We start from the raw sequence: 118,998 nt of genomic DNA, 5'->3' as shown, positions 1-118,998 counted from the left end.
TTTTCGGCAGCAACACGATTACGCCACTGCCGAAAATTTACACCAGCAGCGAAGTAGAAATCACTTGGTTACTGCAATATTAGCTGTTTTTGTCTGATTACGGTGAATTTCGATGGAACTACGATTGAACACCTGTGAGATCTGCTGCGCACGTTGTGTTGTTCCGCAGCTGACACTCACGTAACAGCGAACGCCAAGATCGACCAGATTCGCTTTGAACTTGGCTAGCGTTAACTTGCGTCAATCCAGTTCGCTGCAGCGGCGGCGTCGGGAAATACAAGAAACTGGCCGGAGCATCAGCTTCTCCTCAGTGCACGGTTGCTTGGAACCCACGTGATGGCGTTCGGCCAATGGAGGCACGATCGGCATTCATAAATTAGACGCGCAACTCTGCTACCTTTGGTAGCATATACAGTAACTCTAGTAGCCACCTGTAGTTTTATGAAGTGTTCACTAGATGGCGTTCCGGTTTCGCTTCCACTTCCGGTTGCGGTTCCCACTTCCGGTTTCACTTTGCGCGCGTTCGGTGCGAACGCGGGCAAAACACCGACGGCGTCGACAACAGTTCTACGTGTTGCTGGTGCTGCTGCATGTCCAAGTTTATACAGCTGATAAAACTACCTTGAGTCGACCCCATGGCTGCTTCGCATACTACTCAGGGTTCCCCTACGGGAAGATGGTGTAATTTTCTCTCTCATTCCCGACGCGCGCTCTCTTTATCTCTCGTCCGTAGCTGTGGTTTACCCGAATGATCCCCCGGTGCTTCGCCCACTCATCATCATTCACTTCGTGGATATGCTGTGATTTTTTTTATTTTTTTAGTTCTGGATACATCTCAACTCTTTCTCTATACATGTATGTCAGAGAAAGTGCGATTTTCATTTCTGAGTGTAGAGGTAGGCGTCCCACCCCAACAACACAAAAGTATAGTAGTACCACAGTCAAACTTTCATTAATGCAACTTCAGCACGATGTCCAGAAACTGCCCGAGTTGTCTGAAATTTTATCGGCTGCATTGTGGAGCAGACGAGAAGCCCCCTACTCAAAGCCTAAAGTGCAACCTCATGCATTTTATTGCAATAGCAACTATGCACACACGCAAGGCACAATTTTGCCATCAGTGCTGTCCGATATAATGTCCAAGTGCAAGGACATGTAGTGACCACTTGCGCGCCATATGCAAGAGCATGGAAGGGCGAGCCAAGAAGGATGGTGGCTTGATGTGCACCCAATGTTAGAGGTCGCATGATCAAGCCCGTGCCACCTCACAGCAGGGCTAAAGGAGACGGCTGCATCTCTCTCGCTAGAGGAGAAGAGCACAAGTCTCCTTAGCCTGGCTACGGCTGCTGGCTGCCTGTGTGGCCAAACGCATATGCCACATACGTAGCCCATAATCATGTTGTTGGGTGCCAGTGCAAACACTGAGCGTGATTGCCTATTACTTTGCTATCACTATCAATACTTTACCTTTCGGGCAAAACGGAGAAAATTCTTAATGAAGAAAAGCACACCCTTCCTTGCCCGATAAACACATTTACAGTTCAGCCAAGGGCCCAGAATAAGTTGTTCTAACAACGGCATGCTGTCGAGATGGGTTGAACAAGCAGCCCTTGCCTGAAATCGTGTGTGCATTGACAAGAATTACAGAGCACAAGAAATAAAGAGAAGAAGGAATCGCAAGCTCACCTTGTGGCCTGTCCTCTGGCGGCATAAATGAGGACGCACTGTCGTTGTCGTCCTCCTCCTCCGGCATGAGCAGGGTCCGGACGAGTGGGACGGCGGCGAGCACAGCCGGTGTGTCCCCAAACACGCCCCAAAGGCAGGCAAGGCGCTGATCCCGTCGCAACTGCCGCCGTTGCTCCTCCAGTGCCCGTTCCTCCTCGGAGGCCAGCTGCTGAGCCAGGGCTTCACCTGCTTGAGCCTCGAGCTCCCGCTCCTGGCGCCACTCTGCCTCGGCCCGCTGCCGCTGTTCCTCATACTCGCGCCGGATCTCGCCTGGCTCACACAGCGATCGTAGCACTATCCGCTGTGGGGTTCCTGCATGTAATTTTATTTTTATTTTTTTTGGTGAATAGTGAGGCCCGTTGGGGAATTACATAGGGGGGTTGAATAGAACATCATTGCCATACATTGTCTCACAATCAGGGTGTCGAATCGAAAAATTCCACACCCTGATTCAGTTTGGGCTCAATGTGCTTCTATTTCATTTCAGTTTGGTAAGGTAAACAATTATAATGGTTCACAAACAAGTTCGCAACACTGAATCGGTTTGGTGTATGGCAAAGACAGCGATGTCAACATACTGCTCCTTCAAAGAGGACATTGAAGAGGAACGTCTTTACGACAATTCCAAGGGAAGTGTTCTTCTGTACGAGGCCCGTAGAGGTATGCTGCAAACTCGCCTTTTGCAAGCGAAATACACAGCGGATATGAGTACAGCCTGGCCCCGCTGCAACACCGCTGAAGAGTCCATTTTTCATGCTGTCCTGGAAGGAACGAATCTCCAGCCAAAGGCTACGCTACAGGCAGACATAAATAATGCACTGGCACTAACAGTTTGGCTTTCACAAATGCGGCGAGCAGCCTGACTGGAAAACCATTGAGGCTATGAAACAGTGAGTCGAACACCGGGGGCACACACGACAACAGCCGATCAGCCCAGATAACGGGCAAAAAATGCCAAGAGATAGGAAAAACATTTTTTTCTACGAGTCCTTTTCAACATTTAGAGGTCACTTCTGGCCTTCGCCCTCCCGTAGATTGCCCGACACAAAGGGAAAGGCCATAGCAATCATCATCAGCCCTCCACATTATCCTCCCCCAAGGTAGCACACTGCGCAGTGCTATCAACATGACCCCATGGTGCATGCACAAAAATCAACTAATGAAGTTTAATGCTAATGGCGACTAGAATATACTTGGCTGCAGGCAAGCATATTGTAGGCTTTATAGTTATATACAGCTACAGCAGGCATGCACATAAAGACAGCCATCTTAGGCAGTGGCGTCTTTAGAATCTGCAGCACGTGATGCACAACCTCGATGCATCCGATCCCTGCGCTCCCTCTTTCCAACATTTTTCCTTTTATGGTCAGCCATACTGAGTACGTGCAACGCCGCAGAAAATGGCCTTCCGAGATGTACAAGCACGCGGATTTCGGTATTTGTAATGTAAAAAGCTCACAGTTGCAAGCAACTTATCATAAGGGTTTTTTTTTTTTCGTGTATGGCAGATTGTAATAGCGATATAATGTTACTGACTTAAAAAGGAACTGTCATAAAAATCCCGAAAATTTAAAGACAGTCTAATATACAGCGCATGTGCAGGGACGACCAGTGACAAATCTAGAAGAAATGACACAGTCTCAAACAACAAAACACGGCACACAAGCAGCACCTAACTTGGGACAGCAAAGACAGACAAGCAACACAGTGTTTTTTAGATCACAGTGACTTTACCAGCAAATTTGCTGTTGCCGATATTGCCTGCATAACGAACTTGCTTGAAGCAAGTACCCCTCTGGTGTACCCCCTTTCACTATCAAGAATCTTTCCAACAGAAAGTTCCAAGAACGACGAAGCGATCTTTTTCGCAAGCAGAATTCCTTTTTTTATAAAACTTAACGCAACATTTCTAAAGTCGTAAAGAGCAAATTTGCTTATTTTATGAATCATTCAGTCGAGAGGATTGGCAGGTATGCCCTTAACCCTTTGAAGCGCTGTGTACACCAAAGTTGTGCATCAACAGCAAAATCACTGATGAAAGCAATGGCATTTAAAATGTATCACAGACATCTTAAAACACTTCCGATTGAAACTGTGCTGCAAGTTTGAATAACGTGCAAAATGCTTTAGTAAAACGAGTGGGAATATAGACCGTTGGGTATTTTTACTCGGTGTGAGTATGTTGTATGCAGCGGGTTCACTTTTTTCATTGTTCTTCACAATTTGTTGCACCAGGCACAATTTTCAAGTGACTGGATAGGTGCTTTTCAAGCCAAGAGTGGTGTTTTGGACAATGTAAAAGGGTACATTATTAATGCCAGTGAAATAACTTTTCTCTTTAGTGTGCCCTCAAAGCTTTTGTTTTTACCGCTTCCTTAGCATTTGCATGAATCACCTTGCACTAGCATTTTTTGCATTCGGCCATCAGCAGAACGCGGCTGCCGGGAATTGAAACCACAGCTTCTCACTCGGCAACTTCAGCAGAAAAAGGCCGCACTTCTAGCTTTCAACTTTCCCTTCAAACACAGGTGGCAGCATACGGCAAGTCAATGAATACTTCAGAAAACGTCTTTAATCAGGCTAGCAAGGTCTAACATTTGTGACAACAGGAAATTCCAGCACAAAGTTCAACAGAAAAGGAACACGGCTCAGTTCTTTGCCAAATGTCAGGGTATTGCTGCTTGTGATGTCAACCTGCAGGTGTATGGGTGTGCAGCTTTCGAGACCGAATCAAATACGAACCAAACAGTGACGGAAGTGAATCCAATATTCTCCAAATAGTCTTCAAATAAATGTACAGCTTTCCAACGATTAAATAGCAAACAATTTTAACAACCTGGTACTTACAACAACAGAAAGCTTCCGTCAATACACTGCATATTATAAAGTATGCTTTATTAAAGCACAAAGGGTGCACTAGGATCTAAACATTTTTCGCAAGCTTAGGGCTCTTAAGAGAATGCGCAGTTATCCAGTGTCATACATAGTTTATCATGGTAACATTGTGAACCAATTAATATCTGTGTATACTGTCACAACTAGACATGCGTTTTGTTTGTGGTGATGGCAAAGTGCCAAAAAAAAAAAAAGATTTTTTTCTCTGGTTCGTACAGTCCTGGCAGATGATGCTTATTGTATAAGATATGTTGAAATGAAGCATATTCTGATTTAATCTGATGAAAAGACATAGCTGCTACATCTATAAGTAATATCAAATTATGCCAACCTCTGAATGCCATGTCTAAACGACATTTTATGGCAAACAATTGTGTTTAGCCAGAAGTGTGCCTAACTGAGCAACGCAGCGTACTCTAGTATGTTATGTCCACTTTGGACGAAATGAAAAATAACACATTTATGCTTCAGTTTCATGTTTGATTGGTACAGTTGACAATGTAAAGACTAGAGAATTATTAGAAAAGTATTTGCATTTTCAAATAGTTACACCGAATCAAATAGCACAATATTTGATTCGTTATTCGAAAGTTTTAAATATTCGCACACCCATATGCTGGTGCCCTGTAGATTGATACATGTGAAGAATCCTCCTTTACAAATTAACACTTGTTCATGTAAGCAATGTTATTAGTCACTGAGAAAATATGTATGTGGTTGACTTATATATGCTATTTCTGTATTGGACGATACCTGGTCCTAGTACCTGGTCCATCAGATATCGGACCAGGTACTAGGCTATTGGTCCAACTATTTTTGTATGCATTCGTTTAATTCTATAAATAAAGCTCATTCTGTTTGATTGAATCGCTAAGTTATAGATGGCCTGCTACACTAGAGAACATCGAGATCGGATCAAGTAACAAGCACAAAGCTGTGGAGCTGATGGCTGCTTTTACAGGTTTTTTTTTATTATTATTTCATTGAATTCTGGGGTATTACGTGCCAAAACCATGATCTGATTATGAGGCACGCCGTAGTGCGGGGCTCCTGATTAATTTTGAGCACCCGGGATTCTTTGACGTGCACCCAACGCATGGTACATGGGCGTTTTTACATTTCGCCTGCATTGAAATGCAGACACTGTGGCTGGCATTTCATCCCGCGATGTCATACTTAGCAGCACAATGGCCTAGACACCAAGCAACCACGGCAGGTCAAATAAGGTATTTACCATAGGGGCTAAATGAAAAAATAAGGGTTTTTATACTCGTATGATCCAGATGCCCGTGGTACCCCCACTGCAGGCAAACTCAATTCCCAGCTTCCAACCATTTTGATCTTGAAGTTGTAAAAGTTGCCACGGACAAGGGTCCCTGGCACTATAATTCTTTATGATTATTGCCCCTGGATCTGAGAAAGGAGATAAAAGGTGACAAACCACTGACGACTCTTTACAATTGTACCTTCTAGCTTTCAACTTTCCCTTCAAACACAGGTGGCAGCATACAGCAAGTCAATGAACACTTCAGAAAACGTCTTTAATCAGGCTAGCAAGGTCTAACATTTGTGACAACAGGAAATATCAGCACAGAGTTCAACAGAAAAGGAACACAGCACAGTTTTTGTTTTCAATTTGTTCATTTTCACTGTGAGACACTGTAGAGATGCAGTTCTCATGCCACAACCCATTTACTAAGCGTGCTTAACCAGAGAAAAAGTTTTCAAGACCTACCTAAAAGCTTAAAAAGTGTACCAAGTAACGACCCGTATGGCAAGCCGTCACAATGTGTCGTCTCATTCTTCGTCTCTTGCTACATTTGCATGCCAGTGTTTTCTTTCCTTCACGAACTGACACCCTTAATCTCTATGCAAGGACCCTACTACCTGTTTGGAAACAACTTCCTGCTGGTTCAGCTTCAGTTTCAAGCAGAGGCCATAATTACTAGCGAATGTTTTGTCTTTATAAGCTAGCCTGCTTTCTAGAGAGCCAGTTGCATTGTAGATTGCACGTAGCAGACATTTCATCCGCTCCGCGTCAGAAAGCCTCAAGTGGGCACACTCGGGTACTGCATTGTGACAAAACTGACTAACGAAAGTCTGGTAACAAACATTGCTACTTTCGCACGAAGGGGTTCGGCGCTTCCTGTACGAAACCTGCAAGTAGTTTCAGCGTTCTCTTTGCGGCAACAGCACGTTCGGCAGACTCGAATGTGGCACTGTTCTTTACGCTCCACTACAATGATGGCTATCGCCTGGCTCGTCGCCAATTCCGCTACACACGTTACAACTTGCCCGGGAATGTAAGTAGGCAAACCTATTGGATGGCTAGCATTTTAAGGAGGTGAGAGGTACTCGACATACTACTGTGCACGCCCCATAATTAATTGTTTCAGGGTTGGGTTAACTGAGCGCTCTTGGGAACACGTCGTTTTTTTCACGCAGCGCCAGCAAGATTTGCTCAGGTCACACTGCAACCTAAAGCATCATGTATACATGCTGAGCGGATCAACATCGAGTTGAACGCAGCTCGGTTCACGCTTGCAAGCCGTGCTAGCACAGCGAACAGGCGCAAGAAGCCGCGCTGTAGCATCCCTCCGGCGCCGGCAGCGCACGATCACTTCCTCAAGCACGGAAAAAGGCGGATCGAGCGCACTTGTTGGGTGTCATCCACGGGGTAAAAACTTTGCACGTTACCTGCTCGGCTGTCATCTCCGCTGAGTCTCCTCGCGACCTGCTGCGGAAAGCGACTTTTGATGAGCTCCCAGCGCGTTCGGTTGACCAGGGTGCCCTCGCGGGCCGCTTTCCGCGCCCACGAAGCGATGCGCATGCGACACATGGGACACTCCTTGTTGGCCATGAGCACGGTGCTCGTGAAGCACGAATTGCACACCTCGTGGGCGCACGGCATCGTCACGGGCTCCACCACCATGCTCAGACACACCGGGCACGTAACGTCCGACTCGGTCAACGATTCGTCGCTGCTGCTGCCGTTGCCGCTGTCCGGCGACGACGACGACGAGAGCCGCTTGCGCCGCGGCGCCATTCGGCTGGTACGTCGATGCTTGTAGTTCCGCGCACGCGATGGTCTTCGGTGGTTGTGCTAGCGTTACCGTAATTTCAAATTTGAGCGTCCGTACTGATTACGCTTCCGCAATTATCGCAACGGCTGCCGCTCCGATAACGACGCGATATTCGTGCTCGATTCGGTTACTTGCGCGCGTTTTTCGTTTCTCCGTGCCGTGACGCGCCAGTCGTCGCGAGCGTGCTCGGGCTGCCTCAAAGCGTTAAAAAGAAAACAGCACCTAAACGCTCTGCATATTCATTTACTTTAATGTATGTTAAATTGTTATTAATTATGTTAGTTGTAATGAAAGTTAATTTGATATGCATTAAAAAATGTTTCTACTTTCGGTTTCGTTTAAAAAAAATTGCCGTTTTTTGTGCGTTTTATTCTGTTTACTAAGAGCCACGGTGTAAAATATATACTCTTTTCGTGAGGACACTCGCCAGACGCGATCGACCAGATAAAGTAGCAAAGGCGCGCGACGATCGGCACGGTGACGGCTGCGGATACTTATCGGCAGTACTACAGTGCCTAGAATACACTGTAGCAGTACGACGCAACTTCAACACAGAAAACTTTTTATTGGTTTAATCTCCCGTTGGTATAGCAACCGGCTTTTCGCGGGAAATCCGAAATGATTGAGTGACGCGCAAAAGGCATGCGCGCGTTCCTTGTCCGCGCAAGCTCTCGCCTGCGTTCTAACTGACGTTGCGACGTTCCGCCGATAGGTATCCGCTGCCGTCACCGGCTCGATAGACGCGCGCCGTTGCTAGAGTCACCTAGAATACTCTACCGTTGCTACTTTATCTGGTCGATCGCGTCTAGCAAGCAAACCGAGAAGTGTCCCCACCTAAAGAGCATATATATCCCGTGCTAAGGACATACGGCGCTATAAGGGAATCCCAACAATCATGAAACTTTTGGGTAACAGCGCAAACACGACCACAAGAAGGGAGACACGTACACACAGCGCTTGTGTGTACGTGTCTCCCTTCTTGTGGTCGTCTGTTTGCGCTGTTACCCAAAAGTTTCGTGATGTACCAACTCGCCCAAAAAGAAGTATTGATGACCAACAATCATGCAGCAAGATTTAAAAATATGCAAATGGCACGTAGCTAGCTGGACAGAACCAAGGTAATGCTGTTTGCCGTCGCTTGGAGATACTCCGAGTATTTTTTGCATTCCACCTAATTAGATAATTAGTCAATTAGTCAATGAGAAAATTGTAGAGCAACATGAAAAACTCGCGATGCAGCTTTCTGTTTCGTGCTACATAAAAGTGTTTTTCCGAGTGTGAAACAAGCCCCCGAATACACGTAAAATTGCCGCGCGACCGGCCATTCGAGGCACTTTGCGTGTATTCGCGGGCATATTTGGGCATATATCGACGCTCGTCGCAATGGACCAACTAGTTCACGACCCTGACAGCGACACATTGGCTCGCAATGCTGGGCTTGATTTTAGCGATTTAAGCTCCGATGAGCGTGACATGACAAAGCAGGGAGGACTCCAGCAATGCGACGTCGGGAGACGAAGCTGGTCACCGTCTGGACGTGCCGTCGTGACTCGCAAGCTGATAGCAAATTCAAGTGCAAGTTTAGCGAGCCAGCAACACCAGCGCAACACTACGCGATAAGGGAACTACTGAAACTCGAAAGCGTGCGCGGCGCAGAGTCGAGCGAAAACGAAACCTTTTGACGCCCGCGTCGTTATCAAGTGTAACGCCAAAAAGGTATTTTTCCAAGAATCTAATAGAAGTAGACAAGTAGCTTTTTCGTCTGTCTTATAATCCAACAAAATAATCTTTTTAATACGAGTGGTTGAGTACTAGTGACAATTTTTTTGAGGAGTGCCTTCGTCATCGGTTAAGTACCGGAATGTCCCTGGGGAGTCTCTTATCGTGTCCTGCATTTACCTCGATTTCTGGATTACTAAAGCTCTGTTCGCGATTATATTGACGCCTTAGACGTTCTAGAGCATTGCTCTATCACTTTAGCTTGACTTTTTATTTGGCTTTAGTGTCCCTTTAAAGAAAGAGAAAAAATATCTGGGATTTTATCCCTAACGGCTGCGGGAGGACGTAATGATGATGATGATGATTTAATGGCCTTCCCTTTTAAACGGGGCGGTGACAAATGGTCACCGAGCCTGCTTGATTTTGCCAGGTATGCTATACATGTTTTATTTTTATCTAGAATTTCTGTATACATCTCCTTTCTATTTTTTCCCTCAATATCTACCTTAATTGTACCTCTATCATAGGCGGAAAGCTTTAATTTTACCGGCAGGGGGGGGGGGGGGGGGGGCTGACCAGCTTTCCGAACCCCACCCATGTATGTACGCACGCACGCACGCACGCACACACACACACACACACATGTATACACTCAAACCTCGTTATAACGAAGCTGAAGGGGGCCGTAATTATTTCGTTATACCCATTATTTTGTGATAAGCATATATTCGCTACACACTAATACTGGCGAGAAATTTTCATGTTTATTTCGTTATATCCGATAATTCGTTGTATTCGTGTTCGTTATAACGAGGTTTCAGTGTTTATGGTTGGACAAGGGCGTCCAGAGACCCCTCCTAGAAATTTTGGTAAGGCCCCCTTTCTAGACGATCGAGAACACCTACAATTGCAGCCGAACACCAGGCCGTGGGGATATCTCTATTCATCAGAAAAATTGCGGCAGAACTCATTTCACGGTGTTTGTCGACGGTGATGCGTTATCATTGAATGTATATAGTGACTCAACGTATTGCCACTGTCGAAACGAGGCGTGTACTGCAGCGGGACTCCTCATTCGCGCATCCCTAAGAACTTTCGGCGCCATCTCGGGCCGCCGCGACGAAGTCTGCGCGTGGACTCCGAAATGCATGGCGCGCTGGTGCGTGCGAACGCTGAGAAACGCGCCATGCGGAAACCTGGCTCGTCTCCCGCGCTTCTTGCTGGAGACGCCGCGCCATCTAGTGGCACTGCCGTGAATACTGCGCGTACGTGGCGTGCGAGACGAAAAGCGTAGCGCGCCGGTGCCTGCAAATGTTGAGTTTTGTTTCCTCGCTTGGTAGACACACATTGGCACATACTCAGTAACCCAAGTTGGCGAGATGTTCATTGAAGAGCGGCACACACCTAGTGCAACCCTATAGCTGTGACGTGGGTTCGATTCCGCTCAGCATCGGAGAAATTTAAGGGATCCTTTAGATGCGAAGCAGCTAATCGCGGGGGCTTTGTCCGTCCTTCCATCCATCCGCCGTGCATCGTCCACACCCGCACTGCGCATGCGCATCCTCCTCCCCCTCCTCTCCTCTCGACATTCCTCCTCTCCGCTGCCACGAAACGGCAGCGGCGACAGGCTTCGGGCTCGCGAAGCCGGTAGCTACGTACCTCAACCTAACGTAAACGAAGAACTGAAAACTAATGGGAACTTGAGTCGGACCCCATGGCTGCTTCGCATACTATACTCAGGGTTCCCCTACGGGAAGATGGTATAATTTTTTTCGTCATTGTAGAGTGATACATTCCCAGTGACCCATACCTAGTTACCCAAGCTGGTGTCAAAGACGTTCATTGAAGAGCGACACACACACCTACTGCGGTGGCGTAGCCGGGCTTCAGCCCCTCCCCCCCCCCCCCCCCCCCCGAAAATTTTGCGTGCTGGATTTTGTGAAACGCCCATGCTCCTGGAGTCACATAACGCAGGGAGCCCCATCCGAGCACAAAGTTTCAAGGGCTTTTCGATGGCGAGCTAAAACCCCTTGATCTTAAATGTAGCGACACTCTCCTCCGCGCGCGCGCTTTCCTCCTCAATTCTCCTCAGATTTCTCTCCTCCCGGGGCCGGCGCGGTGCGCACGCATGCGCCTGTATTCCGTAACGTTGAAACGACGAGAAATTGTATTCCATATCACCTCTGGGACTACCCTAAGTCTCTAAAGAAAGAGAAAAAAGAGGCTGATTGCTCACAGGGAAACTTCTAAGACTATGGCAATTGATAATCAACTTACAGCATTCAAGATGTAAAAGTTTATCAGAGTTCAGGGAGATTATGAAAAGTGTGTGGCTTGTACGTTATGAGCATCCGCGAATAACACATGCCAGATACGTATAACTTCGCCTCCTTGCGTACGGCTATTCACTTCACGACGGCTGCGCAGATATCATTGAGCGGTTGTTAATTGACTTTACTTTCGCTTAATCAACTCACGTTCATTAGCCTATATGCAGGAAAGAGGATAATTGTTTGGTTTAATTCAACTAAATAATTCTTATTCGGGCTTTTTCGCACGATGAAAATCGGTAGCAGGTTTTCATAACTGACGCCACTGAACTACAGAATGATCTAGGCGGCGCCGAAGGTTGCGGACCGGACCGGTAGGTGGTTCAAAAAAAAGTCCCACATTAACTACGAAGTATTTCAACTCGGCTCTCACTCTACACACACACATAGACACACACAAGCGCATGCACACACACACGAACACACACACATGCACACACAGAAACAGACATACATACACACACGCACACTCACAATTACAGAATATGAGTTACAGCTATTAACTCATAAATTACATGTACTTGGAAACACACACAAAAAAAAACTTTGTCACGGCGCGAAGAGTCAACAAAAAGTTCGGCCACTCACTTAAAAAAAGAAAAACTGTATCCACAGTTATTGACCCTTTTCGCGGAGCAGTTTGTTCTAAAGAAACGAGATGGCACTTACGGCGGCGCGCCATGCGTCTCCTCAGCGACCGCGCGCGAATACGAAGCCATTACTGCTTCTACCTTGCTTCTGTGCGATCAGCTGTCGGAAATGCAACTGAGTTTTTGCTAACGTACTGTGCTCCATTCATGCTGGTTTGCATCATGTGGATTGAAGACGTGTGCAGTAGTTGGCTGCAAAAATAGTGACTGACATATTAAGGAATGTAATGAATATGTGGGGCCAAGGTAGCGGACCGCTGCTGCAACTGTCCGTGCATGTTTTGGGCACTTCGAGATGTACGGCTTTCCTCGAGGATACACAAATTTGCTCATCCGCCAGCGTTGTATTGCTAACCTTCAAAGAAAGGGCTTCAGCCCCGGTACGTCGGCAAGAGAGTACCGCTCGTTAAACAATGATAACGGGAGAAGCGCCGCTTTCTGTCATATTAGGTTTCGCGCATAGTATCTACTCACATCTACCAAACCAGCACGGAAACTTACGCCCACTCTTTCGCCAACGTGTCAAGAATAAGTAAATGGGCGAACACTTGAATATATGCGCCCTATATAAGCGCACTAAGTGACGGTACTAGACCGATAGCGCACGAATGGCCGAAGCTGAATGTTTCGTGACGGTCCACAAGAGTAAGCGAGTTACTCGTGGTAATACGCATTTGCTACAAGGTATTACAATGTGCAGAACAGCTATGTATCAAGCCTTGTGTGCAGCAAGAACAAATCTAACGGAACTGAGCACATCCGCGAGAGATTAGGCAGAAAATGATCAGATAGTAACTGCACCGAGGAACCTTACTGAGTCAGAAACTTGACAAGCCTCTGCTTCAAAATATTTGACAAATAAAGACCGAAGACCAAAACACCATAATCCTGATTCAATTCATGAGCGGAAAGTTTGGATAGCTTGGAATACATATTTAGCCCCGCTTTTAGAACAAGCACCATATACGCTGCTTGCGCCGTTTGGACATAGCTTAATCAGCTCCGAAAGCGCTTTTGCATGTTCTCTGAAGATGTGATCAAAGCTTCGTGTCGTCCACCTAGTCACCATCTACGATATCTCCGAAAACAGAGGTTTTATAAGCCGCGCCGGCATCATACACTTCAATTGTAAACAAGGGGCCAACGGAGGCAGTTGAGGCAAGCAATGGACGCGTCACCACGTGATCAAACATGGCAGCGCCCACGGGATCGCCGCGAAAAAGGTCAATAGGTGCTCTGCATTGAACTGAACGAAGAGTCCGGCTATACAAAGGGCATTAAAATCTCCGCGCAACTTCACCTACCAATATAAAAAAAAGCGGAAACAATCACCTTGCAAAGAACGACGTGCGTAGAAGGGGTGAAATCATTTCTCCCGATGTTATGGAGCCACTGCTTGCGGCGCATGACATACCGTTCTTTTCGGGGGATAGAAAATAATGCTAGCCCTTTCTCTGACCTGCTGCTGGATTGAAACGCGCAGCAGCAATTCATTTCCACGGAGAACGAAACCCAGATTCCAAGGGACCCACGGGAAAACTTAGGAAACGCACGTTCGGAGCGGCAGGGCGACCACCGCTTGGAAGGCGCATGGCGGGCGGGTGCAGCGGTCGAGTGCTGTACGGGGGCGCAAATAGAAATACGCGGGCGGGTGGAACTAAAAGCGCGCGAAAGAAAGTTTCGCGTCGTTTTCGTGACGTCAGCGTCACCTGGCAGGGTCGTATCGCGCGCCGCAGCCATTCAGCGTGGCGGATGCGCAGGCTCCGCGAAAGAGGGGGAGAAAAAATGTCACAGTTTCGCCCTAAGGGCGAAGCAATGAATGCGATAGCAACACAGCAATGTCATACGAAGTAAGGTGAGTGGCTTTGGTAGCAATATGAATTGTAGTAAACATGAGCTGATTAAGTAAGCAGGTGTGCTGCGGCGTAAGTAGACCGACATGAAGAGAGACTCGATGACCACGAGAAGGCGCGTGTGAAACGGTGGTGTTGATGAGAAGCGCTTCCCGTGGGCAGCGCGTGCGAAGGGACACACCTGTAGCGCTGCACTGCCGATCCGGGCAGCATTGCGTGTGTAGCGTGCGTTGGAAAATGTGGCCCGACTATTACGAACTGAATGAACAAGCGTGGTGTGAGCGCGCACAAACACGAAGAGATCACACTGAATGACAGCAGACAACGACTGTCAAAACGCTGGCAGCAAGCATACGCCGCAGCGGGCGAAGGTACGTGCGGTCTATCGCTTCAACGGAAACTGAGCGGCGAATGCACTTAAAGGTCAGAGCCGTGTGGAGATAAGAGACGGTGCGAGCGAGCGACGAGCGCGGTTGTTGGCAGAGAAGTGCCCCCCCCCCCCCCCCCCCCCCTTGCTCCCTCCGGCGCTGGCTTCCTGCTTCCTTGCTTGCGCGTGGGAGATTGAGTGCGTTCGCTCTCCGTGATAGCGCGCGTCTCCGCACGCTTCCTCTCGGGCATACGGCGCGCGGCGAAGATTTTATCTATAGGGAACCTCACGGTGACGGCGACGGCGACGACGACGGCGACGCCGACGGCAGAAATCCGGTTCAAGTGTCCATATAATTGCTATCGCAATAAAAGAGGAGGTTAACAGCGCCGGCGAGAGTGGCGCTACTTTCCAACATCAAGGGGTTTTATGGCGAGCGGGCGCGTCGCGGCGGCCGCAGAATCTGCGGAGAGCATGGATTTCAATTCCGAAACTTTGTGGGTATACAGTTCTCATGAACTCTTGACGCCAAAGGTGCACTGACATTTCCAAAGGCATGCTTAAGATTTTCAATTTAATTTTTTCGGTTTAATGTTCCTATTAACTTGGGCCAACATGTGCCGACTGGAGCCCTCGCGTCCAAGCCGTTCCAGAAATGGAAGCACGCGCTCGAAATCTTCTACACGCACAAAAATACTAAATAATAAATATCGCTGTGACTGTCAGCTGGCAGCTGATAATTTTCTCTAAGCATTTCCAGGAAGCGTCGACTTCGATCGATCAGCTGAACCAGGGCAGGTAAAGTAAAATAAGGGACACCAGAAGAAAGTTGACCGCCTATTATTGAGACAGCTCTTTTTTGGCGGTGACAAGTCTGGCTCTCCGTGGCCATAGGGGCAATGGTCCTTTGGATTTAAACAAAGCCCCCGCTTAAAATACTGGTATTATCAGAGCTCTTCTTCGCATGCGAGCAGACATAGATCTGAAGAACCATTTGGAAAGTTGCCCCAGTAATGCCTCGTATTTAAACCCGATATGTACAAAACCAAATTATATAAATTTCTGGTGAAATTATCAAAGAAAGCCTAGTTGCAAAAGTAAACGCTGCAGGCTGCTTCTCCGTACTTGCTGACGAAACGACGGATATTACTGGAATCGAACAGCTTTCTGTTTGTGCAAGGTACCTAAACAAGGATGCCAACGACATCGAAGAAGTGTTTTTTTTTTTTTTTTTAGGTTTTGTGCCAATTCAGGACAAAAATGGCAGCGCCATCGCCGACACCATTATGCAATTTCTGCTAGACCTTGTAATAAACATGCATCACCTTCGTGGCCAAGGTTATGATGGTACCAGCTCGAGGGCTGCTAAAACGAATGGAGTGCAAGCTGCCGTTCGCCAGAAATATCCAGCCGCACTATACCCACATTGCACTAGTCACTCCCTCAACTATAGTTCTCTGTGCGGCGTGCTCCATCACAGATATCCGAAACTGTTTTGGAAAGCTGAAGACAACACCGCACTTTCTCCGCAAATCTCCTAACCGCTCACACGTTTTACGAGAAATGTTAATTTGGATGCGTCCCGAGTCCACCAGGCAGCGACTTATGGGATTATGTGAAACACGTTGGGTGGAAAAATGCATGATGCAGTTCTTTTATTTGTTAATATGTTTGAACCGGTGGACGCGCGGCTCTAGATGAGATAAAGTTAAATGGCAGTGGTGAAAGTCCCGTTCAAACGAATAGTCTAGTTTGGGCACTTTTGTCACCGGCATTCCTTGTGAGCCTGCATGCCGCGGAGTATGTGTTAGCGGTGACTCTGCCTCTGCAAAAGAACCTGCCGACCAGGAACATCGACATGAGCACCGCCATTGACGACATAGATGTGGTACAGCAGGCGATCGAAAATGACCGCAAGAATGCGACTGCTTCATTCTCAAAAATATTTGCACAAGTACAGAAACTGGCAAAAAAAAAGTGGATGTGGAAATCCCCAGCCGACGAACCGGTGTCCGACAGCAGGATCGTGGGAGCGTTGCATCAGAAAATGCTGAGGAATATTTCCGCAGAACTGTGTTGACTCCCTTCATGGACCACATATTAGCACAGTTACACCAACGGTTCGAAAAGCACAGCACAATCTCAAAGGACTTTTCTATAACGGTACCATCTGGATTACCACCAAGCTGTATCTTCTCATCTGTGTATTATTCCACTGCATCTTCGCATTTCTAATGTATATTTTGCAGAACTCCTGCTTTTTATACGTACTCTCTGTTGCGACTATAATTCCCGTGTAATTACTCACAATTAAAGGGAAAGATGAGACCATTACGTCAATTACTCAGAATACACGAACGGTAACAGCTGCTCCTGCGCAATACATCGGAACGAAGGACAGCGTCATTGAGGTTTTTCTCTGGCCGTTGCATATGTACAAAAATGTAAACAATGTTCTTGAATGACAAAGATTCATCAAAATATTTGGCCTCAACTTGTTAATTTCGTGGCCTTTACGTTTTTTATATCAGGTGCATGCACATGCTTTGCTGGTCTCGAACTGATACAGTTCTAAAGCTCGCGTGATATTTTCTTTAGTTATTAAATAGACAAAAAACGTGGAAGCATTGATACCAGTTATTTCTGCCGCAATTTTTGGCACACACGAATATATTCTTTTATGAAAAAATACGTATTTTACTTGTCTTGACAGTGCGTAGCGCTCAAGAATTCCATTGCAGCAACTAATATACAATGGCATTGGCAATGACAATGCAGTTATTATTAATGTATTTGATCCCTCGACAAATTCTGTAAGGAGGAGGCCGTGCTGCAACGTTAGCCACTGATCAGCCCGGAAAGACGTTCTAATCTTCTTCAATGCCTGAAGGCTACAGACTTATTGTGTGCCAGACTGCATGTAGACATGCTGCACCTAACTTGGTGCATGTGAAAGTGCCATCAAGACTGGTGTCTTCACTCTCTTTCTTTCTTTCGCTCCCCCTCCCCCACGTGTAGGGTAGCAAACTGGACAAAGTCTGATTAACCTCCCTGCCTTTCCCTTCTCTCTCTCACTCCCTGACTACCCAGTGGCCTATGTAGGCTGGAAAACTGTTATATGAAACGTACATAGATACATAGATAGAAACATACATACATAGGTAGATAAGTGAAGTACCCTAAGAATGCGAACGGCACCGAGTTTCGAACCCAGTACCTCCTACACACGAGGCGGAGATGCTCAACTACGGGGGTTTTAAAGAGATGCCTACTGATACCATTCGGCAATTTGCCGACAGGTGGGTGTCCTAATAGGTGTCTCCAGGTGGGCCGCTCCCTTTTCAGCAATTTCCCATATCTGACATCCCTGCAGATGACAACAAGGCCGCCTGCGGTTGGGGCCCCCTTTTGAGATCAGAACACCCACAACCAACCCCGGCCGAACCAGACAAGCGCTCGGTTTGCTACCCTACTTTAGATGTAATTAGGAAAGGGCAATGCAGAGATGAAGATAATCAAGAAGACAGTGAGCATTGCACGCACACAAAGGACGCACAGTAGGACTACAAATGGTCCCTGAGGCCGGTGCACTTCAACATCATGCGGTAGCATACCGAATGTTGTGTAATGAACCTGCTTATTGTCCTTTTTCGCGGAGCAGTTTGTTTTAGAGAAACGAGATGGCGCTCTCGGCGGCGCGCCATACCTCTCCTCAGCGACCGCGCACGAATACGAAACCATTACCGCTTCTACCTTGCTTCTGTGCGATCAGCTGTCGGAAATGCAACTGAGTTTTCGCTAGCGCACTGTGCTCCAATCATGCTAGATTGAATCATGTGGATTGAAGACGTGTGCAGTAGCTGGCTGCAAAAATAGTGACTGGCATGTTAAGCAATAGAATGAATCTGTGTGGCCAAGTTCGCGGACCGCTGCTGCAACTGTCCGAACGTGTTACCGGCACTTCGTGATGTACGGCTTTCCTCGAGGATGCAGAAATTTGCTCATCCGCCAGCCTTGTATCGCTAACCTTCAAAGAAAGGGATTCATCCCCAGAACGTCGGCAAGAGTGAGTACCACTCGTTAAACAATGAGAATGGGCGTAGCGCCTTTTCCTGTCATAGTAAGTTTCGCGCACGTTATCTATACACATCTGTCCCAAATGGCAGGAAAACTTACGCCCACTCTATCGCCGACGTATCAAGAATCAGTGAATGGGCGCACACTTGAATATATGCGCACTGCATACGCACAATAAATGACGGACTACACCTATGGCGCACGAATGGTCGAAGCTGAATGCTTCGTGACGGTCCACAAGAGTAAGCGAGTTACTAGCTGTAATATATATTTGCTACAAGGTATTACAATGTACACAACAGCAGCGTTTGAAGCCTTGTGCGCAGCAAGAACAAATCAATCGGAACTGTGCGCACCCGCGAGCGATTAGGCACAAAATAATTCGATATTAGCCACATCGAGGAACTTCACTGAGTCAGAACTGACAAGCCACTGCTTTAACATATTTGCCGAATAACGAAGAAAGAGCAAAACACACTAATCCTTACTGAATTCATGAGAGGAATGTTTGGATAGCTTGGAATACATATTTAGCCCCGCTTTTAGAACAAGCACCATATACGCTGCTTGCGCCGTTTGGACATAGCTTAATCAGCTCCGAAAGCGCTTTTGCATGTTCTCTGAAGCTGTGATCCAAGCTTCGTGTCATCCACCTAGTCACCGTCTACGATATCTCCGAAAACAGGTTTTCTAAGTCGCGCCGGCGTCATACACTTCCATTGTAAACAAGGAGGCAACGGAGGCAGTTGAAGCAAGCAATGGACGCGTCACCACGTGATCAAACATGGCAGCGCCCACGGCGCGTTCGGGGCGTTGACTGAACTCTATGGTTGACTGTAGTGTTACTGATGGACTGCGGACATGGTACAGGACGCAACAGGATAAATTAGAGGAGAAAGAGGGTATACTGAGCCGGAGGCAGTAAAAGCAAGATAAAGAAGAGAAATAGAGAGAAAGGTTCACGGGGTAGCCGTGGATAGAAAAGTGGATTTCGGAGGATAATCATCGAATGACAGAGGTGTAATGCTCACGCATTACATTCGCTAAGTATATGGCTTGATGACCTAGAGTTCTTACGCGTGAACGTATGTGCGCCCACTTAGAAGAATCGCGATGCGGGTGTATGATGCTCGGCGATAAATGTTGGCACACCGCCAAGCATGAGGTCAGTGGCGCAGCTATCATGGCGGATGATGGATGACCGAAATAGGAATAGGCGAGCGGCCACATGAGCGGCACTGCGGATGACGTCATCGGCTCAGGTAGCGCGGCGCCGAGCTGATGACTCTCGGAGAGGCACGTAATCAGTTCTGTATCGGCGCTTGTGAAGAACAATTAGATAAACAATAAGATAATAATTAGATAAGCAATAACGGCAGAAATGAGAGTAAGTACAGACTCACGCGAAATAAGAATTAGACAAACAATAAAATAATAATTAGATAAACAATGACGGCAGAAGTGAGAGAAAGTACGCTCACGCGAAATACGCGTTCACGTCGTGGAACGAGAGCCGTATTTTTATTTTTTAGAGCGAAAGCTCTACTACGCCATGTCTCGCAAGGTCATTCATCGCGTCGCAATGACCTTGAGCCACCGGAGCGCAAGTGTGGCAGGTGTGACGTCACGCCACGTGATCCGCTGCGAAGAGGCGTGCAGTTGCGCTCTCTTGGAGCCTCGCCGCTGCGGTAGTACGTGACTGGCGAGGGTTTAACAGATGCTTCGCCGGCGCTTGGTCGCTGCCAGCTGGGCCGTCTGTGCGTGCGCTTCAGCGCAGGCGACAGGCTGAATCCAATCATCTAGTAGATATCTAGACGGCAGGCTGAAAAATTTCAAGCAAAGGCAAAGTTGGCTACCGAAACACTGGAGCAAAGGATCGAGGCCAGATTAGCACGTTATAGAGAAGCTTACCAAGCGCGGAAGCATGCATTAATCAAACACTGTGTGCATAGTCTTTGCAAAACCAAGCCAAACAGACCTTTCGTTGGTGATAACTAGGTTTACAAGAGTTAAACTTCAGCCAATTCTGTAGCGATAGCGACATTGGCCGTATTCTCGCGCCGTTTCGCTGTGGCCGGTGGCCGAACCGCGAGCTGACCCGTTGCCTAGCAACCGCCGCAGCTGGCAGCGCCGCTCGCCGCGCCATCTGGTATGACGTCAGAGGAGGAGCTGGTGAAACCGCGTTGGAACAACAGAGGAGGAGCCGGCGTTGCATCGTATATATGTAGAAGGGGCGGCGCGGTGGGATTCGTCGGCAGATATGGAAAGTGAGTCGGAGAGACTGAAAGAAGCCAGGCTTCGTTGTCGGAACGAAACCAAGAGGAGGCAGCGAGCCGAGGAGACAGAGGAAAAACGAGCCGCACGCCTCGAGAAGGGTCGTAAGTACGAAGCGGCCAGGCGAGTGGATCTAGATGAGGATAGCACCCGAAACGTGTTCAAGTCACTGGACGACAACCCCTTATCCTCCCGCCTCACCGACCATCGATCGGACCGTCTTTGTGGCAATTGAGAAACAAAAGATGAAGTCTTTCAAAATAAATTCTTTACACTTTAAAAATGTCTAGTCTTTAATGTTACCATAACTTAACGAGAGCTGACAACCAAACCTAAACAGACGTACGAAGCTAAACGATAAAGATGTAACCGTAGAGAGAACCAAGCTAAACAATAGGATTAACCGGTACCTCTCGCTACGCACACCCAGGCATAACTGAGTTAAGCCAGAGCCAATTTTTTTCTTTATAATTTTCACTCTTACTACTACTACTAATCAAAATAAGTACGCGGCAGCCCGGTGGATGCATTTCTGCTCACCGCCACGATGCACACAGAAACTTTTCACAAATTCGAAGTACTGTGGCGCAAAGTAAGAAACCCGAGGAAAAAGGACGCAGAAAGAGGCACTGTTTCTTTCTCCTTATATTTTTATCGAGTTTCTAAAGTTTATTCTCTCTCTCTACTCTGCGCCACAGTACGTCGGATTAACTCGCCCAACAGACAAGGCGTTTACATGGACCCGACATAAGCGGGTCGAGTAGGCTTGTCGGGCTAGAATATACTTGTCGAGTACATGTGAACGCTAGCCGGTCGGGCTGAACGAGCGTCGAGTCAGCCCGACTGCATGGGGACCCATTTTCATGCAGCGTCACATATGTAAACGCAGGCATGCGTAGACGGGTCGGGCCCGCCAGTGCCGTGACGTGCGCGGAACCTCTGTGAGTGTGACGTCATATTTAATGCACCGGAAGCCCAGTTGGAACGCGTTGATGTCTCGGCTCCACGCTGAGTACCATCGTTACCCAGACCATTGCCCAGACTTGTCAGAAGCGAGTCCACGTAAACGCGGTCACGTCGGGCTCGGTCAGCCCGATTTCTGACTCGACCCGCTCGTGTCGGGTTCATATGTAAACGCAGCCGTAGTGCTCGGCTATGTCTTCACTCCGTGCAAGTTATACCCGGAGATATGCGACTGGCATGCTCAAGCGACTGGCATGCTCAAGAGTTGGGATTATAAACGGACCCAAATTGTACTGCGCGCTGCAAAATGCCAAATGGACAGCCATTGCCCCGAAACGCTCTTTATTGTGCAATAAACTCGAAACAGCACCTGCAGTTTACGAGGAATTGCACTCCACACGCATCCGTAAAGCGCATATCACCAGCGTGGTATCAGTCGTTGGCTGCGATCGGCATACCTCGCAGCAGAACGCGGTTCAACGGGCGAGTGAGATGCCCGTGACTCTGTGACTCATTTGAAATCCTCGCGATTTACCGCCATAGTCAGATTCCTCACGCTTCGATCGTTGAAATGACGGTACGCTGGCCGTGACCATATCAAGCCCCTTTTAAAGCGGAGGTTTCTTTCGACCAAAATGTGGTCAATTAATTATTGATGCGGGATCAAATTATACCCTAAAGATTGCAACTATATTCTCTTCGTATTTTTTCTCAACAGCTTTACAACTTTCGGGGCGTTACACAACTCTTCCCAGCAAAAAAAAAAAAAAAAAAAAAAAAAAGCAATTGACTTCAATTGGGAAATTCGCAATTGGTACCAATGGGAATATTTCCAATCGTAAATTAGTACATAACTGAACCAATTGAACCAACTGGAACGTGACCAATTGGTTTTTGTTGGAGTGACCAATTCGTTGGACCAATTGCATCAATGGGCAATACCAATACACATACATGCTCCGCAAAGCAAACCTAAATAGGATTATAGCTGTCAGAAACAGGTTTATATAGCTATAAACCATTCAAGTTTCCTTGAATGGGTTCATAAACTGAAAGTATGATTTCCCAGTTGGTTAATTTAATTTCTAGCTAGTTTATTCCTATATTGCATGGTAGTCCAATTAGACTCAGTTGGGAATGCAAGGTGGGCCTAGCTGGTCCAAACTGGCAAGTCCAATTGGACTGAATTGGTTGCATCTCTGATTCAATCGTAACCAATTGGAGGTAAGAATTTCCCAAGTGAGCCCAATTGGTTCCAATTGGCAACTTCAATTGGACTCCATTGGTTTCACTTTGACTCAATCGTAACCAGTTGGAACTAGGGATTTTCCACTCGGTTCCAATTGGGTCCAATTCATTTCAATTGGCAACTCTAATTAATTGGTTTATCCTCTGACCCAATCGTAACCGGTTGGAAGTAATGATTTTCCAATTGGTTCATATTGGTCCCAGTTGATTCCTATTGGAAAAGCTAATTGGAGTCAAATGTTTTTTAATTTTTTTTTACTGGGTTATTAATTGTGTTGCCTTCTGACGCATTGTCACTTAAACTCTTTAGTTGTACCACTGTTTCACATGTGCACTCTAAAAAAAGTTTACACCCATTAGGGCGTATTTGGTTCCTAAACAATAATCGATCCTTATCGCTCTTCGCTGCGTTTCCTTTCTTGATTAGCAGGGAATCAAACAGCGCAGAAGGAGGGAAATGTTTGCGGCCTCTGTGGTAGAAATTTCCGGTTGGATGCCGAACTGTGCATCAAGGGAGGCACACAAAATAAATCGTGATAAAAATTTGTAAGTTTAATGACGCATGGTTTATTCTTTTGTACAAAAAGAATCTCCTTGTAATCCGCGGGACGGCTTCTTACGCCTCCGCCCCAGGGACAAGTTTGGGGAGGGGGGGGGGGGGGGCGAAGCACCCTTACCCCCCCTCCCTTAATTATAGCGAGCGTTCGGATATGCCCGCAAAAGATGACGCTTATCGTAGCGTGGGAAACGTATGTTCCAATAATGTGTCAAATAGTTTTAATAATGCGTACTAGCCTGCGTATTTATTCTGGCAGCATTCGCATTTGTTTTTCGAGTTCACCACTGTTTCCCGAAGCATTGCCCGAACCCGCTCTACTGATGCTGACTGTGACGAAACCAAACCCCTTTCCTATTTTATATGTTAAACTAGATTACACTATCAAATTACAAATAAAAATTTAGTAAAAGCGTCGCGCAACGCGGCAGTCACAGCTGCTGCAGATGTTACGCAACGACTAAAAATCGACGGCGGCGCCACAGAATGGCCAGGAAATTCTAGCTAAAGTTCCAGTGACTTTAATTCTAGCGCTACACCAGCGCCACTCAACGCGTAGCGTAAAGCGCTCCGTTTGACGCTCTGCAGAGCCATGCCTAGCGGTGATGTGAGACCCGCGTCAAGATGGCAGCGTGTTAAGTTCGAAACTCGTAGCGATGCCCCTTAGAGCCAGTAGTGGCATCTAGTTAGCAGTGCGTCGGCGCCTCGATTCCGTCCACGATAAGAGCGCCGTGCGACAGCCACGGCCGCAGCAGAAGCGGGCGCTCATGGAATGGTCACCTCGCTCGACTCAACGGGATAATCCGCGACGGCAGCTTCAGCAGCAGCCGCCGCCGCCGCCGCATCACCCGCTGGCTGGCGATGGAACGGTGGCCGCCGCCGCGACGCACATCTCGCGGGGCGCTCAGGCGGACGACGGTTCCGGCGGCCTTAAGCGAAAGCCGCCCTACAGTTACTCGACGCTCATCTCCTTCGCCATCAACAGTTCGCCCACCAAGAAGATGACGCTGAGCGACATATACACCTGGATCTGCGCGAACTTCCCCTTCTACCGTGAGGCAGGCACGGGATGGAAGGTAGGTGCTCGTCAACTCTCTTTGGTTTCGGTCTCTCGACCGCCTCTCCGTGCCGTGGTCTCGGAGAAGAAAAGCGCGCACGCCCAGCATTACCCGCGGTCGAAAAAAAACGATCGAGGGGAGAGGTACGGGCGCGCGTCGTTTCCAGGCGCCGACCTTGGCACACGGCATGAAGCGCTTCGCGATCGCTGCTGCTTTTGGTTGTCTGTGTTTTTTCCGCGCCGCGAAACGCGCTCGTGCGGTGCCGACCTCGAGTCGAGGACGGCGACTCGCCGGGTCGCGACTCGGGGTGCAGCCGCAACTTGGAGTTTGTTGTGCCCGCGCAACCATCTCTCCAGTGATAGTTGTCTGACCTTTGTGTTTACAAACGTTGGGGGCTCTCCCGTGTCGATGTCCGCGCGCGGCGCGTGTTGGCGGCGGCGCGCTCGTCGTTCGGGCGCGCTGCTGACGACGGCGACGTCGAGGGTCCTTGACGTCGAGCTTCCGCCGCCGCCGCGGCGCATTGCCTTGAGCCGCTGGCGCTAACTCGGTCTTTAATGGTATTTTCTCTTTTTTTTTTTCTGTGCTTCCCTGCAGAACTCTATCCGCCACAATCTGTCGCTGAACAAGTGCTTTCACAAGGTACCTCGGTCAAAGGACGACCCCGGAAAGGTAACGTGTATTGATCATCGCAGCGCTCACATCTTTCTTTTTCTCTCTCTTTTTAATTCCCCCTCCCTCGCTCCTCCCGCGTTGTTGTTGTTTTTGAGGGTTTATATATCGCTCTTTTTTTTCCTTTCTCCACTGCCCCCGCGCGGGCGCGGGTCGAGATTAAAAAAAAAAAAAAAAAAGAACTAAAAGAACGACTTCGCCGCTGTGTCGCGGCTGCGGAGAAGCCGGGGCTTCGACTGTGAAGTGCGCGGAGCGCGCGGCGCCCGTTCGCGAACCGCTGCACGTGCGTTATGTGCGTGTGGATGCGCGCGCGCGCGCGGCGGAACACTCGTGTGCGCTCTGTTCGCGAAGTTGCCGCTTATGTGCACCGCGCGTGGCAGGCAGTGTTCCACGCACGTTATGCGGTGCAAAGGTTAGAGAAGGCTGGAAGGGGAGAAGAGGACGCGAACGTCGAAGCAGCGAAGGAGAACGTTTTGGCGCGCGCTTGCGTTGCCGAAGTCGCGCAGGCTGGGCGGCTGCCTGCCAGTCGCGACTGGTGCGATCCAAGGATTTTGTCGAGTCTCTAGGGAACGTAGCCGTCGAAGAGCGGTGGTGCGAAATTGGTGACGCGCGATGCGATCGTCGGCGCTGCAATCTTTGCCAAATGAAACGGAAAGGGACACTCAGAGAGGGAGTGTAGTGAGAGAGGAGGAAGTGTATAAACAACGCGCGCATACCGCACGTGCTCGGCGGAGGCGGAACTCGCGCTCGCCCCCCACACCCGCGCCTCGCTTGGCGGTTGCCTGCGAACACGTGCGGTCATCGCGACCTTGGACGCGAGCGCCAGGTTTCAAGGTGGCGCGCTGTGCGCTGCGCGGAAAGCAAAGGGGGAAACAAAAAAGGAGCGTAGGATTGTGTCGGGAGTGCCTGTGGTTTGTGAAAGCCCCATAGCACAGCAAACACTTAACAAGCAGTGTGCGGGTGTACTTGTCGTTACAGTGGTCAGCAACTGCTGTCGTTTTCGGCTGGCTGATGTTTCAGGCACAAGGGATACACACACACAAAAATGTACCATATACTTTCGACAGTTCATGGGACAAATTCATTACGTGCTTTTGTTTACGTGTAAAAAGCCCGTGACCAGACATGATTTGTCGAGCGCACACTGTTTGATAGCTGAAGGCATGTCGTACTAAAAGGTTCCTGCACTTCAAGGAATGTGTGAGGAAGTTCAGTGATCGGACTCTTTGTACTAAACTTTGGTACCTGAGTAGACTGTACTTTGTCACCGTGGAGTTGGCAAAGGAGGTCAAGATTTTGGGATTGTGAAAACGGGCATTTCTTACCTTTTAAATGTCAGTTTTCATGTACAGCTGGCTTGTTAGGTTTGAGGTGCTTTGGTTCATTAATGTGCTGGCTCATTCGGTGCTCTTGGCTGCTACAGTTCCGTTCAGAATTCTAGTATTTGCCTAGCTATATTTGCATGGTTGTGTGCAACGTCGACCTTGGGAGGAGGGGGGGTGTTACCAGAATGCGGGGGGGGGGGGGGAGGATACGAAGTTAGTGGTTATATCTTTTTTGAGCGAAAGGTGGGGGGGGGGGGGGGGGGAGGTTCAAGGGGCTAGCGCCCCTTTTACCACGTTGTTTTATTTAATTAAGGCTGAACGCTTTTTTTCAACAAATGGTGACGGAAAAGCTGCTAATTAGCAGAAGTAGCAGAATACGCATCCCCTATCTGGAACCCCCATCAAGAGTACCTAATCCAGGCGTTAGAGGCAATACAAAATCGAGCTGCTCGTTTTATAACGTCCAAATATGATTCTCGGTTGAGCGTTACTAACATCAAAGCTTCAATTGGTCTAACCCCCCTGTCATCCCGTCGTAAGATAGCAAGTCTTTGCCTTTTTCATAAGCTGTATTATAATTTTCCTAATTTATGTAAGAGCCTAATTCTGCCCATGAGATCATCATGATGTCTGTTTAATTGTCACAGTGTTCAACGCATTCGTGGTTCAACTAACGCTTTCAATAAATCATTTCTGCCGACTGCCATATCGGATTGGAATGTACTGCCTGATGATATCGTCAATGAAACTAATTCTGTAAAATTTAAACAGTTATTATTACACCAGTGTTGTCCACAGCCTCACTAGTAAGCCCTTTTTATCGGCTTTCTAATTTTCATGTGTTTATTGTGTTTACCTGCTTTTGCAACCTGTATTAATGTCTTCTTTCTTTATTTTGTTTTTATGTGACCCGAGGTTACCATTTGTTACCCCCCCCCCCCCCCCTTATGTATTGCCCCTTCAGGGGGCTCTTAAGGGCAAATAAATGATGATGATGATGAAGTACACTAATTAACCTTTTAAGCAAGCATGTTCAACCACATGTTACAAGGGATTTCATCCTTGGTGGTGCATGTCGAGCTGATGTTGTTGCGCAAAAAGTACAACAAAGGTGGAGACGGGCGAACAGACAGGCGGGCACGAACGAACGCTGTATAGATGGCCAAAATGTGTGCCTCGCTTTGGCTGATTATAAATTCAATACTATATTTAAACACCCATGCCATCCTGTTGCAACATAAGGCAGAACATTTAGAGTTTTTATTTGATTGCACAAAGTTCTTAATCTACAAGTCTTGATAGAACAAAGTACAGACGTTTTCAAAACAAAGTACAATATCATTTTGCACGAGAAAAAAAAAACAACAACAAAAAACTAAGCACAATATACATGGAGCAGCCATATACCTTAAACAACACAATTAAAATATATCAACTAAGAACAAAAAGTATATGTGCGCGTCATGTCTGCTGCAATTCAGTACATACAATATCCAAAGAAACTACTAGGCCCACCGTGGCTGCCACATAAACGAAATAATAATAATAAAAAAAGAAAAACTGGGACTACGCAAACTATACCGTGTCATATACAGTTAAACCTGGATATATAACGAAATTGACAAATTCCTGAAAAACTTTCAGAGGATTTCATTATATGCAGGTTCGGCACGAAAATTCGAAAAAGAAATGCTTACTGTATTTACTCGATTCTAACGCGCCCTTGATTGTAACGCGCACCCGTTTTCCGTGACTAAAAGGAGGAAAAAAAAGTCCTTTACAGTACCGCGCACCTCATGCTTTCATACAGAAATACAACTATCGCTCAAGATTTACTCCCAATACACTAAAGTTGCGATGAACAAAAAAGTCCCAGTTTCGCCCGAAAGGCGAAGCATTGATTGTGACAGCAAATTAGCAGACAGCTATACTAAGTAAGGATAGTAGTTTTATCGGCCGTATAAACTTGTAAACATTTGCTGTTTAACTAAATTGGTACTGGTGCTGGATACGTGGACGCGTGTCATTTCGCACAAGCGTGAGGCGTCGGAAACGAAGAGCGAGCGACACGATGGCGTCGTAGCGTTGTATAGTGTCACCTAGTGTCAGGTTAGTGAAGTGAAGCGCAGAGACTTGCGCAGTAACCAAAGAGTGGTGCTGCAAGCGCGTTGAAGAAAAGAACAAAAAAAAAAAAAATGTTGTTTGTTTTTTCCTTCGGCAACATCAACTGGAAAAAGAGAGTGCCGGCTTGGGGGGGGGGGGGGGGGCTAGGCCAGCTACAGCAAGCGGCGAGATCAGGTTTGAATGAAGGGAGGGGGAAAGTTGAGGCCCACGGCGGCAAGATCGCCGGGTCGAGGGATGCAGGCCCGCCTCGCGTGCGCTCGCTCTCGCCTCGCAGTCGCTGTGAATTCGAGCACGCCAAGCGCTCCACCGCCGCTTCGCATTCCGTCGCGGCGGAGAAGGTGCTTCCGGTTGCTGCTCGCGCAAAAATGACAAAATTTGGGGCGAAATCTCTAGGTTGTCGGCGGGGAAAATTCGTTATTTCGAGGGGTCTCCCGCTGCCACTTCGTTACGTAGAGGTCTCAAATACATGTGCTTCTATGGAGTAATGGCGAGGAATAGAAAAACTTCGTTATATCCAGGAATTCGTTATATGGAGGTTCGTTATAAGCAGGTTTAACTGTAGTTGCACCGTATCACCTCGCACGTATTTACAATACCCGACCTGGTTTCTTGGCCGACATCATCTTGGCTCGGTCCACAAACTGCAAATGTTCCTCCTTTTCTTCGTTTGTTGCGTTTATAATATTGGGGATATTTGGGATCAGCGTTATTTATTCCAGGATGAGTGCCTGTCTGTAAGAGGGGGAGGGGTGTTGTCTGGAATTTTTGAGGGGGTGTGGGGATCCTCCTGGTGGGGGGGGGGGGGGGGGCTGTACAAATCCCTGACTTTAACCACTAAAATTAACATAAAGAACTTTTGTGTTAGAATTAACATAGAATCTTCTGTCGATAGCTCACTGAGTAAATTATATTTTAAATCTTTTTGATTGAATGCTCTAGTAGTGATGGAATACCAAATTATTTTTAGTTCGATACTCTTTGTAGACACGTTGGTGTCTTTTGTTATGTGTCAGAAATCATTTTACCGTTGTATGGTTCTGTCTTACTTGAAGGATACTTTATTCCCTTACATAAATCATCAGATAAATATTATTTGTCAAATTGCAGGCTTGTTGCTTTTAATGCAATGTCACTGTAAGATTCTTGAGGACATTACTCACAGACCTATTTTTTGTAACTCTACAGCCTCTTGACACAGGTATAGGTACAGATTTGGTATAGTGACTCTCGTAATCGAGTTGTGTGTGATATTTGCCATAACCTAGAGACAGAAAAAATCAGATCATTGCCATGTACATGAACTTTCGAAGGTACTGGGCATTTTACATAGCTTTGTATCGCTTACAAAATTTAACCAATATAAATAATGTACATTTACTCTCGTGGATTTCTAGCTTTTCTTCGCTCACAGTTTGTCTCAGTTAACCAAGTAACCGGTGCTTAAAGGGTCACTAAGGAGCAGTGCTGAAATAATTCAGACTAGTAAAGTCTACTTTGAAAAACGGTTAGTGGTTGATTATTATTAGCCCCTTCAGTTGTGGCGTACAGATACGCAACTTATTTTTGCCTTTTCTGTGCTGTAGTGGCAAGGAATAGACCATGAACATTAAGCTTAGGGTAAATTGAACATTCTGCTAACCTAAAGTACCTCAGTTTTACTTCTTAGTGAAATGTATCACTACAGACAACTACTTCGGTGAAGTCACTTTGGCGCCACTGCAGTCCATGCAGATGGTATGAAATCGATACGCTGAGGGATTACAATGAGAAGCACTTAGTTTCATAATTACTCTGACTGGGATCTCTCTATCACAGCAGCTTTCTGCACACAAAAGCTTCCATTTCTGCCCTAAGTTGTTTTGGGTCATTAAAACTCGTGCATTGCTTTATAAATTTGTTTTATGTCTCTTCTTGGGTACTACTTGCTTTATAACCACTCGCCAATAATTCACTAGAAGCTACGATGATGTGAACACTTTGCCTTTTTATCCATGCCCCGATACTTTCAGATATAGCTTTCTTTCTCACGTGCAATCAACTATTGGGACACGTTAACTGGTACAGTTCGCTGATAATCATCGGGAGTTCATAGATACTACAGGAGATGTATTAATGTTTGCCGAACCTGCGTTACAAGGTTGTCATATGCAATTTATTTGTTTACCTTGAGTTCATATATATATGGGATACTGTCGCACATGGTATGCTCAGTATAGTTCGCTTTATTTGCTTCTCCATATTTATTTTTTTGATGTACAATTTCTGTGAACGAATCAATGACCCTCCGGGCTAGCCATGTGGCTATAATGTTCTGCTGCTGAGGTCGAGGTCGCCAGTTTGATCCTGGCTGTGGCGGCCAAATTTCGGTGGATGCGAAATGCAAGAACGCTTGTGTACTTAGATTCAGGTACATGTTAGAGAACCCCATATGGTTAAAATCAATACATAATCCTCCACTATGGTGTGCCTCATTACCGGATTGTGGTTCTTGCACATAAAGCTCGAGAACTTCATTTAAGGCTTGGGTGAATGAATGAATGAATGAATGAGTTATAGGTATGGCGCAGACATTTATGGCTGAAAAGAAACTGAAATGAGTAGGTGAAGTACATTTCTCAAAATGAAGTTTTTACCGAGAAAGCTTCGCATTCAAGGGTAGTATGGCAGGTACTAATAGACCTTTTCAGACTAGCCAGTGCTAGCTGTGGCACCTAGTGAATCGCGAGAGCTTTGAGAGTTGGTTTTCAATTTTAGCTCTTCTAGCAGTGGTACGGGAAACCGTCAGTATCTTGGCACAAACAGTTTCCCACTCTGGCAAGCCAGCAGCCAGCTGTACTCATACAATGAGAATTGACAGACAGCCAAACTGATGACAAAGTAAACGCTAAAGGCAAGGGTTCGATGTTGAAGCTGCGGATGCTATTGATGTAAAAGTGTTGTCTTCTCTTGGTATTGAAGTCACACGTTGCACTGTTATTGTGCCACCTTCATAGCTTTTGTCATAGCTGTCAGCACTATCATTATTGTCGTTATCAGGCCAACTACCACTAGTTTGAGTTGCGTTCTACAAGTTTTTCTAAATTTTTAAAATCTGGGGACGCTGTTGTGTTTGTGAAGTTTGATGTTGGAAACTGCAATTAGTGAGTGTGATAGCAGTGGAATAGCAGCATGAGAAACTAAAGAACAAGCGTTCTGTAGTATCTATCTCGTTTTTGTCAAGGCCATTCTAATTAACAGGACAGACAACCGCTCAGAACATGAATCGAGATAACCCTGCTGATGGAAAGACTGCCTATCGTACTGGTTAAAACGAGCCATGTTTTTCTCATTGAACTTGAATTTATATATTTAATTCTTCACTAAAAGTCGCGAGAAATTACCTTTGGTGACCCATGTGGCAAGAACATGAGGATGCATAAGAGGTCTACCACGTGACCTTCTATTAGTGTACACGGTTCCTGGTCTTCTTATTAGCATTAAAATCCAGTACACTTTTTTCTGTTATAAGTTTTTTCTAACTTACAATGTGCAGATAAGCCTTCGTTTGCAGTGAGTAGAAAAGTGGCGCTGCCTTCGTTTTCGATGAGTTGGCTTGGCTCGTCTATCAACAGAATTAACGACGACGGGAGCCAGCCAGCCATGACGTAGACGTGTACTTGGGGAAAAACACGGTACAAATATAAGAAAGGTCGGTACGACAACACAAACTTATTGTACCAGCTTTTTATTTTCAAAAGTGGTTGCAAAGTTAAAATTCAGGTGGTTAATGTCAATTGCACTCACTCGTGTGAAAGCAGAACGACGGGCGGCTTTCACGATTTGCGAGGTGGGCTATCGGCATCGCTCTCACTTCTCAGCATTGCTGGAGAAGGGACTCTTTCTTTTTTAGAGGCTGCTGAGATCGAAAAATTCTGCTTATAAAATATCCACGCGCTTTTTGAAGTAACCGCTGCAGGTGTAAACACTACCGAGGGTGAGCTTCTCATTGTGCCATAAAAAAACTAGGTCCTTAAATATCGGTTGTCAGTGCCTTTATGGCTCGGGTGTTTAGAACTGTTTGAATTATCTCTGCACTAATGTACACGGGCAATTTTTATTTCTTGTTGAACTGTTTCTTACACTTTGGTCATTTCAGTTTTTTTGTTTTTCAAGCAACATGCATGTCAGGGCTGACATTCTCTTGTCACTGAGCATGCAAACAGTATTTTGAGCTCACAAGTAGGCTTGCATACTTGTGCATGTGTAAAAGCAGATATCAGTGGCATCATGCAGTGATGGTTACCGCTCTTCTGAATGTTAGCAAGAAGGGGGTGCAGCCTTTAAAAGCAAATTTTGTTTACGTCATAATATGTATTGAAGAGAGTGCAAACACTTCACTTTAACCTTGTAACTGACAAGGTAAGAATTTTCGAATAATCGTTTTATGGATTTCGTTTTTCGCTTTATGTGTCTTGGATGAATATTGTATTCACATTGAAAACATTTCAAATCAGGGTGTGCGAATATTCGAAACTTTCGATTAGGTTCCCAAATTGGATATTCACTATTCGCAAACCTGGGTATTTTTTAAATAGTGTTTTTATTGTTTCACATTGTCAACTGTGGGCAGTCAAATACGAACCTTGAGCAAAATGTGACCATCATCCCGGCTCTACTGGATATAATGTAGTAAATTATGGTTCATTGCTCAGGTAGCCAGACATTTCTGGCTAAAATCTGATCTGCTAAGAGGTTTACTAGCAATGGACGCAGGCGAACGGGCAGCAGTCACAAGCGTTCGGCCAAGGATAGCAACCACGAGCTTATGCCGGTGGCGATGCTGCTGAGGCGCAGGTTACTCTTCTTCATTACAATCGCCCTCCGCAGAAAAAGGCATCATCCTGGCGGCTTAAGGCGAAGACACTACTATTTGGTCGTAGTACGGCTTAATGCGGCTGACGTGGACAAGTTCGTGGTCGCGATGGCTCAGGTCTGACGATGGCGTGAGGGGCTCCACGAGGTAATTGACGGAGGGCGTTTGCTCCAGAACGCAGTAGGGACCAAGGTATTTTGCGTCAAGTTTTGCGGAAAGGCCAGGTGTCGTAGCGGGTTCCCGAAGCCAGACCAGAAAGCCAGGGGAAAATGTTGGTGCAGAACGGTCGGTAGGTTGACGGGGATTGCTGCTGTTACTGGTCCTCGGTGGAAAAAGAGCGGGTAAGCTGGCGGGCATTCCTCGGCATGTCGAGCTGCTTCAGACAGCAGAGTACTTTTGGACGCATCAGGTTTATATGAAAGAATTGTATCGAACATATTATATGGTTCTCGTCCATATAGGAGAAAGTACGGGGAAAATCCAGTAGTTGCCTGGGCCGCAGTATTGTACGCATACGTCACGAAAGGGAGAACATGGTCCCAAATTTGAATGATCAGAGGCGACGTACATTGAGAGCATATCACCAAGAGTACGGTTGAAGCGCTCTGTCATGCCGTTAGTTTGCGGATGGTACGCTGTACTTGTGCGGTGAACAATTCAGCATTTGTCGAGTAGTGCCTTCAAAGCATTGGAAAGAAAGGCTCGGCCTCTATTGCTCAGAAGTTCGCGAGGGGCACCGTGGCGTAGAACGAAATGGCATAACAGAAACGATGCAACGTCGCGGACGGTGGCAGTCGGCAGAGCGGCTGTTTCAGCATAACGGGTCAAGTGGTCCACTGCAACAATAATCCAGTGGTTCCCTGCCGGAGTGGATGGTAGTGGTCCGTATATGTCAATACCAACATGATCAAAGGGTCGACTAGGGCAGGGAAGGGGTTGGGACGGGTAGACTTGTCCGGGAGGTAATTTTCGGCGTTGGCACTGAGCACAGGAGCGAATGAACTTTCGCACGTAGTTATACATGCCGCGCCAATAAAATCGGAGGCGTAGTCGAGCGTAGGTCTTGAAGAGGCCGGCATGCGCGCACTGTGGGTCTGCGTGGAAAGCTTCGCAGATAACGTCACGGAGATGGCGGGGTATCACAAGGAGCCACTTGCGACCTTCAGAAAGGTAGTTACGATGATAAAGAAGGTCATCGCGAATGCAGAAGTGGGTAGCCTGGCGGCGAAGAGCGCGAGATGGTGAAGAGGTGGATGGATAAGAAAGGAGGCTGATGAGAGCACTGATCCAGGGATCCTTGCGCTGCTCGGACTGCATGTTGCGCAGTGCATGGGATGGAAGTGTGGGCTCAAGGGCGGATAGGCAAGCACTGTCAGCTGAGACCGGTGAGCGAGAAAGGGCGTCAGCATCCGTGTGTTTGCGGCCGGAACGTTAAAGAATGTGGATGTCGTACTCCTGTAGCTTAAGGGCCCAGCGAGCAAGTCGGCCAGATGGGTCCTTAAGGGTGGACAGCCAACAAAGGGCATGATGGTCAGTGACGACGTCGAAAGTGTGACCATATAAATAAGGGCGAAATTTCCCAAGGGCCCAAATAATGGCTAAACACTCTTTCTCTGCAACTGAGTAATTAGCCTCGGCTTTTGTCAGAGTGCGGCTTGCGTAGGCGATGACATATTCATCGAACCCCGCTTTCCGTTGCGCGAGTACGGCGCCGAGTCCGACGCCGCTGGCATCGGTGTGGACCTTGGTGGGCACTGCAAGGTCGAAGTGACGGAGGATAGGTGGCAAGGTTAGCAGGCGGCGTAATTTCGTGAAGGCGTCATCACAGGTGGGCGACCAAGCTGAATGTTCTTTGCCGCCACTTATAAGGTCTGTCAGGGGTGCACTTATGGATGCGAAATTTAGAATGAAACGTCGGAAATATGAGCATAAGCCAACGAAACTTTGAAGCTCCTTTAACGTCTTTGGTTTGGGAAAGTCGGCGACTGCGCGAAGCTTGGCTGGATCTGGAAGAATGCCATCTCGCGAGACACCCCCTCATCACGGCCCCTCATACCCCTCATCACGGCTGAGATGTGTGCGGAAATCAGAGGAAAAGACAACTACGTCATCCAGGTAGCACAGACATGTGTTCCATTTGAGGCCGCGTAAAATATTATTCATCATCCACTCAAAAGTGGCTGGAGCGTTACACAGGCCGAAAGGCATCAGGTGTCACAAATGCTGTTTTATGTCGATCAGATGGTGCCATAGCGACTTGCCAGTATCCAGAACGTAAATTCAGCGAAGAAAAGAACTCCGTTCCCTGCAAACAGTCGAGGGCATCGTTGATGCGCGGTAATGGGTAAACGTCCTTGCGCGTTATCTTGTTCAGACGTCGGTAGTCGACGCAGAACCGAATAGAGCCATCCTTTTTCATAACAAGAACGCCCGGTGATGCCCAGGGACTGTTTGAAGGCTGCACAACGCCGCGCTTGAGCATGTCAGCAACTTGGTCGTCAATTACATGGCGCTCCGCGGTGGATACTCGATAAGGGCATTGCCTTAGAGGTGCATGACTGTCTGTATTTATCTGGTGAAAAAGGGTCGACGTGTGACCCAAACCGGAAGCAGGGCTGTCAAAAGAAGCGCGGAACTTCTGCAGGAGAGTGAGCAGCTGGCTTCGTTCGGAAGATGACGTTTCATCGTCAATGGAGCGGTGGAAAGCGTCGAGGAGGGACTGATCAATCGCAGGGTCACAAGTAAGTGCGCTCAGGTCCCTAGAAGTAGAAGTGGCAGGAGCGTCAAGGATGCAAAAGGTGTCGACTGGCTGAACGAGGCCTAGGCATTCGCCATGAAATAAAGGTAAAGGGCACGCCGTGGGATTGTCGACGAGCATCTTCGTGACGTCACTGTGAAGAGTAAGGAGAGCAATGGGCAGCGGAGAACGTTTGCGGCGAATGAACACTCAGAGTGTGTAAAGAGGACACTGCCATCAGAAATAGCGGCACAGGACACAGGCACAAGCAGGGAAGAGCACGGAGGAACGGCATTGTCTTCGGACACCAACAGTTTAGCACTAGAAGGGCAGTTGTCGATTGTCGCGAAATCGTGAAGCGTAGAAAGTTCGAGTTTGGCGTGACAACAGTCAATAATGGCGTTATTATTTGCAAGGAAGTCCCAGCCTAATATAATGTCATGGGAGCACAAGGGCAGCACGACGAATTCGACGGTATACAGAAGTCCTTGAATGAAGACTCGAGCAGTACAAGTAGCGAGAGGCGTAATGTTTTGAGCGTTTGCGGTTCGAAGGGCGAGGTCGGCTAAACTTTTCTTAGTACGCGACAGAGATGGGCGGAAATTACGGATACGGCGGCTCCTGTATCGACAAGTGCCAGGACAGCGATTCCTTCGACATACACTTCAATTACATTGGCTGGAGAGGGACGACGACTTGTGCATTGCGACGGGGACGCAGTTCGTGCCTCGGGAGTTTTCCTGCTCGGCGGGTCCGGTACGGCGACGCATCAAAGAAAGTGAGTGATGACGTGGAGATGGTGAGCGGCGGGTAGATGCGGGTGGGCGATCAGGGCAAAGGGAAGAGGTAGGAAGGCTGGAAGGCGGAGAGGAAAACTGAGCGGGGAAAGGTGGCGCTCGCCAGATGTTCGGAAAAGGAAGCATGCGATGACGGCAATGGCGCGCCACATGACCAGCAGCACCACAAGCAAAATATATTGGATGGTCATTGAAGGTGCGCCATTGTTGGGGGTAAGCTCCAACTCGTGGTGGAGAAGTCGAAAAATGCTGTTGGTCTGGTAGTGGCATAGGTGGCGGCGAAAATGTTGGTGATTGATGCATAAGGGGCGGCGAGAGCGTTTGTGGACGAGGTCGGGCTACTGCTTCTGCATACGTGAGAGGTGCAGTGACTGGTGTCAGATCATGGGCTGGAGGAATTGGTTGGGAAACTTGCTCCTGGATGTAGTCACGGATTGTAGGTGCAAAAGCGCGTGGTGGTTCCGGGACAGTGGCGCACCGACGGTGGGGGTTTCGGGGGTTGTAACCCTCCCCTGAAGCCGACTTAACCCCCCTCTTTTGTTTAACCCCTTTTCTTTCCTTGCGCATTTGAGTACTGCAACTAAGATGTCAGACGCGCAATCGTCTGCACACTCACAAAAAGTGCATTTTTTGACAATTTCCCGTGAAGAAATTGAAATTAGTGCTATATAGATGGTATTGGCAAACTGTCAACCCCCCCCTGGCAGAGATCCTGGGTACGCTACTGTTCCGGGACGCAAGTCATCAAAGGTAGCGGGCAAAGCGACCTCTGCGCGAACAAATTCCTGAATCTCGAGAAACAGAGTAGCATGGTCGTCGCCAACTCCAAGGCTGAACAGAGAGTTGGCGGGTGCAGGGGGACGTCGGGTGTAAGGTAGTTGCCTGCACAACTCGGGGTAACTCTGACACCATTCAATCACTTCGACGACAGTGCGAGGGTTCTTCGATAATAACATTTGGAACGCGTCATCCTCAATACCCTTCATGATATTGCTACGAGAGACACATTCTGCCAGGAGCAGATGACAAAGTAGACGGTTCTGTTGGGTGCTGGTGGCTGTTCACCATCTTGGCTACTGTGTCTGTGTAGTGTAAATACAGTGTAAATAGTCCCGCCTTGTGTCGTTTTACGTAACAATATGTTTGATCTTCTCCTCCTCTGACATCGACGCGTGCACCCGTTTGCAAAGGTCAACAATGTCCTCAATGTAGCTCGTGAAATTCTCTCCTGCCTCTTAAAATTGTTCACGCAGATGTTGTTCAGCACGAAGCTGTCATACTGCTGGCCGACCGAAAACTTGGGTAAGGCTGGTCGTGGAAGACCAACCACTTAGTTAGGTCGGCTTCATGGTTTAAAAATCATAGTTTTGCAACGTCGGAGAGATAGAATGCGACTTTTCTCAACTTGGTAACATTGTCCCACTGGTTATGGGCACTCACTCGCTCATATGAGGAGATCCAATCTTCAACGTCTTTGTCATCATTGCCGGAGAAAATAGGGGGATCTCGCTGACGCAAGGCACCGGCACAAACCAGGGTGGACGGTGTCGTTGGAAGTTTGAGGAGTGCCGCTTGCGTCCTCGGGCATGATGAGGGGTAGAGTGCGACTCCGAAGTTCCAGGGTGGTCGAAACCCAACAGCCTCCACCACTTGCTATGAGGTTTACTAGCAACAGACGCAGACGAACGGGCAACAGTCACAAGAGTTCGGCCAAGGACAGCAACCACGAGCTTATGCCGGTGACGGTGCTACTGAGGCGCAGGCTACTCTTCATTAAAGATCATTCACTCTCTAATTTCATTCAGACATGGCATCCAGCAGTTGTTATTGTTTGGCACCATACATGGACTTAAGATGTCTGTGTTCTTCTTGGAATTAATCTGAATAAGCTTCACTGCAACATTATTTCATAAATACTGGCACCATTGGCCGCAACCACTCCTATTAGAAGTAAAGTGTTTCTTTTGTTCTGCCATTGCTGATGACATGCTTTTCCAGTTCTGTCTCGAAGGTATATACAGATACAAACCGGTTCGCAAGATTGCTTTTTAAAACTTCATTTTCATCATTCACATAACCTTCAAAGTTTCTGCGAGTTTGCTGACTGCAGAAATGCAGTCAGCAAAGTGACTGCAGTCAGTGCACAGTGCAGTCAGTGCACAATCTTAATGATTGTGCTCGTCAAAATAGTGCATTAAAAGCAAAAACACTGATAAAAATAATATTTTAAATGTATCGTGTACAACTTGAAACTTTTCCAATTAAAACGAGTTGGAACATAGAAAGCTGGCTGTTTGCTCTCGGCGTTAGTATGTCATCATGTGGCGCTTTCACTTCTGTTGTTTTTTGAAACATTTAACATCCAGCATAAATGTAAAGTTGCTGGGTGTGTGCCTTGCAAGTATGCTAGACATGAAATACTAGTTGGTGTTCTCATATTTGACTTTCCTGCAAGAGTTCTCGCATGACGTCCACATTCTGTAAACTTAACAAAACTCACTGAAGAATTGAACATTCTTGATCCCTTCAGCGGCTGTATGCTTTTCACGATCCTGAAAATGCAAAAATGTGAAACTAAATTTGCAGTGGACAGAGTTATTTTCTGCCTGAATGAGACAATGTTTATTGTAATGACAAACTTTTTAATGTTATGAATATAAAGATGTCAACATATTGCATATATATATATATTATATATTTTATATTATAATTTATTAATGGCTTTATATTAATGACAAAATATGGAGGTTTATTATTAAAAAAATGTTATATATTTGATTAGATTAGATTTTTAAAAATTGATACTATATTTACACACCCTTAGTTCGAAAGCAAGATGGCAAATATACAGGAGCACCAGAAGTTTTACTTAATGTCTGTAAATGTTTTGAAGAAAACGTTGAGTAAACCATGGGTTCAGCATGTTTTGTAATGCATAGAGATAATATAAAAAAAAAGCGAATCCAATAAAAACACGACAGTAACAAATCATCTTGAATTTCGTACAAGGTATTTTCTCTCAACATCAGGTATGGAGAATCATGCAGAATTCTGTGCATTCTTTGAGCACCACAATCATTCTGGGGTCATTATATGAAGTTCAAGCGCTATAAATGAAGTCCACATATAAAATAAAAAATAAATGTAGAGGTGCAGATTTTAATTCTTATGTATTCGTGTTCTGGCTATACTATTATAAGACTTGCAATATTCTCGATATGCCAATTAAAGCAATAATAGGCATGGTAAAGTTAATAATAGTAATGTATATTGATTTGTGATATGTGGGGCACAGTTCCTTTGCAGAAGCAGTAGGCCCTTCTAATTTTACTTAGGTTGTGTGTGGTTTGATATTAGAATTCCTCGTTGAACCAGTAACATCGTGTTCAGTTGTATAAACAGAAGGCTCAATCTACTTTAATTTCCGGCATAGTCTTGTAACATGCAGTCTTAGATGGCTTACAGATGCAGAAAAACTAACACAGTACATTTCCTTTCTTTGAGCCCTTTATGTAGGAAAATCATTTGCCCTAGGATGCTGCATAGCAGTTTCCATTATATCAACACAGGTTTATAAAGGGCAAGGCATTTCTGATGCGTAGCTTGCTGCAGGCATTTCGCCCGTCTCTATTAAGGTGTCGTGTGTGCTCTGATCTTTGTGGAATTTTCTTTCATTGGAGTGTGATCGGCATTAACGCCTTCCGCATTTCGACGAGCCATGGTACGTCAGTGCCTGTACCATGTGCAGATCTGCACATGTCACTTGCCTCCATTTAAATGTAATTTTAGCTCTTTTTTTGCCTTTTTTTTTAAGAGCAGAGGTGGAATTCTGCCATGGCATTTATGATGGAGCTGTGCGTCAGAGGGCTGTTGAAGCATTGTTTGTTTCCTTCTGAGCCTTTACAATTTTTGGGATGCGTGTGCCGTCTCTAAGCCAGTATCGCTTGCAAACTGAAACCAGTTTATGTACTGGAACAAGTTTGTTATCGCTCTTGAAGGAAGTCTGTCCCAGAGTTGCAGTTTGAAGTGTGTACCCCTGAAATCAGAAATGAGCGCTTAAAGGGACATCAAAGCGAAATGTTATTCTAGCTGTATTGATAATTTTTTCTTCTACTTTACAATAAAAAAAAAAAAGGCTCTTACGGTGAGAAGAGGCTTGGTAAGCCACAGAAGTCGAAAAGACAAAAAAAAAAAAAAAGTGGCAATGCCATCTTGAAGCTCTCCTGCTCACCATGATGTCATAAATATTCAATGCACCTGCTAAGGTCTAGTTAACTTTTTATTAGTAAAGATGGATTGCACTGTATTCTAAAAGAGTTAAAGATCGTGCTCAGCTTACTGAGCCACGACAGCTGAAATATGAGAAAGTTATTTTAAAAATAGTGATGTCACACTGACACAGTGGCATAACCAGGGGGTGGGGAATACACTGGGCGCAGCCGCCCCCTTTCCAATCCCCACAAAACAATATTTCTGGTGATGCTTATCAGAATAGCGTTGGTGGTCATGCAGCTGCACCTGCTGGTGGCTGTGTTCTTTGCTGAGGCTGCCACCACGCCGTCATGTATTTCTGATCCTTATCTATACAAACCTTTTATAGCGAGCAGTCTGCGCACCAGAGGCCACCACAGGCTCGCCGCCATTGAACACCTTTTGAATTGAGAGCAAGCAGGCATCAGCTGTCGACAGCCACTCCAGCAACGTTTTGCCGAGAGGCTGGGAATTGCTTAGTATCATTTATTTAATATGTTGGAAAGCAGAGGGAAGACGTGCTTCCTCGAAAACTGCAAGAACTGCGACAGAGACTTGAAGCTTAGGGATGAGGAGACTGTGTGCGATCTTCATCCACCTCAGCAGCACAAGGGGGGCCTGTATTGCAACGCAGACAGGATGGATAAATAAAAGGGATACACTGCCCTGCAGCTTTGGCCAAAGCCTTGTGTTGTCTACCCACTCACTGCTCATCGTAGTGGCCATGTGCCTATTGGCTGCTCAACATAATCGTTTGTCGCCATGTATTTATTGCTATGGGTAGATGTAAAGCAGTGATGAGAAAGATAAGCGCGTGTGAATAGGCATAGAATGAGAAAGACGAAGAGAGAGTTCGGGAAACATGTCTATAGAACATGTTCATGTTTGAACATGCTTGTGATTTTTGTCCGCGTAACATTTGTTGGCAGCGGGTGCTTGAAAGCTGTGCTTGGCGTAGCCATACAGTCACACTTTTGGCTATTGACGTAGGTGGTTGCGGATGGACACAGTCTGTGCGTGCTTGTCATACTTCTTAAGTGTGTCTCTAGTCGGAAATCGCCATGCTGCTTTTGCCTCTTCTGTGCATCTCCGACCACCATTAATTTTTGACTAATCATAGAGGCATCATTGTTGAGCAAATTGCTGTCATGCTGTTGTTCTCTTGTTTATTTATTAATACTATCTTGAATTGCTCTCCCAGTGGCTTTGAAGTCAAATACTGTGACATTCATGAGTGTAATTTTTCTCTGCACTTTTTCGAGGCATGTCTTTCAGCACAGGTTTTGCTTGTAACATGCTGCTTTTGCCTTGGCAAGCATGCTTTGTGTGCAAATGACATATGTACGCAGCTTGTTTCTGCGAGAGTATGTGCTTATTAAAATAGTCAACATTTAAAGCTCGCACATCACTTGTTGCAGAATCCCAAGACTATCTTGCTCCCTCGCATTTCATACTCCTGACATTTGCTGCTATGTCGACATGTGAATCAAGCAATTGCTTGACCTTTTCATTCAATGGAAAAGTACACACGTATAAGAAACTAAGAATGCGTGAATGAAAGTTGCCTTAATTTTCTTTTAGTGTATTGTTGCATTCCTAGTATTAAACCCTTCAACACTGGTTGACGCAAATTCGCGACATACCAAAAAGTCGCAGTTTTGCACAAAAGGCGACGCATCGATTGCAATAGCAAATATATTAGACTGCTATACAAAGTAAGGATTGTAGTTTTATCGGCCTTAGAAACTTGTAAACATTCGCTTACCAACTAAATTCACAAGCATGGTGTCACGTGTATACAGACAAACATGAATACATCTCACTCGATGGCCACAGACACTGGCTGTCGAAACGCTCGCGTGAGGAAGGGCAGCAGCAGCGATGAGCGAAGTGACCTTCATGCTGCCTCTCGCTTCAATGCAAACTAAGCAGCAAGAACACAGCACACACGAAGCTATCGGCCCTCGGCGCATCTAGACTCTGTCCCAATCGCAGATCGCTTTTCAGATAGGGCCCGTGCGGCTGCGCAATATGTAGCCGCTGCCCGAGTAGAACCCCCCCTCGTCCCAGGTGCCTTGCGCGTGATGAAAGGCGACGCGCTTCCTCCCTGCCTTCTTCTCTTGGGCGTGAGATTGAGCCACCATCCTCAGCTCACTCTTGCACACTTTCACTTGCACACACAGCATATGGCGCGCGGCCACGGTATTATCGCATTTGGACTTTATACGGAACATCACGGCAACGCTGACGACAGAAATGCGCCTGGAGTGTCCATATAATTGCTATCTTAGTAATAAGTGCAGCGTATGCCCTGGGAGTACATTTTCTGACTTAAGTGCCGGTCGCCGCGCATTCACGACAGTGTTTTCGAGCACTGACATGCGGTGCCATAGAAGCGATAGCGGGAGTCTGGCAACCATTGTTTGCAGTCGCGATCGACTGGGTGCTCTTATGTGCAATGTCAATTACTTTCTGCAGGTTTTGTGAACATTAAGAAAGTTAATTCATGCTTTCAATATTTTCTTTGTATTGTTTACATCTCAGAGATTGCAATGAGTGTGTAGTGAGCTTGAGAGTGCAGTTGTTAATTTTAGCATCAGCACTTCGGCTGCGGTATGTCATGGATTTGTGACATTCGACATTTGTGGCACTCAATAGCTGTAGCAATATGTTGTCCAAACACCAGGAAAGTGCCTTGTTTTTCAGCAGGGAATGGACGTTAGGTCTTTTTATGGTAGCAAGAAGCTTCGTGCATGCCTTCTGCTGGAGGATATAAGGGGCATCTACTTAAGACGAAGAGAAGTTGTGCGAAGTCGGTGCCTGTAGACAGTGGCGTAGCTGTTGTGTTGCTTAGCTGGGAGCATTACTAGGGAACAGGCATGCTCGGCCAGCTTAACTGCGCCGCAGCCACCAAGGCAGCGACGAGTGTAGGAACATGATGTGGCAACGGTCGAAACTGAACTCTCCCTTTATTTCATGCTGTGCTTCGTGCCTTGTTTGCTTGTACACGTGACGTCGACGCATTATGTAGCTGGGCAGATCTCGGCTTGCTCGCTTAGCACCGCCTGGTCGAGAAGGCACACACTTCACGACACAACAGTAGCCAGGAATTTCTTTTCGAGGGTGAGGGGCATGCACTTTTCTGGGGTAGGAGACAGGGTGGGCAAGTGTTGCCACATGTATTTTTGTGCCAGGCATCCCTGGTACACATAAATTTCGCGGGTAGGAAGGGGGGGAGAGTAAGGACTAAGGCACATGCCTGATGCCCCCCTTCCCCGCTGGCTATGCTGCTGTAGTCTGTGTTAGCACTGACAGTACCGGACAATGGCCAGACGTCAGCAGCACATGCCAATCATGCAAGCTACCAAGTTCCAGGAAACAGACACTGTATGTGTGGAAACTGCAATGTGCACTTGTCTCTGCACAAAATTGTCAACTGTTTTCAGTATTTTCAATGGCTATAGGTTGCCAGAATGTCGTGTCACCCATTCGTTAAAAATGTGGTCATATAGATTGCAAAATAAACATTTTTGCACAGGTTAAGCTAGAAACTGCCTCAGACTCAAATTATGTTTCTTGTAATGCATGTGCAACATTTTTTGGTCTAAGTGCCGGATGTCATCAATTCGCGACATACCCCAAAGTTCATAGAAAATTCAGTCCTCACACAAAAGATTGGTGGCAATTTATTACGAGGGCTAAATAAAGTTAAAATCTTCTGCAACATTTTTTTTCTGCCGTGCCTTTAATAATTCCGCCATTAAAGGGTTAAAAACCACTCTGCCTGTGATTTCGTTCTAACATTCTTGTACTTGATTCTCGTGCCTTTGTTGCATGTCATGTCAAGCAGAATGCCTGCGGGCAAGCTGTAAAACACTACATGAAAACGCTATGCTGGTGCCACATGCTTTGGTATAAGCGAAAATGATTGGGGTCGCTAATGTGTGTGGATGAGCTTGACGCTGTGGTTGCTGGAGCTTAAACTAGTCTACTGGAGTGGGTTTTTTTTTTTTTAATGACAAGGTTGATACACAGGGGCAAGCTTTCAAGGATTCTTTGCCAAGCAGTGTTATTCATAGGAAGGAGAAGGATGCAATGACTCTGTGCTTGCATGTGCTGTTTTTGCCTACACATTATCTACGTGATTTTCTGTGGCATGTATCACAGCCTCCTTATCTACAAGCATTTATCTTGTCTGGGAAGTATTAGCAAAACTGCGATTGCTTTGAATCATCTTGTGGTTGCTAAATGTGACCTGTCGCGTTCGTTGTTCTACAGTTTGGCGTAGCAGTTAGGCAAGAGAACTTTCTGTTTAAGAGGAAGCTTTAGCTCAGGAGCTCATTGTTGTTTTTGTCGGCAACCACTGCACTGATCTCAATGAGGTTTGCTGCATTTAAAAGCAAAAGCTATATTCTAGTAACTGTAGGAAGTAAATTTTCAATTTATGCCATAAATTGTTATAGAAAAATTGTTTAAAATTGTAAAATTTCATCAAACTTGCATATCAAGTTTACGACTGTAACTGTGCAATAAAAAATTATATCACAGTTCTGGAAACTGCACCTAATAACACATCTAAAGCAGACGAAATTGATGTATTATACACCACTCTAAAATGCATCGCTAATTTGTGAGTAGGGCTCTTGTAAAACTCTCATAAACATTGCAACAAGTTCACATAAGCTGGAAATTCATATATCAAGTTTGTCCACTTGAGGTGCCCTAACAGATGCAGTTAGCAGAGCTGTGATTTCTGTTTTTATTGCAGAGTTGCAGATTTCTAAACTTCGTGCTTCTATAGTTATTGAAACATTGATTTTTGGCAATTCTTGTGAAACATTTTGAGGTTTTAAATTAAAATTGTGCTGCCGAGAGTTGCTAGAATTTAACATTCTCTCTCAAAGGTAACAAATTTTATTCAAATCGGTCTAATGATTAATGCACATGGTTGACTTTCTAGCTATTGTTGGTGCCATGAAAGGTTTGCAGTGGTCAATTACTGTTGTAGCTTATGAATTGAATGCCATATTAACCCCTTACCCTGTGAAGTATGCATCATAGAAGGTACACATAGAAAAACTTCTTCGATCCTTATAGAAAAAAAAAAAAAATCTTACATATTCACTTGGAATCTGTCATGCACTAAAATACATAGCGGCTGTAACTGTGGCAATAAGTTTTGAATTATTTATTTCCGTGAGAATTGTAGGGTCGCAGCTTGTCACTCATCGCGCAAGAAGATTGTAAGCAAATCGGCCATTCTCTCAATTCTTGCCCCTCAAAGCAGCACAGAAAGAAATACCAGGAGGTTTGCTTGCTCTTTATCAGCCCACTGTGATGTTTTGAACGAGAAAGACAGACGGCTGGTTCTGTGAGGCAAGTGTTAATTGCCGTATCATAAGATATACAGCGTGCAGTTGTTGTCTGCTTTGGGGAGGAGAGCAGAGGTTTGTTTTGTAACGAGAGATGAAATTTAGTGGCGAAATATGTTTTTGCAGGCTATACTGTTTTTGAGCACCATTATTGTGAGGATTATGTGAGAAAATTAAAATACAGCAGGGTTTAAAATGAATACAGCATGGGGGGCCTGCCTTGTTCCAAGAGCTAGCTAGAACAGCAACAACAAACAACTGTCGGAGGAAAAAGAAGAAGGCGCTCTTTTGGCTTGTCTCAAGCTTCTAAAAACTACACAAAGCAAAAATCCACATAAAAGGTAGCACACTGTGGGATCCAACATAGATATCGAAGCTATCATTGAGTCAATGAAGGATAATATCATCAAAATTTAAAGAAAATCGTTCTAGATGGAGCGGAGCTTCGAGAAATACACCCACTTCAAAGCAAGGTTTCAAGCTGTTCGAATGGCTTCGATAATCTTTTGCAGGTTTTCTGCTATTAAAATGTCTTTCTGCGTAGTTATAAGATATTCCTATAACTACATGATGGATTGTATATGATATGAACCGAAACTGTAACAGTTTCCATTCATAATATCACAACCATGCATTTTTGGGCTTTTTGGGGGCATTTCTGGCCTAAACAAAAGCTTGTATAACTTTTTTTATAAAAGAATAAAAATTCATACAGTAAGGGTTTAAGTATACTGCAATGCCATGATCACTTCGCTCCTGTGTTTGTTGGCGATACATGGATAATTGTTAGAGCAATTAGCCACACCAGCTTCATGGTCAGCTCGATGGCTCCGATACGTCATGATTGCTGGTAATGTTCAAACCATTACTGCAGTTCCATGCTCATTTTAAGCCAGTTACCAAGTGAAAGCTTCCTTTATTTCAAAGTATGAGCATGCATGTACATGCAGACACACACCATTTCACTCAAATGTCTGGTGTTACCAGCTGTTGATGGTGACAGACCAATACGTGCAAACTTTTGGTGTTAATGTTCTACACTGCAATTACATCTACACATACAAATATCTTAAAGCACAATGCAAGCATTTTATTGCGATAGCAATTATATGGACACTCCAAGCGGATTTCTCCTGTTGCCATCGCCATGAGGTTCTGTATGATGTCCAACGGCGATGAAACGTCGCCGCGCGCCGTATGCTGTATGTGCGAGTGAAAGTGCGTGAGGGAAGCGCTTTCACTGGGAGTGAACGCACGGCAGAGAGCAAACGCAACTTCTTCCGTCGCGCGAAAGGCCGTGGGGAGGGAGGGAGGGGAGGCGACGTTTAGCTGCGGCACCAAATGCGTATTTATATAAAAACGTCGCGAGACAAGAAGGTGGTAAAGACTTCAGACGCTGCTCGACGAGTGTCCCGTTCTGGTCTCATCGAAAACATCCGAGCCGCCGCCAGAGGCACCGGCAACAGTCACCAACGCTGCTGCGCACATTCAGTGCGAACCGGGCACAGTGCCGACGGCGTCGACAACAGTTCTGTGTGTTGCTGGTGCTACTACATGTACAAGTTTATACAGCTGATAAAACTACTATCCTTACTTCGTATAGCTCTTTACTAATTTGCTATTGCAATTGATGCTTCGCCTTTCGGGTGAAGCTGCGTCATTTTTTTCTTCAGGCAACAAAACCAAGCCTGTGTGAGATTAATAAGGCAATTTTTTAGATATCTAATTAAGACAGGGCATGTAAAGGAATGGGTACAGAGTTGCTTGCCTGGGTTTATAAGTGTTAGATGGAATGTGTATACTCTTCCATGACCATGAGGTTCACTGCTGTCCCTAGCAGAGGAGGTCAATAGCGACACCAGCTTTACAGTCAAACCTTGTTACAACGAAGTTGTGTCTTATTTTCATTACATTACCTTATATAACATTCATTATACAGGGTGTTGTTTTTTAGCTACACCAAATAAAAAAAAAAATTACCTGTGGCAGATAGCACAATTTGATCTAAATTACTCGATGAGACGACCATTACATATACAGAAAATTGAAATGTTTTATTGATTAACACACACTAATTAAAACTTTAATTAATTACAGTATGGTACATATTTCGATGCACAAATTGTAGCTAGTGAGTATGCAAGGTGTATTGACATTGAACAGCAATTTCTGGCCTACCCTAGAAAGATTTTCAAGTGAAAACAGTAGCTTACAATGAATGATTACAGCATTTACCCGATTCTAAGGTGCACCTTTTTTCGCACGAAAATTGGTCCGAAAACTGCATGTGCATTGCGATCAGGTACGAAACCAAAAAGCACTTTAGGTGTTTGTGGCATCAAGCTAGCCTAGCCATTGTCATTGTCATTGGTGGCAAAGGTGGCGGCAAATAAAGGTCTCGCGTAGCATGATAGTGATACACCCATTTTAAGTCATTGATTACGAAAGTTTATTCTAAAGATAAGTTACTTAGTGTGGTAAGCTAGTGACAAGTCACATCACAGGTTTTCGGTGTTGTGGAGAATTTAATGTGTCACGGGACAAACTAGCGAAGTTGTTAGTCTAAGACATGGGCTACTATCCCATTTGGGATTGTTGTGAAGTCGTTTGATAAATGAGGATTATTAAAGACGCAATGGACCATACAGAGAACGACATATTGTGGTTCATAGACAGCGATAAAGTGCAATCTGAGCGTGATATTGATAGACATCAAGTGAAGATAAATTTTCGTTATGTGAAGATTAAGTTCGCATGTTTCATCTTTTTTCTGATTGCCAAAATCGGAGGCATGGTACATTTTTCTTGCTAAAAATATTGGGTGCATGTCACATGTATACTTTGTTTGGGAGCTCTAGTTTCATTTCTACATTAGTTTTTCACATTGTTCGCCCCCCAATAAACTGAGTCTGGGTTTGATTCGGGGATGTGTTAAAATTGGGCAAATATTGCTGATTGAATTTGCATTTCAGCATATTTTCTGCTTTTGTTTAGTTCAGCCTGTCAAATAAGTCTATCAATTTTGTCGGTCCCATCTACTGTATTTGGAATTACCGAAAGTCAACTGCATTTTTGCATATTTGGGCTGTTTTCTGTGCCAGTAGAATCGTCCCAAAGGTTCAAGGTTTATTCTTTTCTACATTTAGAATGAGGTACATGATTATTTATTGACAAATACATAAGTATCTCCGAGCAGAGAGCTGTCAAATTTTATGGATTCACTGGGATTTCGTGGTCAGAGGTTGGGAGCAAGAACAATGACGTTAGTTTCTGAACGCAAACTGTCATAGCTTTTTGAGACACACGTGCTGTCCACCTATGCTACCACTAGAGATGTTCTGGTTAATGGCTCTGTTCTCTGTGCAATTACACAATGAAATAAAAAACACTACCTAAATATCCTCACTGCTACAAATTTATGTCAAATGCACCATTCCTCTAGTAAAGCGAATAGCTTTCTTGAAGCGTTTGGCTATTCACTTACATTGACAATTGTCGTCAATGGTTCCTGCACAAATTTTTCTTTTTTTCTTATTCTTTTCTTTTGTCATTTGTCATCAATGGTTCCTGCACAAATTTTTCTTTTTTTTCTTATTCCTTTCTTTTGTCATTTGTGGCTCACTAAGCTTGAGGGAACCGTTAGGCTGTGTTACCCTTCTACAATATAAAAAGCGGCCTCTTATTAAGAACAGAGGCTTGGTAAGCCTGAAAAAAAGAATGCGAAAACTGAGAATTTGTGGAGACGAAGTCTTAAAGATCCCACACCAGCATGCTGTGATGTCATGCATTTGGACAGCATCTAGTCACTCTTTTTATTGCGATAGCAATTACATGGACACTCCAGGCTCATTTCTGCCATCGCCGTAAAGTTCCGTATAAAGTCCAAGGGTGATAAAATCGTTGCAGTGCGCCATATGCTGTACATGCGAGTGAAAGCGTGCGAGTGTGAGCCGGCGATCATGGCTCAATCTCCCGCACGAAAGGGAGGAAAGTGGGCCAGAAGCGCGCCATCTTCCGTTGCGCGCAAGGCACCGGGGGGAGGAGGAGGAGGGCTTGTTCTACTCCGGCGGCTGCAGCGTATGGCGCGGCTGCATGGGCTCTATCTTGAAAGCGATCTGTGATGGGGGCAGAGTACGCCGAGTGCTGATAGCTTCATGTGCGTTGTGTTCTCGCCGCTTAGTTCGCGTTGAAGCGAGAGGCAGCACAAAGGTCACTTCGGCTTGTTGCTGCTGCCACGCTTCTTCACGCCAGCGTTTTGACAATGACTTTCCTTGGTGATCGAGTGAGGTCTGTTCATGTTTGCTTGTGCACGCGTGACACCATGCTTGCTCATTTAGTTAGTATGCCTATGTTTACAAGTTTATACGGCCGATAAAACTACTATCCGTACTTCATATAGCTGTCCTCAAATTTGCTATTGCAATCGATGCTTCGCCTTTTGGTCGAAACTGCAACTTTTTTTTTTCTTAAAGAACGACCACATTGCATTCCAAGTGAGCCAAAGGCTCCACATAACAAGTTTCAACAACTTTTGCGCAGCTGAAATGATGCAAATATGGCAAAATACCTTGAAATTCGTGCATTGCACTCATGCGCCTCAGCTGACATTTTGGTGTGAAATTCCATAAGCAGCAGCTGGAACTTAATTTTCACTGGTAGTAATCATGTTTTCAGCAGACTAATGACAATAAGGTTTTAAAACAACAGTTCGCCAGTCTATAAACTAATTTAGTATTCTTTTTTATTGCACATTTAGCTAAGTCATTTCTATTTAAAATCTCTTTAATGAAGATATTTTCCTTCATTTTAACGCTATTGCCCTGGTGCATCCATATGCATCTCCTATATTAGCGCTGTTCTGCACTGCAGTTGAATGCACGCGGTCAAGAATTTACCATGGTTTTGCGGGCCACTATGAGACATTTATAGCTGAAAGTCTTTAAAATTTTGCTTGTTCCTGCTGTTTGGTGCTGACTCAAGTGCGGGTTGGCATGCGTGTTTGCCTGGCATTTTCTTATGGCGTGCTTCAAATGCCGCAGCTGCATAGCTGCTGTAGCACCTTGCTCATCTCTGTCCTTCACTTTGGACTTGCCATTGAAACTCGCACAGCCTGTTTGTTTGCAGAAAGGTGTGCTAAAGTGCAGCTGTCTCAATAAATGTCACTCGCTGTGCTGCCGACAAAACGTTTCTGAACCTGCCAGCATGCCATGATAACTTGCATGAGGTTTGAAATTTCTTGGGGCTCATTATGGTGTCTCTGTGAATGTAATGCTGACTTTTGGGATTGGTTTGTGTCCACATTTAACTACTAGCTTGAGTTAAGAAAGCATACTGCATTAAGTTCAAAAGCATGCTCGCAGTATACTGTCAAGTTCTTTTCCTTTCTTTTTTTTCAATCAATAGACTTCTGAGTCATGTGAGAAAGCCAATCTGTTGACGTTCTGAGATTAATACAGATGTGCATGCACTGAATGAATGAACGCACTGCATGAATGCACTGCGGCCCTGCAAGAAGGTTGTAGCGAATCGGGATGGGCAATCCTTTAATACCATGCATGCCTACGCAGGCACCTATGCGTGGGCACGAGGCACACATGGACCTGTGCTGGCATGCGTTGCTGTAGAGGTCTATGCGTCGTGCCCTGGAAAAGCTGCAGCTATTTGTGTTTGCCCAGCTTAGTTTACTGTGTTTTTGTTTTGGTAGTAGCAAAGTAATAAGAATGTACTATATGTATTATGTTCACATAAATTCAACTGATAGGTTGTGATACTCAACCAATGAGCTCATGGAGAACTAGGAGCCTATGACTTGACAAAATTGACTGAAATCACCTGATACTTTGAAGGAAAATGTTGTTGGCACACGATGGGGTGTGCGCCGTTTTTTTTTAAATTTTGTGAGCTTCCTACAGGGCTGAAGTATTAGGCAGACATTGATATCAACGTGTGCTCAATGTGCGGTGCTTATTCGTTGTAAATGTTGAAGCCTGCATTGAATTTCCTCAAGAAGAGTGACCTTATTATTAATGCTGGCTGGTTGTGTAACTGTGGTTATTTATTGAATCCTTTTGACAAATGTAATTAAGTGCTGCCGGGGGTTAAGATTCATACCGAGAATTCAAACTGCTGCCTTTTACACCAGTGCATGCTTATGTCAACAAGACGTGAAGCTACACATTGTCCATGTCTTGGAGCCCATGAATGCTTGAAGGTGCACTTGGTGCTATTATTTTTTGACGCTGCTCTATCAGTGCTGTTTGCCAGCATATACAGGGATGCTGCTAGTTGTAGCAGTGTGGTGCCCTCTCTTTGCAGCCCTGTGAATGAAGCCCTTCAGGTACAAAACATGATGGGCTACCTATAAACGTGTCAAAATTACACAACTATATTCCAAGCTACTCGACACTCTATTGCAAAAAATACAATGCAGTTTGGTGGTTCTTAGCACTTCTTTTCTACGTGTGCCATCATAATTAGAAAGTGTCTACAGTTAAACCTGGATATAACGAAATTGACAAATTCCCGAAAGACTTCGTTATAAAGAGGATTTCCTTATATGCAGGTTCGGCACGAAACTTATAAAGAGAAACGCTTACTGTATTTACTCGATTCTAACTCGCCCTCAATTGTAACGCGCATCCGTCTTCCGTTTTCGTCGAAACACTCATCCTTGGAATGTCACACCAGGTACCGGATGCGTGGATGCGTGTCGTTTCGCACATGCGCGAGACATCGGAAACGAAGAGCGAGCGTCACGATGACCTCGTAGCGTCGTATAGTGTTACAGTAGAACCCTGCTGTTACGTTCCCGGGGGCTGCATTTTCCCGGCTATTACGTCGTTTTCGGCCGGTCCCGGCACAGCTCCCATAGAACCGAATGCATTGGTAACCCCGCAGTTGCGTCGCAACTATGGGACCGTTCCCGCATCATACGTTGCGAACTGCCACCCCGCGCCGGCCCGAGCGGCCATTTTGACTTTTCATGTCGCTTGGCTTGGTGGCTTCATGATGGCATTGGCCGCCCAAAGTGCCAGGGGCGACAACTATGACGTATTTTCAGTTTCCGCCAGCAAAAGTATGGCCCTTGAGATCCGTATTTGCTATATATAGATGGTGTCTATGACGCGTTGTGGCCCTAAAATTGGTTTTGGCCCATAGATCTTCCGTATAAAGTCCAAGAGCGATAACGCAGTCGCCGCGCGCCGTATGCTGTATGTGCGAGTGAAATGGCCACTCCTTAATATCATCGTACCTACGATACCGCTCACAATATGTAGAAATTAACGGGCACGCATCTTCCTCAAGACAGATTAATTTAGGTGTACCTCAAGGCAGCGTACTGGGCCCATTTTTATTTCTTTTATACATCAACGACATCGTCAGCGTTGATGAGACGGTAAAGTACATTATCTACGCTGACGACACGAGCATTTTCTTCTCTGGTCGTTCCGCTGTTGATTTAGTAAATCATGCAAACATGGCTCTTGAATCAATTCACAAATGGTCCCTACAAAACCACCTGGATTTAAATGTCGCAAAAACGAAAGCTGTGATGTTTAATCCACGTCATAAGGTGTGCCCCATGCACCCGCTATTTATTAATGGTATATCGCTTGAATACGTTGAGTCCTTCAAAACTCTAGGCGTCTTTTTTTCTGCCACCATGTCATGGGATGCACACGCTGATTTCCTGGTCAAAAAACTCTCACGCACTATTAGATTCCTGCAGCGAAATTGTTCAGTGTTTCTGCTTAACACAAATCTACTTCTTTATAACGCGCTATTCTCTTCCACTCTGAACCATGGTGCTCTTGTGTGGGGCACAACCGCAAATGCTAATATTATGAAATTGTTTTTACTGCAAAAGCGAATTATTAGATTAACTTGTAAGATGCCCTACTTGTCCCATACAGCTGAATTGTTTGCGAAATTACGCATAGTAAGGGTTCCATCACTTTGCGAATACAGGCTTTCCCGTCACTACAAATTATGCACAAGAAAACAGGACAACGCTTTGCAAAACATAGCCAATCTTAAGATCAACGCAGTTGCATATAACACACGTAATTCGGAACAGTGGGAGGTAGCACGAAATCGTACTAACTATGGAAAACAGATGCTTCGATACCAGCTACCTTCACTGTTGAACCGGTTACAACAAAAAAATGGTGTAGAATTAACGAACATAACATGGCAAGAGCTTCGTGACTTGTTCTTATAAATTTTCTATAACATTACTTGAGTTCATTCGCCTGTGTATTTGCACCAATCCTTCCAATGTTCCCGCTTTTTCTCTGTGTTGCCTTATTTCATAATTTGTTTAATGTATACTATAGCTAAAACTGTTTACATCAGGTTCCTGTTATCCTAATGTTTAACAATCTTCTACCAACATGTATAATTATTCCTGTGTATATATTGTTCTTCATTTTCTCCGATCTTATTCATTTTTAATTTTTTTTTTCTCCTACGCACTGTCCGTTGCTGTCATTCTAAGGGGGCTGTCACCCCGTCAAGCAGTAGTTTTTTTGTGACTGCTCCTTTCTTTCTTGAAAAGACAAATAAAGTAAAATCAAATCAATCAAATCGTGCGAGGGGAGCCGACGACCGCGTCCATGGAGTTTTTTTCCTTCCTCCATGACCGCGTCTACATCTCGCGCGCGCAAGAAAAGCAGGGAGGAACAGCGCCTTCTTCCGTTGCGCTCGAGGCGCTAGCGAGGGAGCGAGGGGAGGGGGGGGGGGATAGCGGGGCGGCGTTGTACTGTACTCTAGCATCAACTGCGTACTATGAGGCGTCGCGCGGGCCGTATCTTGAAAGCGATCTGCGTTGGCGGCTCGTAGCTTTGTGCGTGCAGTGTGTTCTCCGCGCTCAGTTTGCGTTGAAGCAATAGACGACAGCACGAAGGTCACTTCGCTCGCTTCTCCAGCGGCGCTTCCACACGCCGCCAGCGTTTGACAGCGCGTGTCCGCGCTCATCAAGTGTGATTTGTCACAGCGTGTACCAGCGCGTCGGCAACATCAACTGGAAAAGGAGAGAGTGCCGGCTTGGCGGGCTAGGCCAGCTGCAGCAAGCGGCGGGATCAGGTTTGAATGAAGGGAGGGGAAAAGGTCACGCCCACAGCGGCAAGATCGCCGGGTTGAGGGATGCACCCCCGCCTCGCACACGCACGCACGCCCGCACACGTGCGCTCGCTTCGCATTCCGTCGCAGCGGAGAAGGTGCTTCCGGTTGCTGCTCGCGCAAAAATGACAAAATTTGGGGCGAAATCTCTAAGTTGTCGGAGGGGAAAATTCGCTCTATCGAGGGGGTCTCCCGCTGCCACTTCGTTACGTAGAGGTCTCAAATACATGTGCTTCTATGGAGTAACGGCGGGGAATAGAAAAACTTCATTATATCCAGGAATTCGTTATATAAAGGTTCGTTATAAGCAGGTTTAACTGTAGTTAGTTTGAAGTCAGTCAAGTTGTGTTCTTGCATTAAAAGAATTGAATTACACGCTTGAAGTACTTGCACAATTTAATTATTGACTGCATGCACAGCGCGATAAAACAAGAAAGTATAATCTTTCGACATCAGAGTGCTGCATGTCCCATCAAACATGGTAGTGCCTTCAGCAAAGCGACCTTGGGCCGTATTCTGAAACGTTCGCCTAGGCGAAATTTCTTTTTTCGCTTTCAGGCGTGCGCTGATTGGCTGTTTTAGTAAAATTGGATGAGCTGATTGGGTGGTTGAGCCCGACGTCATTCAATTTTGCTCAACCAGCCAATCAGCGCGCACGCCTGAAAGCGAAAAAAGAAATTTCGCCTAGGCGAACGTTTCAGAATACGGCCCCTTGTGTAGCAATACGCAGCACATTGAAGGGAAATGAAGGCATTTGAACCTACAGGGGTTCCAATTCACCTGAAGCTCAATGCCGATTGCTTTTTTTCTCTGCCATCGCTCGACAGAACTGGCAAAGGCAAGTTGCGTCCACAAATGTGGACACTGCACCTGAAAGGGTTAAAGCAGGCATTAACTCTTTCTGTACTGCGCCCATTGGGCATGGTTAGACCTTTATCGATGGTTTGAAACGCCGCTTTCGAGACCTTCCGCGCCACTCACGGACATATTGTGCTATCGGTGTGATGAAATCTACACCTTTACACTAGTTTTCTACCAATCTTGCAGCACGTTGATCGTCAAAGGAGAATGGAAAAATGGCCGCCCACTATCGATGGTTTGAAACGCCGCTTTCGAGACCTTCCGCGCCGCTTACACACTGCGCCATTGGACGTGAGAAAGGAGAAACTATATTTTTGTTTTCTATGCAGTTCGCTTTTTTCCCACCGAGCGGTGATTTTTAAATGCGCTCCGAAGCTTCGCGATTGTCAAAGCAGAATGAAAAATGTCCGGCTCCGGAAATGACGCGCGCACTTCGGGCGATAGCAGATATCACGATTCTGCTGCTTCTGCGGCTGACCTTATCGATACATCGAATAGCAGCGAGTCAGAGGATGCTGACTTTTCATCAGACTTGGAGTCTGAAAGCGACGACGACGCAAACCACTTGGAACATCGGTGGCCGCAGCCTGGCATGCCAAACTGTAGTGCTTGCAGTTAAATTTTTGTAGCGAAATACTTGTCCGATGAAAAATTTTGATTTTTTGGGAGATAGTGCCTCATAGACGGCAATACATTTTGTATATCTCATAATGTTCGTAAAATATTTTTCTTCATAGATACAAGCGTGTCTTTACAAACTTTGCTGAATTTTATTGCACAATCTTGATTTGAACAATTTATATCTTTTTTATGACATACATCCCGTTAATAAAACTTTTATGCGTGAAAAGTGCATTCATTTTGCTTTCTGCTTATCATCATCATCATCAGCCTATATTTATGTCCACTGCAGGACGAAGGCCTCTCCCTGCGATCTCCAATTACCCCTGTCTTGCACTAGCTGACTCCAACTTGCGCCTGCGAATTTCCTAACTTGATCACTCCACCTAGTTTTCTGCCGTCCTTGACTGCGCTTCCCTTCTCTTGGTATCCATTCTGTAACTCTAAAGATCCATCGGTTATCCATCCTATGCATTACATGGCCTGCCCAGCTCCACTTTTTCCGCTTAATGTCAACTCGAATATCGGCTATCCCCGTTTGTTCTCTGACACACACCGCTCTCTTCCTGTCTCTTAACGTTAGGCCTAACATTTTTCGTTCCATCGCTCTTTGTGCGGTCCTTAACTTGTTTATGTATTACATTAAATATTGAGTGCAGGTAGTTCCTTCAGAAAAAAACAAAACGTATGCCGTAACATACATAAAGCACCCATTTTCTCCATGGTAGGGAAAGAGTTAATGCCTCCTTTAAGTACATCCTTGAAATTGGTGGCACAGTGTAGGGTTATTATGTAAGCCACACCATTCATCATAAGCAATTTGAATTGCAGAAAAATTGTGCATCCCTTTAAGTTTAGAACTAAGCCACCTCTGTCTGTCTAGGTGGTTGTGGCGTTGCGCTGCTGAGCGAGCATGAGGTCGTGGGTTTGATTCCCGCTGCGGTGGGCACATTCCGACGTAGCCAGGATGCAAAAATGGCTGTGTACCCTTTTGGTGCACGTTAAAAAAAAATTATTTAGAGTACTCCACCACGGTGTCCCTCATAAGCCGCTGCGCAGTTTCAGGACTTTAAACCCCACAGTTTAATTTCTTAGTTAACTAAGTCGTAAAGCAAATGTTGCAAGATTGCCAGAAGGCTAGTGCAAAGGTGTAGATTTAATTTCATTCGATTAGCTTGAAAGTCCACCAATAAAGTCGTATTACATAAGGGGGTGGGTGCGGATCTTATACAAAAATGTTTGTAGGAAATGCGCAAGTGATAGTGATAAATTTGGTTGAATTATGAACTGGTAGTAGTGTGAAATATACAGCACAGCACTAAAAACAAGAAACATGAGTGAGTGAATAAACTTTATAAATGGAGACCACGCTACTAATGCCCGTAGGTGGGCAGCCACCTTATTCCAGGTAGCCGTGGCCCTGTGCTGGTAGCCTAGACCTGTTTACCAGCCGTAGCTGGTCCTCAGGTCTTGGGCTTCTCAGCTGGGCCTTCCACTGGTTGGTGCGTGAAGGGGCGTTGTCTGCGGATTCTTTTTGCATTCTTAGACCATGTGGTAGAGGGTGTTTGGTGTATTGCACAATTGGCAGTCTTTTGTATACGTTGAGGGGTACATCGTGTGCTCAGAGATTGTTATGTAAGTCAAATAAACGAGCTTGAGCAGCTGATAGTAGCATTGTGCTCGGGAGATGTTTTGTTAGTGTTTCATTAAACAGACAGGCCGCAGCCATTGCACATCGGTAGTGTGTATAGCCATTTCAAATCGAACCTTTCTTCCATTTTGATTAAACTCATTTACATGAATGCCTTAGTGACCTCAGCAGTATGAATATTGTATTCATGCTTAACTACTTTTTGAAGGAAAAGCTTGTTTTTCATAAATGATTTTGTGAAAAAGTTCGCTTACAAAGGGCTCTGGTGATTTGGCAACCTCGTGCAGCATGCATTTCTTATCTACTTTATATGCACAAACCAGTTAATTGGGATTTTTTAGTACTTTTAAACACAGGAAAAAAAAAAACATTAACTTTGAATAAAGGTTGCTTTCAGTAACCCTGCATTGACCAAGGTAGCTCCTCATGAAAGCATTATTAGATGCACAGTTAGATGGAAACATCTTGCATGTTTTTCAAGTTTTTATGAAGGGAATGGTGTCTGATGCTGTAGGTGTCCTTAAATGTCTCTAATGGTGTCACGCTTTGCACTCTGGCTTTCCTCTGCCATTTTCACAGTCTTCGAATGCATTAGGTATCTCAGACTTGGTGTGCAGCTGTTGTTCATGCCAGTGCTACGCCCAGGGATGCAGGTTGAAATTCCAGTGGCTGCATTTCAATGGGGGTGGAATGCAAAAATGCCTGTGTACTGTGCATTGGGTGCATGTTTAAGAACCCCAAGTGGTCAGAATAAATTCCGAGTCTGCCACTTGGGCGTGCCTCATAACCAGATATAATGGTTTTGGCACGTAAAACCCCAGAACTAATTCATTCGTTTTTGCCAGTAGGTGTATGGAAGTACCTATGATGTCATATTACGCCAGCCAAGCTGTCTGATCATAGATTCGATATTAAAAAAGAAAAAGAAGAATGTTTTCATGAGTATTTTGATGCTCAGAAAAATATGCGTGATTTGTTTCAGGCATTGGAGAACAGCATGTGCACTAGATCTAAGAATTTTCACAAGGGGCTTGGCTATGCACATTTCTGAGCAAGAATAACAGTGCTGTCCAAGGGCATATGCAAAACATTAAACATGGTTTGGTGAGCATGCATGTTGACTTAGAAGTGTGCAAAGCTCAGTCGATTCTATTCAGAAAGTCTCTTGATGTATTCGTTTGGCTTTTGCATATCTGCATTGTTGAACACCTCACTTCGCTGTGTATCATGCACTTTTTCTTTAGAGTGCAACAGTACTTCCGAGTGCCTTTCATGCAATGATGATGCTGCGCAAATAACATGGTAGCTATGAAATTTCCTTGCGTGCATGCTATAATGGTGCAAGCATGTGTAAAGTACGAAAACAAAGATGCAGGTGGCTTCTCGTGTGAATCTTGTGGACTCATTGTTAGTTGACAGGGGATGATATATGAGAAAGGGCCTAACCTCCAAGTGTACTTCTTATTTGAAAAAGGAGTGTCATCCTTCTAAACAAACGGCTACTAGCTCATTTTTCAGCATATCCAGGGCAGCATGTTATGGCAAGCTTCCCTGTTCTTCCGCATTTCTGAAGACCTTAGTTGAGGGACTATATCTGTAAATGCATTTATCGTGACAATTCTTGTTTTAATTGCAACAACAAACATACAGATCACTCATGCATGGTAGGTTAGGTTTGTTGTCGGTTATAGTAAAGGTGGGTTAAAACAAAAAGGAGGACATCTAAGCACTTTTTATGAGTTGTGAATGCGAAAGCATTAATGTGCAATTGAATGCTGCTGAGGGGTCCTTTGAGTTATGAACTGCTCGTGGGCAAGCGAGCGCGTTTTGATTTGGCCTTATCGAAGCGCAGTTAAAACGCAGGCGATAACTTGCGTGGACAAGGAATGTGTAGATAGCACAGGCTTCCAACAAGAGTGAGAGCGAGGGTGACGTGGCATTGTGGCGATGCCCTCTCTCCTCATGCAATACCACGGCAGGAGGTGTTCCCTTTCGCCCGCTCTGCTCCGTTGAGGCCACAGCCAGCAAGTGTAAGCCAGCGTCATGAGCGCGCGAGGCGCGCTTGTGACGTGGCGTCACAGTCAATGGGAAGTTTCACTGCTATAGATGCCGCTGGCTTTTTCGCTCAATGGGCCATATGACGCTTTTGCTTAAAAATAAATTCTAATCTGATCTGGCACTTGATGGAGGAATTTGCCTACTTGTAGAGGCACTAAGTGACAATAGTTACTAAGGAGTGAGTGCATGGTGACATCTACACGAAGGTCAATCTTGAGTATGCTCCGCTTGTGTAAACATTTGTTCGGTTGTACGACTAAAATTGGTAGAGCATATGAAAGGGGACATTGCAGTGAAGCTGCTTAGAGCTGCCATTGACACGGGCTTGCCGAGTCCGTGATGCTTTTAACGCGACAGCGTTAAGGGCCCCGTGTCGCAGAAAATCTGGCGTCAGCGTAGGCGTGGGCGCGCCATCGTCGTTGGCGGTAATAATCATCCCGAACCACCCCGACCGCGCAGGCCCTCTGCGTGGCCCAAGGCGCTAGTGAACAAAATTGAATTTCTTAAAGAGAAGTCCATCAGAAAACTCGTAAAGTATGTACGACTTAATCACAACCTACACACATGATAGCGTCGGATTGTAATTTGAATACGTATACGAGAAAACATCATTCTCTTAAGGGGGGCCGAAACTCAAACACAGGCGCCTTTTCAAGCATTTCTACAATTCATACAGCGGTGCACTGGGGTTGCTTCCTTGCAAAAACACCATGCAGATGGTGCTCGCCTCCTCGGCAGCCTTGCACGCAGGCGAAGTTGTACGAAAGGGTTGCAGTTGCCGGAAAGCATGATAAGCAGCCAGGGATCATTGAATGCTATCGCGTTCCACTCTTAAAGGAGTCCTCCAAGTTTTTTAATTGTGAGCTAGCTTTTCTAACCACTGCACCATTTCAAATAGCGAGGCAGTGAGCTATGCTGTGGATTAGAGCTTGGTGTTGCAATCATTGGAGTGCTGTGCATTACAGTGAAAAAAGTAGATGTGACGATATATGCCACATCACACATCCTTGGCAGAAAAGTGGAGTCTGGTGTCTCAACCATTGGAACGCTATGTGTGACAGTGAACAGTGCAGCGTGATTCCTGGTGTCATGTATGATAAAGCTGAAACACTTGTCAGAGGGAAAGTCAGTGAATGAGCTGACAGTCTATATGTATCACAATGTGGTGTCATCATATTGTAAATGACAAATACTTTCACGAAGTGCTTGTGTAAACACACTTATGAGGGAAATGTAGGTGCCCCTTGGCTATTTCACATCTCCTCTTTTAAAAGCAAGGTCCAGTAGCTTTTTGTCTCTTTAAGTGTGTTTTGGGGGCATTGGGTTTTTATGTGCCACTGGCACTTGGAAATGGCTCAAGGAGGAAGTATATGAGAGCATGAGTGAACTGTTCCATGTTCATTTATAAAATAGAGCCAAAGTTGGCTCTCTCACGAGCTCATGAATGTGTTTCTTAAATTTCTTTTTTCAGCACAGCTCATTTTCAGCTAGCTTTTTTTTTGCTAGTGGTTAGTGCCTGGCTTTGCTTGAAAGCCTAGGTTGGAAAACATGAAGCACCATGGATGAAGGTTCATGGAATGTTTTTGAAGGTGACAGATTGAATCATTTGGCGCACTGTTCCAAGAAAAAACAAAAAAACAAAATGAGACAAAAAAACGGTAGACAATGGTGGACTATATGGGCCCTGCATAGTTCCCCTGATGATTGCAGTGTTTCCTTTGGTTGTTGTTGTTATTGTTTTGCTGGTGCAGTTTGTTTTCTATTTTTATTTTCATGCTGTGCACATATTGCTTATTCTTCCTTCTTGTGCTCAGACAGATTTGTTCGAATCATTTCGGAGCACTGGCTTTCATCATGCACCATATCTGTTGGAATTTCGGCGTACCGTGGCGTACTCTATGTCGTGACTGAATTTTCTGCTTTCACCCGTGCTCGTGTGTCTGCCCTATGTCATAGTTTCATCGTCAGTTTAAATGCGTTTCCATTTCGCCAAATGACAATTCGTTTTTACATGTCCTCAATTGCGCTATTTAGTGCCCTTTCTGTGGGCAGGGGGTGCATCACAGGCTTTGTCTGTGCCATTTAGCTTGCAGATTACTCATCTCAGAAGAGGAACTGACAGTTTCGCTTGGTCGCAAGTGTTATCTTCCGATGTTTTTGTGTAGGCTCTCCAGAACAGAGGAGTGCCTTCTTTTTTTCTTTCTGAATAACGAAAGACTTGTATGGGTCGACCTTTCTTATGAAAAGCACCTGATATTTCACCATTATGAGAAAGAGAGAAAGAGAAAAGACCAATATGGTACCTTATGCAGGTGCCTACGAGTGTGACATTTATCTGCAGGCATTAAAGCAGCTACGAGTGCTTTTATGCTATAGAGGTGTTTCTCTTTAGACTGAATGATTCTGTGCATCACCGTCTACTGTTGTTTTTGAGAACTTATCAGCAGTGTTGCTCATGAAAAATTGTGAATCAGTTTTCTTACTGTAGACTAATTGCATTTAGCAGGCATGTGCCAAAAGTGACGTCACGTTGACATCACAACTTTCTTCTCTGTGAGACGACGTTCTTTATATCTACATTCCATTTTTATTCTCTCGGACTTCATCGAGAAAATCTAGTGCTGTTTTCTGCAGCAAGGTTAATGCCTACAAATTAAAATATGGAATTCACATGATTATGTGGCAGTAATGAAATGCATAATTAGGAATTGTACAAGCATTGTTTGAATGATTCTTTCCTCCTTCTTTCATCTTGAAAAAAGTTGTTATTTTTATCTTTGGGGTGTCGGTCACTCTTTTTCTTACTTTTTCCTTCAAGTAAGTGGTCATTGCATGAAAGCAATATTTTTACCTAATTTACTTTGATCAAATCTATCGGGAACCTCGGGAACCCCATTCTCACTCTTTGGAATCGGAATTAACTAATGATCACATGGTATAGATGGCCCTTCATTCGAGTTTGGTGGATTACCTTATCATACTTAGTTGTGGATGCAGTGGTTTTGGCACCAGCCTACTTTGTTTGCTTTGAATGCCTGTCACGCTTGCCTTCTCACTTTTTGGCCAAAGTGGAGTTAAACTTCAAAGCCAGCAATTGGCTTGTAACAGAAGCTTGGCTGCCATTTTCTGGAACTGCAGCTGTCTTCTGTTGTAGTTAGAGTTGCGGTAACCATTTTAGCTAGCTGCTAGAGATTGCAAATGTTTGGGGACATGGCTAGTGCGAAAAAGCAGTATCAAATTGTTCATCATAATAATGGCAGCATAGCACAAACAAGGAAAAGATTCAATTTTGTGTTGCCTACTTCTCCACTTCTTGCTTCTGCTTATGCTTTTCTATTCACCCACATACCCAGTGGCCCAAGTTGTATACTGGGCAAAACAGCAGCCAACGGCCAGCACCTGCAAAAGGGAGGGAACAGGCAAAGAAAACTTTGCTTAAAAAAAAACAGCAACAAAGAATGCATGATCGATAACAACCCATGCTTCTACTTGCCACGTACCGCTCTGGAAGCGCAAATTATTCTCCAGAATTATCCCTCACACTGCAGCAAATAAAACATTCATGCAGAAACTCCTCTGGGAGTTGTGCAAGTATGCGTAAGCATTGTGCCACTTGCTCATCTCCACGCATCCCGATGTCAGTATCAATGGTATGAAACTTGATCCGACCAGTATAAACCCTTCTCAACCCTCATCGGTCGTTATCAACCTTATCGAACATGATCTGACCCCCTATCAACTCTTATCGGTCCCTATCAAGCTGGATTTCCAGCAAAGCTGCTGCAAAACCACCACTACATTTGCTGAGGAAGGCATGCAGTGCTTTATTGATGGTTCGGATGCTTGTTCTGAGCTCCTTCTTTATTGAAGTGTACGCTGTTCTGTGTGTTGTATGGGTGATATCAATGAATGTATGCACTGTTCACTTCACTATGCTGCGCGCTTGTGGCCTCTGCCTTACGTGGGTATGAGCCATTGCATTTTTTGCTTGCTTACGGGGGTATGAGCCGTTGTTTAGGGGGGTATGAGCCATTGTATTCGTTTTACGTGACGAACAGGATTCTTGTTGGGTAGGCATAGAAATGCTTACGCATTTAAAAAACTCAAATCATTTATGTGAGACGTTGATGTATCTGCCATACAGGTTAAATTACCTATTGTGAAATCCCGTAAGCCCATGAACGTAAATGAAAGCAAGAAAAATCAGTATCCGGTGCCTTTTTTATTATTCTTTCTTTTCTTCTCCCCCTTTCGCTGTGTAAAACACTGTAATACAAACAGCAACATGAGAAAGAAAAAAAAGGAAGAAAAAAAAAGATAAAGCAGAAAGCAAATATTACAAAAGTACATAAATGTACACACAATGGAACACGGGGAAAGCACTTCGTTTGGAACGTTAGTTATTACATCGTGGGTCAGGAGTTTCGCTCTGATGCTGTTCGAGGGAAGACGAAATATTTGTAAGTATTTGTCCTGGCAAAATAGGATGTTAATGCATTTGGGGGATTATGACGTGTACGCCTTGTGGACGAAGGGGTTACATATTATGCGGGGGGGGGGTCTAAGAAATACTCACGATTAATGAGTGAGGTATGAGAGTTCAGGCGATGCATCTGCCTCCGTGTTTCGAGGAGAGGAATATTATTTGCCACCATTATTGTATAGGGGGATCGGCGCATTTAAACTTGCAGTAAATAAAACGAATAACCTTTTTCTGGATTTTATAAATTCTTTGAATGTTCAGTTTAGTGTACGGATCCCATGTAATACAAACATACTTTTTTGGGTCTGATAAAAGTCACATAACGATGTAATTTAATGCTAGCAGGTGAATTTCTGAGCTTGTGTCTTAAGAAGCAATGTTTTCGGAAACCGGAAGAACAAATACTGTTAATATTGTTACGTGGAAGCACAGTAAGGAAACTATTCACAGTGTGTATTTACAAGGGTAGTAAGCACTGGCCAACATGGAAGTCAGCCAACATCAATCAAGGTATGTCGTCGTCCTCAGATCAGGCAGTGGCTGCTTATTGGTACGTTCCACTAAATCCAAGGGTCAACATCATCTTCTTTGAGTAGCACGTAGCGTGACCCCTGGCGGGGGAAGCGCCAGCCTGGAGCCACTAAGGACCCATGGCAGAGAAAGGGAGGAATGCTTAACTCTTGAAACGTGGACGACGTCGCTGGACAATGAAACAGAAGATGTATTTAGGACGTCGATGGGCTGAAGATACCTAGCAGGAAGCGTAGATGGCTTCTTTTGATGTTGACACAATGCCACACTGAGTGGGCTGGGCCAAGCCAATAGAAGCCTTGCACTGCGAAGGCTACGGCTAAGTGGGGCGGGGCCACAACGCTCTGCCTTCGTAATGTCACCATGGCGTGCAGTTCAAATTTCATTTTGGATGTTAACGTAGATGCCAGGATTTCTGATATTGGTGCCTACGACGCACTAAACGTAAGCCAAATGCCATTGTCCACATAGACGACTTCCGATTTTGGTGCCTACGATGTGCTAAACGTAAGCCTAATGCGGTCGTCCACAGCGCGAAGCCAGTGGCCTCGTGGCGGCACCCCACGGCAGCTGCGGTGTAGCCAACCACAGGTACCAATAGCAGCTACGTATTGAAATGTGCTTTAGTACTTAATAAAGCACACAGAAGAGAGTGAGGATCATGGCTTCTGTTGAAACGAGAGAGCTTGAGAGGAAGGTGACTTCGCGTACCGCTTGCGAGCTCCATGCACCGCGTACGACAGCAAAACTTGGCTGAGGCTGAGATGTTCACAGCAGCGTATGCTACCCGCGGACTATGTTCAGGGCCCCTTTAATTGCTACTTAGGTAAAATAGCTCTACACATTTTTTTCAAGAGATAACTTTCTTTGCCCGTTCCCTTGACCCTCGCTGGTTTTCTTGCCTCTATACGATGCAAGGACTTCCGGTACAGGGTAGCCAACCGGAGATAATGTCTGGTTAACCTCCCTGTCTTTCCTTCACCTTTTTTTCTCTCTCTCATAGATGATGTCACAATGTTATATTGTGAGTGCTCCTTCTGGGTGCTCCATCAAGCTGCCTTTAGCAGCTTTATGCCCAGTGTGCCCTCTTCCCTGTACTGCTTTGTACTGCGTGAAAGAGAAATAAACTTTCTATTCTATTCTATTCTACATTAAAAGCATTTCTTGCCTCTTTTAGGCACTTTGAATTTGTGGTCTGTCTTACCTTGTCTGCGGCCTCTTCCATAAAAAAGAAAATGTGTCCAGTGGTAAGATTTGAAACGGAGTACTCCAGCTCAGCAGGCGGACGCTCTACCCATCAGGCCACAAATGTGTGCATGCTTCCGTCATGCCAAATAGTGCTTTGAGATGATAGTTCCCATGCGTCTTGTCACATAGCAACGGTTTGGTTTTAAAAGCAAGAGCGCCTGTGCATGTGTTAGTGTCGCCCATGGGTCCGAGACCAGAATTTAGTGCTCCTGAGAAGGAGGTGGAGAAGTGGCATTATGGCTAAGCAAGCATCATGCCATTGTCCTCACGCTGTCACCATCATCATCACTCTGTTGCCGTCATTGTCATGCTGTCATCATCAAGTCATCGTTGCCAAGGAGCTGTTGCAGTCAGTGTCATGCCATTGTCATTGCAGTCATCACGCCATCTTGTAAATTGGCTCTAAAAAAGAACAGCATTTCTCACAACTACGAAAGAAAAATTTTGCATAAACCGATTCCCACAGTGCGTGGGATTCAGAAATACTTTTTACGACATCTTGTGGTTCGTGTATGATGCTGTTGACATTATTATGTTTTATGACGTGGAGGAATTTTTTAAATTCTTTTTCCTTGCAACAATTTTTGGGTTATGGCTGATTTACTTGTGTTGCTGTGCTACTCCCATGCATTTTTTTCCCAGTTGTCACATTGTTTTGTCTTGTGTAATTATTTCATGCCTCTATGCTCTTCTTTTTCTTTTCATGTTGAAACTACTGCTTTGCTGTTTGAGTTTGATGAGTGAACTTGCCAGTTTTGCTTGCTGTATTTGTACTGATATCTACCGTCATTGTAGTTCACTGTACTGTGCCATGCAAGCACTGTTGCAGAATGCATTTGTGTTGAAATAATTTCAAAGTTATCCTCCGGTGTTGATCATCCGGTGTTGCAATTACGTGCTGCTTCGTATAAAAAAATTTCATCCCATGGAAAGGCTTGTGAACATTTGCTTTGCCTCTTGAGGTAAAAGCTGTCAATTGGTCCACGTATGAGGTACACTAGTTCCTATGCATTTGCTAGCATGCCTCTGCCATGTAGTCGCACACCTGCTCTTCCTTGTCGTCTCACTTGCCTGTTGCACACATCAACTGGTTTATTGTATTTTGCACTGCACGTGTGTGGCTACAATAGCGTGTAGCCGAAAAGCGATGCAGTCCTGATAAAAAAAAGTTGATAGTGTTTTCAAACAAGAGTGCCATTGTGACATTTAGTACTGACATAGTGTCCACATGCCTTTTAGAGAAGTAAGTGGCGAGGAGAAGAGAGCATCCTTGAGTAGGGTAGCGAAGCGAGAGGGAAACTGCTTGCTTGCCTTTGAGCGTAGAGAGGTTTAGAGACCCTTTACTCACTTTACACACATACATCTATTTGCTGTCTGCAAGATATCTTGACATGATCAAGACATCTTAGTGATCACCTTATAATGTATAGAAGATGTTGTTTCGACATTTCACTAAGGGCCCCTCACGAGGTTTGGGCAATTGAAACAGGCAGTTGCAGCGGATAAACCACACAAAGTATTACACTGATGTGCGCCATGAAAACAGCTGAATATCCAAGCAAAAGTTTGCACGCTCTTCTTGAAGGAGGCACTGCAGCGGTGAGCAAGTGACGTCAAACGCAATGGTGCTTCCTTGTCGGACTCATGCCTACAGCACACAAATAACCTGCAACTGCACGAACAACTCTGGGATTCCTGTGAAATGCAAAGTGTGCAATGCTGACTCTCACCAGCAAGAAAGGAAGGGAGAGGAAAGGAGGGAGGAGGCAGTCATGGGGGGGTCTTGAAAAAAGACGGTGAGGTGGTCACTCGTAAGGGTAGAGACGATTGTGACTTGTGAGCGGCGGGAAAGTCAGTTAGCTAGCCTCCTCACATGCCATTTCATTTGCTTCTGTCTTGGCTTCTATTAAACCCTTTTTAAAGTGCTTGCAGTAGAAAGGTCCCTGGACCCCCTGAACGGCCTCTTGCAACTCTTAGTGTATATCCAGAATTTCCAACGGGGACTGTTGAGGGACCCTTTACCACCTTTGGTGTGTTCTTTGTGGCTCCAGTTCCACATTTGTGGAAAGTAACATTCGCCAGCCCTTTCTTGGACTAGGCCCAGTTGTGATAGCTGTGATACTGCTGTTTTAATAAACATGATACTAGATTCATGTTATTACTGCGCAAAGAAAAATGGGAACAAAGAAGGAAGCACACAACACAAGCATAGCCTTGCCACTGGTTTAATCTGAAAGATGCTACAAAAACATAGTTGACCGTGGCACACGTGTAATCATAACATGAATTCGTACCAAACTGCCCGACCTTTGATCTTTCTAATGATACTAGCTTTCTTGCGTTTTCCCTGCCACATCGCCTTCTACACAGTGGCGCGTTTTTGTCGTCCTGCCCACATTGCTTCCCCTGCAAATGTTTCTAATTGGAGCCTTCTTTTGTCGACAGAGGTGGCTGCTAAGTGCCTGTGACAGTGCTTCAAACATTGGCCTTTACGGCCAACTGAGAAGTTGTTCCTGTTCTTGAATGACTCGCATGACTGCGGTGACATTTCTTTGATGTGTCGCTTTTAAAGGTTGGCCGTCTGCATCGCAAAGCAGCCATTGTTGTCATTGTGAACTCATTCATGTTTTTAACTCCTCCTGTTGCGTATCTCTTCTTTTTCTCTTATAATGCCTTCCTGGCTAACAATTTTATCATTTGGAGTGTAAGTTCAGACAGCATTATACTGTGCAAATAAAAAGATATGTATGCAGCGTGGAAATTTTACTTGGCATTGAGTCGTGCTGTATGGTGATATTTTGCAAATTTGAATGCACTAGGGGATTTTCCTTTTGCAAACTATTTCAGGCTATGTAAATGCTGCGTAATTTGCTTTCTTAGCTAATAATGTACATTCCTTCATATTATTTTTTAGCTTTTCTACTAGTTGTGTTGCCTCACAGTGAAACTGGTTGTCTCTTTTGCATTCCCCTAGGCCTAGGGCATACTTGTATGCTCGGATAAGGTGTTGCACTAACATAGGCAGGAAAAAGTTCAGCACTATGTGAAACCTCTGCTTGTTCATTTCATGTATGAAATATTTGTAGCTGACTGTGTGTAGTTAGCTTCTGCAGCCCTTGAGCACTTGGGTAATATCTAAGGCTGAAGAGGTCCTTTGGCAGCACTTACAGAGATTGGCACTAGGTGGCACCACTAGTATATTGGTTGCTCCTGCTTTACCGTTCGAGAGTGTTTAAACCACTCTGCAAAAAGCTGTTCTGAGTGCAGTTATTTCCCAAATTAAGTGCAGTTACACTGCACCAAGCCTGCCTGGTATACTCTTTGCTATCGCTTCTGAGCACAGTAGTTCCATTCATTAATTAAATCCAATCTAGCATAGGAGGAGGTGGCTTGTTATTTTCCCAGTAATAGGAAGATAACAAGTGAATCTCAAATAATGAGGGAATTTCAGTGTGAAAATTTCAGGGCAGCATTTCTTACCTAATCCTGCCAGCTTCTAGAGATTTCTGAACTAATCCAAATCTTTCATTTAGCTAGATTGGACGTTATTAATAAATTGAACTACTGTGTGCAGAAACGATAGCACAGAGAATACCAGGCAGGCTTGGTACAGTGTAGCTGCAGTTAATGCGGGAAACAAGTGCACTAAGAACAGTTTTTCGTGTTGCGGTGTAACAATTTTCACAAGAAACGATACAGACTGCTGATGCCTTGTGTATGAAATGAGCTGTGTATGCCAATCTGTGCTATTGACCCTTTTCGCGGCGATCCCGTGGGTGCTGCCATGTTTGATCACATGGTGACGTGTCCATTGCTTGCCTCAACTGCCTCCGTTGCCTCCGTTGCCTCTTTGTTTACAGTGGAAGTGTATGACGCCGGCGCGGCTTAGAAAACCTTTGTTTTGGGAGATATCGTAGACGGTGACTGGTTGGACTACACAAAGCTTTGATCACAGCTTCAGAGAACATGCAAAAGCGCTTTCGGAGCTGATTAAGCTATGTCCAAACGGCGCACTGAGCAGCGTATATTGTGATTGTTCTAAAAGCGGTGCTAAGTATGTATTCCAAGCTATCCAAACATTCCGCTCATGAATTGAATCAGGATTAGTGTGCCTTGCTCTTTGTTCTATATTTGGCAAATATTTTGAAGCAGCAGCTTGTCAGTTTGACTCAGTGAAGTTCCTCGGTGAGGCCACTATCTGATTATTTTCTGCCTAATCGCTCGTGGGTGTGCTCAGTTCCGATAGATTTGTTCTTGCTGCGTACAAGGCTTGAAACGTAGCTGTTTTGTACATTGTAATACCTTGTAGCAAATATATATTGCTTCTAGTAACTCGATTACTCTTGTGGACCGTCACGAAACATTCAGCTTTGACCATAATTCGTGCGCCATCGGTGTAGTCCGTCATTTATTGTGCGTATATAGTGCGCATATATTCAAGTATGCGCCCATTCGCTTATTCTTGATACGTCTGCGATAGAGTGGGCGTAAGTTTTCCTACCATTTGGGATAGATGTGTATAGATAACGTTTGCGAAACTTACTATGACAGGAAGTGGTGCTGCTCCCTTTGTCATTGTTTAATGAGTGGTATTCACTCTTGCCGACGTTCTGGGGCTGAAGCCCTTCCTTTGATGTCTAGCGATACGATGCTGGCGGATGAGCAAATTTCTGTATCCCCGAGGAAAGCCGTACGTATCGAAGTGCTGATAACACGTTCAGACAGTTGCAGCAGCAGTCAGCGAACTTGGCCATACAGATTCATTCCATTCCTTAACATGCCAGTCACTATTTTTGCAGCCAACTACTGCACACGTTTTCAATCCGCATGATTCAATCTAGCATGATTGGAGCACAGTGCTTTAGTGAAAACTCAGTTACATTTCCGACAGCTGTTCGCACAGAAGCAAGGATAAAGCGGTAATGGTTTCGTATTGCTACGCGGTCGCTGAGGAGACATATGGTGCGCTGCCGTAAGCGCCATCTCGTTGCTCCGCGAAACAAACTGCTCCACGAAAAGGATCGATACTTGCCGCACAGGATTGGAAACATTCATGTATCAAGAGCATTGTTATGATTTCAGCCTTTGGTTTACGTTCCTTTGGTGTTATTGTTTTTTGTACAGGGTTCCTATTGGGAGCTTGACCTGAAATCGGGCAGTGAGCTTCCCTGCAGAAAGAAAAAGCTCAAGGCTTATGATTCGGTAAGTGCACTTGCTGTTATTAGATGCGCCACACAGACTGGGACCCGCTATGGTATCCCAGTGGCTATGGCGTTGCGTTATTGAGCTCGAGGCCGCGGTTGAACTCCCAGCCGCAGCGGCCACATTTTGATGGAGGTAAATTTCAAAAATGCTCATTTGCTTAGATTAAGGTGTATGTTAAAAAAAAAAAAAACCATGGGGTCAAAATTAATTTGGAGTCCCTCACTATGGTGTGCCTCATAATCAGATGGTGGTTTGGCACGTAAGAAATGCCAGAATGTAATGTTTTTTCAGATGTAATGGTGCACGTTAGTAGTACATAATGCTATATATATAAAAAAAGAACACCTGACCAAGAAGAAAAAGGGAGCCAACAACACGTCATGTGCTGTTTTTCTTTTTTATAAGTCCTTTGTGGTATTTTGATTTTTCATGGTTTTATATCTGTATAGGCACATCATGTCAAAGGTTTTTAGAAAAAGCAAATATTCACTCCTACTCACTCACCAATATTTTTGCAGGCCATGTACTCACTCAAACTTGTTGGTGCTCACCCACATTCCTTCTTGCGCTCACTCATACTAACACTCACGTTTGTAGTCACTTCCATTCACACTTAACGGCATCCACGCATGCTAGTGCAGTTAAACCTGCTTATAACGAACATCCATATTACGAATTCCTGGATATTGTTACGCTGCGCGGCGGAGCCGAAGAAGAGGAAATGGAACGAGCTCGACGATGCCATCGATTGCCTTCATTCAGCCTCCTACTTCTCCTCCGTTGACTTACGATCGGGATACTGGCAAATACCGATGCACCCGACGGATAAGGAGAAAACTGCCTTTGTGACCCCAGACGGACTCTGCGAGTTTAATGTCATGCCTTTTGGCTTATGCAATGCGCCAGCAACTTTTGAGAGGTTTATGGACACAGTGCTACGCGGCTTGAAATGGGAGATATGCATGTGCTATCTCGATGATGTAATTATTTTTGGCAAAACACTCGAGGAGCACAATCACCGACTTGGCATCGTACTGGATTGCATACAAAACGCAGGACTGGTTTTAAACTTGTCGGAGCTAACACGAGAAAGATCCAGCCCTGACAGCGTTGAGTTTTCGAACTGATATTTTTATTCTCGCTCTGCACCTGCCGCGCGTTCCAATGCCAACTTCGTCTTCCTTGACGGGCGCCGCATGCTGAGGCGCTACAGGGCTCCCCCCCGTAGAGCGTGAGCCATAGGAGTCGCCCAGGGAACGTGCTTGGATGGGGAAGTCCAGCCTTGAGATGGAAGCTCCGCGGACGCGAGAGCGGCAATGTATGCAGGTTTTAGTCGATCGGCAGCCACGACGTCTTCACGGCCGTTGATGTCCAGCGTGAACGTTTTAGGTGTACGATGGAGGACGCGAAATGGGCCATCATAGGCCGGTGTGAGTGGTGGCCGTATTTGGGCACGCCGAACGAAAACGTGACTGCAGTCATGCAGATCCTGGCTGACGAAGACAGATTGGGGGTGTCGGTCGGCAGGAATTACAGGAGCAAGGTCGTGAAACGTGGTGCGCAGCTCTCGAATGTACGTAGCGGCATCATGAGTGGAAGGGGGCGACGACGGCTCAAAGAATTCACCTGGAAGACGCAGAGACACGCCATAGACTAGTTCAGCTGACGAGCAGCCGAGATCCGTCTTCAATGCTGATCGGATGCCCAGAAGTACGAAGGGGAGGTGATCAAGCCAACGTTCTCTTGGCTGGTGAGCAGTGAGGGCAGCTTTCAGTTGTCGATGAAGCCGTTCGACCATGCCATTGGCTGAAGGATGGTAGGCAGTCGTGTGGATGTGTCGAATGCCCAAGATATTGGCAAGTGCGGTGAAAAGGGCCGATTGAAATTGACGACCGCGATCAGTGGTGACGACAGAAGGGCATCCAAAGCGTGATACCCAGCCGTTTGTGAAAGCCTTGGCCACTGTCGGTGCTGTAATGTCGGAAACGGGAAACGCTTCCGGCCATCTGGTGAAGCGATCCACACAAGTCAGTAGGTAACAGGCCCCTTGTGATGGTGGAAGAGGGCCGACGATGTCGAGATGGACGTGGGAAAACCTTGCGTCGGGAGGCCGAAAGGGGGATGGTGCAGTGACCGTGTGACGGTGAATTTTAACACGCTGGCACTGAAGGCAGGTTCGCGCCCAGCGTCGGACGTCAGCATTGATACTTGGCCAAAGGAAACGAGATGTGACTAGCTTCTGGGTCGCACGAATACCCGGATGGCTCATGTTGTGCAATTGATCAAAAATTGCACGACGAAACGCTTTAGGCACGAAGGGCCGAGGAACACCAGTAGACGTTTCGCACGTTATTAATGAGGTAGAAAATGGAAGTAGGCACTCCGTGAAAGATAGAGACGTGGATGAAGAGCGAAGACTATGTAGCTCAGGATCGTTGCTCTGGGCAGCTGCTAGCTCTTCCATGTCTAGTGGTGGCTGGGTCGACAAGGCATCGATGCGTGAGAGTGCATCAGCGGCGGCATTTTCCGACCCGTGTACGTGTCTGAGATCCACGGTGAATTCGGAGATAAAGCATAGTTGACGGATCTCCCTTGCAGTGTAATTGCTGTGATTGCGATGGAAGGCAAACGTCAGGGGCTTGTGGTCTGTAATGACGTAAAAGTCCCGGCCCTCCAGTAAATGGCGGAAATGCTTGATGGCGAGGTACACAGCAAGGAGTTCTCGGGCAAATGTACTGTATTTTACTTCCGTTGGTTTGAGTTTTTGCGAGAAGAATCCAAGGGGCTGCCAACCTGATGCGTGCTGCTCGAGAACAGCGCCAACTGCTACACTTGATGCATCGGTGATGAGACGAATTGGGGCATCAGGAACGGGATGTATGAGCATGGTGGCGTCTGCCAGAGCCTTTTTGGCAGTGGCGAAGGCAGATGCGGCGTCGTCGGTCCATTCCAGTGGCGCAGCCGGGTCTTTTTTTATAGCTAATAGGTCGGTTAAGGGCTTTAGGAAAGCGGCACACTTGGGAAGAAAGCGGCGATGGAAGTTTAGTAGGCCCAGGAATTCTCGGAGTCGTTTCATTGATGTCGGGGGTGGAAAGTCTTGGATAGCCTTCACTTTGCTGGCGAGCGGTTGTATACCCTGTGGAGTGACAAGGTGGCCTAAGAACTCGATTGTAGCGACGCCGAAGACGCACTTATTGGGATTTATGACGAGGCCGTAATCATCCAGACGGTGAAACAGGGTGCGCAGGTGGTATTCATGCTCAGGGCCCGATGAGCTTGCTACCAGGAGATCATCAAGGTAGGCAAATACGAAATCGAGACCTCGCGTGACCTCGTTGATAGTGCGCTGAAAAGTCTGTGCTGCGTTGCGCAGTCCAAAAGGCATCCTTACATATTCGAACAAGCCAAATGGGGTGATGATGGCCGTCTTCGGAATGTCAGCGGGTTCTACAGGAATCTGATGGTAAGCCTTCACTAAGTCAATCTTAGAGAAGATCGTGCACCCAGCCAAATTTGATGTGAAATCCTGTATGTGAGGAAGTGGGTAGCGGTCTGGTAAGGTGTGGGCATTGAGAGCGCGGTAATCCCCACATGGTCTCCAGTCGCCAGGATCTTTCTTCGGGACCATGTGGAGTGGCGATGCCCAGTTGCAGGAGGAAGGCCGCACAATGCCAAGTTCAAGCATGTGCTCAAACTCACGGCGGGCGATGGTGAGGCGTTCTCCAGAAAGTCGACGAGGCCGTGTAAAAACGGGAGGTCCAGTGGTCACAATGTGGTGAGTGACGGAATGCTTCACCGGTGACTCTCTGGTGTGCGGCTTCGTGAGGTTGGGGAAGTCAGCGAGAATTTTTGCATACGGCGAAGCAGGTGTGAGAGCTCGAAGGCTCGTTGACGAGGAAGTGCAGGGTATACCGTTGATGGATAGGCGCGTGTTGAGATCGATGAGGCGATGAGCCTGCATGTCCACAGCAAGGTTGAAAAAACTGAGGAAGTCAGCTCCAAGAACAGCTTGCGAGACGTCAGCGAGGATGAAAATCCAGCGGAACGTACGGCGTAGTCCAAAATCAAGTGTAAGAGAGCGTTGGCCGTATGTGGGAATGGCGGAGTGGTTGATCGCTTGGAGTGGGCAGGTCTGTTCGTTGCGACGGCGATCTGCACAGGAGGCCGGTATGACGCTAACCTGGGCTCCTGTGTCGACGAGGAAGCAAGCGCCAGTGATCTTATCGGAAACATAGAAAAGGCGGCATGACGTTCTACCAGGACCACTCGCCGCCGTCAGTGGCCGGTCGTCGCATTTCCCGACCAGGAGCACGGGCGAGTGCACTTGCGTGCAGAGGCCCCAAATCGGCGGTGGTACCAGCACATGGTCGAGGACGAGTCGTCCCGTGGCGCGTCGGTTGTCTGAAGTCCCGGAGAGCGTGGAGACGTCGAGAAGCGACTGTGGAACTGGAACCTGGATGCCGATCGGCGATGCGCAGGTACGCAGTCATCGAGACGTCTGACAATGGCGTCCAAACGGTTGTCGATGCTCGCGAGCGCGGGGTCTGCAGCGGTGGCCGGTGGCGACGTGGTCATGGCGTTGAGGCTATGTGCCCGCGAGTAGTCTGCCACTCGATCAGCCATTTCAGCGAGCGTGTCTACTGGGACATCTCCTGCAGCGACGAGGACCGGGACCATGCTCTGCGGTAAGCGCTGAAGGAACAACTCACGCAAAAGCTTCTCCTCTTGAGAGGCGGAGGTCCCGCCAATGAGCTGGCGCATGTGTCGCAGGAGCTGGGATGGGCGACGGTCACCGAGCTCTGTGGCCGTGATGAGCTGTTGGAGTCTGCTGTGTTCAGACTCGGACTTGCGGGAAATGATAGCTTCCTTCAACGTGTCGTAGGAATGGCTCGGGTGCGGCGAAGCTAAAATATCTGTGAAGTCTTCGGCTACGTCCGGAGGTAAGGAGGACACCAGATGCCAGTACCTGGTCTGTTGGCTGGTGATTTGCCGTAAACGGAAGTACGCCTCGACCTGCAGTAACCATGTGCAGGGGTTGTTTGGCCAAAATGGTGGCAGGTTGACGTGTGGGATCGCAGCCACCGCAGCACTGTTAGGTCTGGCGTCTTCTTGGGCGTCAGGACCGGTAGGCTGGGTGGAAGAGCCGGCGGGATCCATGCGGGATGGTTGGGGTTGCGTGTTCATTATCGGGTCACCATTAACTGTCGGAGCTAACACGAGAAAGATCCAGCCCTGACAGCGTTGAGTTTTCGAACTGATATTTTTATTCTCGCTCTGCACCTGCCGCGCGTTCCAATGCCAACTTCGTCTTCCTTGACGGGCGCCGCATGCTGAGGCGCTACAAACTCCAAGAAGTGCCACTTCGGTGAGCGCCAGACTCTCGTGCTCGGTTTTCTCGTCGACAAAGATGATATACGACCTGATCCTGAAAAGATTGCTGCAGTGCGCGGTTTCAGCCACCCGAAGACAGCAAAAGACCTCCGAAGTTTCCTAGGGCTGTGTTCGTATTTCCGCCGGTTTATTAAGAACTTCGCCCAACTTGCTCACCCACTCACGTGCCATCTTCAGAAAGACAGTCCATATGTATGGACTACAGAGTGCGAGGACGCGTTCCGTCAGCTGAAGTACTTAATAACCTCTGGGCCAGTCTTGCGCCATTTTGATCCCGAGGTCATGACTGAGTTACACACTGATGCTAGCGGTGTGGGCGTTAGCGCCGTCCTCGTTCAACTTCACCATGGGCGCCAGCACGTCGTTGCGTACGCAAGTCGGACACTGACGCGAGCAGAGCGAAATTACACTGTCACCGAATTGGAATGCCTGGCAGTAGTCTTCGCCATCCAGAAATTTCGGCCATATCTGTACGGTCGCCATTTCAAGATAGTCACGGACCATCATTCCCTTTGCTGGCTTGTTGGACTGCGAGATCCTTCTGGACGGCTGGCATGCTGGGCGTTACGCCTTCAAGAATACAACTTTTCTGTCGCCTACAAGAGTGGTCGGTGTCATACCGATGCCGACTGCTTGTCTCGTCTCCCGTCACCACATACCAACGCTAACGACGACGACTTCGACGACTACCTTGCCAGCATTACCGAGTTTCCTGACATCAGTACCTTTAAATGTGAACAACATCGCGATCCTACACTGATACCCTTATTGGAGGCTGCCCGCACGTCAGGTCAGACCACGCCGTTCACGCTGTGTGACGGCCTGCTTTATAAAAAGAATTACTCTGCTGACGGCGCTTCGTTGCTCCTAGTCGTTCCCGAACGCCTGCGTACTGCCGATTCTTCGTGCCATGCATGACGACATCACGTCGGGTCACCTGGGCTTTGCCCGGACACTTCATCGATTACGCCAGCGCTTTTATTGGCCGAAGCTTTGGAAGTGCACAAGACAGTACATTGCCAGTTGTCCAGGTTGCCAATGTCATAAGAAGCTGGCGTCGCCTCCTGCAGGCTTTTTGCAACCAGTGAAACCCCCTACTTCACCATTTGAAAAAGTTGGTATCGACTTGCTTGGCCCCTTTCCCAAGAGTTCTACCGGCCGTCGCTGGATTATTGTGTGTGTCGACTACTTGACACTGAGACACTATACTGAGACTGCGGCACTTACCTCTGCTACCGCCGCCGACGTGTCGTGCTTTCTGCTCCATTCTGTCATCCTATGCCACGGCGCTCCCCGTGTTGTTATGTGTGACTGCGGACGGCAATTCACCGCCGACGTTGTAGAAGATCTGCTGCGCCTTTGCGGTTCTACTTAATGGCTTTCAACGCCATACCATCCACAAACCAATGGCCTGACCGAACACACGAATGGTACTCTCACCAACATGTTGTCACTCTACATCTCAGCTGATCACAAGAATTGGGATGCTGTGCTGCCCTTCGTCACGTACGCATACAATACAGCCAAGCATGAAGTCACCGGGTATGCGCCTTTCTATCTGTTGTACGCTCGCAGTTCCGGAACTTTCTTGGATACAATTTTGCCGTTCACACTGAATAAAGACACATCTATTGCACAGATATTGTGTCGCGCCGAAGAAGCGCGTCGGCTTGCTCGCCTAAAAACCATCTCCTCGCAAGTTTCAACCAAGGCACGCTATGACGCCCGGCATATACCTGTCACTTTCGCTTCGGGCGATCACGTTTTACTGTGGACACCTGTATGGAGGAAAGGCTTGTATCGCAAGTTTATCGCAACGTACAGCGGTCCATTCGTGATACTCAACCGATTAAGTGACGTCAACTACGTCATAGCAAAACTGACCTCCAATAATCGCCGGTCGCGGAAGACACAAGTGGTTCATGTGGCCCGCCTGAAGCCCTACCATCATAGGGTTCCTGAATCGAGCGCTACCAACCACGTAGTTCCTTAACTCGCTCGGCGAGCTTCGTCTGCGCCGGAGGAAGATGTTACGCTGCGCGGCGGAGCCGAAGAAGAGGAGATGGAAGGAGTGCACGCGGTGTAGAGCTGTGCCTGACTGCCTGCAATCTCGTCTCTACGCCCCCTCGATCATCTTGTAAATAAACCCATCTCACCCGCAACAATATAACAAAGTTTTTCTATTCTCCGCCGTTACTCCATAGAAGCACATGTATTTGAGACCTCTACGTAACGAAGTGGCAGCCGGAGACCCCCTCGAAATAACAAATTTTCCCCACCGTCAACCTAGAGATTTCGCCCCAAATTTTGTCATTTTTGCGCGAGCAGCAACCGGAAGCACCTCCGCTGCGACGGAATGCGAAGCGGCAGCGGCGCGCTTGGCATGCTCGAATTCACGGTGACTGCGAGGTGAGAGCGAATGCACGTGTGCTGCAAGCATGCGCGAGGCGGGCCTGCATCCCTCGACCTGGCGATCTTGCCGCCGCGGGCGTGACCTTTCCACCTCCTTTCATTCAAACCTGATCCCGCCACTTGCTGATCCCACCGCGTGCGAACGGTCAGTGCTGCCATCCTTCATGAACAAACAACAAAGCAAAATCACGCAGTTTTTACTGTGAAATAAATGTTGTGGGTGAGCTCTGCCGTCTGTTACCCTTTTGCTTACTTAACGTATTCACTCGAATCTAACATGCACTTTTTTTTCCGATAAAATGGGTCCAAAAATTGCCTGCATGTTAGAATCGAGTACGACTCTAAATTTGCGCTACCATATCGCCATCGGCATTTCAATATGGTCCCTCCCATGCACTTCGAGCTTAGCTCCGGTAGCTTTGACCATGTGCTGTAGTACGTGTGCTTAGGCATTAGTCTACCAATTTAGTTAAACAGCGAACGTTTACAAGTTTATGTGACGGATAAAACTACTATCCTTACTTAGTATAGCTGTCTGCTAATTTGCTGTCGCAATCGATGCTTCGCCTTTCGGGCGAAACTGGGACTTTTTTGTTCATCGCAACTTTAGTGTATTGGGAGTAAATGTTGAGCGATAGTAGTATTTCTGTATGAAAGCATGAGGTGCGCGTTACTGTAAAGGATTTTTTCCCCCTCTCTTTTGGTCACGGAAAACGGGTGCACGTTACAATCGAGGGCACGTTAGAATTGAGTGAATAGGGTAAGCATTTCTTTTTCGAATTTTCGTGCCGAACCTGCATATAACGAAGTCCTCTTTATAACAAAGTTTTTCGGGAATTTGTCAATTTCGTTATATCCAGGTTTAACTGTACTTGCATCCACTCCCACTTACTGGCACTCCTTCACGTGCATACTCATGTCCACTCACACTTGTCGACAGTTACTTGTTTGTACTCGTTTGTACCCACGTTAACTGGCACTCATTCCCATTCATACTTGCGTCCACTTACATCTATTGTCACTCACTAACGCTCACATGCGTGCGGAAGGAGTGTGGAGCAAGTCAGTGTACTCATGAGTGAGTACGCTGACCTACGCATCCTGTGCACCACGACTATTTAAGCTTTCTTCATTGCTTTAGAAGTGTCAACTTGGCATTAAAACACATTCGACATAACATTTCGTGTTCATATTCATAGTGAGAGGTAGTTGTTCCTAATCCTCAGCCATGAAGTTGATTTACAATGCAGCCCCCGAGTTGGAAATGTTCGAGACTTGTAGCAAAAGAAGACTTAGCAATTGGCTAGCTTTCCTGCACCAGGTTGCTTTTGGCATCGGAAACATTATTGCTGGTGTTGTGCACAAAGTCAAACCCCTGCATATCTAACTCGTATATTGCAAACACTGCCTATATTGAACAGTGAACATATCCCTTTATATATAGTCTTCCTAAGAATGTTGGAGCGTTGTGGGTTTATGTTGAACCCTGTCTGCCGGCACATCCACTGTATAGCGGAATCTCGTTGATACGATCTTCACGGGAACCGGAAAATAAAACGTATCATCCGGGAACCGTATTATCGAAAAAACGCATCAATCGAAAATCGTTGGCCGGGAAAAGAAAAAGAAACGTATTATCCCGAAAAACGTATTATGCAGAATTGTATCAACGAGATTTCACTATCAAGCTATGGTGCAGCCTGGTGCCCCTGTAAAGTTCGCTTTCACTCCACTGTTCTGCTATGCCAGTGCTGCTCCTAAGCATCCATGTTCACTTCTCATTGTGCTGTGAATGTTCACTCAGAAGTTATGTCATCCAAGAGCACTTTGCTTTCAATCTTGATGTCCTCTTTTTTGAGCGGTGACAAGCTTCCCATGATATCTTGCTGTTAAGCAGTGTGGTTGGCAATTGAGCATGGGCTTCTGTTTTTTGTGTTCGTTTCATTTGCATTACAATGACCTTCACAGATGTTTCCCATGCTTGGGTGCTTTCATCAGTTCCACTACCCATGACGGCATGCAATTGCGTTGTTTGGGAACACTAAGAAACATATACTGTAGAACCTCGTTGATACGTTATGGAGAAAAAAAAAACAAAAAACAACAACGCAAGATAAAACATTAATCGAGAAAACGTATGATCCAAAGTCACCAAAAAATTTGGCAGACTTAACTGTAGTTGACATCTACATAACGGTAAGCGTTGCGTGAATTCACTGCAGCACGAGACGCCGACGCGCATCGATTCGGTGGGGCCCGAGCAAGCTTACGTTCATGTTGCTCGAATTCGGCGTGGGTCAGCAGCGTCATTGGACAGAGCAATTTGGCGGCATGTTTTGATGTGCCCACACGTCGAGAATGGTTGTGGCATGAGTTGTCAACGCGGTTTGAGGTTGTGGTGAGGTTGTGGGGCCCGAGCAATCCAAGATGCGTGTTTACATTTTAAGGCGGTGATGGGAAATCGAAACGAAATCGAGCTAGTGGGCAACGCCGGAATACGATGCCACGATGCTGCCATAGCGAAACATGACGCTCACTTCATGCCCCCTGCAGAGGGAACGACGGCGTGTTTGGGTTATCGCCTATTAAAAGCATGTATGCGGCAAGCTTCAAACGACACTATGCCTCACGAGCTGTAAAATGGATATATGAAGATGGTTATCGCAAAGAGTTGGCAGGGATAACTGTGAATGGTGAGGTGCGACTACCCGGGAGGAGATTTTATGGTACTGGAATAGGAAACCGAGTGCATGACGGCATTTTCACGTGTCACGGGCGGGAAAGTACTGCGGTGAAGCTGCCGATGCTGGTGCCAGCTGCTCTCGATTGCGTGTGCCTCGCACCTTTTCTTGTTTACCTGGTATCTAGCGGCTGGAAAATGTATCGTACGATCGCAGTTTGGTGATATACCGAACATTGGTGCCGAAAGATTGTGTTTTCCAAGAACGTATAAATTGGTAAAAAAGAAGTAGCTGTATTGTGTCATTTTTTGCATTTTCGATCGCAAACGTTGGCACCAGGAAATCGTACAAAAGGGGGTTGCATCAACGAGGTTCTACTGTAATTTAAACATAATGGAATGTTGATATGGTTACAAACACACTGCGAGAGAAAGATCAGAATAGCATACTTAGGGTTTCAATTTCAGTGTTCCACTTATATTGTGGCTTGTGTGATTATGACCTGGGATTACCCATTGGCTTGGTGTTTTATTGGCTTTACTATCAGATATTTGTCAACAACACTGAACTAGCATTTTTATGATAAAGTGGTGACAAACGATGACACTGCCTGGCTTACTGAGGCTGTGTATAAATTGTCAGAGATTACAGCAGCCCATGTGCTAGTGGCCACAACATAGTGTCATTGCACAGTTATGTGCCGCGTGGAAGACATGTCACTCACCTTTCACTCTCAAATTTCAAACAGTGAAGGCAGTTTACGCTGGCACAATGTGAAAGATATGCCTGTGTTGACTATCTGACTACCAGCTATTTGGAAGTAAATTCTGTCGCAATAATAATAATAATAATAGAGCATCACGTAAGAATAACTTCGACAACCACACTGGCGGCCATGGAATTTGCGGGTAAGATGCCGCACGCATTGTCATTCGCAGTGGCTAAGAGCAACTGTCATGGTGTCGATGCAACTCAAAACGAAAATTCAAGAAGCGCGGCTGGCAGCATGCAGTTGCTCATGTGCTTGTTTCCATGTAAAAGGCATCAGCGCGACCCATGTGACTTCACTCCACCAACAGGGAGGTGCAGGCCTCCCTTACTGCCCTTGCTTGTCGTCTCGAGCAGCAAGATAAAAGAATGATGTTATTTTAGCTTATTCAGGGGGCTTAGTCCTGATGACGCCATGATTCGTCCAACTTGTCCCCTTGCATGCGCCAAGCTATAATACAGCTTAGCTCCAGCCAGAAAAGTAGGCATGTGACTGCATTCCTCTGTCAGTGACAGCCTAAAAATGCAGTGGCAAATACACTGCTGTCTATCTAAAGAAGTTACAGTTTCGCCTAAAAGGCGAAGCATTGATAGCAATAGCAAAGTATTGAACAACTACACGAAATAAGGTTTGTAGTTTTATCGGCTGTGTAAATTGCAGTAAACATTTGCTTAATTTAATTAACAAGCATGTTGCCATGTGCAAACAGGCAAACATGAACAGATCTCACTTGATGACCACTAACGCTCGCTGTCGCAATGCTGGCGTGATGAATTGGTAAACAGAGGGGAGAGAATGCTTTGTGTTGCCTCTAGTTTCAATGCGTCTCCGAATATTGAGATTATGTGACCTCCAACACTAGGCATGCGGGAAGACAGTGCAGATGAAGTGGCCAGCCATCTCAGCTATCCTAACTTTGCAGCCACCTCAGATTACTTCCAAGATAAAATGTGTGGGCCGCAAATATGCTCAGCCATATGCTTCATCACATCACTGCGTGCTGATCTACCCCTACTTGCGTGCACTTGATCACATGACATCCAACATAGGGTGCGCATCAAGCCACTATCCTTCTCGGCTCACCCTTTCATGCTTTTACCCTTGCATCTACAGCATAACGCACGTGTGGCGTGATCTTATCGCACTTAGACTTTATGCGGAAGCTAACGGCAACACCAGTGGTGAAAATTTGCCTGTAATGTCAATATAGTTGCTGTCGCAGTAAAATGATTCATAGGTCAACTGCACATGACGTGGGCACTTACACGACCTGCATTTCGATGGGGGCAAAATGCAGAAAACACCCGTGTACTTAGATTTAGGTGCACATTAAGGAACCTCAGGTGGTCACAATTAATCCAGAGTCTCCCACTATGGCGTGCCTCATAATCAGATGGTGGTTTTGGCACGTAAAACCCTATAATTTAATTTTTACACTGAATGCCACTGTTAAATAGGTGATAATGCATGCTACCAATCTGAAGGGGAAGTGTGTGCAAGGATTCTCGTAGTCTGGTTGCACCAGGGTTTTTATGCTTTGATAAAAACTTAGAGGGCCTTTAATATGTGGATAAACAAAATAAATATTTCAAGTGTCCATAAAACTTCGTAAAGTTAGATGCATTCTGTGATTTTCTTGAAAACCAAATTTGAGAGGGTTTGTAGTATGAAATCCAAGCAGGGCTTCAGGATGAGGTGCGAGTTCCGAAACTGGTTAGCACATAGGATACCCAGTTGTTACTTGTCTAAGAGGGCTATGTTTCCAAGTTTTGTTTTTGTATTTTGGAGTAAAAAGACTCCACGTTTATTGCAGGTTTATTGCGCCATATGCCAGGCTCACAGCACATGTCTTGTTTCTGTGTGTATGTATGTTATTTTTTTGTCTTGTTTATATGCAAGTCAGACTATGCATGGTTGTAGATAACTTAATTGGCACATAGGTTTACATGTAGCAACGTATAATTATGTATGTTTGTGTCTGTTAGTCCTGTGCACGTATGCACTAAGCGGTACTTTATTACATTTTTTTTTGTTGTTGTTGCTAGGTGTACCCTTACAGCCCCGAAACTGGCATCAACACCTGGACTCCAGAGCCTGAGGGCCACTCGTCACCTCCACAAAGCCACACCACCATTCCAGAAATAAAGGTTGGTGTCGTGTGCTCCACTTGCAGAAACATTTCTACGACAGGCATCCCGGAACTGATACCTCGAACTTTTTTGAGCAGGGTGTCACTGTGCTTCTCGCCGGTACATTTTTCGAGGCTTTCTACATGCCCCACACTTTGTCCACAGTGGTTCATTAGTTGGAGGGGCACAGCAGCACCATTTAAGAAAAGTGTTTGATATCGCTGTCATTACTGGGGAAGTAAGGAAAACTAGAGTCTGTGCAGGAGTACGATTATCCAGGTAAATTACTCACAGGGGATCCTGAATATGAGAAGGAATTTTACAGAAGAATAAAAATAAGTTGGAGTGCATACGGGAGGCATTACCAAATCCTGACTGGGTGCTTACAAGTGTCATTAAAAAGAAAAGTGTACAATCATTGCATTTTACCGGTGCTAACATGTGGGACAGAAACCTGGAGGTTAACAAAAAAGTCGCAGTTTCGCCCGAAAGGCGAAGCATTGCTTGCGATAGCGAATTAGTAGACAGCTATACGAAGTAAGGATAGCAGTTTTATCGGCCGTATAAACTTGTAAACATTCACTTACTGACTAAATTAACAAGCATGGTGTCACGCGCGCACAAGCAAACATGAACACACCTCGCTCGCTGACCGTGCACACTTGCTGTCAAAATGCTGGAGTGAGAAAGTGCGGTGGCTGCAGTGAGCGAATTGACCTTCCTGCTGCCTCTTGCTTCAATGCCAACTGAGCGGTGAAAACATAGCGCACGGCAGTCTCTGTCCCCGTCACAGATCGCTTTCAAGAAATAGCCCGCGCGGCCGTGCCATACGCAGCAGCTGCCAGAGTAGAACGCCCCCTCCCTCCCCTCCTCCCCCCGGCGCCTTGCACGTGACGGAAGACGGCGCGATTCCTCCTCGCTTTCCTCCCTTGCATGCGCGAGATTGAGCTGCCATCGTCTGCTCACCCTTGCACGCTTTCACTCGCACATTCAGCATACGGCGTGCAACGACAGCAGAAATGCACCTGGAGTGTCCGTATAATTTCTATCGCAATAAAAAGCTCAAGGACAACTTATGGACCGTGCAAGGAGTGATTAACGAAAAATGGTAGGCGCAACGTTAATAGACTGGAAGGGAGCGGTGTGTATCAGAGAGCAAACGGGGATAACCGATATTGTAGTTGACATTAAGAGAAAAAAAAATGGAGCTGGGCAGGTCATGTAATGCGTAGAGGAGGTAACCAGTGGGTTAGAGTTTGAGAATGTGGGTGCCAAGGGAAAGTGCAGTCGAGGACGGCAGAAAATTAGGTGGGGTGATGAAATTAGAAAATTTGCAGGCACAAGTGGGAGTCAGCGCAAGACAGGAGTAATTGAAGATCGCTTCGTTTGCCTTCTTCCTGCAGTGGACATAAAAAATGGCTGATGATGATGATGAAACCAAGCATTGAATCAGTTTAGATTTCGTAATATAATTTTGATTTCCTTACATCAGTGAGCTGTGCTGTAGGAAAATCCGATGATATAGTGGCAAAGCTGCATTTTTTTGTGTTGAGATGAAACAAAATTTTAAGTATCAGTTTTATTTATAAATTACCAAGTTTTAAACAGGACATGTTATGTCATGCAAGCTGGTTGTATTTACTCAGTGGCTGTACCAATTGTTTCCTAAATTTACATAATTTTCTCGCTTATGAAAGCTTTATTCTTAGTAAATGTTGTGCATTGGACACCTTGGCACACTTACTTAACCTTGACCTAATTCTTGCTCTTGGTGTTCCTTAAAAAAAAAAAAGAATCGACTTGTTATCCACTCATACAAATCAAATCTTACCCCTGTCACATCTTTGAGGCCTTCCCAGTGACCACAATGACATCTTATGGATATCTGGTGGACATCCACTGTTAGGACATGTATCCTAGAGACTGAAATACATCCTGCAGACGTCCGTCACATGACTGGTTTGGTCGCACTCTCTGTGTCCTGCCGACATCCCTTGCATGTTCGCGAGGAACATTATGGGCACATATGGGGACTTTCAGTGTTTGCCATAATGACCATTACTGTCACAGTACACGCTGTGGGACAGATGCAAAGCTCGGAGAGCCCACGCATCAAAAACAGATACATTGTGTGCACGCGTAATGTGTGTGGAAGTGCATGCAACATACTCCTCGTCCTTCTAGGCCTTCCACCAAGCACAAGTGCCTTATTGAACTAATTGAAGTTTTCAAAGTAAATTGCGTTGGAAAATGTAACGTACAACGTACACACAAGCTGCAGACACGATAGCTTCGGAATGTAATTCGAACATCCGAGAAAACATAATTGTGTTAAGACGAAACTCAAAGTCAGCCTCAATTGGAGGAAAAATATTCACTTGTATGTCAAAAAAAGGTCCATGTGGTATAACCTTGGGACATCTATGGTAGGATATCCCGAAAAGGTTCATGTACAATATCTTTGCGACATCCGTAATAGGATATCCAAAACTGGATGTCCAGCAGATGTCCTTTTGTATACAAAATGGTGCATGGACATTTGGACATGGTTCGGATGTCCTATGGACAGAGTGTTTTCACTGGGTTCCCTTTATATTCCAAGAGTGCTCCAAGTTGCTTTGGCCAACTGTACATTTAATTCTGCCGATATTCGTGTGTCAGCACAGTAGTATTATTCTTTACAGACAGATGGCACCACCTCCGCCGTATACTGTAGAACCTCTTGGAAAAAAACGCAAGATAAAACGTATTAATCAGGAAAGCATATACTCTGAAGTCACTAAAAAATTTGGCAGACTGAACTGTAGTTGACATCAACGTAATGTGAAGCGTGTGAATCGCTGCAGCATGAGATGCTGACGCGCATCGATCTGGCTGGGCCCAGGCGGCCCGAGACATGCGTTGTCATTTTTATGGCTTTGACACGCTTACGTTTTCGCTCATCGAATTTGGCCTGGCCCAGCAGCTTCTTCGAACGGAGCATTTTGGCGGCAAGTTTTGACATGCCCACTCGGCGAGAAGTGTTGTGTTAGGAGATGCTAATGTGTGTCTAACTCGTGGTTCCTGAGCCACGTTTTAAGATGGGTTATAGGGACTCGAGACGAAGTCTAGCTGGTGGGCAACGCCGAAATACGATGCCATAATGCTGCCAGAGCTAAATATGATGGTCACTTTGCATCGTCTGCAGCAGGCATGCAATGGCGGTACGTACGGGCTATCAGCGTGCAGCACACTTCCAATGGGCCTACTACGCCTCACGTGCTGTAAAACAGATAGGTGAAGATGGTTATCGCAATGAGTTGGCGGCATAGCTGTGAATGGCGACGTGTGATGACCCGCAAGGAGATTTGCTTCCTGGAATAGGAAAGTTAGTGCATGGCGGCACTTTAATGTGACACAGAGGGGCGAGCACTGCGGGGAAGCTGCCGTTGCAGGTGGCAACAGCTCTCGATTGCGCATGGCTCGCACCTTTTCTTGTTTACCTGGTATCTAGCAGTCAGAAAATGTATCTTATGATTGCAGTTTGGCGATATATCAAATGTTGCTGCCAAAAGGTCATACAATGTTTTCTGGCAATGTATTGTTATGGACCATTAACCAGTAGAAAAAGAAGTGTAGCTATATCGACATTTTTTTTGCATTCTGGATCGCAAACGTTGGCACTGGGAAATCATATGAAACAGGATCATGTCAACAAGGATATATTTTAAGTAAGGCCCCTACGGATCTTGCATATAATCATGAGGCTTCACCATATTGTTTTGTAAGGCCCAGCTGCAGCAGTCAGCATATCTTGGCTGATTTTGAATAAAGCATGTGATTTACTTCACCAGGCGTTGTGGTTTGTTATGTTCATTGGTTCACGTGACAGTATTGAGCGGCATTCCCAAACAATGTGTGGTAGTGTCGTACTGTACACTGCATGCACCCTAATGTTCCATATGAGTTTGAGACCATTGCATTAGATAAACAATTATTTGTGCAGCTGTGGCATCACAGTGGTGTTGGTGTGTTCCGTTAGAGTGTTTGCCCAAACAAGTTTGTGTCTGAATGTGTGAATACTTGTTGCAGCTCTTTCAGTATTCACTAAGATGGGCATTGGAATGTTTCCAATTAGCATCTGGGTATGCTTAGCACCGTAGTTTGCATGCTCCATGAAGTGCTTGTGCGACATCATACGCCCACTTACATACCATTTAAAAAAAATGCTCTCCTGATTTTTATTCTGCAGCAGGAAGTCCTACAGCCTGAATACGAAGTTGATGATGACCAATCAAGAGTGTCATCGGAATACTATGATGAGCCTGTCAAGACAAGTGAGTTCTCGCCTCCACTTTCAACATGCTCCTAAATATTCTATTTCTCTGAATAGATGTCATTATATTCTACGTAAATGTTTCAGCAAACAGAGTTCACTCGGAACATGGAAAACCATGAGACCGAAGCCATTATGTAGCAATGCAGTTTTCTGGTGTTAATTCAATTTTCAATTATTATACTAATTTGGGTATAAGATGATCACAGTTACAAAGTGAGGATGCCAGTGAGGACCCCAAGAAAATAGAAGTAAGTATGTATGCTAAGACAAGGCACTATAGTCTAGATCACTGCACAGGCCTGGCGTGTAAAGCCCGGCCCTGGCCTGTGCCTGCTGTGGGCTCTACGTCTCCCCCACACGGTGTTGGTAAATCGCCCCAAAAAGGGGGCTTCATGGCTCGGCACGACGGCATGCGGTGATGGACCAACTGCACATTCGAGCACCGAGCCAAAAGGCCTGGCTGGCTCTTGCTGGACGTATCGAGCTATTTCCCAGGAACACGAGACGTTCAGAACACTTAGTGCATTTTTTGCCTAGAACACTGCGCCAGTAAATACAACAATGCACTTAAATGCACGGAGCACACTCAGTGGCCGCTCTCCCAGTGGTGGAGGAAGGTAGGTTCCATGCGGCGTCGAAGAATGGTTTGCACTTGCGGGCTGGGATGTGCTTTCAGACATTACTGAAAGCTTTCCACCACTGACACAGGTCATCGACGGTTTGGACACGCAAAATGTGACGTACCGAGTGCCTGCGACTACCGCAAGGGTGGAACGCAGAGCCACTCCGCAAGCCACATTGATGCAAGCTGGCAAAGCACGTGAATGTCCGAAGGCCGGGGCGTTGAGGACATGAATAGATGCTCGCTTATGTACCTTGCCGCTTGCCTCTCACGACCGGTGCTCGTCCTTCCTGCTGCTTGACTCCCTGCGCGGTGCGAGCATGCTCCCTAGTAGGGGTTTGTTCCTTACATCATGCCCCCACGACCCAATTGGAGGGCTGCTCAGCACGACGCCTCGAGACGCGGCCGCAGCGCGTGGGAAAAGAGCGCGGGGCCGTGGGACTTTCATTCGGAGGTTTCCTCGCACTGGCGAATGAGCCCTGAGCTGGAGGCACAGCAATGACTGCACCCGGCAGACCGAAGGAACTCCCACACTGCATTACCAGGTCCACCGAAAGAACTTATTCTATACATGCCTTAAAGCTGTCATTGCCTAGGTGGTGTAGTCTTAGATATTACAATAAAACTACATGCACTGACAATAAAACATTGCGTACAACTTTTTCTACAAAGCACATGTACCGCTGACCTGAAAAGGCTGACAGAAGCAAAATTTGGGTCAAAAATTTCTGCCAAGGCATTTCGTTCTACACAAGTGTACAGAACTCTTGGGTACAGTTTATGTTGCAAACCCTAAGAACTATGCACACTAGTGAAATATATGACAGTTTTGCCAGAAGGCGAAGTATAGACAGCTATAATGAGGTTTAGCATTACATGCTAGCTCTTCTCACGCTGTTCTAACGATACGCGGAGGCGACATAGTGCTACGCAGGATGCGAGACTGTGCTGCTCCGTAGCAGAACCAGCATCCTGGCTGTCGCTACGCTTAACATGAGGAATTTTGGCGATGGTGTTACTGGTGTCGCACCTCGATGGTGCACAAGATGAGAGAGATGGTTTTTTATTTTGTTTGCTAAGGTAATTAACAGCCAGTTTTCCCAACTTGTCACTTTAGCTTTGCACAGAGTCCCTTAGACGTAGGCAGAGCGCCCGCACGTATTCGAAGGTCCAGCCTATAGGCTCATCGGTGAACAGGCTTGGGTCCAACCCAGGCTAGCGGCTTCAAGCCCGAGCCCTGCCCCGGCCCGAGCACGTCAGACCCGGGACTGGCCCAGGTCCACCCAAAATTGCTTAACCTGGGCTTCCGGGCCAGCTCAGACTTGGTGCAGTGTTCTAGTAGGTGGTCTTGTAGGCTGGGTCTGGCAGTAGTGGTAGTGATTGTGAACAACACCAATTATGGTGGAAGCATATCATAATGTAACCTGGAAAGTGATAGAAAACCAACAATACTAAGTTAACAGTTAAAGCACTTTAATGACTAGCAGCAGGCAGTGCTGTTCAGGCCGTTTTTTGGACCACCTACAGCTGGCAGAGAGGTAACGCAGTAAATAATGTCAATGCTGGGTCTTTGCTGACTCTTGTACAGTGAAATCTCGTTGATATGATCTTCATGGGTACTGAAAAATAAAGTGTATCATCCGAAAATTGTATTATCCAACGTATTATGCAGCCAAATCGTACTACTGGGAAAAGAAAAAGAAGCATATTATCCTGAGAAACATATTATGCAGAATCGTATCAGTGAGATTCCACTGTACAGTGACATGCACATCTGCAAGTGTCGTCTCTTTCACACATTGTTCTGTCACCACACGCTGCTGCAGTCATGGAGTCGTTCACGCACGAGCAGCTGGTGGAGCTGACTGCCACGCTGGCGTCCCTCCAAGAAGCGGAGGCCACGGGCTATGCCAGCCACCCGGGCGACGCGGGACTTCTGGCGGCTACCACGCCCAACTTGGCCCCACCACCCCCTGACCCACCCACCACGCTGCACAGGCTTGAAGCTGCTTCCCAGTCTGCCGCTGTGCCCGGTGAGTGACCGCTCATTCCTGTGCTGCCTTCACGAGGAGATGCACTGCGCCACTGTGTCAATGCATGACTGTGAGACCTACAGCTGCGCTCGCTGCGATAACTCAGTGGTTATGGCATTGCCCCGCTGAGCTAAAGGCCGTGGGTTCGATCCCGGCCACGGCAACAGCATGCGGGCGAAATGCGAAAACGCTTGTGTACTTAAATTTAGGTGCATGTTAAATAACCTTTAGGTGCATGTTAAATTAATCTGCTGTCCCCCCACTCTGCCGTACCTTGTATTCAGGCCATGGTTTTTGGCACTCAAGATCCCATAATTTAAATAATTTAGCCCCTTCACGTGCCAAATAATTCTGTCCATTGAAAATTTAGTTTTATCGCATTTCTTGTACCTTCAGAATCATGAAAACTGTGCAGCTACAGAATGAATTAGGAATTTTAGATTCTTCACTGAGTTTTATCAAGTTTACAGAACGTGGACTCATTACAAGAACTCCTCACGAGAACATCAGCTGAAAGAATATCAACTATAGTATGTCTAGCATACTTGGAAAGTATCTATCTAGACACTTCAAATATATACCTAATGTAAAACGCTGTGAAAGCTTTCAGAACGAAAGAAGTGAACCCGCTACACTAAGACAAACTGTCACCGCGAGGGCAAACATCCGGCTGTATACCTTTCTACTCATTTTACTAAAGCACTTTCACTTATTATTCCAAACTTGCAGTACAGGTCCAATCAGAAGTGTTTCAAGATGTTTGCAATGCATTTTAAATGTAAAAATTTTAATCAGTGCTTTCGATATTGATGCGCACTATCTTTGGGTGCACAAGTGTGCACATATAGCTCCTGAAGGGGTTAATGAGGCTGATAGCTGAGCTCCGTAGGTGAGTTGTGGACAGGCCAATTCTTGGCTGTACACTGACTTGTATGTAGGTGAATATTAACTCAGTGCACTGCCACTGCTGTGGTCATGGAGCAAAACATCTTTATTAAGAAGCTCACATCACTTCTTTTCAACTATTGTGCTGGTGTACAACTTTTTTTAATATGCTGACTGCCGACTTGAAGGGGTTAGTCTCACCTGGAAGAGCATGATCTCAGATAGCTGGTGCAGCCATGTAAGAGAATCCATTCGTCAGAGTTGACGGTGCAGAGAGGTCTTTTCAGTCACTATTTTGTTTGTAACTAAGTCATCTCGTAGCATGAAGCAAGCATTGTGAGGTGTATAGAAGGGTAATATATAGGGGTGTGCGAATACACGAATATCGCCGTATAAAATTGAATGGTGGATGTTTGAATAATTCGACTTGTGAATCGAATATCTACTATTTGATGTTTTGAATATTTGGTATATTTGGTGCAAAGACCTGCACAGTGCTGCATGTTGTGTGCGCTTTGGAGGCGCTCGGGCTCGAAGCGATCATCTCACTTTGCTGTTTTTTGCGCCAAAGGTGCGCCAAGCGCGCTGTGGAAGGGCCGCCCCTGCTGGCGTGGTAGCAGGCTGTCTCTGTGAGCGCTTCTGTTCTGGCGGGGATTGCGCACAGCACCCGAAAGCTGCATTTCGCAAAATGGTGCCGTGTCCGCCAGGGCCGCCTCTGACGGTACAACAGGACCGATCGAAATGATAATGCGACGCGGACAGAGGAACGGCAGCAAAAGGCAACGCATATTTCGGAAAGTACGCGAGCATCTGCAAAGATCAGGCCGATCAGCTGCCGGAAGGCACGCAGATCATATTGGATACGCGGCGACGAACTTGACGCCACTTCAACAGCCGTCAATCCAACATGTACTCATGATTACGGGACCAATTACCGATGAGCCACTCGTACAAACAAATTAGCGGCAAGCATTCTGCGACGACTTGCGGCCCATTACCACATTAACCAGCAGCGAATTTTCATCATGGCTATAGTGCCAAGGCCGTTCGGCCTAATCAGTGCTGCTGATCGCTGGCCACTAATGTTGCAGTTTGATGTCGAATCGATGCAGTTCTATTCCAGTAGCTGCATGACACTTGGAAAGCCAAGAAACTGCTTCACAAATGAGAGTGAGTGTATGGAAGGGCAGCAATGTGGCCCACGGCCGTCGTATTTTTGCGGCACACTACAGCAGCCTCGTGTTCTTTGCGCCGTTCGTAGGTGCACATCGGTCTCTTTTTGTAGCTTCGAGCAACCCATCCCAAGACAAGTCTTGGATTTACACAGAGTGCACGAAAGTGTCGTGCGACTAGAGCACTGGGTGCCAAGCTGCATGCATTTGTGCGGATGGCAGATGAACAAATTGGGAGCGTTTCATACAAACTGGCTGTGAACCTCCCAATTTCAGAATTTGAGAGGTAGCAAATCACACAGAACCTAACAATGAAAACGCGCCTACTTTTTACGTCGGTCCTTGCAGCGTCAACAATGGCTATGGGCGTAATGGTGATCGAGTCATATGATGTACGGTCTGCAGTTTCATTTGTTGTGCAGATTGGCCTTGTGATAACCCACCTGCCGTAAAGATGGTTTCGAAAGCCTTTTGTACTTGGGAGGAAAACTGGAAGCAAAATTTTCTATTCAACAAAATATTGCTATAAAACACAGACCCACTGACTCATAGGTATTCAGTACAACATAATGTCACTAATTCTTTAGCTTCAGAGGGAAAAAAGCAATTGTTTCTATTCAACAGACATTCTATTGATGAAAAAATGTTTCCCAGACCTTCATATACTAGAACTAACGTGTAATCAGTGCTGGCATACTGATTTGGAGTTCCCTTTAATAAGAGTATATTGGATGTTGTCAAATGCACAGTCACACTTGGTATTGAAAAGTATTTTTGTTTACCTTGGCTTGCTTCACTCATCTTGATTCCTATGTACTAAAGTTACTGATAGCTTGTTTGTTACATCCTTGTTATGCAATGCTAGGAGACTTTTGAGCATGGACAGCACAGTCTTTTCTGGCATGGAATTTGTAAGCAATAAATTTTCTGATAAATTTCCTCATATTCGATATTTGATTTGATAGTTGGCCTTTTGTTCTTCATTCGATTTGGTGTTCTATTTGAAATCTACTATTCAGTATTCGCACACCTCTAGTAATATAGCAATCTAAATTGAATCAATGTTCATCCTTTCTTTCTGTTCTGGTAGCGCACCACCGATCCATGTGCCACTATGGAGGTGTAACCCAGCCAGATGATGCTTCCCGAGAGCGCTACGGCACTAGTAGCAGCCCCAACCTTAGCGGAGGGTTCCTCGATCAGGTCAGTTTCTCAGTTGCCTTGCTTTTGCACCTCCGGTTATAAAATATTTGAGAGCTGTGATGTTTTTAATCGCGTAGTTGATTACTATTTCTTTGTTTTCTCTTACTCCTAAAGTCTGCTATAAATGTAAAAAAGATTAAAGGCAGGCGTCTTCACTAGATGTGACGGATGTTTGAAACACAAAACAAGAACAGGACTAGCAAATAAAAACGATTAACCATTTTTAGACAAAAATTACCTGTAGTTCTCGCAAAAGAACTCGATGTTCAGAGGATTCATTGTTGGCAGAGTGAATTTGAATTCAGCTAAGGCTTCAACTGTAAGGTGATGTGAAATGTGTACATATTTAAAAATGATTTCACTTCAGCGTTTTTCCTGGCAAAATTCTTACGTTTTTCTGAGCCAGTGTACAAGTACATATAATTAAACATTTGTGGAATGGCATTTTGCTTGTTTTAATTACATGTAGCGTCATCCTTTCATTACACATTTTCTTTGGATGCTGTTACCTTTAAGTGTACTTACTGCACTGCCAAACAAGAAGTCCCCGAGATACGTGAGCAACAGTTGAAGCTTAGCGCTGGGCTCTCTACTGGTGAATTTTCCCAGTTTCTATGTCTGTAGGTAGTATAAACCTGTCTTGCTGTTCTTGCAAGCATCTGTGCCTTCCCTACGCTCTGTGACTTGATACTTCTGATCGTGTAAGTCTAATGCTTCTAATCATCATCTACTGTCGTGCACTGCTTTGCATCTGTTTGAAGGTAGCTGCAGTCGCTGTTTGTGTAGGAGCTGTCAGTCTTCATGGTGGCTGGCAGCGATGAAAAACAAAGAAATGTCTTTCACAGAAAGAAGTCAAGAAAATAATACAAGGTTTTCCTGTTCCGTTCATCCTGCCTTTTCAATCTCACCTTTGCCTGTTTCATTGCAAAGAATGCTAATTGTTTGTCTATTTAAATTGCCGAGTACATATTTAATTTTTCTCTCCCATCATCAACAGATTCCGGACATAGTGAAGAATGAGCATGGCGAGGCCCCCACATACGCCTCGCTGGGCTACCCGCCGTCCCTGTCCCCCGCAGACGCCGGTGCCAAGAGCCAGCACCATCACCAGCATCACCAGCCGCACCATCACCAGCCGCATCAGCACCAGCCGCCGCCGCCCCCACACCTCCAGCATCAGCACCACCACCACCATCACCACCACCACCAGCATTACCACACCATGCAGGTGCCCATGCCTTGCGGTACTGCCCCTTACGCGTGGCACCACCCCGCCTGAAGGGGCGCGTCGTCTGTGCGACCTGAGCCCCCATGGGGCTCCTTCGAACCTGCGGGCAAGGACTTCACTCGGCAGGTGACAGTTTGGGGCCTCACTGTGATGATGTCACGCTGTACACACCACCGCGCCTACCTCCCAATCATTGCCGGCCTCCTCAAGAGAGAGAGAGAGATACTATAGGGTGGCAGCAGGACTGCTTGCCGCGTTATTGCCGTCTGTCATAGTGCCGCCTTTTTTTGGTCATCGATGTCTACAGACGAGGGTGCGCTGGCAAAAATGACTGACCTTGCCATGTCGTCTGTGATTACTGCCTACTGGGTTGCTAAATGGTCTAGCATGGAGAACAACGGGTCCCACTCCTGCCGCATTCTCGACTGTCGCTGCACTCCCTTCTGACCTTTCCGAACGAGGTCGGGCAGAAGCCTCGGGTGTGGTACCAGTGCCCTTCGGTTTGAGATTTGTGTTCACCAGGGAGCTGGGTGCACTCGCCCTTGTGTGTGTGTAGTCACCACCGCTGTGGAGACTGTTCCCCAGCGGAGTCTCTCTGTTGTTGTGGGATGGTGTCGGAGTGGCACTGGCTTGCACTGTGCCTACACATTTGATGTTGTCTTGCTGGAATGGACTTTTGTGGTACAGGCTGTTTCGTGCAGTGGCAGTAGCAGTGTCAGCAGGTGAATTTGTTTAGTTTTTTGTCTTGCAACTGTGTCACTGAATCAAAATTAAATTTCGCTATGATCTACTGGCAAGATGTGCAAATGTGCTAAAAAAATTCTTTACAAAGAATCTTAATGAGGAATGACTTCAGATATTGTTAAACAAGCATTTTTAGAGCCTGCAAGTATCAGTTATTAGGGTCATGATGAGTCACTATATAAGACAGTCTGATGTTAAGACACCTGTTTTGGTAGATGGAATGAATACGTTTTGAAAGAAGTTCCATCTTCGATAACATATGATGTCCTAAAAGAGCTGCGCAACCAGTGGTTATATTGTAATTTCTATGATTATAGAGAGCTGCTGCACATCACAGTTGTCTTGCACTGAAGCATAAGACTTTGTCAAAAGTGCTACAAACTGCCAAATATGTGAATGTTCTGAAAAATTACTAATAAAGGCAAAGGTGAAAGCCTTTGTTTACTCTAAAATGTGAGGTAAAACTTAAAGACGGTTTGATTCTGCTGCTGAGCTCAAGGTTCTGGGTTCGATTTCCTGCTGCTTTCTTACTGGTGGCTGGTTTACATAAAAACTTGTTTACTTCCACATTAAATAAACCCAGGTGGTCAAAATTGGTTCATAGTCCTGTAGCGTCCCTCATAGCTTTAGTGTGACTTTGGGACGTAAAACTGCTTCACTTGTTAATATGTTATTATTCTTATTCTTGAAATTTTTGTTAAATTGTGGTTTCCAACTTTTAGGAACGCGAATAATACGAGTTTGCATTACAGTCCTATTGGCTGTGATGTTGTGAATGGGCACGTTTAAGTTGATCGAGTGATAATTACACATTCTAAATGTTCGTATAATTGCATCTGTGTAGCCATGTGAATTGGAAAAGAACGGAATGTAGCTCGACGTCTGGGAAGTTCTAGAGCTTGAGACCATGGTTGGAGAAACACCGGCATAACATTTTGTTGACAGATATACCTAACGTAATTAACATTGTTATAACAAAATCGCATGCAACGCGAAAATATGTATGTTATATTGAATATTTGTTATAAGCATATATTTATTACACGCTGATATTGGTGAGAAACTCTAGGTTTACTTCGTTATATCTGATAATTTGATATATTTTTGTTTGTTGCATTGAGGTTTGCTTTACTTGCAAATCATGACAAAAGGCATGCTGTGTTCTGCCAGTGCCACTGAACGACTCAGTCTGTTCCAGCTGTTGGCTCAACCGGGGCTGCCTGTTAGCATAGCGCGGACCATAAGCTGCTATGGCTGTATAGAAACGTCATGTGTATAGTGTGCAAATTGTGCAAATTGTTGCACGTTTTGGGAGCCCCAGTGCTTGTGGAAACGGTCACGTGACAGAAAGGCCTTTGGAAATTCGTCCTGCCTTGTGCACCTAAAAAAGAAAATAAAAATTAAAAAAAATGTAAATGAAGTTGCCCAGTGCCACATCACATTCATCTGAAAAAAGAATAATTTCATCGTCAAAATTTTACTCCTATTGTATCTGTTGCAATAAAATAGCAACACATGTCAGTTTGAAAGAACCTCTTTAACAGCCTTGGACTTTGTGTGCCACTGTAAAGTCATTGAGGAATGTCAACACACTGTTGCACTGAAAATTATAGCAGTTATGTCTGCACCTGCCACAATCAGTGACACGCAAACATTGCCAACTGGCTTGTTTTCATTTGAAAGTTTTATGATTTTTATGAAATCGCAGCCTATGTAGCTGCTCTACTGATCCAAGTAATTAGTTCGCAATGCTCTGCGCATTTTTGCAGGTTTGAAGATTTGCTTGCAAACGCCAGACCATAGACAGAGGCGAGAAATGCCACTTAAACTAGCACCTAGCACAAGGCACCCTCGATGGATTGGTGTAGTATTAACTGTGTCTTTAACCGCACGGCCATGAAGGCATTACTCGAAGTACAAAATAGTTTTCAACTCGTTTCATGCTTTTTTCCTCGGGTGTTTGGCAGTCATCTGTCATTGTGTGGTGCCATAGCAGAGGACATTGTTACTGCATAGTTACTATTGCATTTTTTTTTAGCTCATCCACTGCTCCTCGTGAGTACTTTCAGAAGTTGTGTTATTACGGCCAAAATTTTGTTCTTGCATTAGTGTGCGCTTACAGTAGTGTAGGAGAGGTGGGACTGTTATCACTTCTTTGCTAATTTGCACTTTTCCTGCTGCGGTTTCTACAGGTTTGGTACTATTGCAGTGGACTTATAGTTCAAGTCTCTCAACTGACTAAGCCGAATTCTTTTATGAGCTGAACAGTCTGAATACCTTTGCTTAGGTTCCCACAGGAATGCAGTACAGACGTTATTTTAAATCTAACGGAGAAACATTAGTCCTGTAATGGATGTAATTGTGCTCCTGTTGTGGCTTGCAATAACAAGATTCACTGCACTTGCATTAAAGTGAGCTTGCGTTAAGCTCAGCTTGCATTAAGTTGAACCTGCATTAAGCTGAGCTTGCCTAATTCTCAGCATTAAGCTGAGAATCCACTGCCATGCTTGCATGGGGTACTGAAAAAGTGATGTTTGTCGAAAGAACACTAGGTTGCGTATGTTCACTTAAACTCCGTGGCACATCTGCCCATGTGCTTGATTTTTGGAATCAAGGCGCACATAAATAATTAGAGGCTAATACTTCTTATATTTCTTATTGTGCAAATGTACAATGTTGCAATGGTTGAGCTTGTTAGGATGAAGAGCTGTTGTATTCCATCAGAACATATGTCATAGATGAACAAAAAAAAAAAAATGCCGAGAAAAAGAAACTTGAGATTACAGTTTAAGTGCTACAGATTGGGCACTACAAAAGAGTTATAGGAAATTCATTCTAAAAGAGATGTGCTGATCATTATGAGTAGTTGTACCAGTAAGGTGCTAAGCTGATGAGAGATTCTAGCAGCAGCACAAGGAAACAAAATAGAAAACATTTATCTGGGGAGTTCTGAACTTGTATATGTGCAAGTTGTTTTATTTTGTAGACATAAAATCCTTAGGGTTTTGCAATAGCAATGAAGTTGGAAAGCTGTATTTTTATTTCGGTTCGAGGGAAAAAGCTGTACCTGATTAAAATGTATTAAGTGGCATGCTGGCCTGTACTGTGACGTTGGCACTAGAAGTTCAATGATTGCGTGACATTGTTGTTGATTGTGATGTAGACGTGATAATGCCATTTGGAAATCAGTTATGATGAGTGTTTGTTGCTTGTTCATCGGTATGTGAGGGTGCTTTTATTTTTGTCAGCAGATCTCAGAAACTTTGTGTTCATTGAATTTCTTGCACATTAAAATAGCTATGACGATAAAGTGCAGTCTTGGGAGATTTCTGCCCTTGAAACTTAGATTCTGAAGCCTGCACTCAGCTCCGTTTTTATGTATATTCTTGTTGTTAATTTTTCTTCTTTAAAATTGACATCTGTCAGTTCGAAGTAACGAGAGAGGCCATGGCGTAGGATGTGCCGGTACTTGAGAATCGCGAGAGACAGTGTAGCTGTTTTCAAGTTTTTCCTTTCCGAGACACAGGCGTCGTCACGATTGTCAATAAAATCTGCGATACATGAATCCATGAGACGCACTCTGCTCCGCGCCCAAGCAATTCGCCTTAGCGTTCCTTGGCACAACTGGGTCTTGTGCTTATACCTTCAGCGCCGTCTAAAAAAGGTTGTGAACCTTTATATAAGGGCACTAATGATGCAACACTATCAGTACATGGACTATCGCTGGTATCGATAGGTGTTTGAAACCATCGATAGTGTAAAAGTGTCTGTCGGTACTATTATCACTGATAACACCATTCATAGTATTACGATATTTCATTGTAAAACTCGATAGTGTAACAAAATCTATAAATAGTTTTGCAATAGATTCCTATTGGTAGTGTGACTGATAATTTTGTAATTCTTGGCTAGTGATATTACCGGAAGTTTTGTGATAACTGACCATTATAAACACTCGGTTCATGCAATTGGGAACAGGGAAACGTCGCCAATTTTATGTTGCACTGTTTATGTGCAGTATGATGCGCAAGTTCGCTATCAATAGTTCGCTATCAATAGTACTATTGACAGTGCGCTCAATAGTGGTATAGATAGTGCACTATTGATGGCGCTATCGAAAGATTGATAATGACTAATCTAGCGATTGTGTTGCATCACTGAAGGGCACCCCGTCACTGCTGAGATTCAGAGCCTAAACATCTTGACCGTGGTGCTGTTTTGTTAGGAACCATTCTTTAGGTTTGAACTTGGGTGCGTTGTTTATGGCTCATAGTGGAGGTTCTTTGTTAGCAGCTTGCCAGACTGTGCTGGCTCGCTGGCTGTGTGTAGCACACTGAGGAGACAATTTTGTTGCTGTGCGCGGCAAAACCAGAAGGTGTGCTGTGCTTGTTGTTCCCATTTACTGCATGTCAGTTTTGCTCAGATTGAATTACCGGTGATACAATGCAAGGGGCCCATGGTTAATTGCCGTAAGACTGTGTTCCCAAGTGAAGTTACAGACGGTCCAGTGCCGGGGGTGGTCTTCTCAATGGTGGTAATGGCTCTTATTACTTGAAGCTCGAGAAATAGCAAAAGGCAGGTTGTCCAGCCCAGCGACACTCGACTGATTCTCTTTTTTATCAGTACGATTCTTAAAAAGAATTTTTTTTTTGTGTGTGAATTTCAGAAAATTAATTTGCATAGATTTCATTTTAAAGGGTGTGAAAAGTAGAATTTAAAAAAAAAGGGGGGGTTAGCAGGAAAAAAAAATCATGCCCTGGTCCATTCTTCTATATTTTGAGTCTGTGCATTGGCATGGCATGTGTAATGCCTTGGACTTGCCAGATGGTTCAGTGCTCCGTGCTGTTGATGGTAGATTTTGACGATATGCTTAAAGCACACATGTAGGATACTATTTTTGGCTGGTCCTTGATTTTAGTAGTGCTTCTCATTAGTACCATTTACTTTTTGAAGGTGTTTAGATGCGTGTACATATAAAACTATATTCATAAATAGGTATATACAGTTCTTTTTGTCATGCCTGTGATATTCCGCTAGGGATAAAGGGCTACAGTACTATCTGGGTTTAGCAGGTGTGTTCATTGCCTCACTTGCCGTTTTGTGCGCGTGGTAGTACAGGCATGTGCCATAGGACGGGGTCTTTGCCTGGCTCTGTATTGCGAACACTGGACAGAAAATGCCACGTGCATAGTGAAGATGGTGTTCTTTAATTCGGTCGCTTGTTCTTAGCAGATGCCACACACGCATAGGGGTCCCTGGTTTGGAAAATCTTGAAAGCATTTGTTCTTCTGTCTGTACAATGTACAGCATGCGTGATAGATGGACTCACCAAGATGTGTTTTTGAGATAGTTGAGGAGCTTTGGACATGAATCCAGAAGGAATGTGGTACGTAGCGGAGCAGCGGGCTTTGTGATGGTGGCTGCTTTGCAGGTTAGTGGTTGGCATTTCTTTATGAAGTGCTGAGGAAGGTTGTTGAGAATTGATATATTGTCACATGTCTGAAGCATAGTTATGTGTTGATAGTTCAGCGTGTACTTCAGCTCTTCGGGAACATCTCAGCCAATATGCCTCTGATGTCCTTCAGGGACGGTCTTTGCTGAGACGGGACTTGAGGGCTTCGGGAATTCTTCTCCTGGAAGCCCAGGTCAGTGATCAGATCGCACCACATCAGCTCTTGCTCTGTGTCGTACAGTGAAGCTGTTAAGATACCTCTAAAGACGCTTTGAAAGTCCAGTTTGTGTCCAGTATGCTGTGCGAAAGCGACAAGCCGTTGTCATGGCACAAGTTCGGAAAAGATAAGCAACAATTTATGAAGGGCTTTTTGGCATCTGGGAAGAGGTATGCTGCGTGTCAAACATGTTCGTCACTCATTGGTCAAGTCGCCAAGCAGACTGTCACCATTCTTTCTTTATCGTATTATTTCTTGGCACCAGTATAAGTGTGAAATCATGAAGCACAGCTCAACTGTTGTTTGGACGTCCACATACACGACCTTATTGCATGTGAATCAGCTGGCTGGATACTGGTCAAGCCGTGGTCGAGGCACTATATAGTAATATTGTAATTGCAGTGTGCTTAAGGATGGTGGGCTCTAGTTGTCTGTATATATGCGTGTATGTGTACAATTCTTGGCTGGTTTTGTGTAACTCGCATGTTTTGCACTTGGAGTGCACTAATCGTTCTTTGATGCTGAGGTGAGGTGAGGTGTCCAGATGAGGTGAGGCATGTGCAACCAGAAGCGGTGGCTGCAATGTCGGTTACCAAAGTGCTGTGGCTGCCCTGGAGTTCGTGTGTGAATTCTGAGTGGTATGGAGTGAAAGTGCAGTGCCCAGTTTTGTAGGCATTTGTGTCCTGCATGCAATGGCACGGTGGTGGGTATGGGACAGGTGATTGCCATGCCCGGCGGGCTGGTACTGTGAAACGTCATACGTACAGTTGGTTTTCTCAGAAGAGCGCGCCATGCTTACCAGTTTATTGTGATGGGATCCAGCTGTCATGTATGGAGGATTTAAAAAAAAAAGAAGCTTAGCTAGTGTATATTGAATGCTTTTGGTGCTTAAAGATGGTCTCATGCACCGGAAGGTTTTCTTGTTGCTGCCGACCTGTTTTAGTCACTTTCCAATCAAACTGTTCAAAGTTTTGTGTGAGTTGTTAGTGTTTTGCATTGATTGGAGCACAAGTGCATTATGTACCTTAAGAAATCTTTTTATAAGCCTTCCTTTTTGTTGAAAAATTCAAATGTCTTCTCGTGTGTGATGTTTCTGCAATGTTTTCGTCCTGAAGAGACAGTGGTCGACTTCGACATTGAATGCTTGTAAACTGTGACAGTGCATTTGAACAAGCATCTAAGTTTCTGTTCACTTATCAGCAAAGTAGGACGTGCAGAAGAAATGGAACATTGGCAGCAGGTTCGTTTTGGGCTGTTCACCAAATTGTTAGGCATCTTCAAGCATCCTGGCAAAGACACTAAGCATATAAATAATGCACTGTTTGAAATTAGCATGGTGAACTTGAGCTTGTTACTCTCTGTTTAGTGACAGATAGCAAGCTTTCATTCACTACAAGTTACTGCCGCTGCGTGAATTGTCTAACTTCACTAGCAAAGCTTGTTACCGTGAAATGTCATGCAGAGGTTAAGGGTATGCTTCCCGTTGAAATTGCAAGGGCATCCAAGAGTGAGACTCCGAAAGGTGGTTCAGTTTTACTCAGACAAGGTTTGTTGTGACCATTTAGCTCTGTTTTCTTGTTCCTGAGCTCTTGCTGTTGAGACCAGCGCACACTTTTTTCACGCTGGCGACCTACCCGCATTGTGGCTTGACTGATCAGCACACGTTGTCCAGATGAGGTGAGGCATGGTGAACCGGCTAGTTGTGAGATTACCACTATAGTTCGTGCATTCCTGTTAATGTCTAGACTGCAGGAATGGTTCAGTTGGGTGTGTGTACATGTTATGTACCGGAGGGCTGTTGCTTCAGTACAGCTTGCTTCCAGCATGCCCTGCAGGATGGGTATACTAAAAAACGTTTACACCCTTTGGGGTGTTATCTTGTCCCCAAACAGGAATCATCATCTGTCTTGCTTGCATTTCCTTTCTTGAAAATTTCACGCTCGCTACTTTTCTATCAAGAATGCTATGTCATGCTGATAATGTGCATGCTGTTCGTGACTTGGAAGTACCAGGCATGCAGCGTTAAAGAAAGGAAAGGCATGGAAGATGACGATTATTCATTGGGGGCAAGGTAAGCCCCAAAGGGTGGAACTTTTCTTACAGTGTAGGCCACGGCTACTGCAGCTTCAGGGTAACCTTGCACAGTTTACCCTTGCCTAAAGCTCTGCTGTATCTCAAGGAAATTGTGTGTTCTCACCAGGGTGCGAAATGAAAGCAGGAATTGTTGCCATGTTTATCCCTCACTGCGGAAGCCATCTTGACCGCATGGTGAAAAATCACTGCATTGGCACCTTGTCCGCTTGACAGCATGTGTTTGGAAGTGAGCCGTCTCGAAACAGCGTCACCTGGTAGACAGCATGTACACAGGGCTGCCTCTCGTGTTGCAGACTAGCATACTGCTGCTGTACTGCTGGCAACTCCTCTGAGAGTCCATGCTGTGGTATGTGTACTAGCTGTTGAGGCCATTACTTGAGAGCACCGAGGTGTAAAACAATGCTAGGTGTACATGAGAGCAAGGAAAGCACTGTCCTGCTTTTCTGCATTCGTTTCAAGCAACACCTTGTTGTTTGCCACATGCTTCTCTGCCCAACAGTCAGCAGCTGAATTTGCTCACGGCCAGCACGACCTCTCTCTGCCTAGCCCACGGCTGCAGTGGCCTGGTCTTGCAGAGCTCTAGCATCTCCCGTCTTTCGTGTTGTCTCCTTTCTTGGTGTGTCTTCTCGGGACGTGGTGCCCTTTTCATGAGACGCACACCTTGCCATAAGGGCATGTCGTCTTGCTACTACCTCAAAAACTTGTTTGTTCGTGCCGCGCAAAGCCACCTTCGGCAGTTCTTTCCTTTTTTGTTTTGTTTATGTTGTCCTGTGTGCTGGTGTCGGGTGTATGGGCGTTATACTGCTGGCCGGTCAGAAACCCTTCTGCAAACTGCTATGGTTTTTAGTATTTCTTTTAAAAAGGCAACACTTATTCCAGTTCGTTGTTTGATGTATTTATTGAAGTGCACATGCTTCAGTTTATGTGGTCGCAGTGCCATGTCACCTGTACCCATCTCATTTCAATGCCATTGGGAGAGGCCCTGAAGCATTGGGAACTGCGAAGTATGGTTAGGAAGTATGTGCATTCTGTCCTTCACTTTGGCCTTGTACCTTTGAAGTGGCAATGATTCAGTTCTCTGTAGTGCTCATTTTCCAAAGCTGTTTTTCTCTTGCAGTCATCCTTGCTGCTTTTGTTTGTCATTTTATTATATTGTTCCATTGTTTTCCATCACCTTTGTCGCATTGCTGCTTTTGTTCATTGTGCTGCAGTGGGTTTTGTGCGTACACTGTTTCTGCTATAGTTTGTGTCACATAATTCATCTGAGAATGAAGTTGCTGCCTTGTAAAAGAAACAAAAAATGTGTTCAAAGTGTGCTTTTAAATGGTGTTGTGATTTGCCGATAAATCTAGGCTGGTTTCATTGAGAAGCCCCTGTACGTAGAGTGGGCAGATGTTTGTTGTTTTGAGTGTAATATAACGTCTGCTTCTCGTCAATTTCTTGGTGCTTTATTGGCTCAAGAGGGTAGGCGCACATGTACCAACTGTGAAGGATTTATGACAGCATTAGTGTGTGCATGTTGTGGAGAACTCGTGGCACTGTCATTCACTTGCCAGATATAGATGCCTGTGTGTCAGAGAAGCTCCACAGAACTGGAGCTGGATAAATTAAAATCTGCTTGCTTGCTAAATGCTACTGTGACCCGAGGCTTCATTATTTTCCCATTTCTGCAAAATCATTAGAGCACTGTCACACATTATCTGTAAGCTGCATGTCGGTACTTGGAATTGCCAAATGAGACAAAATGGGAGGAACCATGGGACAAATGACATGATCCATGCTAAAGTGCCTATGTACTTTGGATAGTTAAATTTGCTGTTTCTTCACGTAGATTCCATTTCTTGCTGTGCTTAAGACAATGTTTATGTGGTTCACAGGTACACATTCTCTCTCTAGCCATCATCACTGAGCTCTTGCATGTAAGTTCACAGCGCTCCACCTGTGTAGAACTGCCCCTGTTCCAAAAGCGCTCTTTTTCTCATTTCTTTGTATTTAACGAAGAAGGAACTCGGAGTACCACATCGGCATACGTACGTATTCATGTCACCAGGAAGACATTTGTTTTACATCTAATGCGGCCTGCTAATAACAGTGTGTACTTCAGAAATTATTTTCCTGCAGAAATTTACTGCCCGAGTGCTGTGCTATCTTGGTCTGGCTAAATCACAATAAGATGCTCTCGGGCTGCTCTCTTCATCAAAGTGCTCATTTCAGCTTACTGGGTTTGGACTGCCAAATTGCTGTGCCAGATCTGTTAAAGCTTTTTTGTCAGCCTCACCACCTTCTTTCGCGATGTTTCCAGTTCGGACCTCCTCAATAAGTACTTTCAAATGTTTTCATGTGCCCGCAGAGGTGTCTAGAAGGAAGAGCACCAATCTGCATAACTGCAGGTCTGTTAAGTGTTACCAAGGTGTCGTATGCTGCGAGTATCCTGGTCGTACACTTAGTCACCGGGAAACATCGAGGCACAGGCCTAACATCAGAGTTGTGCATCTCCAGCTTAATCAATTGAGAGAGCTGCATGGAAAAGATTGTGCACATTCGCCTCCAGAACAGGCTCCTCACAATGTTTCCTGGCAAAGAATCATCGACTTTGCTGGCGCTTGGCTCATTGTGCTGCACACCAGCTAGTGGGGCGGTCCTACTGCACCTTACGCATCGTGCTCGGTCGGACCGTGTGTAATGTTTCACAGGCTCGAGCACTCGAGGTGCTGTCTTTGTTCTCGATAGGCGTGAAGATAATCCTGCGCTTGCACTGGACGTGTTGTTTGGTGCCGTTGGGTTTACTGTGGTTGTTTGCTGCCTTTTGGGTGAATTCTTCGAGCGCACGTGTGTGTACGTAGAACACGAGGTGGTGACATTGTCTGTACAGTATGGCTTCTTTGGACCTGTCTGTTGCTCTTATGTATCTCTGCCTTCCTTTCCTCCTTTTTTAAATGGCTCTGCTTCTGCCTTCGCAGTTGTTGAAACCCGCTTACTTTCATTGAGGTATGCTGTGCTGTTCGGAACACAGTTGCTTTTAGTGACTGCCAGCTCACTTTTGTGGTGCAAATATGTCATGGCATTGGAAATGGCAGTAAACATGGGCTCAGTGCATTTCATGTTGCCAGCATGACCAGTTGATGTGATGAGACGGATTAGGCTTGTGAAGTCTTTGTATTTGCTTTTCGACTGAGCCTTTTGGTGGCCACTGTAATCCGCAGAGAGTCTGTCCTTGTCAAAGGCCTTCAATTACTGCTGCCAGAATGTTTGTGAAATGTACGGAATAGAAAAGGAAATGACAAAAATTGGAGATACTACAGTGTAGTCGTTATTGCATCTTGTGTGGTCGTTACACAACCAGTGGCTTCTCATCTAGGAAGATTTTTTTTTTTTTTTCTTCCGGCGATCCATTACGAAGGTGCAGAATTATTTTTGCAAAACTTCCGCCAACTATCAAGGTTGTTAAACTTATCCCACAACTCTTAGGTGTTTCGGAAAGAGTTGTTCTGCACCTGGAATTATACGGGTGCTTGTTACGCCTCCCTTTGGGCAGAGGCGTTCCCTGTCGTGCCAACGGGACTGCAAACTGCACTATGAAAGCCCAGATATTCTGCCATCCTGAAGTTGGACAAAATTCTCATTCTCAGCGACCTTGTTATTTTCTTGTTTCTCAGCATGCTGGGTAGAAAACAGGTTTTGTTTTATTATATGATATTCTGGCAAATTATTATGGAAAGTGATACAGGGCATGCTGTCTCACCTAACTTTGACTAATTTGTAAATAGAAATTTTGTTGTCAATGTTTTGATTGTTTAAAGTATACAGTAATTTGTGCTTTTATTCCAAGTACCTCTAAAACAAAATGCTGGTCTTACTGCTGCTCTCTTTATGGTGAAATTTCGCAGCAAGAACTTTTTGGTCCGCATTGTTCAGTAAAACACTTGGCTTACTTGCTTGGCTGGTTCACCTGGAAAAAAAAATAATAAGTTGGCAATCTTGAGAAATTTGTGCGAAAACAAAGTGGCAGTAAGCACGAGATCTTGTAATAAAGTTGTTAAAACGAAACTGCAGGTTACTTCACTTTTAACACAGCAGCGTACACAGGCAACCTGCATTACTTCGGTCATTCGCATTGCCCGTCTACACATTGGAAGTCATCGGTCAGTCAGCACTCGAGTACCGTTGGCACGACACGAAGGCCGGCTATTTGGCGGTGATACCCGCATTATTTTGTCTGAAAGTTTAAGAAAAATACACACTGCCAATGTTACTCTCTGCATGTGTGCATGCAGGTGTGGGCCCTGCACACGCATGCAACACGCAAGTTAAGTTTGTCGTCCTACGTACTGTGTACACTGACACGTATATATAAACCTCTGTACACATGCGATATACTCCGGCGTTTTCTGATCCTTTTTGCCCCCCATTGCCACCACTTTCTCTGTACCTCATCTTTGTGAAGGAAGGTTGAAAAAAAAAAGTACTGCAAAGCGCGTCATGCTGCTTTGAGTTTTGCGGTGAACCTGCGTGTTCTGTTTGGTTGTATATTTTTGATATACAAACATGCACTGAAATAAATGTCGGAAGGTGTGCATCTACCGCTCGCCCGTGTCATTTCCTTCATACATGTTCGTTGTTTACAGCGCAACAAGTGCAGTGGTTCGGGCTATTTGGTACTGTACGATTTTTGAATGACGGGAGACACACGAAGTGCCAACTTTGGACTGCCTATTTATTGACTAGGGCCCGTATTCAGAAAAAGCTCTTACGCTAGAATTGTTTGAACATTTAAGCCAATTCTGATGCTGGACATATCATCTTCAAAGGTGGCCAGCCAATGGCAAAACACACTTGGGAATGGAAAGCTTTGCGAATTCGACCCCAGAGCCTTTTGCCGTTGCACAGGGTCGTTAGTGCATGCCTAACACATTCGCACATCAGGCTCTTGGAAATTAGCTTTTTTTCTGATAGCCGGATTGATGGCTTAGAAGCATATTACATTTATCAAGTTTATCATTTGTGCTTCAGTGATCTCTCTGATGAGCTGGTTATGCCCCTTTTCCCGATGATACTGGTTTTATCAAGATTTGGTCGAGAACCTCACACTCTGAAATGAAGATCAAGAAAGCAACCATATTATTTCTGTCGATGTCGCTGCTCTCTGAGACGATCATTCGCGCATCCATCCGTTCGGCTCAGGGCTGGCCACATGATATTGATGCTTGATAAAGGGCCTAACGAACAAAGTTGTTTTTGTGAATTTTGTCGTAAGCACGAACAGCAGGACAAAAGAGCTTGATGAAGGAGCCCCTAAAGCTTACTGGCCACAGAGTGCACCGCTAATTTACGTTAGAGCGCAGCGCAACTTTTTTTTTTTCAGGTGCGAGAAATTTGAAGATTTGGAATCGTGGCAAATTTGCCGCAGGGCAAAGCCATGTGACACTTCTCACAATGATTTCGGAAAAGGACTAGCTGCACTAACCAGCAGTGGCGTAGCCAGCAATTTGTTTTCGGAGGGGAGGGAAGAGGGGAGTGAGAGGGTGAGTTGGCCAGGCCGCATTGCAGAACTTTTGGGGGGGAGGCATACGCCCGATGTGCGTCCTCTGGCTAAGTCACTGCAAACAGGACATGGTCAAGATATCCTACATCGACTAGGCCACTAGGCGTCTCATCTCATTGAAGCAATAAAATGAACAGCAATAAGATGTGAATACGGCGTCTGCAGAACATCTGTGGCTCTTTTTTTTTTTTATTTATTTTCAAGTTTTGCGTGTGCCGAGTTGAACGGGCAGCAGAGGCTTGTTGACACGTGGCTCGTAAATCGAGCATATGTTCATAACTTAACAAGAACCATTGCCATGACCGACTCGATAGCTTGTCCAGTGCGCTCATGCGGATGTGCCTCGTGGCCGCGACAGACATCCATGGGCTTGGTTGACGCTGACATAGCGTGTGCTGGTCAGGCGTGGTGGCATGTGGGTTTCCGGCAGCAAGTGGGAGCATAATGTGACAGCTGCCGCTTCAGTTCTGATTATAAACATCATGATATGACCCAGTAGCGCACCCAGGATCTCTGCCAGGGGGTGTTGACAGTTTGCCAATACCATCTAAACAGCACTAATTTCTATTTCATCACGGGAAATTGTAAAAAAATGCGCTTTTTGCGAGTATGCAGACGATTGCGCGTCTTGCATCTTAGTTGCAGTACTGAAATGCGCAAGGAAAGAAAAGGGGTTACGTTAAGTCGGCCTCAGCCCGCTCCCCGTCGGTGCGCCACTGATATGACCTGCCTACGATGTTTGTTGGATGAGGAGGACGACGGGGTGCCCGCCTTTCACGCGGGTCGTTGGCCTTGGGTATGATTTTGGATGTCAAGAGAGAGAATAAACTTTAATGCAAAGAGCACGCGAGCGCAGGTAGCTCCTCCACTCTGCAGTGGGTGGTCCCCTCAGTCCAGGAGCCCAGCGGCCTTAGCTGCCCTTCTCGCTCGATTGACCAGTTTGAGCTGGTCCGTCGAGTCGGAGCTGGACAGCGCTGCCTCCCATTGCCGTGTGGTGGGGTGTGTTATGGGTGTGAGCTGTGGTGTGTTTGTGCAAGCCCATACCATGTGGTAAAGTGTTGCACATTGATCACAGTGTAGACATTTATAGGAATACACCGCAGGGTGTATGGCATGGTAAAGACTCAAATGTGGATATGTGTTTGGAGTTTTCGCCATATTACGGCTTCCTCTCGCGTCAGAGCATTATGCGGTGGGGGTAGTGTTCTTCGTGAAAGGCGATAGTGTTGTAGGATGTGAGTGTAGGTTAATGGTATGGGCTCTGGTTGGAACTTCTCGGCGCTGTCATCTCGTGGCTCCCGGTGTGCATGCGCTCGGGCGTAGGCGTGTGCCTGCTGATTGCCGCGTAGGGTCTCGTGCCCCGGAGTCCACACGATTTGTATGTATGGTGGCAGCTGGTGCGCTCCATTCAGAATGCGATGTGCAGCCCTGGAAATTTTGGCCCTGGAATGATTTCTGCATGCCGTCTGAGAGTCCGTCAGAACTATGACGCAATCCCACTGAGGTCTCGTCGTGATGGCTAACCCTATCGCTAGTTCCTCTGCCTCCGCAGCGCTCACTCTGGAAACCGACGATGCATTTATTTCGGTCCCGTGATTGTAGACTACGCAGGTGACGAATGCGGTGCTTCTTGCGGTGCTGGCCGCGTCTACGTACAAGACATTGGGGTGGTTTCCATACTTTCTCGCGAGCGCCTGCGCTCGGGCTTGTCTCCGTCCGATGTGGAAGTTTGGGTGCATGTTTCTGGGAATCGGTGAGACGTGCATAGTTTCTTGTATTCGTGTTGGGATTTTGGTCAGTGCGCTGGTCTTCCGTAAAGAATATCCAAGACGTTCCGAGACGCAGCGTCCCGCTGTTGTGCGTAGTAGTCTTTCCTTCTGGCTTACTAGGTGAGCCTCTATGATTTCCCGTGCGTTCTTGTACACCCCTGTCTCCTCGAGGCGAAAAGTAGCCGTTCTGGGTGGGAGTCCGAGCGCTTGCTTATACACCTTGCGTATCAGCCGGTCGAGTATTTACACTTCCGCGTTACTGAAATTTAAATATGGTACCGAGTACGCAATGCGGCTCACAATCAGAGCCTGCACTAATCGGATAAGGTCCTGTTCCTTGAGTCCCCTCTTCCTGCTGGTAATTCGTTGAATCATGCGCAAGATCTGCGTGGTCGTGTGTTGTAGCTTCTGTATGGCATATCCTCCGCCCCCGTCCTTTTGTAAGTGTAAGCCGAGGATCCGAAGTCTGTCTACCTTGGTAATTTCTCTAGGACCTATTCGCAGGTGATGGTTGGTGCCGGGGCTGTTGATCGTCCTCGTGAGCGCTTCTCGATTATGAGGAGCTCCGACTTCTCCGGCGCGCATTGCAGTCTGCATGTCTCCGCATAGCTTGCTACGACGTCTACGGCCTCCTGTAATGCCTCTTGTTCTCCTATGGACCCTCCGAGCGTCCATATCGTGATGTCGTCTGCGTACAAGCGGGGTCCTTGTACAAGGCATGCCTGATCCCCGGTATGGATGCCAACGCTGTCGACAAGGGTTGTGACACGCCCTTGAAAGCTCGCCTTCGCGCATAGGGTTCGCCGCAAGCGTTTCCCGATAAAGATTATGGTTGCATAAGCTGGGGCCGTATTCTGAAACGTTCCCCTAGGCGAAGTGTCTTTTCTCGCTTTCAGGCGTGTGCGCTGATTGGCTGGTTGAGCAAAATTGAATGACGTCGAGCTCAACCACCCAATCAGCTCATCCAATTTTGCTAAAACAGCCAATCAGCGCACGCCTGAAAGCGAAAAAAAAAATTTCGCCTAGGGGAACGTTTCAGAATACGGCCTCTGCAGTTGCCGGCAACACGTATACATAGTTTGCACGCGCGTCACTTCCGCACCGGTCCGCGAGCCTGTCCGCCATCTTTAGGCACCTGCGGGCCTGCGGAAGCGCGCTGGAGCAGGCTGCGCGCGCTGACGCGTTGTTGATCCGAAGTTCCTTCTCGCGTCGTGAGCATGCCAATCTGCGCGATTTTCGGTTGCCGCACAAGAAGTACCACTGCCGCGAAGCCGAGCTACGCAGAACCGGGCCTATGTCTGCACCAAAAGTAATAACATGGCAGTGCGAACGCACAAGCTAGAATGCTGTCGGAGAAACGTCGGGGCCTGTGGCTTTCCCGGATAAATCGGAAGGACCTGAACAACGTGCGTGTCGTCATTTTGTTTCGGGCGAGTATATAACACGCCAAAACACTGCACATCAAGCATGATCGTAAAAGGGCGGCAGCGAAAGCCCCCGTACTGGTTGGCGACTGCCTGCTCGCGCACGCATGGTCGCTTTTACTGCTCTGAAAAACGCCCGTGTACTTGTGTTGTAGTGCACGTTAAAGAACTCCGGGCGGTCAAAACTACCCCGGAACCCTCCAATGCAACGTGTTTCATAATTATATCGTGATTTTAGCACGGAAAACCCCCCCTTTTTTTTTTTTACCGCCTTGCAAACTGCTTCGCATCGTCATTTCTTGGTATATGTGCTTCGCTTAGCGATATGCTAAGCAATATTAGAATATCTGCATGCTTTCAATATAACGGGCTACTTCTATTTAACGCAACAAAATTCACATGCACGGACATGCACCAAACTGTAAACCAAAACTCGCAGAAAGAAACGAACACACGTTTTGAAGCTTGGGGAAAAAGTGCATATAGGTGAACCTTTGTGGCAAGAAAGCTGTCCCTGAATGGAGCCGCACAAAAAAATACTGAGATGGTTTTCTCAGCCGCACGCCAAGAACATATGCTTTCATTGACTCACCTCGCCGAGGACGATGGCAAGACCCGACGACAGGCGCTTCGCTGCAACCTACCTCACCCAACCGCTCGTGAAGTAATTGTGCGTTTTCAGCGATTTGTAAGCCTTTATTTCGTTCAGCGTCACGTAGCTCGTGGACCGTACAAGATAATAATTTTCCACGCACGTCGTGGCCGGGAGCACCTCGGGGTCTGAACTGGTATCCACGCCAACGTGCAGCTAGTATGGGTCCATGACGTCACACATTCCGACCTTTTCTTTGTAGCGAGCCCGCGTCGGCCCTACAAGCTCGTCCGTGTAGGAAGGGCAAAAATCAGGGCTCCTTACTATTACCATCGCAAAGCTTTCACGACAGCAAACATGCGGCGCGTACACGTAGAAGCGAGCGCCGAACACAAGCGCAGCGGGCCAGCGGCTAGTAGCGAGGTGCCTAGCGATGGCCGACGGTCGGGGCAGGCGGCGGATATGACGTCACGTGCAAACTATGTATAGAGCTGCGCTCAAACTTTGCATTAGGGGGAGTCGTAATCGTCGGTGATTTTTCTTGCCCTTACGATAGAGCTCCGGTTTAACTGCCGCAGCCAATGACGGTGCCGATCGCGCGTACCTCATGCACGGCGTCTTCGTAGAACCAGTGTATAGAACTATGGTCTCTAGTTGAACGAATCGGCGGGGCGGAGCCAGCGTACCGGTTACGCTGGCTCCGCCCGTCCATTCGGCGCCTTTAGCCCTCTGCCGTTGGTCAAACGTTTCCGGGCTGCGCCCATTTCGCCTGTCTGTCACGCGACATCACAAAACCGCCAAAGCTCACTGCGTCAAAGTGACGTGTACGCGTTAAAAAAAAAATCTTTAATATGCCGAACAAAACACTCTTTTTCTGAATAGCCGGAGGCTGCCCCGTTCCAAAAGGAATAGAAGATGGCTGCCCGCCGATCGGCACGTGTACGTCATCGCTCGGCCAACTCTTCTTTGCTGAGGAACCGTTCTGGCGGCATTTTAAACCTTCCGTTGCACGCCGCCGCGAGCCACCACAAACACCACAGGTAGGGGAAGCCTTTTATTGCGATAGCAATTATATTGACACGTACACATGTTTATCTTTCACTGGTACATTGGCTGACAAATGTTAAACGTTATCGCTCGGCGCAGGACGCGCCTGCATTGGAAGCTTCTCGGACGTTATCGATGCTTCTATCCGTCGTCTGTGGTCACCGACGCCCATGTAATCTGATTGTATGAGCGACGCGAATTGTCTAGAACTTTCTGGAAGACACGCGGGCATCAGGGATTAATCTGGAACCTTCGATGACTCAGGTATAAAAGCCGACGCGTTTCGCCGCTGATCAGATTTTCGACGATCGCCGACTGTGTTCGCCGCTATCGTTGTGCTTTGAGTGTACCTTGCTTTTGTGGGCACAGGTTCGCCCAATAAACAACCAGTTTCGTCGTACACAGTTTTACGACTGTTTTCTTCAGCGTCACTACTACGTGACATCTGGTGGAGGTGCTAGTGCGTTCATGCAGCGAACGCCCCCGCAAAGCCGCGATCCAAGCCCGAAACCGGAGGACAACGCCAACGTCACCAAGGACCAGCGAGCTAGCCGTAGGCAGCAAGGACTTCTGCCGGAGTACGGACTTCTTCCCGAGAAGACCACAGCGATCAAGGCCAAGTCAACGACCCCAATGGCAGCCCCAGCGTCCCCCATCCTGCTGCAACAACCTCGGTAGCCCCCGACCTTCCGTGGATCATCGGCTGAAGACCCTGAAACCTGGCTGGAGACATACGAGCGGACCGCGACGTTCAACAAATGGAGCGACGACGATAAGCTACGCCATGTCTATTTTTCGTTGGATGACGCTGCTCGGACCTGGTTTGAGAACAGAGAGACCACCCTGGTTACGTGGGACCTTTTTCGTGAAAACTTCGTGAGGACCTTCACGAGTGTCGTACGAAAGGAGAGGGCAGAGGTTCTCTTAGAAACCAGAGTGCAATTGCCGAACGAGAACATCGCGATCTTCACGGAGGAGATGACTCGCCTCTTCCCCCACGCCGACCCCGACATGTCTGAAGAAAAGAAAGTTCGGTTCTTGATGCGGGGTGTCAAAGAGCAACTATTCACCGGATTGATGCGCAACCCGCCCAAGACTGTCGCCGAATTTCTTTCCGAGGCCACAACGATCGAGAAGACGCTTGAAATGCGCGCCAGGCAATACAACCGCCGTGCCCTGACCAACTACGCCGATGCTCAAGCTCTAGGCGCCGACGACCTGCGCGAGACCATCAGAGCAGTCGTTCGCGAGGAGCTGCAGAAGCTCTTACCCAGGTCGCAGCCTCAAGTGGCATCTATCGCCGCCGTCGTCAAAGAAGAAGTTCAGCGCTCACTTGGAGTTCCTGATGTGCAGCCGCAATCGCCGCAACCCAGCCGGAAGCGCTGACTTACGCCGCCGTTGCCCGTCGTCAAGGCCCTCCTTCACGCTCGCACCAGGGCCAAGTAACGCCGCAGTTCCGTCGCCCACCGCCGCCGCCGCAGCCAGCACGCCCGCCCGTCACCCAGCGCAGCTACCCGAGAAAGACGGACATTTGGCGCGCCCCCGACCACCGCCCGCTCTGCTATCACTGCGGGGAAGCTGGTCATGTCTACCGCCGATGCCCATACCGCGAGATGGGCCTACGAGGGTTCGCCGTCAACGCGCCGCGTCCACAGCTTGGCGAGCGGCCACGTGACATCGCCGACTACCTCGCCGGAGCCCAGTGGCAACCACGACGACCCTCACGCTCGCCGTCACCAGGACGTTACCTGTCGCCGCAGCGCCGACCATACACTGGCCCAGCCCGGGGCCGGTCCGTGAGCCCTTACCCGGGAAACTAAAGGCAGCAACCGATGGAGGTGCGGTTGCTGTACGACGCAATGCCGAAGATCCTCCGACGCCGCCGACGACGACGATTCGCGATTCATCACGACGAGATATCAGCACGCCGCCTAGCAACAGCCTTGACAACACTTCGCCGCCGAAAGAAGACCTTCCGACGCGACGTAGCAGCAGCAGAGCAAGCCGACGCAGCCGTGATCCGACGCCACGAATTAACCGCAACGCCAGACGTCGGTCTACCGATCTAGAGGTGCTCATCGATGGCCATAGCGTCACCGCTCTCGTCGACACTGGAGCCGACTATTCCGTCTTCAGTGGCCCGTTCGCCGCCAAGTTGAAGAAGGTGAAAACAGCCTGGCAAGGACCCGATATCCGGACAGCGGGAGGCCACCTAATAACGCCGACTGGAATCTGCACAGCGCGAGTCACGGTAAACAACCGCACTTACCCGGCGAGCTTCGTAATCCTGCAGCACTGCTCCAGGGATGTCATCCTAGGCATGGACTTTCTAAATCAACACGGTGCAGTCATCGACTTAAGGTCCAAGTCGATAACGCTTTCAACGCACAACGCGATACCACCGCATACAAGCATAAGTTACCATGCCTTGAATGTGCTTGAAGAACAAGTCACCGTTCCGCCTCGCTCCAGCGTAATGATTTCCGTCGGCACCGAAGTGCCTGCAGACATGGAGGGCGTCATTGAGGGCGATCATCACTTACTGCTCGACCGTGAAATTTGCGTCGCTAG

The 118,998-nt window shown here is 46.2% G+C and overlaps 2 protein-coding genes across 2 annotated transcripts in view; one reads left to right on the top strand and one right to left on the bottom strand.

The window, feature by feature from the left end:
* The window catches only part of LOC119441757 (E3 ubiquitin-protein ligase rnf168), a 10,298-nt gene extending 2,473 nt beyond the window's left edge, over window positions 1-7,825 (bottom strand). The window contains exons 1-4 of the mRNA XM_049662897.1: window positions 7,318-7,825; window positions 1,687-2,037; window positions 1,539-1,614; window positions 1,270-1,354 (exon numbers count right to left, since the gene is read on the bottom strand). Coding sequence (XP_049518854.1) covers window positions 1,270-1,354; window positions 1,539-1,614; window positions 1,687-2,037; window positions 7,318-7,666 — 861 coding nt within the window. The 5' untranslated portion in view covers window positions 7,667-7,825. The remainder of the gene's footprint in view (window positions 1-1,269; window positions 1,355-1,538; window positions 1,615-1,686; window positions 2,038-7,317) is intronic.
* Window positions 7,826-24,337: 16,512 nt separating this feature from the next.
* On the top strand, window positions 24,338-101,600 carry LOC119441756 (forkhead box protein J3). Its single transcript, XM_037706365.2, has 8 exons — window positions 24,338-24,816; window positions 25,393-25,467; window positions 72,623-72,700; window positions 86,002-86,103; window positions 90,317-90,401; window positions 92,852-93,058; window positions 96,206-96,318; window positions 97,316-101,600. Exons 1-8 carry the CDS (start codon window positions 24,508-24,510, stop codon window positions 97,595-97,597), a joined length of 1,251 nt encoding a protein of 416 aa, XP_037562293.1. The 5' UTR covers window positions 24,338-24,507; the 3' UTR covers window positions 97,598-101,600.
* The last annotated feature ends 17,398 nt before the right edge of the window (window positions 101,601-118,998 follow it).

Source organism: Dermacentor silvarum, chromosome 2, assembly GCF_013339745.2.
Source record: "Dermacentor silvarum isolate Dsil-2018 chromosome 2, BIME_Dsil_1.4, whole genome shotgun sequence".
Classification (NCBI taxonomy): domain Eukaryota; kingdom Metazoa; phylum Arthropoda; class Arachnida; order Ixodida; family Ixodidae; genus Dermacentor; species Dermacentor silvarum.
Note: the sequence above shows the minus strand (reverse complement) of the source record. Positions and strands in the feature narration are given on the sequence as shown.

Bases quoted from the DNA above. Each gene is read 5' to 3' on its own strand.
- LOC119441756 (XM_037706365.2), top strand. From the start codon at position 24,508: ATGGAATGGTCACCTCGCTCGACTCAACGGGATAATCCGCGACGGCAG. The intron at 90,402-92,851 runs GTGAGTTCTCGC...ACGCTGCTGCAG, and splicing joins TGATGAGCCTGTCAAGACAA to TCATGGAGTCGTTCACGCAC. The intron at 93,059-96,205 runs GTGAGTGACCGC...CTGTTCTGGTAG, and splicing joins CCAGTCTGCCGCTGTGCCCG to CGCACCACCGATCCATGTGC.